This window comes from Accipiter gentilis, chromosome 26 (genome assembly GCF_929443795.1).
Source record: "Accipiter gentilis chromosome 26, bAccGen1.1, whole genome shotgun sequence".
Classification (NCBI taxonomy): Eukaryota; Metazoa; Chordata; class Aves; order Accipitriformes; family Accipitridae; genus Astur; species Astur gentilis.
The window spans coordinates 21469975-21611798 of NC_064905.1; the positions used below are offsets into that span (position 1 = coordinate 21469975).

General features: G+C 41.5%; 7 protein-coding genes and 1 long non-coding RNA gene across 32 annotated transcripts; 5 read left to right on the top strand and 3 right to left on the bottom strand.

Annotated features, from left to right (window-relative positions):
- Positions 1–416: 416 nt before the first annotated feature.
- On the top strand, positions 417–3704 carry GDF9 (growth differentiation factor 9). Its single transcript, XM_049830030.1, has 2 exons — positions 417–846; positions 2752–3704. Exons 1-2 carry the CDS (start codon positions 417–419, stop codon positions 3702–3704), a joined length of 1383 nt encoding a protein of 460 aa, XP_049685987.1.
- Positions 3705–5982: 2278 nt separating this feature from the next.
- LOC126051168 (cytochrome b-c1 complex subunit 8) lies at positions 5983–6619 on the top strand. Its single transcript, XM_049830032.1, has 2 exons — positions 5983–6187; positions 6402–6619. The coding sequence occupies exons 1-2, from the start codon at positions 6034–6036 to the stop codon at positions 6494–6496; spliced, it is 249 nt and encodes an 82-aa protein (XP_049685989.1). The 5' UTR covers positions 5983–6033; the 3' UTR covers positions 6497–6619.
- Positions 6620–13289: 6670 nt separating this feature from the next.
- Positions 13290–69425, bottom strand: AFF4 (ALF transcription elongation factor 4). 10 transcript variants are annotated; one of them, XM_049830021.1, is made up of 23 exons: positions 68965–69424; positions 66368–66529; positions 49087–49213; positions 46280–47071; positions 44870–44914; positions 43810–43896; positions 38478–38514; positions 36094–36142; positions 34719–34739; positions 34106–34160; positions 33083–33120; positions 32554–32716; positions 31066–31983; positions 28692–28780; positions 27286–27523; positions 25013–25110; positions 23178–23241; positions 22892–23028; positions 22419–22490; positions 21613–21706; positions 20409–20452; positions 19322–19545; positions 13290–18727 (listed from the first exon to the last, which is right to left on the bottom strand). In XM_049830021.1, exons 3-23 carry the CDS (start codon positions 49207–49209, stop codon positions 18609–18611), a joined length of 3507 nt encoding a protein of 1168 aa, XP_049685978.1. In that variant the 5' UTR covers positions 49210–49213; positions 66368–66529; positions 68965–69424; the 3' UTR covers positions 13290–18608. The 10 variants fall into 10 exon arrangements, with proteins under 10 accessions (XP_049685978.1, XP_049685977.1, XP_049685981.1 ...); XM_049830020.1 differs by lacking the exon at positions 68965–69424 and adding an exon at positions 68193–68239; XM_049830024.1 differs by lacking the exon at positions 66368–66529 and having other exon boundaries at positions 19322–19542.
- Positions 68657–72709, top strand: LOC126051169 (uncharacterized). The gene is made up of 3 exons (XR_007509731.1): positions 68657–68699; positions 69773–72367; positions 72503–72709. It is a non-coding gene; the product is annotated as an uncharacterized LOC126051169 (long non-coding RNA).
- A 100-nt stretch (positions 72710–72809) lies between these two features.
- On the bottom strand, positions 72810–85543 carry ZCCHC10 (zinc finger CCHC-type containing 10). The gene is made up of 4 exons (XM_049830031.1): positions 85438–85543; positions 81988–82149; positions 78245–78286; positions 72810–74660 (listed from the first exon to the last, which is right to left on the bottom strand). The coding sequence occupies exons 1-4, from the start codon at positions 85476–85478 to the stop codon at positions 74393–74395; spliced, it is 513 nt and encodes a 170-aa protein (XP_049685988.1). The 5' UTR covers positions 85479–85543; the 3' UTR covers positions 72810–74392.
- Positions 85544–99367: 13824 nt separating this feature from the next.
- Positions 99368–117446, top strand: HSPA4 (heat shock protein family A (Hsp70) member 4). Of its 8 annotated transcripts, none has more exons than XM_049829922.1 (20): positions 99620–99647; positions 103869–103926; positions 104631–105271; positions 105600–105740; positions 106450–106572; positions 107026–107125; positions 107540–107673; positions 109578–109822; positions 110231–110307; positions 110609–110760; positions 111756–111862; positions 112205–112338; positions 112801–112982; positions 113394–113483; positions 114005–114157; positions 114669–114794; positions 115807–115914; positions 116219–116338; positions 116750–116911; positions 117189–117446. In XM_049829922.1, the coding sequence occupies exons 3-20, from the start codon at positions 105137–105139 to the stop codon at positions 117390–117392; spliced, it is 2493 nt and encodes an 830-aa protein (XP_049685879.1). In that variant the 5' UTR covers positions 99620–99647; positions 103869–103926; positions 104631–105136; the 3' UTR covers positions 117393–117446. The 8 variants fall into 8 exon arrangements, with proteins under 8 accessions (XP_049685876.1, XP_049685879.1, XP_049685880.1 ...); XM_049829923.1 differs by lacking the exon at positions 99620–99647 and having other exon boundaries at positions 104588–104809; positions 105084–105271; XM_049829919.1 differs by lacking the exon at positions 104631–105271 and having other exon boundaries at positions 99368–99647.
- A 1405-nt stretch (positions 117447–118851) lies between these two features.
- RNF14 (ring finger protein 14) lies at positions 118852–129859 on the top strand. Of its 7 annotated transcripts, none has more exons than XM_049829930.1 (11): positions 118852–119098; positions 119613–119819; positions 120361–120523; positions 121065–121216; positions 122182–122706; positions 123115–123343; positions 124017–124189; positions 124785–124915; positions 126159–126184; positions 128748–128818; positions 129740–129859. In XM_049829930.1, exons 3-10 carry the CDS (start codon positions 120370–120372, stop codon positions 128792–128794), a joined length of 1437 nt encoding a protein of 478 aa, XP_049685887.1. In that variant the 5' UTR covers positions 118852–119098; positions 119613–119819; positions 120361–120369; the 3' UTR covers positions 128795–128818; positions 129740–129859. The 7 variants fall into 7 exon arrangements, with proteins under 7 accessions (XP_049685887.1, XP_049685886.1, XP_049685892.1 ...); XM_049829931.1 differs by having other exon boundaries at positions 118860–118961; XM_049829929.1 differs by having other exon boundaries at positions 118852–119819.
- Positions 129860–130109: 250 nt separating this feature from the next.
- On the bottom strand, positions 130110–135377 carry GNPDA1 (glucosamine-6-phosphate deaminase 1). 3 transcript variants are annotated; one of them, XM_049829938.1, is made up of 7 exons: positions 135265–135377; positions 135037–135179; positions 134847–134948; positions 133615–133797; positions 131756–131940; positions 130898–131072; positions 130110–130620 (listed from the first exon to the last, which is right to left on the bottom strand). In XM_049829938.1, the coding sequence occupies exons 2-7, from the start codon at positions 135158–135160 to the stop codon at positions 130523–130525; spliced, it is 867 nt and encodes a 288-aa protein (XP_049685895.1). In that variant the 5' UTR covers positions 135161–135179; positions 135265–135377; the 3' UTR covers positions 130110–130522. The 3 variants fall into 3 exon arrangements, with proteins under 3 accessions (XP_049685895.1, XP_049685896.1, XP_049685897.1); XM_049829939.1 differs by having other exon boundaries at positions 135037–135204; positions 135274–135357; XM_049829940.1 differs by having other exon boundaries at positions 135274–135345.
- Between the last annotated feature and the right edge of the window lie 6447 nt (positions 135378–141824).

Consider the following 141824-nt stretch of genomic DNA (forward strand, 5'->3'; position numbering starts at 1 on the left):
AATGAAAAAGTTTCTTTTTTATTAGCTATTATTGCTAAGAGCAATAGTATTTAGCTTTATATATATTTCTGCAAATAAATATGGATTTAGACAGGGTAGCCAATACTAAGTTGTCTCCCCAGCTCCCTCTGGAGGCTCGCACTCACTCTTGTTTTGTAATTTACCGTGTGAAAAAGGTTAACTCTCAGAATAAGGGGTTTTTTTTATAATATGCTTTAATGGGCAAAGGCTCTAGCCTAAATGCAAACAAGCATGTGGTTTCAGTAGCCAGCTGCAGATCTTTCTCTTTGGTTTCTGATCAGAAGGAAACCTCCCTCCCATTCCACAGCTGCAACATATATAAGGGATTGGGCTCAGGTACTCTTTTTCCTTGAATATTTTAGAGGAGGCATTTTTTGGCTGCAACCCTAAAAAGCATGGAGAGTACTTGGAGAATTTGTGTTTGTTTCTATTGCTGTCTTCATTGGCTTTCTTCTAGTATCCAGTGCTCCCCTCGCTCCAGGGGTCGTGTAGTCTCTGACAAGACCTCTGGGTTATCGGTAGCCCCTGAGGACAACGCCAGTGAGCTACATCTGTTATCGCAGCTGCCAAAAGGCATGAGACGTGGATATGCCCTCCTGCCTCCCCTTCTCAAGGTGCTGTCTGACCGGGGACACCAGAACTGGGAAAGCGAGGCCCCCAGGCTACAGCCAGGGTCCAGAGCCCTTCGGTACATGAAGAGGCTATATAAGATGTCTGCTACCAAGGAGGGAATCCCAAAGGCTAATAAAAGCCACCTCTATAACACTGTACGACTTTTCACTCCATGTTCTGAATGCAAGCACCACCACAGGGACCTAATGAAAGGTAGGTGTGGGGTGACCTGAGTTGCAAAGGTTAAAGGGGGGCTTTCTGTGTGTTCTGTGACTGCAGCATAATACAAAAATATCTTATTTCTTTAGAGTTGTTGCTATTTTAATCCAGATGGCTCTTTTCTTAAACTGTAGGAGTGTTTCATAACCTACTTCTTGAATGGCTTAGACATAGACTTCTCCACAGTTTGGGAAATGCCACACAAATGGTACTACGACCAAGATGACAGTGATGTTTCAGGCTGACTCATCGTACTATGAGTCACAGAAAACTCTACAATCAGTTCTAAGTGAAGTGACAAAATGGTTAGGCATAATGGGCATCACGTTTCCTTCTGCTGCCCATCTTGGTTTGGCTTTTTTCAAGGCCACAGAAACATAGCACTGTAATAAGACTTGCAACAAACTGCCAGAACCTCATTGCAAGATGACTTTTCTCCTTGCCTTGTGCAGTTGCTAGGGAAGAACCACAACCCAAATGTGTGAATATCCTGAAGGGAAGAGCAGAACTACTTATAAATTGGGCTCAGGACTGAAAAACTAGGATGGCTGGGCACGTTGTAACTTACTGTGGTTTCACAGTTTTCTTAATGGGCTGGTCCCAGCAACAGCAGCTAGAAATCCTTGGCCTTTAGTTCTAATTCTGTGATGGCTGACAAGTGATCCAAGCTCTCCTGACTTGGATTTTTTTACTTAGACAGATAACCTTAAACACAAACATCATACCTGTGCACAGTAACAGCACTTTGAGACTGAGGTTCAGTTAAGAAGCATTCACTATGGAAAAATAAAATAAAAATAAATCAATGTTTATGACTAAAATTTCCTGGCATAGTATAATCTATGGATTCATAAATATACTGACACTTAACAGTTAATCTTGTGATTATATATTCTAAATGTAGTAATAATTAAGTAGCAGACTGAATCTGAACCAACTTCCTACAATTATTGAGGTTATTAAAATTCATTATTTTAGAAAAAAATCATTAATACAGGAAATATATGTCTATCAAAGTCTATAGCGCCCTCATATGATTTCTTATTATTTGGCCTATGTAATTTTGAAGAGATTGCTTAATGCACTTGTGTGGTCGAAAATGAAAAATTTCTAATTACAGAAAAAATACAGTGGCAAGTAGTAAAAAAAGCAATATATTAAACATAGGCTATGTCCACATCTGGAAAACAGGCCAGGAAATGGTTTCATCAATCCCAAAATAAGATGGAAATTGGAGCAAATGCAAAGAATGCCAGAAAATTCTTAACATCGGGGAAAAGAAAAGAGTAGTACAGTAGGGGTGAATGGGACAGGAATGTGTGTTCAGAATAACTTGGAAGCTCTGGTTCTGCTTCATAAAAGAAATGCAAAGTGACTCCCATGAAAGAATGATAATTTTTTTAAAGTAGTGCCAATAAATAAATTTCTGTCTTGTTATTACTCAGACTTGCTGGCAGCTGCTGGTCAAGAGATTTAAACAGGAAAAAATATATGAGTAGGAAGTAACTGGAGTTAATGCTAAAAAGCTCTGAAAGCATTCACTTTAAAACTTTAGCTATTTAATTTCATGGCTTGTATAATTTGGAGCATCTAGTTCGTTTCCCCATATAAACACTGAAAAGACAACTGCTAACTTCCTCCTGTACTATTTTTTTAATGAAATGAATCCTAATACCTCTTAAAATCATGGGTTTTCTTGGTTTTGCTGTCATTTCTTAACTCTTAAATCTTATGTCCCTGACTGAAGTAGAGATTCCATATAATAAAAATAAGGGAGGGCCTCTAAATTGGTTTCTTCTGCTGCTGAATTATTTCTACTTCTCCACTACACGATAGTATTCATGTCTAGGTGGAAAATTAAGATGCACTAACTTGACAAGATTTTGTTTCCCTTCTCAGGAGACGTTCACTTGGTGGATTTACTCTTCAACCTGGATCGTGTTACTGCTCTAGAGCACTTACTCAAGTCTGTCTTGCTCTATTCCTTTGACACATCAGTTCCCATTTCTTCTTCCATTACGTGCATGTGCCATTTATCTGTTAAGGAGCATGATTCTTCTAGCCAAGTGTGTCCCAGCCTCTCGCACTCTATACCTTTTAGCCTGCAATTTGAAGTTAGAAAACGCAAGTGGGTTGAGATTGATGTGACTTCTTTTCTCCAGCCTCTAATTGCTACTAACAGGAGGAATATTCATATGGCTGTGAATGTCACTTGTTTGATGGGTGATCCACAACAGAACACTAAACTGGAAAATGCAATTAATATGGCACTGGTTCCCCCTTCTCTTCTTCTTTATCTGAATGATACCAGTGAGCAAGCTTATCACAGGTGGAACTCACTTAGACACAGAAGGAAAAACCCAGTGTGGCCCAGGCAAAGGAACAGTCCGCTTGTTGATCCTACGGGTGGCAAAGGAAAAGAGAATTCACAAGGTAAAAGGGCCTCTCGACAGCGAAGAGCTGAGAACCTTAAAGAAGCACCAGCAACTCCACCTCATAATTTGAGCAAATATATAAAACAATTTCTGCTCCCTCAAAACGAGTGTGAGCTTCACAACTTCCGTCTAAGTTTTAGCCAACTAAAATGGGACAAATGGATAATAGCACCACACAGGTACAGCCCTCAGTATTGTAAAGGTGACTGTCCAAGGGTTGTCGGGCATCGTTACGGCTCTCCGGTACACACAATGGTACAGAACATAATATACGAGAAACTGGACTCCTCTGTTCCAAAGCCCTCCTGTGTTCCTGCTGAATACAGCCCACTGAGTGTCTTAACCATAGAGCCTGATGGCTCCATAGTCTACAAAGAGTATGAAGATATGATAGCTACCAAGTGCACTTGTCGGTAGTGGGTGAACCCTAATCGATTTTAATCCGGGTTTGGGTATTTCTGCATCCTCAAAGTATCTGTAGCTATAAACAAATGAATAGTATTTGTGTAATTCTAATAGCTCTGTAAAACCGGTTAGGATTTAGCATGGAGTTAGCAGAAGGTGTTTATATCATAGCACTTATTTTTGTAGCCACTCAGCCTTTCTAGAATGTGAAATTAAATGTAAATAATATCTTTTTATTGGAATAATTTTGCATTTAAAATGTGGAAAAGGTTTTGACTACCAGATGTCTATTTTAAGAGGTTTTGTTATAGATTTAAAAAAAGAAATAAACGTCTATCATGCACACCATTTATACCCAGTGCCTGCTGGTCTTCCTCTATATAAAGAGATCTTTTGTGTGACATCTGCAGCAAGTGTCTAGGAAGAAAGTCTTTAATGTTAAAATTACTTTCTCAGTTTTTCATTCTTTTTCCCTACTATGTTTCCAGTTCCCCCAAGCAAGAAGTCAACTCTTCTTCACTGTTCTGTAAAAAGTTACAAGGTTGTTTCTCACTTTTCTTCTGTTGCACTCTTTGGGTTTTCTCAACAACGGGCGGTAAGAATTTAAGGACAGCTGTGTGGTAACTTGTGAAAATTTAAATCACTGAGTTATTTGAGTAAGAACCAGCACCAGCTTACTGGTGAGTTGTTAAAAACAGAAAGGCTTGATCTAGTTCAAGAACAAAGCACAAGCTGTTCATGGGGTGAGGGCACAGCATAGCTACATGTGGAACCACACTGCCACTTGCTTCTGAATTGCAAAGAAATGTGCAATGCTGTCAGTTTAAGGGGGGTGGGGTGGGGCAAGGCTTTTAGAAGCCTATTAAATTAATTGATTTAAATGCTGTTAAATTGGTTTAGTAGTCTGAAAATGTGGGGCTATAGCCTTGTTTCCTCTCACAATAACATTATAGTGTCTTAATTCTATATGCTTTCAAAAAAAGATTTTTAATACAATTGACTTATTTTCTCCTAGACTTTTCTAGTTTTAAGAACTTTGACAAAAATGCTGGTTTTGGGCTGGGGACCCAAGCTAAGAGGTCTTTAGATGGGGCTCATGCACAAAACTCCAGCTTTGGTAGGATTTTAGTTTGGGGGCTTTTTGAATAGAAGTCTGTGGAGCAGCACTGTCTTCTCAAAGCTCATTAAGAATAGCCTTTAAAATGATGACTTGCTAATGCATTGATACATAAGTGCCTTAACTTTCCATAATAAGCCACCTAACCAGACCCTAACCTTAGATCATGACCTGTGCAATTCTACAGGGCTTGGCCTGGGGCTGGGAATTCAGCCAGGCGGGGGAAGGATTGAACTGGAGAGGACTGTGTCTGGTTTTATGTTACTGTGACAATGGTCTACCTCATCCCTGTGAACTAGCTGATGTCAGTGTGATGCTTCTCCACATCTGAAGCACTCCGTGGAGGTGCAATACGATCTGGCTAACAGTCATATAGCTTCTATCAAAATGAAGTTCCTAACTGAAGATTGCATTAGCCTGGAACTGCTGAACTAAAAATAGCACTCACTTTGGCTCTAATTGAAGGTTCGTTTGAAATAAATACCAAAAGCTCAAGGCAGATATCTTGATGTCAAACAAAAAATTCCAGCCCACGGTCAACGCTGCATTTGAGTGGGTTAATTCAAATTCCCTAATACAGGATCGCCCCTGCTAATGCCTTTCAAACAGGGGGAATTCAGCTTCACAGAGCTGCCAAGGAGTAAAATAAAATTAATTCTTTCTGTAACACAAATGGAAAAGCCTAGTTAGACAAAATGCCTAAGTCAAGCTAAAGAAACTGCGTTTTGGGGTCAGCTACACGCAGCTTAGGGAATACGTTACCGGATTAAAGGTTGCGACCGCATTCTCCAGGGCGGGTTTACGCTGCTACACCATTTTTAGTCTGCAGGGATAATTATTCTAATAATAGTAATATTCAAGACCTCTTGCTGTTGAGGTAGGAAACCACAAAAAGGCAGCCTCTTCTCTGACGACCAGCTTCTCTTTGGATTTTGAAGCGCTCCCCTGAGGCGGGTGCCCCCCTTAAACAACTCGCCGTTGAAAATCCCCCACACCCCCCACCGGGCTCAGAGGAAATTTCAGCAGGATTAAATTCTTACGGTTGTGATATATAAACTGTGATTTTATAGGGACAGCGGCCGGCGGCCATAAGCCTCGCTGAGGGGGTGAGGGGAGAGACTGAGGGAACTGCCGCCGCCCGCTCCCCCGGAAGCGGAAGCGGCATCTGCCGCTTCCGCTTCCGGGGGAGCGGGCGGCGGCAGCCAGGGTGAAGAAGGTGACACCATGGGCCTTCACTTCGGGAACCTGGCGCGGGTTCGCCATGTCATCACCTACAGCCTCTCGCCCTTCGAGCAGCGCGCCTTCCCCAACGTCTTCTCCCACGGGCTGCCCAACATCTGGCGGCGTTTCAGATCCCAGGTCTTCAAGGTGGTGCCCCGTGAGTACGGTGGGAGATGGCTCAGGGCGAGGTCTTTAAGGAATCGAGGCCCCTTTTTTTTAATTTTTTTTACCTTCTCAGCATCATTTTGAGGACGGGGGAGGCGTCCGTGTATCGGCGGCTTTGCGTGAGGCTGTGTTTTGTCACGGGAGCGCGGTGGTTCTGTGCTGTGCTTATTGCAGTGCGACTTGCGAGTGTCCCCTTTGCTTTCCAGCCTTTGTGGGAGCCTATCTCCTGTACTCCTGGGGAATGCAAGAGTTTGAGAGACTGAAGAGGAAGAACCCCGCTGACTATGAAAACGACCAGTAATCGAGTTAATAAGGAGACCGTTACCTCGCTGTATTATCAACTCCGTGTTGCTAAGCTTGCTTGCATGACTAGAGGGGTATTGAGAGGGAGATGACTCTAATAAACTTTAACTTTGCCCCATGACTTTGTGTGAAATCTGTGTCTTGAGATGTTTAAGGTGAGTAGCATCACATCTCTGTCTGGTTCACGCTGTAGAGGGAGATGATCAGGCTAAAGTTCTGTGCACTCAAACTCTTCTATATGACAGCATTTCCAGCCTTTTTTGACTCCTGTTTCTGTGAAACATTTCTCAGTATAACTAGTGTAGCAAAGGCTGCCTTCAGCTGGAGATGATCTGAAATAACAGCTCATTGCTCCCTTTATCTTTCCATCACTGGCCACTGCTTTTTCCTTTAACCTTGATATCTGTGAAAAACAAATAGGCCACTGGATTTGATATTGACCAAAACTGCATGAGCTGGCTGACAGCTCGGATCAAACGTGGACTTTGACCCTCTGTGCAGAGGCTCACTCTCCCCCAGTTGCCCAATGTAGAAGACAAGGGGCAATGGGGACAAGCTGCACCGGGAGAGGTTTCATCTCGATGCAAGAAAGGAATTTTTTACTGTCAGAACAATTGATTGCTGGAACAACCTCCCCAGAGACATGGTGGAGCCTCTGTTGCCACAGGTTTTCAGGTGGCGGATAACCTCATCTGGGCTCCCTTCCCACCAATGGCTGGACCAGATGATCTTTTGAGGTCCCTTCCAACCTGGGCTGTTCTATGATTTTGTGATACTAATTACCTAGTTACTGTATTTATTAACGTTAATCAGATGATTAACTGCAATTCTGATATCTGATTAGCGTTAACAGGCTGGATTAGAAGCTGCTTCTTGGAAACCACCTGGAGAAACAAGACTGATACCTGATGATTTAAAATCAAATGGTAGTAGTAAAGTTACTTGAGTATGTGACAAATTCACCCTGTGGCTCTGAGCATATAAAAAAGCTTCACTGTTCAAAGTCGAGAACATCTGGCTGTTCCTTTACTCCTTTTTTTCCTTTCAGTCTGGAGCTGACTGTCTCAAGCCCATGCACCGCACAAAGCAACACGTTTATCTCCCCGTCGTGCTATTCCTGTAGCTGGTGCTGAGAGTTTATCTTATCCGCAGGCCGTGAGCGACATTTCCCTGCTTTAGGGACTTGGTGTGCTCAGGGCTGGGCTGTCTGGAAGATAAAGATGCTCAGTCTCGTGGGGGGCATGCAATTTTTATAGCTGAATGCCTTATTCTTTTGGGGCTCTCAACATAATGTTTAAAAAGCACATAAAACTAAGCTCCATCTTAGGGCTGTTCCTACTGCTCTTGTGTTTAATCCAAGCAGTCCGAGGTTGGCATAAACAGGAGTAATACAAGTCACCCAGTGCTGCAAGTTGTGCCAAAAATACTCTGTGCTTAAATTTAACTCCACATTTCAGTTCATTGGTATTTTCTAGACAGCTTAAGCAAGCAGGGAACAACAAACTGGCTACTATGATTGTGAGAGCTGGCAAAGACGTCTTGAGCAGCCCACAGCAGCTGAAGGGTAGCCTAAATGATAGCATGTGTGAACTTTTATGTTTGTAGCTTCAGCAAATGCTAGTTTTTCAATGCATTTCATCTCACCTACTCTGCTGAAGGTGAGCAGCTCATCTCGGTCTCTCTCACAACGTCCCTGCCCCCATTCAGACAGCTGAACTGCCTCCGAACCAGCTGCTAGACTACTGTAAACAACGCGGCACCTTCACCTCAGCCGGTGACCCGTTACCCACGGCACCGCAGCCCAGGGACTGCTCGGGCAGCGGCTCAGCCCCGCTGCAATGTCAGCGAGTCAGGAGGCAGCCTGGGCCTCCTCACCCTTTGCTCCACCAAGCCCTGCTGAGCCGCCCTCCGGCTCCCATGCCCCTGCGCTCACCCAGACCGCTGGGCAGGGAGCTGGATGCAGAGCCTGTTACCAGCAGGGATACGGCTCCTGCTGGCATTTGGGAGTTCGGCTGGTGGGTATTTCAGAATCTGAACAAGGTGCTTGAAATATTGTCAGTCATTTAGTTCAGTTCTCCCTTTCCTAAATGTTAGAAGTGGCAACAGAGCAACATTTCGTGTCTCTTTTTGTTATGTTGCGTTGTTCTAACCTGCCTCTTTGCTGTGGCTTTTTACTGGCATGCTGGACTTGCGTATGTGGAAACAATCGGTTCAATTTTTTTCTTTCTTCCCCAGTTTCCTGCACAGAGTAAACAGATTGCTGCCTGAAAGGGATATGCTGACGCTGTTAGTAACCCAGAAGGACACACAGCAATTTTGACATATCGTCACAAAGTACTTGTCTTACCTAGCTGAGAAACTGTGACTTACAGAGGGCACTGCTGTCAGAGTTGAAAGAGCTGTCATTTCAAAATCCTGTGCTCCACAGATGAAGTCAAGACTACTGCTGCTGCCTCTTGTTTTCCTTTCTCTGTTCTATACTAGTGCCTAGTGGAAATAGCAGAAATTAGAACTCAGGTGCATGCAAAGAAAGGACTTCATGGGAAAAACAATTGAGAAATTCACAGCCAAATATAAAAGAAACTTTTAAGTTCAGCTATTTGATGTGCCATCATTTACTGTCCCCTTTCCTTCCCTACGTAAGACACAGGAAGATGAAATAACGAAGGGTTTTGATTCCTCCTCCCAGGGAAGCAAGATGAACAGGGCAGAGGAAAGAGTGTATGAAGAACCCTAGGAAAGGAACACATTTTCCAATAGTGGTTGTACACCAATACACTAGGAAGGGTTTTTGTTTAATCCCAGTCAAGTGTGGGCTAAGGGGTAATCATATGTAGACAGGAAACTGACAACATGGCATTATCTTAATCTGAGTAACTTGCCTTCCACGCTGGCACTTCTGCCTCCTTATTAAGCAATCACAGAAAACAGTAAGCTGTTACATCCAAATTTGTGTTTACAATTTAGCTAAAACATATTTCATTGTTTTATACAGCATCTTCCTACTTGAAGTGACTTAAAACATAGTGTGCTCCAAAACCTACACATACTTGACATGAATAAATTAGTATTCTCTTTATTTGACTCTGCAATCATCAAAAATCTTGTACCTGACAGAGATGGTGTACATGGGACAGATGTGGGAGCCAGATGCACAAGATCTCACAGATGAGGAGGAGCAGCGAGTACCAGCAAGGTCCATTTACAGACTGGTAATCTTAGACATACGCTTCTCCCACTTGTCCCAATGTTCGTAAAGAGAGGATTATAGAGAAGATGAGAGGTAATAGCTATTCTTAAACATTCTTTTCTCTAGGCTGTTGCAATCTCATTTCACAATGGAAAAATTAAGATTCGTCTTGATTACAAACTGCCCATCCACCTCACTGGGAGTTGTCTGCACCATTGTGAGTGCACTGTAAGGTACAGAGGCAGACTGTAGCAGAGGTGGCTCATCTAAAGAAACCATAGTCTTGCCACATGGAGCAACTTGGCTCCAGAAAACCCTTGCAGCAGTCTCTTCAACTTTTGGGATTTGCTATCTAGAGATTATTGTCTTTAACTATACATTAGGGTGCCTGGAAAAAGAGGTCTATTATTTATCATGCATAAAATAACTTTTTACATTCCAAAACCCATCTGAACAGTCTTACATCTGCTTTTTGAGTACCGTGTGCATGGAAAGGAAGGTTAAGTAACTTCCTCACGATTCTTTCATGTACCAAGAGTGAGAAGCAGAATCAAAAGCACGATTCTCTGCTCCAAATAAGCTTGGTAAGACAATACTTACCCCCAGCTGACAAACTCAAAGCTGAACACCCTGCGAATGTCACAGAAGTTAAATAAGGTTGTGGCTTTTGATCTTTACCATAAATACTTTGGGCCAGCCACCCTTTTGCTTGCAAATACACCATGGAGTTCTGGTAACACATTAGGTGGTTTTTAAAAAAAGGAAGAGTTGGCACAGCCGGTAAGCTGACCAGACAAAGTACAAGTGGAAGGAGAGTCAATCATTAGCCAGCCAGCCAGGCCTTGAACCAGACCACTTCAGCAGATCCTAACTTAGTAATTCCCTCTTGCTCCGAAATGAACTTTGTTCCTGTGATGACTGACAGCTGATGCAACGATAAGAGAATGAAATCTATAAAAATCTAGCTGAAGCTTGGGAAGTTCTATTTGGGGCTCTTCCTACCTCCTCCGCCCAAGGCTGGTCCTACAGTCAGTGTGACAGCTCGCACTGTGAAGATGCACTGTTGGAAGGTGATGGCAGTCCTTCTGCTCTGCTCACTGCTGCTCAGCCAGGTAAACAGAGAGAACTATTTAAAGTGCTAATTGAAATGGTCAGGTAGTTAATAAAAACGGTTATGATCTATGTGAATAAGAGTAATGGGCAGGAGTTGGAGGTGACAGCAGAGCTCTTTTAGAGGGTTCAACATCATAAAAAAGTAGAGTAACAGCCTAGTGAATACGGGGTTACTCCGAGACATAATTTGGCAAGTAATTCTGCTTCCCCTCCCAAGACGACTGAAAAACAGTTGATTTTTATAGTTCTTACTTCTTTGGGGTTAGGATACAAGCAATTATACTTTAACAGAGCATGCTATGATCTCAAAACAAGAAAGATTTCAAGTTCTTCACTTAATTTTAAGACTATTGACCTCAGCATCAGAATGACCAACCGCTTACAGCTGCTGCATGTTCTGACAGTCGTGCTACAACTCTGTTTCAGGCACACTGCGCTTCCTTGCGCCAACAACAGCCCCGGCTAACAAGACAGAGGCGGATGACACCTTTCTGGAGAGGAGTCTCACTAAGACCCATTGGAGCCTCGTGTAGGGACAACAGTGAATGCATTACAATGCTGTGCAGGTAACTAATCCTGATCAATGTTCAGGCTCAGCAGCTCTTAATATTACATGATGTAAAGGAAGTTCCCACTTATTCTCACCCAAACGAGATATGGAATTAATTCTGTGCATAAAAAAAAGATACCAGGAATACGGATGGGGCAATAGACTTAGACATCTTTTGTAAGCATTGCAAACAGAGCAGAGTCCAAGTGCCCTTGATTACAAGCCTTAGACCTTTCATCGCAACCCCAAATAACCTGTCTTTTCAAAAAAGAACATAGGATACTAGACAGCTTTTAGATAATCACTTAGACACCTTAAAATTAATCCTTCTTAAAGCCAATACTGTTCACTTTAAGGCACATATTATTTAAAAGCAGTATCTTACCCTAAATTAATCAATTTAAAGTGACTACTTAAGCTCACAGTTTAAAAGACAACTAAAATATCAAAAGCCATTTAGTTCTCATGAACACTAGACATAAACAAATTGTCCAACTACATACAATTAAATTGATTAGTTAAAATAACTACTTAGTGACTGAAAGCTGATTTTGTGTGGCACCTACTGTACACATACCAGAAAGCAGAGACAGGGTAGAATATATCCACTGTCTGCTCTACGTAAATATAATAGGACCTGGTAGTCGGGCTGCTATTTTGCATGCATTTGAAATGCATCATTTGGTTCTACTGATTAACACAACTCTAACAGCAGCTACAGGAAGATATAGACAGAAAGGGATTTCAATTGCTTGTAATTTCTACACCGCAGCCAGACCATGTAGCCCTGGCTAAGATGCATTTTGTAGTTATTATGTAAAGCAAAGAACATAAAATGAATCGAGATGAACTGAATAAGAAGGTGAATACAATGTGCATGGCTACACAAGCTGAATACAAGCACTGCTGTACAGCTGGGTAAGAGGAACGCTGCTAAGGATGTATCTGAGGATGTATGTCTGAGCCCTACGCAGCTGGCAGTCCGAGCCGTCAGTGCCTGATGACGTTTTGTTTTCCAGGAAGAACCGCTGTTTCCTCCGAACAGCCTCAGAGTGACCTGTCACGATGAAGAACGCCCATCACTGTTACTGCTAACAATGCTCCTCTCTACTTGTGAAATATTTATTGACTGTTCAAAAGCTAGGACAGTGAATCGAGCACTAAGTATATTTAACATTTCTGTCATATGAACTGATAAAAAAGGACTTCAAACAACTTGAGAGCATTTCCTAACCAAGGCTGTACCTCTGCAGCACACGCTTCAGGATGACTCTCTGGCCAAGCTCAGTAAAAGGACTCTGCATCTCGTGTTCGTTTTGGTTTTTTGTAATGGTTGGTGGTTTTTTTTTTTTAAGGTGTGAATTAAAAATTTATATTCCGCAAACCACCTTGGTTTTTGCTCAATACCTTGGTTTTCCTTGTATCCTGTGAGCAAAGTGTATGATGAGTGCACAGCTGGTGTTTCGGAGTGCTTATTTCAAACTGGACTTTAGACATTTATCCTTCAACCTGGCAAGTGCATAAAGTAGATCACGCTTCCATCTCATTTCAGTCTCAACAGCTGAACTCTTATCAGTACTTCAGATAAAGGCCTGTTAGAAAGAGGGAGCAAACAAACCGATAATACTGACAGCATTTTCAATATCCCAAATATATCCAGTGATAACTGGAAAAGTATTTACTTTTAATTACTTCTAATCAAATTTACTTAAATAAATGTCCTAGACTGACTTCTGCCACTGAAGTATCTACTATTTTAAAATAAATTGATCAAAACCCAATTTTGATCTGTTGTGTGTTAACTCGGAGGGCCAAAAGAAACAAAGCCACTTTTGATTAGACAAATATCAACAAGTCTGGGACACAAATCTGAATGCTATTTTCCTTTTGTTATGCATAGAGCACTAGGATCAAAAAAGAAAACTCTGCTTAAAAATGCAATACCAGGGAGGAGAAAGCCCATGCAACAGATACGAGCACAGTGTTTTTGAAGTTTAATACAGAAAATCTATTTGATATTTATTAAACTTAGTTTCTCCAGTTACAGTTTTGCATTGTACAAAGCATTTTAATGACACAGTAGTTAAAAAGATCTTTACAAATTGAAATGTGATACCCTTTTCTCCAAATATTTTAATTGCCATAAATTTGTTTAAAAATACACATTAAACGCATGTTTCAGACACTAAACTTTCTATAATCTCAATACCACAAAATACATAGAATATACTATACAGATGTGGAAAAAATCTAGTTAGTATATAATACTTTGCTCACCATTAACAGCTTTATTACGTGAAATGCACATACTGACTTAGAAATCCTAATTTTGAGCCCCAAAGTACCCTTTGAAATTTCAAATGTATTGCAACAAATAAAATCACAGTTTGTTTTTTTTTTTTTAGGTTTTGGTTGAAGACAGATGCCTAAATATTTTGATAGAAACAAAATGTAACACATGGACTTGTCATGTACAAAGCATAAAACAGAGACATCCCATTATAGTTACTAACAGTACCTTTCTGTATGATTAATAAGGGCTTCATTTATAAGTGACAGGTTAAAAGTTACCTTCCCCCACCCACGAGCCCTCCCCCAAAAGAAAAACCCTTCTTCACCAAATAATAATTTCAAATAAGATAAAGGATTTTTAATAAATATATAAGCACTTTATCCTCCATATACAAAATTTCTTAAAACAATTTAAAAGGGGGACCAGATACAAATGTCAGGAACTGTGCTTGCAAAAGTCATGCCTGGTCCTTAGAGTTGAGTTTTCAGATGTATAATGCCAATGCAGCCAAAAACAAATGCTGCAGAAGTACTGTGCACCCAACTACATCAACGATTAGGGTTGCATATAAAAACTGAAGACAGGGAACACTGCACTCCAACTTGCTGGTATCAGCTCTGTTAGCACGTGTGGAGAGTTACACCAGGAATGGATACACTTCCATTAAGCTTCCAGATGAAATTAAAACAGGTGAAGCGTTTACATGAAGATAGCCTACATAAACTCTATGCCGTGCCACAGCATGTCAAATTGCTCCGTATAGCGTATTCGACTGAAACTCAGCTGAGTATTGGCAGAGAGCCGAGAGCCAACGCTGTCCGAAAGGCTGACCGCGCACAGACCAGAGCTGCTGCTCTGCCACGCGCGTACCGGGAGAAGAATTTATTGACTGTACAGCTGACCCTTCCCTCCCTGCCTCTCCCCGCCCCAACACTGCTGTTTTCACATGGCATCATGGCAGCAGAGACCAATTCCTCGAAAAGTAATGGAGTTGGACATACATCACGGTTCCCTGATTGTTTGAGTTTACGTAACTTTCCCACTTAGGAAATTTGTCTCCTGGAATAGGTCTGGATTTGTCTGAGTTGGCTAGCAAAAGCTTTGGCTACTCTTTATACTTAAAGATGTCTAGCATTAACTTTGTTGCCTGGAAACTCAGGGTTTTCCGTAACACTGATTCATCAGATGGGAGTAATTTAAACCCTGACCAAAGTATTTCTCAGAAATCTAAGAATTTGGAAGCTGTTTACTCCCCAATGGGTAATTCAAACTTGACTTGCTCAGGCCCTTTTGTATCTGCCTTAATATAAACACTGCAGTGACAGCAAATATCTGCTGGGTAAATGAAATATTAAATACAGCAAAGGTAGTCTCTCTTTCCAGTAGTTTGCCATTTTGGCAAACGACATAATTATCTGCCTACGGCTTTATTTTACTTGCCCCAGGCAAGCGCTACATTATTTCCATAAAGTACTGACTCTCTGTATGTTGGGGCCATTCATAAATACATTTCAGGGCATTTTTTTGTTATCACAGCAATCAAGCCTCAGCAATCTAAAGGAATATACATTGCACTCCTGTATAATATGCAATATTTATCACCAGTAAGATGGTGATTCAGCACTCAATAAATAATATATCAATATAGTCAGTTGCACCATAATCTAAAAACAAGTATAACATATACTTTGGACAGACAGAGTTCATATATATATACATATATATTAAAAGACACATACAATACAAATTGCATACTGCCATCAAAAGCCAAGGAGAGCCATCCATATGCTCTGCTTTATGGCTAATAATTTCAAATCAAAATAAAAGTCTCGGGCTGTTTTACTCTGGTGTCCTGAAGATTTATTTATAATTACAAATGGTTGCACCTTATCACCTAGGAACCTGCAAGTTTGACAGCAAATTCAAATAGTATTGATATCTGAGCAAGCCTAGTCTGATTAAGCCATTTTTAAGATTCACCAACTGGGACCGCGTTCAGTGAGGGAATTAAAATTACAGCATTGATATGTATTTAATATATGATCATCTGGGGAATCATTTAGGAAGCCAGGAGTTAGGGATTCCCTCGTCGTTAGTCACTAGTGTGACGTGCATTAGTACTGAAGTGGCGTGCGTTTCCACTGCTGTTGTGTAGAGGTACGAAAGGACAGGTTTAGACCGTTCGCCTGCATTTTGACAGAGGGATGGAAGCCTATTATGTACTTGCATTTTTTTTTTTTTTTTTTTTTAAGCTATGAAATCTGACAAAGTACATAACTCTCGGAAACAATGGTAAATCTCAAATTAAGATATGCTTTTGGAATTGCGAAGTTTAAATCTATCTGTTTGAAATAGCCACAGATGCATAAGGCATTTCTTGTCAATTAACAAGACCACTGCGTATCTCCCGTACAGACAGAAGACCTGGGACAGCACTCTAGAGGATATTTGACTATGAAGTATACTGTTTAGGTGGGACACTTTCAACCAGTTCAGGTCCACATTTTGACACGATGTAAAAAGTCTTCTGGTCATTTGAAGACAATTTTTTAAGATCCACTGATCTAGTGATAAGCGATACATTTTTAAGAGACCAATTTAGCGTGACACCAAAAGGTATTTGTGGGACTCTAGTTAAGGAAAAAAAAATTCCCAGAGATGAGACCATTCCTGCTATCAGTAATGGTAACTGTGCACAAAGGAGCAAGCCAAAAAACAGCCATGCTGGCTAGTGCAGCACTACACAAAAAATAAACTATGAATGCAACTTCTACGAAGGTATTTTTTATATAGCGTCAAAAGTGTGCTAGGCACTTTAGAGTATTAAAGGAAAAATAGTTGACAGTGTCCCATTAACCAAGATGCGGAGTTTGAGGGTACAGAGTTCTGTCTCGAACAGCAAACACTAACAGAAACGTGACCTTTGCACAGTGATTCAATAAAAAGGATGCTCCAACAGACCTGAAGAGTAAATTCAGCTATCATGGAAAAGTCACAGGTCTGTTAACCATGTATCAATTCGTACGTAGCAAAGCTTTTCTGGAAGTACAAAACACGCTGGAACGCAAAGGAAGCTCTACGAATATGCAGCTACCTTTTAGTAGGTTACTAATTTGCAAAACTTCTAAACTCTTAAAGCCCATAGGACATACTGCAGTACTAAGTAGCGTAGAATTCTATTCCTTCTCTTGAGGTTGCCGTGATTTTGGCACTTAACTACAACTACACAAAAAATTTAGTGCAATAATTTTCCTGAACATGCACGTTCATATCTGGTACAGAATAAAGGGTTAAGTGGGAGAGAAAACAAAGCAGCATTCCACAACCTCACTCCAAAGGATTCAGAGTTTGACTCTTCAAAAGGAGACCACCGCAATGAGAAGTCAGTTTGTGTGACGGACACTAGTACTTTTAAAAAGGAAATGGAATTTTACCAAAGTACTGCAGAAGACCACTGCATACAGTATACCTGGTCCTGCTGTAAAACATCTTGTAAACAGTTCATAAAATCTTCATCTAAAAGTAAGGCATAAGGCACACCAGACATGTTAGGGGCACTAAGCAATACTGAAAGCAGTAGCATTTTAAACCTTTTACTCAGACAAGCACCTTACATGGAAAGGTACTTTGGTTTACACTTTTTGAGAGCAGTCAATTGCAACTCCACGAACCACTTCTGTTGCACCAAGTCGCTCCCTTGCAAGTGAATATTATGCTCCATCAAACATTAATGGGACCTTCATTAACACGGGGTAAATACAAGTTTTAAATCCATTCTGCATCAAAACAGTCAATTTCCCTGTATTAGCAGGTGTGCTCCCACCCCACGATGGCTGTTGCACTGTCATCCTGTAGTGTCCATTACCTATCAGACCCTAAAAGGAAAAAAATGGACCTCGATTTCTACTTAAGATTACTGGTTTCTCAGTCAATGGAAAAGATGCAAATGACGGTTCTGGTAGGAATTTAACTATTGTTGGTTTTTTAACCACAAAGTTCACTGATTTTCTTAAGTATCAAAAAACGACAAGCACAGAAACAAAACGTATTTTAAATGAAGAGATGCAAAAAAGCACAAGATTGTCCTTTTCAGAAACCTTTCCTGTATGCATCGCACCCATCAGACTGAAGTTCATTCCTACACCATTACTTCAATATTACATTAAATGCAAATTACTGTAATGTTTTGTGATTGTTATAGTGTTAATCGATGTTTTGAAACTGCCTTGTAAACAATCCAAGTCAGATCCAGCTAAATACTTTTCCATATAAATTTCTTTATAATTCATTTAAATGAAGTATCTTAATACGTAGAAGAATATCTGGAACTTTTCTATTTAGTACAAATTCTGCAATAATAAATCTGTAGTTGTCATTTATTAGTTGACTCATAGGCATTAGGCATGAAAAGTATGGTGTCCCTACACGTTAGAACCTATCAATCCTAGTTCCTTTTACAGGCTCTACCACCACAAGACATTACAGAGTAACAAAGCTCACAAAGTACTTAAATAAAGTGTCTATGTTTAATTTCTCCTAAGTACTCGAAAGGGTAAATTTAGGGAAGAAATAGCTAAAACTGCCCAAAACTGGGCTTTTCAAAATTAAAATTAAAAAATTAAAATAAATAGGATTTAAACTGACTATTTATGTATTATGACTGGAATTCCAATGATCTATCCAGGACAGATCAGCAAAAACTACACCTTTATATGTAGCAAATTTAAAAATATTTAAATAACTTAAAACGGGAATACTGAAGAAGTCCATTAACCAGATGATTTGGGGTTAAAACACAAAACACAAATGAGGATGGGAGACATGTGAAAGCATTCCTTGCTCTTAGTGTCAACTAAGCAATGTGTTATGGCAGTCTTCCTTATTGACATGACACAGTGTTGTGGAGATAAATCAGAGGCAGCGAGAAAAATGTGTTCGATTTTCCATTCCTTCAGTTCAAAATATCACTTGGCATCCAGGCGCAACCAATGTAATCCCTGACGGGTGTAACGCACTAGGTCTGTCATGATGCTTGAATTAAAAATCAGAGGGCCCATAACTTTATCCAGTTCAGCAAAGAACTCTAGAACAACAGAAACACAAGTTAAACTATGCACGTACTTTTAAATGGGAAATATTACACCCAACCCTCCCATCCTTTCAGCATGGATCTTTTAGATTAACATAGAGACGAGTCATGAGAGATGGCTGAATGACAGAAGAATAAAAATGAAGGAAAAAGGTCCTTTCTAATCAATTTCTTTACTCTTTTGCAGAAGACTGGCTGATAAGAATAATTAGAGTATGGTTAAACTATTGTAAAACTTCCTTGGCCTCTCCCCCTCAACTGTGTATTTCACTTAGGTATTTCAGAAACGGAAATGTACCAAGTTCCTCTTCCTACACCAAACATTTTACAGGAAATGCAACAAATATATATTTTTTTTAAACACATAGCTGGTAGGAAACATTACATCTCCAACACTACCTTGACAACCAAGACAACCAGCTTGGGGTATCACTGTAATCGAAGGTGTAACTTTCCACCTTACTTTTGCAGAGGACCTGGTTAAGCATCCAGCGCACCATTAACTGCAACTCCAAAAGTCAAAGCCCATAGGTGTTTCAGCACACTCTGGTACATCCGATGTTATAATCCACCTGTGCCAGCCCTTACCTTTCTGTTCTTTAGACAGCTGTTCGGCTTGGTCCCAAATTTCAGTGGCATAGAGGAAGTTGGACGTAACTTGGACGTAGCTGGCTGCCATCTGATGGATCCTCTGGGGGATCGTCACTGAAGACCCGCTCCCTGAAGGGTTGGCTGCCCCGGAAGAGTAATTTCCTGAATTCCCTGGAGACAGCTTTGGAGAGACTGGAGACGGCATACCGACAGGCTTGCTGCTTATCCAAAGAAAAATATTAAATTGTAAAATGCATACATATACATATTTCAGGCACATCATGCTGTAAGATGCCCTCTAAGACCTCTCTTCCCACACCTCAGGGTGCGAGGTGCTAAAGCACTCCCACTTTACACATCAAGAAGTCAGGATTTGCCCTTCAACAAATGAAATGCATGAGCTGGTAACAACTGCTGAGCATCCTCCAGTTCTTAACATTTTGGCTTCACGGCCAAAACCTAACCACCAAACCTCATCATCTTTTAACTCAACAAAATCTTAAATTCATTGTTTAAATAAATTGAACCTTAAAGAATAATAATTAAAACATTTCAACTACATGGTAACTATACTGCCGTCATGTTACACTTTCAGATAACACAATGCACATCTGAAATGCCCTCCTAAAACTCACAGAGTAATCTATCAAAGGTCTATTGTTAAGTTTTAAAGAATGGAAGTAAATTGGTATACTATGGAACAGACAATCCTGAAAGTACTTGTAACCTTCTGGGCTTGCAGGACTAATAAAGCTATTGTTTTGAGGGGAAAAGCATTAAATAAAACAACAAAACTCACTGAGATAGGTGGCTTGTGTGTTAGTGACACACTGACTTTTTTTTTTTTTTTTTCCCAACGAGGAGTTGCCTGACAAACTCTCTGCAGAGCACTATCACAAGCAGCAGTCTTCCAAACCTTTTATGAGAATAATTATGCAAATGTCTGAATCAAAATCTACACCCTTAGAACAACCACCCCAACACTTTAAAGAGTGAAAAGCTACTCTTTGAGCACTCCAGGCACAGTTTATGTAGAAAACTAGTTAGAAGTTGAGAAATACAGGTAATAGCTTTTACTACTTACCTTCCCATACCAGGTGATGGTGCTTGAGAATTATTATAGGAATTCTGTTTGAGGAAAAATAAATTTGTCACCTGACTTATGTTCATGCTTTAACTAGTTATACTTTATCTGGTTATTTAATTGGTTATTTTGACCAAATTAATTTTTGTAGTTTTTCTTTTAAGCAATAACCAACATTCTGAATAATATCAAAGTAAATTCAAATTTGGGAAAATATCCTTTTTTACTGATGATTAAGTCACAAATTAAGGGATTATTTTAGTAACACAAAGAAGGCCACTAAATATATATATGATTGGAATAGTCCTCTGTTCTAATCATTATATCCCATTGCCTCTTACGAGACATTTTGGTTTCTTCAGCCCATTAATAGGAAGAAATCTGTTATTACTAGCATTGAACAATTAAAGATGTCTCAAAAAAATGGAGAAGTCAGGCATGTGATGAGCCTGTTTCCTCTTAGTATTGATAGCTGGAAGTTTCAGAGAAACCCAATGACATTAGCTACATACCCCGAAGCGTTCCTTTGAAAATCTCAGTTTGGATTAAGGCCTGACTAACATTACAGAAGTAACATAACTGTTTTTCTCATCTGCAACATCTTGATTCAGATAAATTCATTCAAAGGACATCTCTCAATCTCCTTTCCCTGACAGCACTTTTAAATCAGTTCCACAGGAATTTAGATAAATTCACTGGGAAGGGGGAATTAAAAACAAATATCTAACAGACCACTGGAAACAACAAAAATTCAGAAAGACCAATTTGGTTTTGAATTAGAAGTTGGCTCTGGCACCAGCTTTTGCAAAGGCTGAATAGCTGCAGCCCATGTAATATACCCATAGATCCTGAATTCCTTAAGCTTAAACATGAAAGTGAAGTTTCAGATTGTTTTATCTGCAGCAAGAAAAAACGTTTTTAAATTCTCCTTGAAGCCTACTAAATTTATTAAAGAAGACAAAAGCTCATTCAAATTATTAAAAGAGAGCTTATCATGCTAGGACCAGTAGGGTTATGACAGCCATGCTGTGTCTTCCCAGTTTTAAACTACTGAACTTTAATATACTTTCAAGGTCCAGCTCCGAATAGGGTATATTCCAAGTTCACATGTAGCAGTCTGAGAATCGGATTCAGGAATTTTAAGTGATGTAGAGCTTTAATGTGATTAGGTTTAAATATTTTAATAAAATACATATGCAATTACCTTCAGATGTTCAGTCAGAGTTTTAGAATATTTCAATGCACTTTCCTTTTTCAGTTTGAAAAGCCTTAGGTATAGTAGAGATTGGCACCGAAGACTGACCAAAGACAGAATAACAAAACATTTACAGTTAAAGTCAAGTTTATCACAACTGACTGAAGTTCAAAAAACTACCAGCTGTGTCTTTAAAGCTTTCTCTGCCAACTCTCAGGTTGTAACTCAACTAAAAAAATCCATAAGCACCTTTAAATTCTCAAGGAAATAAAAATAGCTCTGTGTGCCTTAAGCTGAAACTATAATTTTCAGTGATCTGGCTAATATAATCCAGTTCTCAACTTAGAAGACAACACTAAGTTACTTCCTAGACAAGGAGTTCATTTATTTTTTGCTTGTGTCAGGACATACTGAGTGTAATGCATTCTGCCACGGCCTCCCCTTTCTTTTCCACTTGACACCAATTGACTCTGGTCCTCTACACCTCCTGCAGCCATTTCATTAATCTAGGAGGCTAGTGACAATTCTTTACAGCCAGTCCAAATTTTGACTTATCACTGAGTGAGTACATAGGAAAGACTCCCATCCTTTCTGCTGTTACTCCTTAATATTTCAAGGACTTGGCCCTTGTCAACATCCTCTCTGCCCCAATTTCCAGTAATCAGATACACAGCATTAATCTTCATGTACAGCCAAGTGGAAAACTCATATATTTGGTTCAGAAACACCTGAGAACTCAGTGTAGTACAGCATTTCATGTAGATAAAACATTTGAAATTAATCAGTGCATTGTAGTAAGTTCAGAATACACATACCAAAGCACTGCTAGCCTTTTATCTGCAGCCGTAGCATCCGGTGCCAAGTAATTCTTCAGTTTCATAGTGTATCTACAAAGACATCAAGGAATCAACAAAATAAAGACTAAAGTATCATTTATCAATTGCAAAACACTACCTTTCTTATGAATTTCTAGCTTCAACTGTCTTCACCATTTCACGAACCTCTCTCAGACCCTAAACAAAATGCTGGCTAGGTAGTAATTGAAGTAATTTTGCTTCTTATGTGTTACACGTTGTAGAGAGACTCCAAGAACCTTAGCAGAAAGGATCTCAACCTTCACGAAACCACTTTAAGTCTCAGCAACTGGAACTGGTAAGCAATCCAGTTTTATTAGAGAACGATAAAAGTTTTCAAAAGCTGGCAGCAAAACTTTAGTAAATCCAGAAGCTCCGATTTCCAGACCTCTTTCCCACCCACTTGACTTTTGTATATACTTTGCAATGCTTACTTGATTAATTCCACAGTTTCTGAATACATAGGGAACGGGGACTTGGATTCCTGAGCATTTTTCTCCAATGCATTCCCACACTCAATGAACGACACTACAGCATCTAGGTAGTACACAGCCTTCTCAAACCTGTCAGACTAAGGAGATTGGAAAAAACTTTTAAGGACAAAAACCAGAGAGGGAGTACAAGAAAGCTCCAGTACAGAAGGGCAGCAAAATGGCAAAGGCAGTAAACAAACCCCAGTACAATGTGCAAACATTGGATAAGTACTGGAGATTTACTTACCAATGCATCTGCATTATGTTTTAACTTCTTTGCTTCTTGTAAATAATGATCAGCTGAGTAAGTCCTGCAACAGAGGACACAAATTTATGGACTCAGCCCCATCCACATTGCATTTTCTGTTTTGACTGAAGTTCTTAATGTTGCCAAATTTCCTATCTTTTCTGTCTAAATCAAGTTACAGGAGCTACACGCTATGATAGAACTGTTTAAAAAGTTGTTAAAACAGTTAACCAGTATGATTAGTTGCAGTATGATAAAACTGTTAAAAATAGTTTAAATTTAGTTCTCTAGTTTCAGGTAATTCAAAACAGTATTTCAAGCAAATTGGAAGTACACATGATTTGGTTAAATTTATTGCATTTGATAGCCAAGCAAACCAAACACTTGACCGACAACAGGAACAGGAGAAAGAAAAAACCACAAAATTTGAGAACAAATTAATACAGCACCTCCAGGACTGGCATTACTGAGGGTGTGAAATAGTTAAAAACTATGATAATAATACAAAATAAATCAAGAAGCATTCAGGTGTTAATTGCTTTTGCTTAGCCACCCAAGACAATCAATGCTAAATTACTTTCACAACTAGATGAGAAGGTAATCATAAAAGCGTAATTATACATTTCAATATATTAACATATTACCTATAAGTTGATTACAGTTTGAAATAAATTCTCTCATCCATCCTATCTTACTTGTCTAAGAATTAAAGGTATCTGAAATCAACATTTTTAACTGTCCACTTACAGGAAATTGATGTCATTACAAAGCAACAGTTAATATTAAAAAGATTACATACCTACAAAATTAGTTCAATCAGTTCTAGGCCCAAGAAATCCTAAAATGTGTCTATCATAACCATAAGGTTATAACACGTCACCATTCCAAAGAACAATGACTGTTCCTTGGAGGGTGCTCTCATTATGTCTTCCTATACTTCAATACACATTCAGATTTTTTAATTTTTTTTTAATCTTATCTCAATTTCTTGGCCCTGTTTTGTCCTGGAATAATTACAAAATCCCCACAAACTATTTTGTCCTAAATGATTGATAGTGTACTCTAATCATCAAATCCCCTCAGCTTTCTTCTTTTTTTTTTTTTTCTTTACGGAATAACTATCAGGAGAAAAACACTAACCAGCTCACTTGCCCACTTCCGAGTATTTCTTAAGCAGGAAGCTACTTTTACGTTTAGTATAAACATAATTTTATCTGTGAAGTGAATTTAAAGAACAACAAAGAGAAATGCTTTAAGAGCAAGTGTTGTGCTGAGATTTGAATTGGTACAAGTGAAACCTCAAGTCTGCACAAGACGGTAAAATACTGGTTTTATTTTCTTCTCAAGACACTTTCTCTGACCCCACAGGATTAAAGCCCAATCCTGCTCTTGTGGATCCAGAATTTCAAAAAATGATGGCTCCTCTTTATTATCAATGACCACAATCTCCTGACTGTAAAGGACACAGGCTCTGTTAAGAAGAGAACAGGCAGATAGGTAGCAGCAGTGTCCTGCTAAGGTGAAAAGGCCCCATCAGCATTTAAAAACGGAACAACCTGAGCTATTTAAGTCTACTGCGTGGTCTTTTTATGCTCGGCAGGAATGCACAGGGCAGGCTACAGTTCGCCCTGAAGGACTGCGCTGCCTGCCAAGTAAATGGCAGAGGGAGCAGTCAGACAAGCACATCGCTGCAGGAACAAAGTGCGGCTCTCCAGAGTGTGAGCTTGGCTTAACAGCTTCTGTGAAGCGAAACGACAACTCTGCTCCGCAGGGAGCTGGCTACGCTCCGAGATTCACAGCCCCACAAAGGGAAAGGCACCTTTTGCGGTTCTTACCTATCATCAAAAACAAGTTTTGCTCTTCTTGACTTTGAACTTTCCGTAGATTGAGCAGATGCAGGAGGGCAGTTTGATGAATTGTTCAGAATCTTTTCCTGAAAGGAAAATTGTTGCCAAATAATAAATTTAAAGAACAGTTAAATCTTCTCTGGCCTTCAAGAAAAGCATTTGTTGTATAAATTTCCCCCATGACTTCACACTTTATATGTAATAATGTCAGTTTTGCAGCTGCCTTAGCTTCCATTCACCACAGACAGTAACACAGCTTCATGAGGCTTTCCCCTAATGCCAGCACAGAGGTACACGCAGAGGCTGTAATCAAGCTCCTCACTAATACACCAGGAGATCCCCATTAGAGGAAGTAATGGGGCCAAGGCTTTCTAGACACACCCGGGTCCAGGAAATCCCTCCCTGAATCTCCCATGTCACTGTTTCTAAGTCCTGTTTTTCCACTCTAACAAAGAGATGATGAATATTTTTATGATTTCTCATTTCTATCAATAATACACCCTGCTGAAAGTCTTTGCCTTGGTGAAAAAAAAAATAATTTGGAAGGATAAGCATCATCTTCAGGGAGAAATGTTAGCTGTCTTCACAACACAGTCCTTGCTCCTCTGTCCCAGCTCGACGTGACACTTCAGGCTAAAGACTGGACACTAGAAACATTCTGTGAATCCTAAGTGAATCCATTTTTAGCAGCTAAAAAGTTTAAAACAACTCCCCAGCTTCATATGTGTTTTCTGCTCTCTTGATTTATCATGATCAAAGGCCATCTATATAGATATATTTCATAACCTACATTTATCAGATTATTGCTAACCAGAAGGATCCTGGAGCTGCAAGGCACCAGATTTGCACAGCAACGTACTATCTACCATTGTAATGTAGAAACAATAACAAAACATGCAGTGCAATGCAGGAAGAGTATATGCTACTTTAAGAAAGGCATGACTAAGCATATCTGAAGTATAAAATGATAAACATCTCACAAATTAACTGGCTTAGGGACGTTTCTATGCTGATGAATAAAGAAAGGGCAAAGCCTCAGCCTGTAAGGTAAATTCACTATCTACAGTTCCTGGAAGTGTTTTACACAGCCACGAATATACGCAACCCTGCCAGGCTTCTAAAATCTCACGGTATTAGCATCTGAAGTAATACAGCATGTCACCCAGTTCAGTTGTTCGTGAACTCCACCCTGATGACTAAGTTACTTTCTGCCATTGCTAATGTCTATTTGCTGCTTTACTCCTCCCCAAATCAACTCTCTTTCTGGAACATTTTTAGACTTTGCTTCTAAGCTTTTCAGAGACTGCAAATCCAACTACTACTGAGGTTTAGCAGTTCCTCAAACTACTGGAGCTTCCACAGCCTCTCGGAGGCTTTGGGGCTTTGCTGCAGAGAGCACGGAGACAGCCGCACCAGCACCTGCAGCACACATTGGAATCGCAAAGACAAAGGTAAAATCCCCCCCAGTTAAACGTACTACGCTCAACAATTGGCTATACAACAGAAACTGACCATCACAGGTATTCAACAACATACTCTCAGATGTGCTCACAGGCTAATTTCTGTCCAGTAATACACATTTCTATACTGATGAAAAAGCATATTAAAATTTAGCGACCTAAGAGTATAATTTTCCTATAACATTTTTAAATTCCATCACATCTAAGTATCTTCCTAACCTAAATCTCTTAAAAAACATTTTCTGCACCATCTTTATAACCATGTTTTCTCCACTCTAACCACAGACAGTGCTGTACATTCCCGAGCCAGAGTTAAAATAATCTTTCTGCGGTCCTACAATGTCATTAAATGAGAGCTATAGTTCCGCACCCTAGCGCCGAGCGTGGGCCAAGCTCCTGCTCTCCTTAAAAATCAGGACAAGATCTGTATCTGCTCTGACAAGACAACAGTAACCTCATTGTTCCATTTACTGTTGTGGAAACAGCTTTCTAGTGATATTTCTTATGAACAAATTAAACAACAAATAACCATCATCAGTAATCAGAAGATGACTAAACACATTTCACTGATTAACATTAAGAATTTGGGAGGAATAAGCATTAGTATTCCATGATCTCTCCCAAGTTGTTTTCTAATTTATAGACTCTCAAGGTACTTAGGCACCATGACACGAAACAATGCATATCTATAACTAGTTACATTTTAACTTGAACAGCCAATTATTGTTTAGATCACACTGAGCATGTCAAACTGCAAAGCAAAGAAACAGGCTTAAGGCTTTTACAGAATAAGCCCTTTACCTTGGTTTCTTTAGCACTGCTAGAACCCTTCCCCTCCGTCTTCTTTTGTTTAGAAGATGAGCTGCTTTTAGTGCCACCACTACTCTCCTTGCTAAGGTTGCTGCTGGACTTTAAGGATGACGACTGACTGACCGTCCTCTTCCGGGACCCGTGTTCTTGCTTGGAATCTTTCTGCAGGACTGGGGCAGCAGGAGATGGCAGTAAATCCTTTTCTTTAACAGCACTTGGCTTTGAAGACCTGGACAAAATGAACAAATTCAGGTTTTGTGTTTGTTTCCTCAAAAAACAAAACAAAAAAAACCCCCAAAACCCAACACCACAAAACTTAAAAAAAAAATTTAAAATAAAAATAAAAAAACCCCAACTTTTTTAAACAAACAAGATTTTTTATTGTTAGACCTAGCAAGCCAGATATGCAGGAAAAGAAAGAGAATAATCATCCGCTGAATAGGTTTCTACGAAGCCAGATTAAACTCGTTTTCGCCATTTTATTTGTTCTGACCTGAAAACACAGTAGACAAGTTCTAACCATAAAACCACATCCCTACATCAGTTCTTAAAAAAACACCCTAAACACTTACAACACAAGAAACTAATGCCAATGTTAGCGCCAGCCTGTCTGTTGCAGACTAGTCAGCCTAACAGCTCAGAAAAAAGATGGTCCAGATAAATATTCTCTGGAACCCAGGAAACTGGAAAGCCTTCTCAGTGTAGCCTTTCAGTACACTCTTACCTTGGCTGCTGAGGACTACCGTTGGCTATTCCTGGCTTCCCATAATAATTATTGCTACACAGTATTTTTATAAAATCATATAATTTCATTTAAATTAAATGTCCTTCAGACAACTGCACTGATGATCAAGCAAATATCAGAAATAACAGGTAAAAAAGCATAGTCAAGCTAGAAATGCACCCGTTCATTCTATATCTGTTTCCTAAAAAAATAGTAAGACACTGATTAATTCAGAATGGGCAAAAAAGATTTCTAGCATCTGACGTACTGCAGCTTCTCACATATTTGTAATTTGGCAATTACTCACTATATAGCATTCTTTTCCATGACATAATTATACCAGTTCTGGTATAATTTTTTTGAGAAAAACCAGGAAACACATATTCCACAATACACCAACCCTTCACATGAGGGATTACCTTACTTCTGTTAAGTAAAACAATTGTCCTTGGCCAATGTTTTTGGTTATGGAAATAAATTTCCACCAAATACCAGTAGAAACTCTGAAGTAAATCTGTCTGAAGGGTAAGAAACAATGAAATTGTACCCAGTGATTAATAATGAGGAAACACTTTGTTGGGGGTGGGGAGAAGAAGAGGGGGGAAGATGGGCACCCATCGTCTCCTTGATCACATTGAGCCTTCAATGTTGAAAACATAGCCAAGATACTCACTCCCTACTGCTAGAAGTCTTGTGTCCCGATGGAGCTTTTTCTTCCAGTTTTGTTTTCTTGCTTTCACTGGCTCTGTTTTCATCCTCATTCTGAATAAAGCAAACAAGAAATACATCCAGGCAAATATCCACATTTACAGCTTCACTGAGAGTGGCAAATGTTCCACATTAAGAGACTTAATTTAGCAGGCATTTTGCAGTGTTCAGAGTAAGATATATACAGACCACAAAAACATGCCCTACAACATCTAGCCCATATCAGATATTTGACCAGACCTTGATATTGGAACATAATGAAAACCAAAGTCTGGCTTCTAAATTACCAACCTGCATAAAAGAAGTAGCAGCTAAGTTGTTCGTTTTAGCACAAACATATTATCACCATGAAACACTGGAAAAATCTGCTAAAGGCTTCACTAAGAGATCAGGAGACAGATTTTATGTTGTGGAGCCTAACATAGGTTAGGCCACGGTGAATGTCAGAAAAAGGTAAAAGTCTTACAGCCTATTACAGTAAGCTCAGAGATTTGAAGACTAGACTTATATAAATTTAATCCTAAAGTCAAAGGGTCTTGAAGGTAAATTTCTAAGCTGTCTTCAGCAAGCACTGGAAGTATCAATACAGTGAATAAAATGGAAAAGAGGGCCTCACAGAAGAAGTCATCTGGAAACATAACCCAGGTTCAAACCCAAAAGGTTTCATTTTTGTTACACCAATGCTGCAACCCTGAGCCTTATCATCAAGGAAACACATGAGCAAACAAAGTGTAGAAATCAAGTGGTGGCAGCTGCACACCGAGTACTCACAAACCTAAAAACTGGACGGGTGGGGGGAAAGGGTGGGGTTTTCTTTAGTTGCCTCAAACAGGCTTGCATCTTCTCTAGCATGCACCAGTAAGCATCAGAGTAATCTGAGGATTCAAAACCGTTAACAACCAGACTGTTTGCTGAGATAAAGCCTAAATTTAATTGATCTTGCCAAAGCTTCTTGGTTTAGGTCTAAGAGCACAAATCTTTAATGCTGTAACTCCAGATGTGTACTGGTCAAAGGAATAAAAGTCAGTGTATTCAGAGCCATTGCAAGCCTGAGTGCATCCCCAAACATTAGGAATTACACAGTAACACTTGCAAAAAATAATTAATCACTGTACTGGTCAGAGTTATTCCTGTTTTACAAAAAAAGCTCATACTTTCTCACTTCGTTTCCTTACCCAGAGAAAACAGGAATCTTAGGAACAATACAGGAGAAACCTCTGTTGGCAGTTACATGTCAAGTGTCCTAGATGACACTAATTTCAGCAAGTGATCAAGTTTACTTAGGTTGCTCAGTAGGAAAACTGGTTTAACTGAAATTATCTACCTCTGGAAAGTCAAATGACTCTCTGGATGATATCATATAAACCTTTGATTTCCACATGTCAACAAAGTCTTACAACCACTGCCAAATCCCTGTCAAAATGAAATTTTCAGAATGAAGTCCAGAGTAGCATGGCAATTTTTGAATCCCTGGACCAGGGCTTCACAGTCCTAACTTCACAGAAACCAGAAATTTATAAAAACTCACTGGATCACTGAGTTCATCTGACAGCTACAGGGTTGCTCTTTATACAGACTATGTTCTCAGGTTTCTAAAAGCAGTTTAAAATTACACCACCTACTACTTCTTACCATTCCCCTCTCCAAGAGTATTACTTCTATTCAGCTGCCCCACTGATTCCTGTCTATTTTACTGCCCCAAGGCATTTCAACTATAAATAAAAATCATGGAAGATGAAATGCTTTTTTAGGAAAGATTAAATATCCTTATGGAGAGGTCCCTCTGCTCCCAGTAAAGCAGCACCCCGAGATTACGGTTTCTGCTGCTGCCATGCCCCAGGCCCATCCTTTGTCCTGGCAATATGTAATTGCATGATTCACTGGTTCAAGGAGCTGATCCAGCTGAAAACTGCCCCCCACCCACTGTTTTTTTTTTGGCCAGGTGAATTTTCCATTGAATCAGCTGCCTGACCTGGCCTGCAGTGCAATAACGGCTGCTGCCAGATCAAGCGGAGGCATGAGAGGGCAGGATGCACAACTCAGAGGTACAGAAGCTCCACTACCTCCATGAGCTCTAGCTACAGTGCTAACACTCCTGCTGGTGCAACCTTCTCCCTTCCCCTCCTTGCTAAAAAAGAAAATCCCAGTAGTCCCTACTATAACAGCACGGGGATGATCCACATGTTGTGCATAAAACAGCTAGCCAAGGTCATCTCCTAAATTGCTCAGAGTCACTACATTGAGGCATGATCTGGGCTGCTGGGCTACATGCTTGACACCAGTAGCAATCCACTACGGGGCTGAAATACCAGGTAAATCTCTCGCTACAAAATTATCACCTGCTTATGTTTCCTTTTGCCTTTTGTGGAACTTTTGTCAGACGGCTGCTTCTGGGATTCTCTCACGTGCTTCTCTGGCACGTTTTTCTTTTCCACTTTGGGTGCGTCAGCATCCTTGTAAGGCTTCCCTGGTATTCTTGATAAGAGGCTCAGGTCAATCTTCACAATAAGTGGGTACCTTTCATCAGGATCACTGAGTGGTGAAAGAAGCTCTTTCTCTTCCATAGGAGAGAAAATTCTTTGCCGAAAAAAGCCGTCATCCTCCTCCATGGAAGATTTAACAGGAGTCCTATTGCTCTCAGAGTATTTGGGTGTTTGTGATGAAGGAGGCAGGCTCTCATTTTCATCTGAATCAGAGGATGAGGTATCTGTTTCTATGAATTCCCTGGATTTCTGGGCAGATTTGCTTGAAGCCTTGTATTTCTTTTTCTCTGTTGTAGGCCGAGGGGAAGATTTGGGCTCTTTCTTTATATTGGGTTTTCTGGAGCCCTTTGTGGCTGCCTTATGCCTGTTTGAAGGTATATTTGTTGCCATGTCTACTGGGGTTTCACTTTCTATTTTGAGACCTCCTCTAGGCTCTTCAATAGATGTCTTTTCTGCTTTCTTGGGCTGCTTTTTACCTACAGTCCTCCTCTGTGTTGAGCTGTCACTTTGGGCAGGTGATTTCTGCCTGCCGCGACTGCTCTCCGAGCCCTTTTGGGTGGGTTTGGAATCTCGCCCCGGTGTAGAAGAAATCGAATCCTTGGATCCACTTTGATCAGTGTACCCGCTCCCTGTCCCCTGATCCCGTCCCTCTTTTTTGTAGCCTTGGGACGATGGGATATTGCTGTCCACAGAAGAAGCTGGTGACACTTTATGTGAATTAACTTTGTTCAACCAGTTATCCAGTTGCCACTTGTTTGTTGGTGGTGGCTCTGGCTAAAAACAAATAAAAAAACCAGCATTAGAGAAAATATTTCACATTTCTTCGACCTTTTCCATGGGACAGCTGTATTATGCTGCATGCCAAAGCAAGAGGCACACCAAAAAACCTGTGATAAATAACGAATGAAAAATAGGTCAATGAATACAGGTACAAATAACAGCTCTCATTTTTCCTTCACCTGGAGCAGCTGCTATCAACAGGCAATATTTGCTGCCATAGCTTTCCAAGCTAAAAGCCTGCAGTTTTTTAAGGTACTGTTACTACATCTAACTTCTGCTCTCCAACAGGTAAAAGTGGTACAAAGTGGTAAAAACTTACTCCAAAGTGGTAAAAATCACCTCAAATTCAAACATCAAATACATGCTTATATAGAGAATTGTTACCATATCCAATTACAGGTACTTCAGCAAAAGAATAGTTCGTCTTGAAAATGATCCCATGTTTATCAGTCTATTATTTTATTTTTTTTAAAGAGTTTAAGAATTTATTAATCTTTTCTGCTTTTAAAACTCAGGATTAATGCCAAGCTAATGAAGACAGCCCAAATACATGTCAGATCCTACCTCAGGGGATGCACTCTGTGATGGTTCATTAGCTTCACTATCACTGGAACTGCTTTCACTTTCAGAGTCAGATCCTGAACTGCTTTCAGATCCACTATGGCTGCTTGAGTCATCCCTTGAATTATCTGCTCCTTCACTGTTATGCTGTGAAGGTTCAGAATTACTGAAAACAAAAATGAGGAAAAATCAACAAACACTCCCAAGGCACAAACATAGCCTAGAAGTCCTTTCATTAGAAAGAATAAAATGTAATATTTTCATTAACATTTACTAGAAAATTCAACATAATTGAACACAGTTCACCCCAGAACCAAACAACAGCCTTTGTTTCCCCTCCCCTTCCCAAAGTGGTTAGCTTAATTTATGGGATATATGCTATTTAATCACTGATTAAATTCTAATCACCTTTTGCTTTAATACAAGACAAAAGACAAACATGAATTTTAAAAATAAGATCAAGTCAAAAGTGCTGACTGGGCTGCATATCACCACTCTGCTTTCTATGCTGCAATCTACCAGGAATGCCTACCTTCCAGGTGTGCTCCTTGGCACTGTCTTATCGCAGTCCTGCAATTAAGAAAAAAAAAGCATGAAGCTTCTAGAAGTTACTTTAGAATTGTATATACAATTAAGTTGCAAAGCATCAATTTAGAGCCTTTAAATTTTTTAAATAATTTAGCCTGAAGAGCATCTTAATTCAGTACTTGAAGCAGTTTAAATAAGCATTTTCCTTATACAGAAAGAAAAAGTTATTTTCTCCAAGTTTTCACCACAAATCTATTATCTTGAGTCCTACGTATTCTGACTACAGTCTAACAGTTCCTATTTGCAGCACTCACTGATAACATGTTTCCATCTTTTTGAAACAGATGATTCAACATTTTACAATGCTATTCCTGAGATGCCCAGAGTACTAGGAGTTAACCAACTACATGTACTATCTCAAAGTTTTCCACATGAACAAAATCAAGCACTAGAACTGGGAACAGGAAGAAAAGAAACAAGAGAGGAATGTGATTACTGCTGCGTAGCACAGACTCTACAAGTATTTTTAATTTAGCATGCTAAATGCCATTTCTGGCAGAAGCTGCACAAAGTTAATATTGACAAAGAGGAAAAAAGAGACTTTTCAATAAAAATAAAGGTGCTGCTATACTCCCAGTTACAGATATAGTATCCCCTATCATCCCAAACACAGTCCCAAGCTACTAAATGGCAGAACATGAACGGTTCTATCTTTAAATGGTGGGCCTTTACGTATGTTTTAAAGTACACTATTGCTATTTTATGTTCAGAGAAAGCCCATTTGAAATCAGTAAAACAGGATTTTCTAGATAAAAGCATACTGTTTTCACAAAACAGATAATTTTCTCCAAGTTTACATTTAGGAATACCTGAGGTTTGTCTAAAAACATTCCATTTGATTTTTGTTTCTTAATCATAAATCTCCTCTTAAGCTGCTCATTTTGCTGTTGGAATATTGAACACTGCTGCAGTACTGAACCGTGAATGCATTTTTTTTTTTTTTCTGAAACTGATTGAATGAACGTACCTGCTCTCCATCGCTGTCTTCACTACTGCTAAGTTTTAAGTCATCTTTCAACATACTAAGTAAAAGGGAGAAAGTGAGACAAGGTTTTCCATGTACTTTAATTACTTTCAAAGCATTCTTCTATATTTCAACATGCTATTGTTTATACTACGAAGTAGGCTGCGTGGGTGATATCCACAAGATGCCATTTTAACACTTAATGTTTAAGAATCATGAGTTAAGTCATTCTTTAGAGAAGAATAAGGATTCTAGTACTTTGACTACTGAGTTCACTGTTAAATTTAGAAAGGAAATTTGACACAATTTACTTATGCAGGAGGAGCTAACTTGTGTATGTTCAACTTCTTAAACACAATGGCCAAGAATACTGTTTTAAATAGAATCAAGAAAGCTAACACTAGTGGCTGTTTCCTGCCTCGTGGCAACAGTGCAACTGTTCTAAGCCATAGTTATTTTATTATTATACAAAGCCATAATTATTTATGGTAGTCATACATACACACACTATTTCACAATACTGAAAATATGTGAACACACTGAAAACATATAGCAGTGTACAAGGCCTTTGTGCTTATTGAAAAACATCTTTGATTACAGAAATAAAACATCTTACTCTGTCTGGTTCGATTCACATCTGGAGAAAGAAAATGAGAAAGGATTAAAAGTCTAATACTTCTGAGTTTCACGGTATAGCTGTTCTACTGATGATCTGAAAAGAAACACCAGCCTCTAGGATCTAGTTCCTGAAATAGTCTTCATTGCTATCCTTTTACAAAAGATGCATTTATCTCCTTTTTTTAAGTTTTTTTTTACCTGATCAGACTTGTTTTTAAAATGATTTAAAACCATATTGTCACAGTAAACATCATCTCAACTTTCTTCCTATGCATCCCAGTTCAACTCATGTCCAGTGCTACCTCTTCTTCTTAGATGTTCTCACATTCTCCAGCTTTGGAAATAGCACAGTTCCACCTTAGTGGTCTATACTGCTATGACAAAAGCAAAGCCAAATGGTGAACTTCTATTTCTACCACTTGTTGAACTGGCTGCATATGAGCATCTTCTTAAACTACATGTTTTTGGGAAACTGGCTGTAAGTCTACAATAATTCAGGGAGGGTTCTTTTTGTTCTACTCCCTTCCCACAGGTCATGTGCTTTTTAATCTTGCCAATACTGTAACATGTGCACAGACCAGCAGAAGAACTAGACTTCATTTGGTGATTGCATTACAACAAATGTTAACTTAGAATTACAAGTTTTCAGAATCTACAACTACTTTCATTAAACACACAATCAGCTGGTAAACCTTTATTTTCATGGACATATTAGTTGGGATACAGTCTTTTAACTGCACATAGTTGATATTCAGGTATGAGAAAGGGGGACTACAGCCATCTAGAATACTCCAATTGATTTTTATTTTTTCTCTCAGTTGCATGATTGACAAAGTAAAACGTTGGGTTGGTGTGCATAACTAATAGAAATGTTTGCCAGTCAGTTAAGAGGCTGAGTAGAATGAACTTAACTGGATCCCAAACACAGTTTTCTATCTCCTCCAATACAAAACAGTTCCCCATCCTGCCTATTTGTGCAACTGCTACAAGCTGCTTCCAGCTGACAGCTCTGCAATGCACGCATTTGCTAAGTCCCGTTTCATCTCGCCCCTTCTTATCTGCTGATACCTTTCTAGTTCACACGCCAATTCCAAGGTCTAAACTCTTGCAGACCTATCCTGACAACCAACAAGAAAGCAGGGGAATGGAAAGGCAGCACAGTGTATTTGTTATTCACTCCAATGTGCTGTATTTGGTCTGCTGTCCTAGAAAATAGCTGCTTAAAGATGATCCCCTTCTTCTGCCAGTCAAGGAGAAGTATGCTAAAAGAGTCTGTGCAAGAATTGACACATTCTAGTAAAAGAAACAGCTATTTTCCAAATATCTTAAAAATAGACTATTGTTTGAAAAATGTTTTCTCAACAGCTACTTACGATTTGGATTGATGACCATTGGATGTTTTTGATGAAGGATTATATCGTTCTAGAAGAAGAAAAAAGAAATGGACAGTTGAAAACTCAGCCAGCAAAATAAGTCACTCCCAAGTTGCCAGAAGTACACACTCTTGGATAAACCAGCAATGGCTGCGTAGACAGGAAGACCTAACAACTAGCTGACGTGAGGTACAATCTCCCACAGACTGAAGTGAGCAGATGCAGAGACAAAATACTAAATACAGCGAGTAATTTAATGTATCGGGCCTGTGTGGCAAGGTTTTGGTAGCGGGGGGGCTACAGGGGTGGCTTCTGTGAGAAGCTGCCAGAAGCTTCCCCTACGTCCGATAGAGCCAAGGCCAGACGGCTCCGAGAGGGACCCGCCGCTGGCCAAGGCCGAGCCCAGCAGCGACGGCGGTAGCGCCTCTGAGATAACAGATTTAAGAACGGGGGGAAAAAAAGTTGTCGGGGCACAGAATCTGCAGCTGGAGAGAATATGTGAGAGAAAGAACTCTGCAGACCCCAAGGTCAGTGAAGAAGGAGAGGGAGGAGGTGCTCCGGGCGCTGGAGCAGAGATTCCCCTGCAACCCGTGGGGAAGACCCTGGTGAGGCAGGCTGTCCCCCTGCAGCCCAGGGAGGCCCACGATGGAGCAGATCTCCACCTGCAGCCCGGGGAGGACCCCAGGCCGGAGCAGGGGCCGAGCGTGGAGTCGTCCTCCCCTTGAGGAAGGTGTGAGGAACCAACCCCAGTCCCCATTCCCCGTCCCCCTGCGCTGCTTGGCGGGCAGCAGGTGGAGAATTTGGGAGTGAAGCTGTGCCCGGGAAGAAGGAAGGGGTGTGGGGAAGGTGTTTTAAGATTTGGTTTTATTCCTCATTACCCTACTCTGGTTTGATTGGCAATAAACTAAGTTAATTCTCCCCAAGTTGAGTCTGTTTTGCCCATGATGGTAATTGGTGAGTGATCTCTCCCTGTCCTTATCTCGACCCACAAGCCTTTCATTTTATTTTCCCTCCCCTGTCCAGCTGAGGAGTGATAGAGCGGCTTTGGTGGGCACCTGGTGTCCAGCCAGGGTCAACCCACCTCATTTAATTAAAAAAAAAAAATAAATTCTAGAAAATTATTTAAATCATTGCTGTCTAAACAAACACACACTTAATTTGTTATTAATGGTGTGAAAAACTGTTTTGTTCCTATCAAGATTAATCTATTGCCTTCTATATGTAGGATACAGGATATAAATCAGCCTTCAAGCTCTGACTTCTTTCAGCATCCCTACTTAGCTTTTCAGCAGATGAGCAATGTTTAGATCCAGAAATCAAACTCAGAAACCAAATCTTACACTAGGAACACATACTGATATAATCTGCTTTTCAGTCTTGGGGTGAGGGGTTCCTTCCCTTTTCTTTAATTCTGGCAAATTGCATAGTTCAACAGAAACAATAACTGAGGCTGTTAAAAGTTTCCAGAAAATTCAAACAGGAGTTAAAAACTGGTTCTGTGTTTTGACTAACCTTGCCTCTCTATTCACACACCTGAAGATCAGTTGCTCCTATAACGTAAGTCAATGGTTTAGCATTATGGAATTAAGTTTCAATTTGTTTCCTTAATTCCCCACTGCACCAGGTGTTTAGATTAAGCTGCTTGTGAATATCTAAGAATAAACCATTCTTCTTTTACTATTTAATCTGTTTAATCACTTCAAGAGGGAGCAGAAAGAGTTTTGGAATCTAACAGCACAAATCTAATTCAATTTTACCTGGTATGTTACCTATGCTAAATTATTAATTTCAGTAATATTCAAAACAATGTTACAGTTAAAGAGAAATAAAAGCTGCTTTTATCTAAATCCTGAAAATGCATTCTGGGATGAGAAATTAAAGGATATTATTATGAATATTACTATGTGAGTTCTTGACCAGATCTCTAATTTTAAAATGACACAGTGAAAACTAACAGTGAAACTGCAATGTTCTTTTTCTATTGAAATATAAGCATAAGACTGTTTTGGTTTCTAGTATGTCCCCAAGCAGTGAGTTGAATTTTTTAAAGGGTGTTTTGTTTTAGTACTCAGCTATTTTCAATCAGATCAACCATGAAGGCATTTTTTCAAGAATTAGAAACCGTGACAATTTTTTTCCCCCCCTAAAAGATAGTAACAACCTTGACAACTTAGTCTTAACTTTCTAAATCTCAATAAAAAAATGCATAAGAAAATCAAGCAATTGTTTTACAGATTAAAACTTGAGAAAGTACAGAAATCTTAACTTAGACTCCATCCTATGACCAGTCTGGAAAATCTCATTCTCTAAAAAACGTGACATACTAAGAATACCGAATAACAACAAAAAAATTAAACATATTACAGGAAGTTTAATATACTTACTCTGTTCTCCAGTGCCAAAACTGGACTGTTGAGACTCCTAAGGGAATAAAAGATCACAAACGTTTTTTTCACTGAGAATTTTAGCATATCAAAAAACATGCTTTAAGCAAGGTATTCTTTCCACTTAAAGGATGGCACCTGACCTCTAAAAAAGGAAAAAAAAGCCTAACAGCAAAAGAGAAAGAGTGATTCTTTATCTGGGCCCCCGCTCCTCTCACCAGCTATAACGGCACAGCCAGCACTCTCCTCTTCCCTAGCTCAGCATTCCCACTTGCTTGGTTTTAAGGAAGGCCATGTGCAGTTGTACCACGTGATAGCTGGAACTCCAAATTCCCTAAGTAACTTCCATAAATCCTATCTTCATGTACGTTTAGCATGGAGAGGAATCGTTCAGTATGTTTGTCTTTATCTTCCCTATACATGGAAAAGTTGTGCTGCTAGTTTTATGTATTTTCATTCAAATTCTTTTCTCAGCATTTTTCTTTTTCAGATACATACAGCATCATGGTGGACAAGCAATAAGTATAGTAACAACCTATCACCAAAAAAAATAAATAAAAAAAACCCCTCTCAGCTACAGAGGAGCCTAAGAGACAATGAAACTTAAAGTCTGAACAGCTCTGCACACTTTGCCCAAAACCCTGTTCTCGCAGTGGCTCCACGCGAGTCCCTGGGAAATGCAGCCAGGCACAGCTGGCCAACACATGATTCCTTCTCCCCAAAGGCCAGATCTTCATGTAATCAGACAATTCACTTGTACAAAAGCCAATGAACAATGATACATAACTTCCTTTGATACATAATGAATCTGTTACCTATAAATCTAGGCGTGAAAGATGAAGCCTTGCGAATTTTAGCACTTGTATGATCTTCAGTATTCCCATTCCAGAAAACCCAGTTCTGACTCCCAAGACACAGTAGATTATAGTTTTTTTTAAAATCCTAAAATACTGTTTTAACAAACAAATATGCAGAGGCTACTGAGTTACCAAAAACCTACTTCTAGGCTAGGTTGCCATTTTAAAACAGGACCTTCCTGACCTCATTTTAAAATGAGGACAAATGCTGGCTCCATAAATAAAAACTGAAAATATTTTACTCAATTCATAAAGTTATATACACAAATTTTACTTAAGTGCTCTGGCAATGGCAGACCAGAATTACAATTCAACAATGAAGGCTGGGGTTTTTTTGGTATACTCATGGACCAGTGTTCCCAAACAGCCAAGTCAGTAAGGTGCAGCAGTTTTATAAACAATTTATAAAATTTAGTTTTTTAAACACACAAAAGCTTTACAGAGCAAAGTGCACTTGGATATTTGTAATTTCCCTGAACTTTTTATTTCAAAAGTCAAAACAGCTGCAATAATGCACTGAACACATTTTGTTGATTGGAAACTTGATAAGGAACTTTCCTTGTAAGGTGTTTCAAAAGCCTCTAATCTTTATTAATTGAAAGAAAGGAAGGGACAATAAAAATAGCATTAAATTATGTTTAAAGTGCAAAGCAAAGACGAAGTTGGAGAGAAGCCTCGTGACTTCAACAAAAGGCAGCAGCTACACTTCCTTCAGAATAAAAACTGATTTTTATCTTTTACATAGGTACAAGGTGTGCAAGTGTGACTCCCTGACTGCCTTTTTCCACTGTCAGCTCAGACAAGTTGGCTAACTGTAAGTCAAAAGAGAAATAAAGACCACACAGTAATCAAACACCACATCTACAGAGCAACTGCACTGGGGTGAGCACAAGATGAGGAACTGGTACTCGTTCCTACCAATGCCCCTATCAAAAATTCTGCAGAAAGCACCTCCCTAATTGCTCACTTTAATCAACTTCCTATTTCTAAGGATAGTGCAGTCTTCCAGTTAAGTGCAGTTAATGAGGTGTTATGTTTAAGTGTGTAACTTTTTCCAACTCTCTTGCCACCTATTTTGTCTTTAAATACATATATCTTTAAGAAACTCAGAGACTAAAAAAAAAAAAAAAAGCTATACTTTCAACACCAAAGTTATTTACAGCAGTATCTTCTAAAGGTCTACTTCAGAAAGAAGAAATTAAAAACAACTTAAAGGAAGGAAACGCTTTTAACCAAAGTGTAATAGACTGCTGAGGTTAGATAGCAAAGACACTTAAGCAGGAAACAAAATTGCAGCTCGTACTCAAACACAAGAACTATGGAGAGAAAAACACTCTCCAGCTGGATAGAACAGCAGTTGGGTACCAAATTCTCGTTTGTAGGTTACCAGCTTGGCTGTAGTCCCGGTTGTGGTGAATGGGACCCATTTCCATTTAATGTTTGAAATCTCAGGTCAGATCTCATTTATGTTTCTCAGAAGAAAGTTTCTGTATTACAGCGGAAGAAGGGACCCGACTGCTGGCCTTCTCGGTAACTCCAGCACAGGGCAGACACTGAACAAACCTGGAGACAGAATCCACCTCTTCAGAGATGCCCTGAGGTCACTGCACAGGTATGCAGGTACAAAAACTGCCAATGCTCTCACATTGCTTTGAAACGAAAAACTTCCACCCTCTAAGAAACTGCTGGGGTTTTTAATATATTTCACAAACACGCCAGTATTTTTGGAGTTTTTGACTGTGAGCCCATGGCTTAAAAAAAGTTATACAGGATAAAATTATAGTGTTAGGTCATTGGATAACAGTTTTTATCAAGACTTCGGAATCTACTTTTTTTTCATAGCATCCATAAAACCTTCCCTGACCTATTTTCATGAAGTTTTATCATCTGATTCAAAGACTTCCTGGTAATTATTAGATATATTTATAGTAACGCAGAGAGGCCCCAGGGTCAGGAGTTTGTGTCCCTTCAAGCTACTCACTGTCTACACATAGGGAAAGTCATCTTATCCCAACAGTCTCACAAATAAAACCGACACGTCCACCGAAGGAAGCTTAATTTTATGCGTGCAGGCAAAACATACCAAACTTCTGCACACAAGAGGAATGCTGTGAAACATTGCAGCATATTACATATAAATAAATTGAGCGCAGTATTAAAGAGAACAAGCTTTCCTCGAACAGTACTGCTTGATTAAAGTAAACCACTGTTTTGTTTTGCTTTCTGAATTCTGCTCTGGGTCCAGACTGCACAAGCCTGTGGCTCGCTAACTCGCTGGAATTCTGCGAAGAACCTGCTGCCAAGAACGACAGAGGGGCGAAGGCAGAGGAAATTATAGGCTTTGGATGCAGAGAGAGAATTTGACAAAGTTCCATGGCTAAGATGTGCAGCCACAAAATAAAAAAGCTGGCAAAAAGTCAAAAGACTCAGAGCAGCCATAAATGGAATTTTTTGCAAACTGAGTGAAGAAACACAATCCAGGTTGATAGGTTCAAAATACCACAAGCTACCTTTTTTTTCAAACATCAACAAGACTGCGCAATCTTAGGTAGCTTCTCTCTGCGTCACAGAGACACATATATCTCTGCACACTTCCTTTCTTCCCAAATTGAGTCAAACATCAGAGCAACACAGAAACAAGCGGTTCTAGCAATGCCACACTCAAGTGTGCTCAAAAGTGTGTGAAGGGAAAACATCTCCCCAAAGGTTCAGGGATAAATATTCAAAGCAGCGGAGTAAGTACCTTTGTTGATGAGGAAAGGTGTGGAATTTCTTTCTTTACAATAAAAGGTAAGAACTATTTCCAAGTTCACAGTTTTATATAACACAGCAAATAAACCTTGAATAAAAGTAATATATGCAAGATTAATATTGATCTAACGTTCAGAAAATAGACGACAAGATTTATTTCTAGATATGCCTTCAAAAGTAAAGCTGAGAACCATATAGTATATTCTGCATTTTCAGCTCACTGGAGAGAAGCAAGCAAGACTCAGCGAGACAGGAACACACAACGCAGAGGGCGATGACAACAGGACTGCCCATAGCTCTGGGATATTTAGCCAGTACGAGAACCCAAGCCGTTTAACTTCGCACCAGTCTGGGAGTTTTGTGGATGTGCACTTACAACATGGGACCTGGAACCTTTGGCCAAAAGAAGGTGATGTCAAAGCACTCACATAAGACAATCGGTTTAGACAGATTAGGGACCTCAGTGAGAAAATCTCAAAATACTTCACTGAACTGTTTTGTTTTGGGGAGCAATTTGGATCAAACAGGAAATTGATAGCAGCAAGCGGTGCTCTAGAACAGCAGTCTGGTCAGAAAAAGTGTAGTCTTAATTATTATGAAGGTAACTTTTACAAGACTAACAGAATAATTTCTTCACTCTGAAGTTATGCCAGATTAGGGGTGGAGTACCCCAATCTATTTCAGAGATATGTTGAGTCTGGAGAAAAATAATATTGTCAAGTTAAATCTTTTACTGGTAATCAGTAGATACAGGAAACAAAACATGAATTCTTGAATGAGTCAGCTATCGCAAGCTGAACTGTACTTGCTGAAGTTGCTACCCACAGCTATCTATCCTGCCTATCTCCACCCTGCCTACCCATCAGCTTCCAAGATCTTGAGATTGCAGAGCTGTATTTCAAGGCAAACAATCACCAGTGTCAGTTTGCCTAAAACCCTGCAGCTGGGGCTGCCAGATCCAGCCTCAGGGGACAGAGCAAGCAGCTGAGAGCAAGAGAACTCCTTCCTCAGAGGTGTCAGTTCAAGCAGGTCTCCTGGAAATGTGCCCTGGGCTGTCAACAGCAGCAAAGAGTGACTGATTTTTCTTTAGAATTAATAGCTTAAACACTTCAGTAGTTATTAAGTACATGGGAGGTTAGGAAGAGGATCTTTCGGAACAAGTGATCTGAAAATTTCTTTAGCAAAACATCTGACTTTAAAACTGGTTTAATTTTTTTGTATTTGAAAATGTAAGATCTAATAGAACTATTAATGGACTTCACAATTATCAGAAAAATTCAGTTTATGCAGAAAAGTGTATTAAATTTCTTAGCATTTACCAGCCAGCCTCCATGACTTTGCTAGATGGAGGTAAACACAACACTTGCTTGGTTCTACACAAAATAGTGCAAAGCATTTCCCTAATAGGGGAAAAAAGTTCAATGGCATTTTCAAGCTTCAGAAGTATCCTGAAGAAGGTTTGAGTTTATGAAACAAAAATTAAAAAGTAAAAGGAAAGTTATATTATAGACATCTTTGCAGACTGCAGTGTGTGGGTAAACCAGAGGAAAAATGATGATTCTTTGTAAGGCTACTGCTGACAAATGTTTTTGTGAAGCAAGATAGAGAGATACTGAAAACAATCCCAGAACTACACAGAACTGAATTTAAAAGAGTTCCAAAATCCTGATCTTTAATAGGAGTTACTCCTTCAACAGCACTCAATATTTGACTACAGCACTGACCTTTGTTGGAAAAGGAAATTTTGATGGTTCAGTTTTACATGGTGTATGAATAGCAGTCAGTGGAGGAGGCCAAGAATGGGTCATCTCCTACAACCAGAACAAAAAAGGAAAGCTATTAACAAAATTAAAGCAAAGATTTCAAGTTACAATCTTATTCAAATGGTAACCCTGTCTCTCAGTTTTCAGTTCATTGTCCACACCTCGCTAAGCTTTATATTCCAATCTTAATTTCCCAAATGTGTAACAAAGATTTTGCACTGAAACCTAAATCTTAAATTGTTACCCATGAGAACAGATAGTTGAGACATAGTAACAAGCAGAAAGGCATAAATCAATAGAATTGGTTGGCCTGAACATAAACTGAAGTAGAAGTCAGAGTCTGATCATTTCAGCCTGTGAAGAGCACACGTAGGATACAGGGGTAGAAAGAAGAATCCTAGGAAAGGGAAGCCTATGAAGTTCAAGGAAAAAAGGGGAAAATCAAATGCCTGAAGCTGGAAAGAAAGTGCTTTGCATTCTCTCAGAGCATCTCCAAGGATGATGGAGTACTGAAGGTCAGAGCAAATGGTAAGCCATGGAAATGCTCAAGGGGAATCTGAGGATTCTTTTGTTATAGTAGACATATGACCAGGGGATCATATCGGGTAAAAAGACTTGAGAAAATAACCTAAGTAGAAGAGAAGGGAAAGTTCTGCTGTGGGATAGCAAAAAAATTACTATAATCTAAAAAGATATCAGAATGTAAGGAGTGTATTTTGGTGGAAGAAAAGGGTAATTCTGGTTAGGTTAACAGGGAGGGGGCCTAGAACAGGAATGCAGCGAGGATATCCAGGAGATGATGGGCACACCCAGCAACGCCCAGTGCCCAGCTCCCACACAGCTCTGCTTCCAGTTTTCCCTGGTCTACCTGTGCTGGAGGAGTAATTGAAGAGCCCTCCTGTAATAACTTGCAGCCAAGTCAATTTAGAAGGCACTAAACAACTGCAGAGTACTTTCCACCTCCTTAGTAATGTTTGTATTTTCAACAAGTAAGTTATGAACAAAAGCACAGAGAACTTACTTTTAGAATTTCATCCACGCAGCTCACATCACCAGATGCTGATGCCTACAAATCAAAACTCAAGATTAATGACTCCTACAGCAAATTTTCCTTAAAAGATCCCGGGGGCTAGAAACAGTTAAAAATAAACTTCAATCCTTATCATAATTCACATGGACTTGATACAAACAGACCTTGCTAATTCTTTTCATCAACATTAATTTTAATATCAGATAGATCCATATTTTTATGGTATGAGTCACATCTAGTTATGAAAAGCAAATACATGAGATCTATAAAACTGCAACAATAATCTCTTACTTTTCACTTGACAGTTAAAGTGATCATAGGCAGTCAGTGATATTAAAAACTTCTAGAGAGAAAGGAAAGAGAATCATAGCTTTCAATCATTTCCTGGAAGAAGCCACTGGATAATATCTGAATTCAAATGCATAACTGTGAATGCACAGTAATGACAAACTGCATTATGAAGTAAAACATACATTAAGCATGAATCTAGAAACAGCAATAATTATGGAACTATTAATCTTCTCCATTCCTGACCGCTCCAAGCAGAAAGGAAGCAAAGCTACTATACGATTCACTGCATCAGCATGTCAAGTCTTCACAAATGAGAAAATAATTTATTTTCAAATTTCCTTACCTGTGCCCTGGATCTTATTTTGCTATTCATTGAAATCCCAGGAACAAATGCTTTTCTCTAGCTACAACAATTCAAGCAATTAAATAGGAGATGCAATGACATTTGATTATTAAGAAAGGCACTCTCCTTGTAAGGGAGCTGTAGTCGGAGTCTGTGCCTTAACCATCCAAGATTTACCAAACTACTAAAAAAGCTGTTAACCCAATAGTATTTTGTATCCAGCATACCTGATAAAAGTTCTGAACCCTGTTCAATTTGGTGTGCTTTAGGGTTAGCTTATTTTCCCCAGGTGAAGGTATAATAATCACATCCAGTAATTGCTACACACTTCAAAAGAAAGTCTGATATATGGAGATGGTATCACTCGTCTAAGACAACATGGCTCCCAGTAATGACAATGTATGTAAAGCTTGTCAAAATATTTGTGAATATCCTACTATTTCACTAACTTCTGACTACAGAAATACTCTATGAAAATTAGCCTCTCTGGGTTAAGTTAGCCTATCTGAATGTCTCAGCCTTTATTTAAAGAAGATCACAGTATCCATATGGAAGAAGCAGAAGATAAAAAATAACTACTTTTGTACATTCCCCATTTGAAATACAGGTCTTCATTGAGTAAGTTTAAGATGCTTTGTGTAACAAAAAAACACAGTGTTTACTAAAAACTAAATTTCGGTTATGTAGATTGGGATTTTAAACAAGCTGGAAAATCCCAGCCCAAAGGGACTTATATTTAAGGAGCCAGAAAACAGACAGCAACTTACATCTAGTGGTTGAGAAGGTATTTTCAGCTTGGTTAGATGTGCTTTGCTGCTAGGCTTCAGCTCATTCACGCTGCTGCCATGAGTCTGACTACTGTAGTGTTCAGAAGATAACTTTGGTTCCATGGATTCCTGTCCATCCATTGGCCTTACGTACGCAGTGGGTTTCTGTAACATTGAACTGGACTTGGACATTAGTGAAGGTGGAAAAGACTGATTAGAGTGTTGTCCACTTGAAAATGAGGGTACACGGGAGGGAGAGTCCCAGTTGGCATCAGGATCCCGGGGAGATTTTGAACGTTGATGTTCTTTGCTGTGGTGATCATTTCCATGAGATCTCGAATGGCTGGAGCTCAACGAAGAAACAGCAGATGGTTTTCCAGGACTGGAAGAACGGGGTTTGGAGTGTTCGGACCCATGTTGGCTTTTTTTGCGGCTGCTGCTGCTACTGTATGAGTCACGGTCATGCCTCTGGCCGCTACTGCTAGTGTTATTGCCACTGCCACGCTGACTACTATGTCCGCTCTGTAAACCTGAGGACCGTTTCTGAGATTGCGAGGAAGTGCTAGGTGCTGGTCCTACAGGAGTCCATTTGCTGCTCTGATGTGAGCTGGTATTATGTCTCTGATCACCAAAGAAACTTTGGTTTGATTTTTCATCTGGTGTTGATGGTACGGTTGGTTTGGGAATTCCAACAAGCTTTTGTAGCGATCTATCTCCTATAAGATCCTTCATTTCATCATAATTACCAAGCATGCTCTGAATACGACTAGACAATTTGTCTTCTTTGCTGGTCTGTGAAAATAATTTGAAAAATAAGGCTTTAAAAATCACAACTTCACTTTCAGCTAATTGACTTTACAACTACTGCAGTTCTAAATTTCAGGGCTAAGATCGTGGCTAACATCCATGTCTTTTTGCCACTGTTTCCAATTCCCAATTTTAGTTCTTAAAGCAGTAATTTAACCCCCAAAGCACAAGGAAAAGATGTATTTCAGCAGCAGGAACCGCTGAAACAGCACTAATCAGTGCTTCAAATAATGCATTGGTGAGTTGGATGCAAGTTTAAAAATTGTAGATGCCTACTGACACCTTAAAGACTCTCACCTTTAAAGACTATTTCTCTAATACAGAATGTAGTAGTGCTACAAAGTTTTAATTAACAGTAAAATAAAATCAGCTTAACCTTCCCACTGCATGTAATTTTTAATTGGTATTTATACCGGCATAATTCTTTTTGCCAACAAGATTATATATAAGAAAAGGGTTGTTCTTACATAACCAGTTTGTTTTCCAATCAGGTATACTGTACAATTACCCATGCATCCCAAGCAGCTTTAGTTAACTTCATACATGTGAGATTTGGTTATCAAGCACAGTAGAGTGATGGGAGGACAGGAATAAAAAAACCAACCCATCTCTCAACTTTCCTCCTGCAGAAGGACAGTTTTCAGTCACAATGTTTTACTTCTTGCAAACCAGCTGAAATTGTGTTAAGGGAATGGGTTTGCTTTCAAAGAGAGCTTTGAGCTACATAATGAAAATCTTAAAGTGTACTTTCTTAGCTCTCCCAAAATTAGGCTATTTTTTCCAGTTCTGTTCAGCAAATCTACGTGGAAACCTAGCACAGGTTTAAAGCTGTACGAGACTAAAACAAACTAAAAAATCAGATACAAATAATTGGCATACTAGTTAAAACTGATAATTCTATCATACCAAGCATTTCAGCATTTCAAATTAACCTCCTATTTAAACATTCTCTTTCTGAACTTACCCAGGTCTGGATTACACTGATTGAAGGTTAGAAAGTTTAGCAACAGCCTAAAGCACCCAAAAAAAGCAATTTGGCATGTGCCGGCAACTAAGCACCATGCAGCTGCTCGCTCACTCCCCCTGCCCCCGCAGTGGGATAGGGGAGAGCATCAAAAAAAACCCAAAACAAACAAAAAGGTAAAACTCATGGGTTGAGATAAAGACAGTTTAATAGGACAGAAAAGGAAGAAAATAGTAATAATTATAATAATAGTAAAATGACAATACTAATAATAAAAGAACTAGAATATACAAAACAAGTGATGCACAATGCAATTGCTCACCACTCGCTGACCGATGCCCAGTTAGTCCCCAAGCAGCGATCTGCCCCTCCCGGCCAACTCCCCCCAGTTTACACACTGGGCATGATGTTGCATGGTATGGAATACCCCTTTTGGCCAGTTTGGGTCAGCTGTCCTGGATGTATCCCCTCCCAATTTCTTGTGCCCCCTCCCAGTTTCTTGTGCCCCTCCAGCCTTCTTGCTGGCTGGGCATGAGAAGCTGAAGAGTCCTTGACTTAGTATAAGCACTGCTTAGCAACAACTGAAAACATCAGTGTGTTATCAGCATTATTCTCATACTGAATCCAAAACACAACACTATTCCAGCTACTAGGAAGAAAATTAACTCTATCCCAGCCGAAACCAGGACAGCATGACACAATGGACAGTTTAGTTGTTTAAAGTCACTGTAGCAAAAGCAGAAGCAAGCCAAAAAACTTCATGATTTTATTACCCCTTTTCTCACTCCCTGCAAAGCAGCCCCTCCCTTAATATATAAAGGATTATATATCCCCTTATAGTAATAAGCATTATTATAAATCTGCCAGTAGAGCTGGTTAGTAACTGTCCATCCTTATTTTCAAGCCCTGCTTAAATACTTGGTTAGCATAAGACCTGTGGATTTAAAAAGAATGCAGATAAAAAGAAATTTAAAATATGAATTTGCATATGACTTCTGCTATAAAAACTGCATTTGTAAGAACTGCATAAACTCACAACTTTGTACGGTTCAGCAAAGAGAGGAGAGTTAGGTGGAAAGGCTTCTTCACCCTGTTGAATTTCTTGATTTCGCCTTTCCCTTTCTTTCATACGCAGCACATTCCGGTCTTCACGGTTCATGTTGCTATGAACAAAAAAAATAAATTCTGATCACAGAAGGAAATGAGGAGGGATGCAAGTGCACACAGTTAGCTCCTGTACCTGTTTTGCCAAAAGAATGATCTCAGTTACGAAGACCCTGCTGACCACAGCTCCTCAAAACTGAAAAGATGTTTGTCCAATTTAAGACACCTCACACTTTGAAGAGCTGTAACCCACAGTCTACAGCTAGCTTCTGTTTCTAATAGGGAAAGTTTTTGCAGTAATAAAAAAAATGAAAAAATCCACAAAGTCCTCAGGCAAGTAACTATTTCAAACCATTTCACCTGCTTGAATCATTTAGCTATTTCAACCCACACTGTACATCTCCCATTCATTTCCAAAATACTTTTTCTCCTCCACATCCCCCAAATGTTCTGCAATTTTACTCCCTTATCCCCCCACTCATTCAGTGCCTGACTTCTACTGGGTTTGGGTTTATTTTTGCTGCTGACATACCTTTATTGGCACCCATTCTCCCACATATTCTAACTTCAAGCTTTGATGTTGTTTCCAGGTCTCCCTTCCTCCCTGACTCCCAAAAGACATTTCTACTCACAGCAGTAATTTCAGTGAAGTTCTGGCAATATTGTACCTTTTGCTTTATAACATACAGTGTTCTCCTACTGCAAAAACGCAGATTAAAAAACTGCCAATCCCCCATCCTACAAATTTTAATTTGCAGTTTGGTCTTGCTGCTTAGTTAACAGAAATAGGTCAAATTGTTGCAACATGGAAAAAAAAAAGTTGGAAAAGATTCCCTTCAAGCTTGATAAAGCACTGCGACTTAAAGGAGTAAACAAAGTAAGATGATAAATAAGGTGGAACTAACTCTTTTAACATGTGCTACCCTTCATATCAAGAGATTTATAAATGTGCTTTACTGATCTGCAAAAAGTATGGTAGGTGCTTCCAGGAAATAAATAGATATTCTTCCACATAATTTGCAGTCTAAAATGAAAATGTCATCTGCTTAGAAGATCATTATTTCATGTTTTTAAGACAGCTGCCTGATTATTTTAAAAAAATAAATTTGCTACAGTATTACTTTGAAAGCTATGCAAAACCAGCTATTCCATTCTAAACAAGATGACTTCAACCTATCAGTTTTAAAAATGTTAGTCTCTTCACCTTAATAACATTTTAGCCTCATTTGGCTTCATTTTGTCTACTACTCTGAATATAGTGAAATCTAAGAGGATGCCAAAACCAGAATAAACCCACACTGTAAGTTTAAATCTTTGATGCTTTTTAAGGTGACGGGTTTGTTGCATTTCCCTGCATTGTAAACAAGGTAAAAGTATTAGCATAATGCAACTCAATGCTGATATCAAGCCTATGAATACTATAACTTTTAAATTATATGTGAAAAATTATTCTTTTCTCCAGTTATCCTATAATCAGCTGACCTCATGTAACTGCAAGTGAACATCAAGGCTGGCTGCTGAGAGAGGTACCTGTACACTGGAACGTGGCAAGCAAGCTACCTGGATCATTTTGGTATTAATGGCAAACTTTTAAAACAAGTTTGAGGCTTAAAAACCTTATTCTTCAGAATGCAGCCCAGTTTCTTATACACGTAGGATTTAAGCAGAGACAAATATCAGATTTAATTAAAGATACTGATCAGTTAAAGCCAACTGGAACAGTTTGAATCTAAGCCATTTTACTGTTAAAGGCAAAATGTGAGGCAAGGAATAGGAGTACTCTGTCTCTGAGCAGTTCATTCACATCAATACACCAAGACTGTGAATTATATAGAGCTACACATTTAGAAGATTATAATCTTAACTAAGAATTTTACAGCTACATTTAACAAATAGAGAACTAAATATTAACAAAGACCTTTACTAGTTTTTACAGAGACAAGCATCACCTTTCAAAACTGTATTAACATTTACTATAACTCTTGGGACTGAGGAAAAAACCCCAACATTTGTACCAACACTATCACATGAAAGGAACATTATAGCAAAGATCCACTTGAGATCAGAGTTGGAGCAAAACTAGAGCTGATCTGGCTATACCTGCCAGGTCAATGTAAAATTACTCATCAGAAATATACCAGCTAATTACACTTTTTACCACTCCTCCCCAGTCTTGTGTAGTATAGTAAAGGATAAACATCATCATGGATAGTCATTTTGACTGTATGGGGATTTGGTTTAGGGTTTTTTTAATTCTTTTAAACTTTGTATTAAAGTCAATAGTTCAAATGTGATTCAAGTTAGACTTGTTTGTATCTGATCTTCTAAATCTCTACACAGAGATACTTTAAGTGCCTACAATGTGTACTAAGCTATTAAAATCACACTAGCACTAAATGTGTAAATAAACGAAGTTAGTGGGGCTTCCTTAACTCTGTACTTCACACAATTTCCCAGTCAAATTCGTATATTCCACAGCCATGAAACGTACGGAAGATAAATTTGCCTTTGTTCAGGAAACATAAGCAGTAGAGGTCCTTTGAAAAGCAGAAGATTAAGGCTTGCCTACTAAATCAACACTGCTAGCAATTAAATTCAGCATAGAGGAAATTGCAAAACTAAGTTTTCAGACCACTCCTAATTATAACAAATCTTTAAAATCCACTATCTAAAATTTACTACTGTGATTGAAGTTATGTACTATTTGCTGGTCCTCAGGTTTTTTGCCCAAGTCGGAGTGGACACCAGCCCCGTCTCAAGCTGGCACAAGAAGCCCTGCTGTCTCCCAGTTTTGATGCCGACTGGAGGGAAGGAGCTCTGCCGCACCACCACCACTCCCACCACTGCTGCAGACACAGTCAGAGCTGCACGGAGGCAGAACCGCTTCTCCCTCTCCCACATCCACACCTGCATCCCAGATTTAAACCTTTTCCCACAAGATAAAAGAGCCTGGAGCAGCTTGGTGCAGCTGAGCTCCTGCCACCCCTACCCACCCTCTGGGCAAGAGGACAGCATCGCTGCTCCTCCCTCCCTGCACACCAGGCCTGGAAGAGGAAGACGAAGAACTTTTTGACTTGTAGCCGCTGCTGTCAAATGGATCCTGCCATAATTTCCCTTTTCTTCTTCCCGGGAGGCCTGAGCAAAAATGAGAACACCTCTGAGGAACAGAGCCAGGCTAAGAGAGACAAAACTAACGCCCCCACAGCAACGACCAAAGTCACCTTAATTTCCACATCCGGAGAAAGAAAAGTTCAAAAATTAAAAGAAATTTGAAAATGGGCCTAAAGCACAGCATAGTATTTCCATTTTTAGGAAGTCTAATTCTATATGGTTTGAGTCATTATTTGTGCACAGTTAGCCACGCTGTACTCTGCACAGTCTGTATGTGATTTCACTACACAACTGACTCTGTTCAAATCTCACGCCTCTTCTCCAGCTCAATATGAAGAAAGGAGGAAGGAAATTCAGCAGAAAGTTCACAGAAACTTCTGATGCAAAACTAACTTGTGTGTAGTCTTTAACCACTGTTAACCGCTGATCTAGATGTAATGAGTATATGAACTAGTTGAGCGTCATTCAAATCATCCATCCCAGAAACACAATTTTCATTTCTCATTCCAACATCTTACTAAATCCTATCTGGTATTTCTGTGCATCCTTAATCGAAAAAGGGCATGGCTTTGGCTAGGGTTCACTCAAGCAATCATCATCATGGACTTTATAACTCGCGTTATGAAATTGCAGCGTTGCCACTGCCCTGCCCACCGGCTGCAGCCTTCTCCTGCTTCCCACCTCCCGCTCCCTCAGCTCAGGGGCAGGGGGACAGATCCCAGGGACGGGACTCTTGGACCACACTTTCAGTTTACAAAAAAACCCCAAACAACAAACCCCACAATCCAACACACCCACATTGCCAAAGCTTTACTGGCTGTTAAAGAAAAGAGGACCTTGGCCAATCCCTGGGTACAGGCGTAGGACTAACAGCCTACTTCTCACCCCTCATGAACCGCAACAGGCATCCAAGAGCCTGTCCTTGTCCAAGTTCACCAGCACCCTCACCAGCAGCAGCATCGCTCCGTCTTCCCAGGCACCGTAAGGCAAAACCATCAAAGGTGAAGTTCTGCCTGAGGAGCCCTCTACACACAACCCACCAAAAAGTGATCCAAACCCACTGCTTTTCAGGCAGCCATTAGTGGATCTTCAAAGCATGTTTGCAACACCTTGACTTCCTTCAGGACATCCTCATTTAACTCAAGGGCTTTTTTCTATCTCAATTGGTTTCATAAGCAAGAGAAATCAAACAGTTCATTTATCCAGTGCCGGTTAATTGGCTGTGATGAAACACAAATTTTGTTTGACAACATTTGGCCATGAACGATAAACAGTCTTCAGAGAGAACACACAGTATCTAGCACTTCATGCAGGGCACACCCAGCTGCGTGAAGCACAGACAACTCAAATGAATTTTTTTTATTTAAAAAAAAAAAGGGAGGAAAAAAAAGCTGGCAATCCTGCTTGTAATAAGGAATGATATGTTTTCAGAAGGCATTTAAAAATACCAGAAACTGCCTTAACGCTGCATCCAACCCCCTCCCAAAGACACCTGTTACCTATTTCAAGTATTTTTCTTACTTGTACTATGAATAGCAAGAAGTATCTAAGGAGTCAGCATGGCATGCTTCTCCCAACTCGTGCGTCAAGTATGGCATAGCTACTAGTCCTGTCACTAAAATCAAGTACACAATCCTAAACACTACTCTGTCAGCTTTTAATACAAATGCATTGACATAAGAACTGTTAAAAGAGGGAGAAATTAAAAAATAACTGCCCTGCAACAACAAAATTAACACAAACCCACCAACACAGAGAACAGGAACATGCTCTGGTGTCACCAAGAACTATTTAATACTTACTTACTATACTTACTACATAAAAGTGAATGTGTAGTCTTAACTTCTAGCTTTCTATGTTACGGTACAGAAAAAAAAACACATTAAAAAAAGTGTTTTTTAAATATAAAAATAAAACAGTTCCTACTAAAACGATACAGCTTTGCACAACAAAGTACAAAGAGTATTTTAGAGGATAATCACAATGTTGCAAATATGGAAGTAGTACTACAATCAAAATCATCTTCATAGAGTTTTATAACACTGGAATTGGGAACAAAACTGAGAAAATGTTTACGGAGAATTCAAGTAATATTCATATGTGTCAAGAAACAGGAAAAAACAACTTTTCAAAAGGACACATATTCTGTTTTATTTCTCTTCCTCGCACCTTTTGACACAAAGGCTGCAGTCTTCCATTAGTTCTGCTTAATACCGCAGTGGTATTCTGTGCCAAGGGAGGGGTATTTAGCCTGGGGTGGGTCCAGCTGCAAATGGTATCTGCTCCACCAAAGAAAAGGTTGGTTATACCAGCAGTATTCTTAAATTGTAACTCAGTATAAATGAACTCGCTCTTAGGCACACTCACACAGTAAGACTGCATACGTGAGCATAAGAAAGCTTGAGCCATAATCCCATTTAGATGTTTTGATGAGAATGAACTTTCACATAGCTCCGTCTCCAGAAGAGAGCTATCCTTCTCTCCAAGGTTTCATTAGAAAGTCTGAGCTATTGGTAATACAATGCAAGTACAACTGTATTGGTAATACAATACAAACCAGTGATTCCATTAATATAAACACAAATGTCTCCTTTCTATAATATTAACACAAATGTTTCTACCCCACACCCTTCATGTCAGGGATTCCTTCTGCACATTTAACAGGGAGATCATAAAGTACTGAAAGAGCTGGATGTGAACACCTTTGTACGTATTGTGAGGGTGGGAGACCTTTTAAAAAAAAAAAAAAAAAAAGTAAGTTGGACTAGGTCAGGTTAATGTTTCATGAGAACTACCAGGGAGGGCAGAGCTAGCAGTTTGCTGTAGGCACTTCTTGCTCATCTCCAAAACACCGCAGAAATCCCCAAGAAAGCACGATGTGCCTGGACTTGCCGCTGTTTCTCAGACAAATGAGCACAAATCCTTCACCACCGTTAGTCGAGAAAAATTTCACAGTAATTTTTGTAAGAGCATGTTGTTAATTCCAGTGTCTCAGTTAAATGACATTGCAAGTAATTACATCCTGCTCTTTAGTTTTATGTGCCAGATTCCCCCTTCATCCCTCAAAACTGTATCGAGTTACCCAAGTATTAGCCAGCCAGCGTCTTCTACTTGAGAAGCCACCACACTGCAATGACGGATAAAAGAATTGTAGTGATCATTTGTAACTCAACACTAACTACTGGAAAAGGACTTGGGGATCCTTCAGAACTAAAGAGGCTCTGTAAGTATAACGTTTCATTAAAAAAGTTCAGATGAGAAATGGATATATTATATACATGAGATTCAGCACATAGAAGCAAGGACTGCATCTGGACTAAGGTAAAAGTTAACACCCAGCAACTGGATTTTAGGAAATTCCCAACTTTAGCAGTTGCAATACAGCTCATTTAAAAGCCAGGTTTAAGTCCACTTCTAAAATATACTCCTAAAATATCTTAAAATTGTTTACATCCAGGAAGAATTTGCAAGACTGGTTTGATTTAATTTACTCAAGGGATCTTAAAAGATCCAAACCTACCCATTTCTTTAAAAAGTCATATTTTTGTGCAAAAGTATTACACAGTAATGAAAATGTCTGGTTCCTCCCTTCCCCTGATTAACCTTACACAGAAACAAAGTTCCCAGCTCTTTTTCTTCACAGAGAGCAGAGCTGCTCACGGGACATCAACTTCAGTCCCTCCTTTTTGTCCTGTCTCTTCAGAAATAGCAGAGAAATAGGGAAGCCTCAGAAGTGACAGAACAACTCCCTGCTCTCTCCTCCTCTCTCGGGGGACACACACAGCAGAGGAAGGTTCATCGTTCCTCCATCGACTGTCCCTCCACCTGCCACAAAGGAACCGCACAGGCAGATGGCACAGACCCCACAGAGCAACGACCCAACACTGGTGTTACTGACTCTCAAAGAATATCTCTAAGATTGAATGCTGTGATACAGCAAAGCCATCATCTACTGAAATGGTCATTTTCTGCACCTACCACAACGCCAAGTCAGGACTCAGAGTCAGGTAAGACAGAGGAGCCTCGGCGTACTCTTGTTATCAATAACCGAGCCTGAGCCAGAAGTAAAACTCATTTCTGCTGCTAAGCGAAGCAGAATTTCAACTTTGCCTTCTCTGATGGATGCGCTCGACCCCCTTTAACCAAACCAGCAGTATTTTGGTACCAGCTCCACAGGAGGTAAAGGCCTGAGCCGTAGCCAGGCCAAGAACTCCTCTAGCAAACCCACCAAGGAGCAGAGCGGCACAGGGAAGGTGGTGGGTACGAGGAGCCTGGTGCGTACCTCTCCCACTGGATGCAATTTGTCTACGAGCCAACCACGTTATCCCATAAATGTGACGGCCTACGTGAGCCTGCTTAGAGCTCTCCTGGCTAGGCAGTGTGGCTGCATGGTGGCAATCTCCAGCAACGAGATCTTTTACCACCAACAGATGGCTGGATGAGCCCGATTTGAGTTCTCCCTGGATGGCAACTGGACTGCATGCCATGAAACTCTCCCCTTGAGCAGGGATGCCTCTCGACATTAAGAGATATTAGTCGTTTAGCTCAAGTAAGTAAGTTTTAAATGGAACGAATCACTTGAAGTTGTAATATTCTGTGATTTAGGATGCTGTTTGCTTAGCTTTACTGACTCGCTGCGAGTAGCTCGATTTGCCAAAGCCTTAGGCCGCAAGCTGTAAACTTTCACTTAGATTTACTGAACGTGTACCCACTTAGTCAAAACAGAGACCTCCAGCGCCAGCGTAAGTCGGGAGATAAGGAGGCTTCAAGGCCACCATCGTCAACAGCAGCTGCAACTCGACAAGATAACGAACGGCCTGTCTGGAGACGGTGCGGGAGTCCAATAAGGAGTCGGAGGATCCCAGGCCGGGATCACTATTGGACCAAGGGGTGCGTGGAGGGCGCGTGAAGAGCGCGTGAGGGGCGGGTGATTAGTCTGGAGAGGTTTAATTGCCCAGGGATTTCTTTGTTCGGGTTGGTCCCTCCTCGGAGACATCCAGCTAGAGCCGACCCTGCTGCTGCACCACTCTATTAAATTATTTATTTTTATGAGATTCGATGCCTGAAAGTCTGTTTCGGGAAACCCGAGGGCTCGAACTTTGGAGCGAACTAACACCAGACGCCTGGATGGAAGGTAAGTGATCAATTAGCATGCTAAATTTCGTAATCCTAAGCGATATAAAGGATTGATGGCGCCCATATAATTTTTTAGACATAAACCGCTGATCAAATTCTTTAAAACACTCATCTGCGACACCTTCTCAAGTTTTTTGCATTTCTGTTTGCTTCATCTTGCAATACCAAAACTACTTTCAGGGATATGGGCTTTCTTAACCAAGGCAACGACATTCTTTTTAACATCATCTGAAGCTCAAGTCCTGACATCCTACAGTTCAGAAAATAAGAAAACCAAAAGTACTACAGAGCAGACTGAACTCAGCAGAGCTTTGCCATCCACCGGGAATACAATTTTGCTTCTCATGCAAATCTCAACTCGGCAAACTTCAGCCCAATTCAATCTCACACTCAATGACATTCTCCTCATCCTTTCAATTCTCCATCGCTGGTAGATTCTATAATTTGCACAGTGCAAAGATGGAGCATCACGAACACAAAATTTTTTACATGCAATCTTTTCATGTCCACACAGGCTAACCAAAACATATTCTAATACTGTTTCCCAACAATATTCTGCAGTTTAATTGGGCAGAAACTTAATAACCAAATTCCTGTGCCTACATGTTCTTCTGTTTCAACTTTGAAGCCAAGACAATTGGTGTTTAAATTTTATTAAGCAATAGTTATTCAGACATCCAACATTAATCTGGCTATTATAGTTCTGACTTCCTCACATTAATTTACTTTCATAAAAGATATCATTACATTTCAGTGTTATGAACTCTACGGCAGTAGAATTAAGAAAGGATTCACATCACAGAAATTCTCTGATAAATATGCTCTGTATAAGATTTGAAACAGTACACAACGTTTTAATGAGGTGCCATCTAAACTAAAAGAGTGAAAAGGCATAAGGGAAAAATCACATTCATTTCAAGGTTCACATACTTCTCCCATCTTAACAGAACTACAGAAAAAGCAAGGAGAGAAAAAGTTTATCACATACACTACCCAGGTTTAACTGCCATTTCCTCCAGCCTTATTGAAAGATCATCCGCTTGCACTGTCTCAAAAGACATTTATCTTGGACTTCCTATTGTAACCAAGGTTCACACATTCTACTGCATAACATACGAAAATGAACATCAGGGTTTGAGATAATAAATTCTGGCACTGTACAAACCACTTAGATCTTTTGTAACTGCTCACAGTAGTAAGGCCTCTTCCACATGACAGCGCTGTATAAATACTGATAGCATCTCTGACTCTTCCCCTTGCTCTTTCAAGCACAGCTTATTTGCTAAATACACCTTTTATTCGACGCATCTTCACAACACAAGCAGCAGTAATAGAATATTTTGGAGCTATTAATACATCATGCACCCAGCTCTAGTTGGTACTTAAAGCAAAAGGTAATTTTTAAAATTTGAGAGCACAGTACAGGTGTGGTTCCTAGTCCCTGGTCCAGGGCAGACGCCCAAAGCAGTTCCCACCCTGTGCCGTGCTCCTGCCCGCACCACTCTCCTCGTTGTGCTGACACAGCCATTTATTGGAGCTGGTTAAGCTGAATTAGGGAAGTCTGTGCAGGTTCAAAATAGGTATTTTGGGAACAGGGTTATTTTTTAACACAGTTAAGTTCAAACACTCCAAGGTCCCCAAAAGAGTCATATCAGCATTAGAGAGCAGGAATAAGCAACCTGTTTAAAACAAAACAACAACAAAAAAATCTAACAAACACCCCCCCCCCCCCCCCAAATCCACAAAAGTCTCATTAAATTACTGCCTATGTTTTTTGCATCACAGCATCATAGGTGGACTTTGTCTGCAACAGCTGATGAGCAGCATGGTTACGACTGATGAAAGAACACCAAGAGGATGCTGGAGAGCAGGTGAGCAGAGTAGCCGGTGTTAAGGAACTTCATCATTTCATAATTTAACTCTCTTCAGAAACATGGGAAAACTCTCGAGGTATGCTACAGAACGACCGAGTAGCACAACATAGTGAATGTTTCCACACTGTTACCAGAACAACCGAAGGGGGTGGAGGGGAAGCATCAAAAAGCCAACCGAGTTCATGCATGTCAGCATGGAAGTATCTTTTCAAAAGTGACAGCTTGAACTCACATAGCACCAACAGTCCCCATTAGCAGTTACGGTATTTCCAGGATTGCTTTGCATTTTGAGAACTGGAAGGGTTCATAGACTGCTTAAAATCCACAATTTTGCATACCAGAAGAGAGAGAATAAGAACTTTAACTCCAATTCCCAGTTTTCAACCCTAACTTGTATGCAAAACGTACCAAATTCATTAACATTTGCTACCTGTCTAAAAACTGCTATCAATACGTGAATGACACGACAGCTCTGAGACCTGGGATACTTTCTGGTAACTTAAAACCTTCTTTTTCAATTTAAGTACACTAAGATGATGAGAATGCATATTAGTTAAACTTTGGAAAGCCCACTAGAGAAGAGGAGTATTTAAGATTTGCAGACAAAGCAAAAAAAAATTTCAAGTGAGAGGAAGGGACCAGAACTATCTACAGAGGTAAGCTGAAATTCAGCAGGAAAGCCACAGCTTTGATGTGCAGTGCTTCCAAACAAACACTAGTTTAAAAAGTTGGGAAGTTTTAACCTTTCATCCTACCTATTAAATGCCACCTGTATTTTATAATCCTCATAAGCAGACTGAGAAAAACATTAAAATTTCAGCAGCCACTGAGTACCAAGACATTTAGTATAGTATCAATTGCTTCAAGAAACAGTTGATAAACGTTAATTTAGCTATACAAACCCTTTTAATAAAGTGACATTACCCTTTTTCCCCTAATGACGTTAAGTTGGGGGTTTTTTTCCCCTCAAAAGTTCTTACAGCTTTTCTCACTTTTCTGGATGTGGCCTTAAAACAAAAGTCATGCTGTTCACAGGTCTATCAGATTTAAGCAGCAAAAAGAGACACCCCGGAGAGAACTTGCACTGCTCCCTGTTCTCAGGGTCCCTGTGTCCCAGGCAGGACAGCCGGGAATCAAACGGTGCCTTCGCGGTCGTCCCCGCAGAGCACCAGCACCGCTCGCGTGCAACCCGCTCCCATCCGAGGGCCACGCAGTTGCACCAGAGATATGATAATTATGAACAATACTCATTACGAAGTCTCTTCCGCAGAAGATATGTAAACAGTTTTTGGTCAACCCAGACCAAAAACTTAACTTCTGCATTTGATAAACTAGTAAAGGCGTTGTGCAAGCCGGTTTTGAACTGCTGTTCCTAACGTATTTTTAACTGTAAGCTAAAAGACTTGACAGACATGAAAGTGCAAAACATAGAATCATTACATATATAAATTAAAGTCAGCAAGACTCGGTGAACCTTGCCACTAGAGAAGGGAGTTAAGCTTTCTGTCATATGGATTTAAAGAAAAACACAAGCAACCTTGCAAAAGTCTTGTCAAATTTCAGTTAAATTTCAAAACACTTAATGCAATAGACCAGTTCAGTTTATACAGAGACTTCCAGGGCATCAGTCTGTTACAAAGCTTAAATCTGATAATGTCTCTGTTAACAGATAAAACTACTTTCAAGTGCTACAGGAATTAAGTGGCAAGAAATGCTTCTCAATGCTAAAGCTTCCAGGGATGTGGTGGACAAACCAGCTTCAATTAAGCAGTTTTGTTGCCTTTCTTAGGCACCTGGCACGGATGGCAACTCCTTGGTTTTGGTTGAACTAACTGAGTTCTACTAAGGACAAGCTAAGATTAATTTTTTTAAGCTATGATTCACTATTTACTTACACATAATAATTCAAAAAAATATTAAGTTGTATAATGGATTAAAATAAATTGTATAAATACAAAGTACACTCCTGCTAGCAAGAAATCACCCCATTATACCAGCCAATGAGATCCAAATTTTGTATTCCTCTTCAATAGAAACAAAGATTAAACCACACCCATTTTTTACCATCTTTAGTTTTCGAGCCTGTCAGCAAATCATGACTGAACGTACTTTAACGTTCCTCTGACTAAATACATGCTTGTGTGTGCCGTGAGGAGCGAGCGGGAGTGCCACGCCGGTGCTCCCCTCTCCCTGCCCATGCCCCCCCCACGCACACCCCACTGCTCCTCTGCATCGGCAGAGCGAACGGCAATTGGACTTACCCCCAAAAAAAACTCCAAACAAACAAAAAAATCAATGTGAGCTCTTCGGGCCAATTAGGTGCATGAAGAGGACACTGTTAAAACATCTTTAAATGTCAATTCAGCGTGGATCATGCTTCATGTGGCCATAAAAAAAATGTAATTTTTTTCTTAAAAAAGAGAAAACTGGAGAAAAAAAATGAAGGAAAAAAAGTCATTTTTTAGGAGTTTATTAGTGATTAACAAATTTAAGCTGAAGACTACTTGTTAAAACTCTCTCCTAGTAAAACATATTTCTGGTAATTATTGGCTAAGAATGTGTCACAGCACAAACGTATTTTTTCCTCGTTAAATATAATTGGTGCAGGTATTTCAGCAGAAGTAATCATTGCTCCAGGAAAAAACCTTTTCACCCTTTATCTTTTAAAGGCTATCTACACCATAGTTTTCACCATATCATTATCCTATCAGCATCACGAGGACAAAATTAAATATAGCTCCCAAACTTCACCAGTCAATTTAAAACAATGTATCAAGCAGGTACAGTGGCCATACTGCTTTCCGCCTACAGCCAGTATGAATTGCAGTAGCTACATACCTGCACGGGTCACTGACGTACAAACCACACGCAAACTGGAAGGTTTAATGGTAAATCTCAAACAAACAAACAGAAAAGCCTACCACCAGCAGCCCCTTACCCACCCAAATATACAAAAACCTACTCCAAACACACAAAATCATCAGTAAGCTCTTTTCCATGCAGGACCACCCAGCACATCAAAAAAAGACATGATATAGGAGAAATAACAGTCCATTTTACCTCACCTTGGCCCATCTTTATGCTTCACGGCACTTGCAGTTAAAAGAACAAAATAGTATTAAGAAATGATTGAAAAATCAAGCACTTTTCAATCACAGCAATTTCCATTATGTTACCAGTCTTATTTATGCCAAAATACAGTACAACTCGCTAAATTAAATTTACAATGTGTTCCTCCATTAAGTTCTTTAACCCGTTTTTCTATATTCAATTTTTCTGAAATTTTCATCTTAATGGCTCAATTTTTCAGATTTGGACTTTCACCAAGCAATTTTTAAATTATCTTTAAATAAGGAAATGCTTATGCTAATAGTAATGAAACGTTAGAAAATGAAATTGGCAAATCTCTGATTTTTTTTTTTTTTTTCCCGAAATACTGGTTACTCCTCTGCCCACAAAATACATAACATCACACAAAAACTAAATTCCCATTTTGATGTGGCTTTTTTGGTTTGCTTTTACCCTCCCCTATAGGAAAAATACTCTATTAGTTGCTCTGCAGCCAAACTATACAAAGAGAATTGTGGACTCTTATCTCCTCATCCTACTCACTTTAATGATTTGTGCACATCAAAGCCTGATTAAAACCATTTAAGCACTTCCATCACTGAAATCTCTTTAACGTCTTTTGGAAATTAAATTAAATGCAGAAACAACAAAAAAAATACATGCGAATGTACAAAGGTGTACAATTATCAGCAGCTAAATTGAGCTTTTATAGTAACGTTAGCATAGATGGTGACATACACTTTTAGTATTTTGAAGCATAATTTATATAACAATATTGCAGACAACCAATATAAATATTAAATATTCATTTAACAACAGACACTTGCAACAGGACTAAGGAAAGTGCGTTTACGTTTCTGACTGTTCTACACAGCCCTAAAGCGCAAGAGGGGAAAAAGCACTGAATGTAACTGCCTGCTAGGGTAAATAAAGCTATCACAGCTTGTTTCCAGATTTTCTGATGCTGGAGGACCAGTTACACTAACATTGCCTTATATGGCTTCAGGGTGGTTGCACATTTATCTATGAGTGCGTGTCTATCTACGGGTAGATGCCTACTACCTCAGTATCTACGTGCTATACCCAGCTAGAAGAGCAACAAAGCACCTGCTCTGTTCTCCTCATATTTATTTGGTTTCTGTATTTGAAACGCACTTCCATTTCTCCCATCGCTGCCTGATCGCAGATCACCATTCAACGCTTGAAGTAAAGATTCACATATACCTGCTACACTTCAGTGAGAAAGTAGGAAAGAGAGACTGTGCAGTGGTGTGAAATTTCAGCAGGAAGCAAAACTGTTGAGGAAACTATCTAATATGGAGTAATTTACCCTGACGAAATCTTAGGATCTGAGCTAAGGACAAGTTTAAACAATTTTTCCTGTCTGAAGAGTCCTTTTTAACTGGTCACCGGTTAGAAACATTATTTTCCCAATGTTTGGTTCTAAAAATTAAACATACTAATATTTTTTCCTTAAAATTGGAAAATATATGTAAATAAAATGATGTCTGATCCAACTATAGTGAGACACTAAGCACTCAGCCCTGTTTCCAGGAGATTACAAAGTTACAGCATATCAAAACCTAGGTGCCTTCTCCTTTTAAAACTGTATACAGTAAAAGTTACAGAATTTTAAAAGCACTAAGTTTAGGGATCCACTTTGGTTCAACACATTCTCAGACACTTTTCCCAAGCCCAGCAGTCACCCCTGAGAGCTTCAGGAGGGGCACACACATTTCCAGGGTCTGCTTCTCCCCCTCCACAAATAAGCCACTAAACTTAAAAACTAAGGGAAGTTTCGAGTCCAGTCCAAAAGACAAGGATCTTAACACTAATCTTAGAAACTGCAGATAATGGGGGAAGAAACATCAATCCTTTGCAGGAACATAATCACAGTGCTAACACTGAAGAGAACCGCACCATTATTCTGGCCTGTTGTCTACTACATCTAGTCTTCACAGCCCCAATGTAGCAATGGGAATATATAGGAAGAAACTGCCGTGAGACTGCAGAGGAGTACATCTATCCACAGGGAGAGATTTGGAATGATAAAACAGTCTCTCCTGAAAAATGTGATCACTACAGGATTACAGTATTACTAAAAGTACACTCTATATTTGTTTAATTATAAAACATGGAAAGCAACACACTCAAGTAAATTATCAATAAATGTTATGACATGAATAAAAACTAAGATGAACGTAAAAAAAGAGAGATCAATAAAAGGGGGCTATGAGCTGTCCAGTGACGTATTCTTGGGACTGGGTACCATAGCTCAATAAAAAGAAGTGCAGGAAAACTTCTCTTAATGAGCTGTTAACAGAAGAAAATTAGTTCAAGACTTCAGGGAAAGAACATCTCTTATTCAATGTTTGTACAGTACCGAGCACAAGGATTTTTTTTTTTTCTTTTTTTCCTGTTGGTACTTGGTGCTACTGCCAGTTAATAAACCAGGTTTTAATTCATCAGCGAGAATTAACAAATCAAGTAAGAACAAGAGACAGAGACATGACAACTTGAAGAACTACAAGCTAACGCACTTGGGGAGAAAGTAAGTTCACTACGTTAGGGAAAAGACAGATTTGACACACAAAGTTGGAGAAAGAAACTTGGAAGGTAGTAAGAATTACAGAGCCTGGGGAGATGGCAGACACCAAATTAGACACGAGCGCATGAGGCAAACAATATCACAGCTACGGGGAAAATGGAATTTTGGACGGCACGTACGAAGCTGGCACAGAACCAGACAAGGAAGCAAGCCGTGCTACGCTGCAGCTATGTGCTGTGCTAGGCACCTTTACAAAAGTCATAGGCAACATCAGATTTTCATTTCAGAGGGTACCAATACAATTATTTGAAATGGGAAACCTCAACTCAACAGGAATATGTACATCTAGTTCAAGTATCCAAAAGGAGAATAAAACCAGATTCCCACAGGAGAAAAATATACAGCAAGAGAACAGTACTACTTCAAAAATTCAGGCTGACTAAACTTACGAGAAAAGCTTTATGACAGGAAGGAGCACGAGCCTGTGCAGTTTTATTTCCTAAGCAGTGACGGAACCCCTATCATTTCACAAGCTGGAAAGCATCTTGTTAGTGATTAGTAACTGCAGAGAAGGAAAAATCCTGCAAGAGAAAAATAATTGCCAGGCAAGTTTTACAGTTCTATGAACCCGATTTCTTATTTTCTTATTTTAACACAGCTAGCAATATATTTTACATACATCTAACCCTCCTCTATCCAAATGTAATCTGTTAAAGTTTCCTGACTCATTTCCAGACAGTCCCTCTTCCTCCTACGGCCCCTCCATCTCCCCACAATTTGAGGCGTTCTTTTCTCACTGCTTAGTGAAGATGACATCGCCGTCCCTTCTTTCTTGATACAAACTCTAAGACAGACATTAAAATCGAATGACAAGGCAGGCAGGTGAACTCCAGTTAAGTTATTTCTTAGCCTCTGTTGAAGGTAACTGTGAGACTATAGTAATGAGAGAAAGGAAATATGCCTGTAGAACAAACCACATGTGAGTAACAATCTGAAATTATGCGGCTGAGAACAATTACTGCAGCAAAAAAGAAACCTCAGAGTCACTAAAATCTCAAGACTATTCTTACATCCTGTGACAGGTAGACCCCAAATACGACACTGTGCGACTAACTTTCCTCCCAGCTCTATGTACACATTGCTGCTGGTAGAGGCGGCCTCTTGAAGGATGCTCATACTCTTCCCATATGCGCAGCAAAGGCAAAATCTGCCCATAGGACCGGTGCTCATTTCATATCTCAACTCTCAAGATTCAGCCTCAGACACGGCTATCAGTGGTTAATATTTCTACCCTCAACATCGTAGATTTCTGTTGATCTAGAGCAAAGAGTAAGAGTAGTAACAATTAATAAAAACCTCAGAAAACAAGAGGATGGGCAGGAAGGAAAGGAAGAGAGGCATCAGAAGCAGGTATGAGCTGTTTATGGCAACTCTCACAAGCACTGAAAATACAGGTGGGGGGACAGCAGTTTCACCATCACTTGGTCACAGACTCCCCTGTCTGCTTCCAAAGATGCTGTGAACTGCTCTGTCAGTCAGTAACGCACAAGTCCTGTATGTCTTGAGTCACATCTGACATCCAGGAGCAACCACGGTGGAAAAAAGTGCAGCAGAACATCCTTGCCAGCAGCTGTGAGCTAGAAAAGAAAGAAGGAACTAACGTGTATGTGACAACTTATTATCTACTAACTGTAAAGTCAGGGCAGGTTTCTGCTGCAACTATTTACCTACAAAACCTGAACAATGCAAAGTATATGGCATTTGCAGATAAAACAATGTGGCATCTTCTCGTTAAATAGTTGGGTCACAATCACACAAAAGCATTTGTATATTCCAGCTTACTAAAAAGACAACCTAGAAATCCAAGTAATATTTCACTGAAGTTTCATCATGCTTTATCACATTCAGATCATTATAACTGGGAAGAATGCAAAACACACAAATATGAACTACTTTTTTTTTTTTTTTTGGTTGCTGTGTGCCTTCTTGCACAAAACCTAGCCTCTTGCACAGGGGCTCAGTCTCGTTCTCTCAGTGTTTGAGACATAGGAGAAAAGTCATAAAATGAGGAGTGTGGAGATGTTTAAAGAAAATATTAAGGACCAGAAATCGTTTTTGAGACTAGAGTTGAAATTTACTGTTTTCTTTCATGATTGTTAAAACTGTTCAACAGGGGAGAGCTTGCTCTTGCTCAAAGCTGCAAATACATCGTGCAGCAGTTAGGAAGTCATAAAAATCAATATTGATACATTAATAAAGCCAAGATATTAATAACACCAAAGGGTAAAATTTTCTTTCTTGTTATTGACCAACAAGAACTGCATGATTACCATTACAAGCCATGGTCAAACTCCAGTATAACACCTATATACAGTACCTATGTGACTAAGGCTGTCTATGTCACACCTTGCTGAGGCAGACGACACAACAGTAGCACTGTGAGTTTAATAATGTTTCTCTCATTACAGGAGATAACGAAATGACAAATCGAGACTACAACCACTCCTCCAAAGCGCTTGACTAGACCCTATTTCGCAATAATGCCCCTGGGCTGCAAAGCGCTCCATTCCAGTGACTTCAGAGGAGTATTCAGAAGTTTTAAAGAAATGTAAGGAACGAGAAATACACCCATGAGAAGTTCAGTAACTAGAAGGGAGCTGGCAAGAAGGTGACAAATAAAAGCACAGACTTGGGCAGAACAAGTTAATTTCAAACACTACTGATGCTGAGTAAGTGCCTTGTTCAGCTCACACAGAGGCAAGTGGGAGGTCTGGCTGACATCAGTGGAAACATGCGAACGTTTAAAACCGTCAAGAGTCTTGGTAAGTAAATGATCAAACAAGACCGTAATAAGCTGAGGAAACGGGCTTGTGAAATAGAGGGGCCCACACCTGCAAAGCACAGCTCTCTTTTCATTAGAACATCATCTTTTTGGGCTGTATTTGAGATACGGGCATAAGCACTCTCAGTTTTCCCCCCAAAACAAAGTTAACCACTTTCCCATTTCAAGAAGTGAATGAAAGACACAGCAACTAAAAGCACTAATATCTGTATTACAGGTCTCAACGCTTTCTTGCTTCGTTTTGTTCATCTGGGGATAAAAAAAGAAAGAAAAAAAGCAATTCTCAGCCCAAGCTCAAGAAACGTTAAGCGATCGCCCTTCTGATTACGAAGTCCAATGCAACCCTCATCAGGGATGATGCTTTTACGTAACAACCACCTCGCCGCTCACGGGGAGGATGCGACTGCGTGTCAATAACCCCGAGACTCTCCCTTCTCCCGACCTTCGGCAGCACCTACCCGAAGCCATTTCCTACGACCACCGCAGCACCCAGCAGCACCCAGCCCTGCCAGCTCCATCCCCGGAGCAGCTCAGGGCCTCAAACGCAGAGAGCAAAGGGGAAGGAACAAAGCCCTGACGTCAATTACTGGAAAAGGATTAAACCCATCAGCTAAGAGAGGGGAACGCATCGGCCCCATTAGCACCGGGAACCGTCCCGAACGCCTCTTCCCCACGGGGGTCACCCCGGTTTTGCTCTCCGGGGTGAGGGACGCGGCGGGGGTGCGGTGCCCGGCCCAGACACCCACCGCCGCTCCCGCCGGGTGGGTAACTCCTCTCGGTGTGTCACTCGCCCGTGTCCGTGTGCGGGGAAACACGGCGGTCCCGCGGTTTTGAAACGGGGAGAGATGCGCCGTGGAACGGGGCCATCCCAACCGTCCGGGACCGCAGCCCGGTGGCGGGGGGTGGGGGGGAAGGACGGACACACGGACACGCACGGACCCGGGGACGGGACGGGGCCCACGCAGGTAAAGCTGGCGACGAAGAGCCGGGCCGCGGCCGGGGGAGGGACGGCTCCGGGCACGGGAAAGCCCCCCGAGAAGTGAGCCGGGGGGCTGATTGGGGGGGGGGGGGGGGGGGAAGCAGAGCCGGGTCCGACGGCGGCTGCTACCAGGATCCTGCCCCTTCCCCGCCGGTGGGGACCGGGGCGGGGGAACGAGCCGGTCCCGGCGGACACCCCCCCCCGCCCTCGCCCGCCCCGGCGCGCAGTCCCCACCCCCGGCCGCGTCTCACCTCCGTTCGCCGCTCCGCTAGGCCCGGACCATTTCCTGGCTGCCGCCACCGGCCCGCCGGGCGGGGAGGACACGAAGAGGCCCGAGGGAGCGGGGGCGTCGCCGCCGCCGAGCCACCGACCGCCCGGGGAGCGCAGGAGCAAGCCCGGCCCCCGGCGGGGCGGGAGGGTGGGGGGGTGAGGGGGAGAAACGAGGCCCGGGGGAGCTCACGGGCGGGAGGCGACAGCGGCTCCCCAGGGGTCCCGCCGCTCCATCGCGGGACGGGGCCGGGCTGGCGGCGAGGCGAGGTCGGGGAGGGCCGGCGACGTCGGCCTTGGGCTAGACCCTCGGCCCCCTCGCCCGGCTCCGGGCCTCCCTCCCGGCCTCCCTCCCTCCCTCCCTCCGCCCGTCCTGCCGGGCCACGGCTCCTCCCGCAGCCGGGCACTCTCGCTACCCGGCAGCCCCTGCGCCGCCGCAGCCCCGCCGCCGCTCACGTGACCCGCCGACGGGGAGGGAGGGGGGGAACGGGGGACTCCGCGAGCACGTGACCACCCCGCCGAGAGGGAAGGTGGCGACCGCGGGCCCGCCCCCCCCCCCAGTTCATGGCGGGCGTCACGTGGCAAGGCGCGGGGAGGGCTCCCGCGCACTCCGCCCCCTGGCGGCGGTGGGCGGGGTCAGAGGAACTCCCCCCCCCCCCCCCCCTGCGATGTCAGGGGCGGTTAAAGTCCGTTAAAAAGAGCTCTCCTTCGCAAGCGATTGCGTATTTAAATGTAAATATTGCACTCCGGCAAGACAAATCTCCCTTTTTTCTTTTTTTTTTTTTTCGTCAGTCGACATTTCTGCTACATTTCGAGGGCTGACGCGGGACGCGAGGCTGAACTGACGCACGGCAGGGCACGAAGCCGTCAGCGGCCTACAGACGGTTCTGAGCAGGGGCACTCCGGCCTGGGCACTGCCCGCTCGGACCCCCGGCTCCACAATTCAGTTCTTCTGCATAATTGCTTCAGACGTCTTTCCCCCACTCCCCAAAGCACCCCCAGAGCCCTCCCTGGTCCCCCAGGGCCAGCCCTCGCCTCACCTCACGGTTCCCAAAACCGCCTCACCTCACGGTTCCCAAAACCGCCTCACCTCACGGTTCCCAAAACCGCCCTTGCTCTTTTCTGCAACTTAACTGCTTTGGTTTATAATTCAGGTTTTCGTCATGGCGGAGCGTTGTGGTGCTGGTTTTCAACCTAAAACAGCCGAGCGGAGCACAGCGTTCAGAACTCCCGACTGACCTAGGGGAAACGCAAGTCGCCTCACTGGAGATCCCGGGCGGACAGCCCCGTTACAGCGGCAATGCTACCAAAACTTCCAAAATCAGCTTTGAAAATCACTTCCAAAATAGGCTGTTTCTGAAAAACCTACAACTATACTATATAAATATTTTGAAATGAAAACTACTTCTTCCACATACACCGATTTTGAAATGTGCTGGAATATAGTTCTACTTTGGGTTCATATTTCTAAAAGTAATATTTTATTTTTGTTTGAAATCCACAAGTCAAGAGCAGCACAATGGTGCAAAAAAACCCCAACCAACCCAACAAAAAAACCCACCCACAAAACCAACCCCCCCTTTTTTTTTTTGCACAAGTGTAACAAACTCCAGAATCTAAGTCTATAAAAAAAAATAAATCTGCAATACTATGATTGCAGAGACCCTTCATACAAAAATGCCATAAAAAGAGACAATAATAGTTTTAAGTCCAGAGCCAAACAGTTCAGCACTATTTTAACTGGCAGTTAAATCTTCAGATTGTTATGACACTGAAATACAACCAACAACAAAACATGGTCAAATTGGGGTGGAACCCCAAACTACCAGAAAATTAAATGGACCTATAACTTCCCTCCTTTATACAGGCAGGGAAGGCACAGGCAGCTCCTTTGAGAAAGTAACACTGTACTGCAAATAACAGAAAGGAACAGGAAATAATAAAAATACCCAGTTCCTATCAGGTTTCAATGATGTTTCTAAAATTCTGCCAGTGACATTTTTGATATACCAAATCTCAAAAGTCAAACTTAAATTCTAGTATTATGTTTTGTATTATCCCCCCTGCCTTCTCTTACACATCTCAATTAACAAAATTAGGCTGCGAAGATCTGCCTCAGACACCACTGATGTCTCAGTGTCTGGTTAAAAGCAGAGCTTGGATAAACATAACTTCATGAAGCACATTAAACCCATAGGGTTAAGGTACATTGAATCGTTTCTTTATAAATCAAATCCATTTGATAGCAAAAGCCTTATTTATTAAGGACTCCTCCCTAAAAAAAAAATAAAATAAAATAAATAAATCCATCAATCCACAAGAGACTGTATCATGCAGTTTCATTGAGGGCACCCAAAAACTTGTTTCTGACTGACAGATGTTTGATTAATAAAGACCTGGACTAGAAGATCAGGTTGTCTCTCCCTTCTTCTACTCTCCCACCAGTTCGGGTTTTTCCTTGAAATGTGATGCCTTTTCCTGAGGCTATTTTTCTACTAGACTGCATCAATTGCTTCCCTTCAATTAGCAATGGCAGCTTTACTTGTAATTGGAAGGATTAAAACTGAGGCTGTTCAGAGCTACGCAAGTCTCATGTAACTGCTTAGTAAAGATAACAATTTCTACTTAGCAGATTTAAAAAAAAAATCTTTTGTACTTGACCTAGAGCTTTGGCAGGCAGTAATTAAAGAAATACCTTTCCCATTGAAAAAAATTTGAATTGAAGCATCCAGTAAGAAATCAGGATGTGATCTAGTGAAAGATGAACTGGTAAGGCTCTTGATGGGCTGGTGGGTTTTACTCTGTAAAATAAGAATATGTAGAGAGAAATTAAACAGAAAGGGCGATTAAAAAAAAACAACAAAAATATTGTATTTTAAATTAAACATTTTTTTTTTAAATCTGAGTACAGAGGGACTTATGGTTAGTCTCAGACTTAATCAACATTTGGCAACATCAGACATCCAGTGAAAGCAGTAAGCCATCTCTTTGAATCTCCTTTCATGTGTTCTCCACTCATGAGCCAACAGCAGACCAGAAATTAAGTTAAGGTTTCCTTAGTATCATCTAATTATGTTACCTTATCCTAGCGCCTGCTAACAGAACCTAACATAAGCATGCCCTTTTGTCTTTGTGAATGGACCCAATCTGTCTGCCTGTACACACCAAACATAAACAGATATACCAAGAGACCAAGCCCCTGAAGTTGACTAGCTTTTTTAGACAACTTCTAAGAACTAAACTTCTCTTTTCTTGGCAGAGACAACTTAATGGGGAGAAGTAACATGCTTGCGTGAAGCAGTGCACTTCTGACAAAACCATCTACACACAAACGCCAGCGGCATTAAAGAAACAAACGTACAAGATGCTCTCAACAGGATGGCAAAGGTAGGTGAGCCTTGATCCCCATCCCCTCCCTTCTGAACGACCGCCTGTTCCTCATCACAGTCCTCCTGCATATCCACACTGCTGCTGCCACTGAGCTCATTGCCAACCGAACTAAAGCCTATATACTCTTTGTAGCACAGGACCTCCACCCAGATGGGCTCCACACCCCTCCTGCAGCCATCACCCTCCAACGAAGAAGTCACTGACAGCAACCTTACCGCCACGCCTGCTTCAATCATCACTCACGGCTTGCTGGAACTGTTGAGATGGCCTGAAACCCTGCGCTATAGAAAGTCCTATATTCCAAAGGGCTTCCACACACATGCTTAACTACTGTATCACTTACACTTGGATTTGCAGTAAGCATGAACTTAGCAACTACTGTTTAATAATTTGTTAACTTTTCCCATTAAATGGTACATTCACTCAAGACAACTTAAACAATTTTCTGGTAAGTTTATTTACAGTCTGCAGAGTGTTCTGTAAAACACAGTAATGCTTACAGACTAAAACATACAACATACATATTTTCAAACATTTAAATAAGCACAGTTTATTCAAAAGTAATTCTACACACTACTTTTTCCATAAAAATATAAAAAATAGTTTAGTTACTATATTTTACCTAAACCAAGATATTTAAGAATTCTTCCACATGTGCTGCTCCCTCCCCCAAAAAGGGCACTCCAACAATATGAAATTCAGGAGACCGCATCAAAAATTAAAATACTAATGCCAACTGCTTCAATCCACCAAAAGCACAAATAATGTTCAGTTTGCAACCAGCAATATTTGTTCTGCAGTACATTTGGATTTTGCTTTTGTTGTTTTTGGGTTTTTTTTTTTGCACTAACTTGCTGCTTCTCCCATGCCAGATTTTCACAGACACGTACACACTATTACATAAAAATGATGGACTGATTATACTGCAGACTATAATGCCAGTCATCATGTGCCCAACAACATGGATTGATAATCTTGCATTACACAACAATTTTTTGCAAAAATATCAAAAGGTAAACACTCTCCTTTAGGACCTCGATTTAAAGGCAACTCCTTTTCTTACTGAGCATCCAGTGAAAATAGCCTTTTTCCCATGTCCTTGAAAATAGCGCCCATTTTTGTTTGTTACTACTATTTCTCTGGTTTTACTGACCATGTTCTGTATGGAAAGCTGATGGAGTTCTGAAAAACACCCACTCGAGCCCTTCTCTCACTAGGATACATTTAATTTACAAAAAAAGGCACAAAGATGAAACTCCTAAGCAGCATCAGTCATAATTCTTCCCCTGTGCACTGCTCCTCTTTCTTACACAGACACTGCTGCAAGAGACATTTCTGTGTCTCAGAAAATGCTACAAATACATGAGCTAAGGAAACAGGCGAATTGAAAAGACTAAAGCCTCTGTACAGCACAAGTAGTATATTGATCGTTGACAAATGAACACTATTTAAAGTTTTATGTTGCAGTGAAGACTCGACCTGGAAGCATCAGGAAAAGCCATCAGAAAAAAAGCTCAGCAGCATATAATACATTTGTTAACAGTGAGATGGAAGGCCCTCTGTGTGCAACATTGTGCATTCAGTTTCAACAATGACAGTGCTCTACAGCCAGCAGTGTAAAACTTTTGCTTCTAATAGTTTAGAGGATTTTCTAAATGTTAGTGAAGCTGTCATAAACAGAGTAGTAGCATATGATGCACAGCATGATCTGCAATAAAAAGCTTTTGCTTTCCAGCATGTAAACATCCAGGTTACCGGACCTTAGCTCATATAAACAAATCTGATGATAGATTTCTGAACTAAAAAAGTAAGATTTTCCATAAAAGGATAAACCACAAAAATACTCTTTCAGTAAGTCTCACGTGCCATTTAATACCTTTCATGTCTCATGAACAACTATGCAAAACATTTAGAAAGTTTTAGCAGTAGAAATGTTGACCAGTTAAACTGCTTGGCAACCACGGGCTCAAAACATCTCTGAAGAGCGTTATCATTCACTAAACAGTTCTAGACTGTACCACACTATTTCTTCTTCTTTTTCTTTGGCGGCTCATCATCAGAACTACTGTCTGTGCTGCTGCTGCTGCTGCTGGAGGAACTAGAATCCGATTCAAACTCTGAAGAAGAGGAAGTACTACTCGAGGATGGAGAAGATGAGGAACTAGAGGAACTCTCATCACTGTCACTATCATCGTCAGAAGAAGAGGTAGAAGAATCTTCACTGTCAGATGAGGAATCACTAGCCGAACTGGCACTGCTACTGCTGCTGGAACTGGTCACACTTTTAGATCTGGAAGAAAATAAATACACAGATAAGAACAGGCCTGCTACAGACAGCACTCATTACAGTGTTCTTTATACCGTGTTGTAAACCAAAGATCAATTATTTGGTCAGAAAATTTCCAGGCCTGACAGTCTAAGACAAATTCCCATACTCCACCCCTCCACACCCTCCACGTCCCCCCTTTCCAATTCTGAATGAATACATTTTGGCCATTTGAGCAACGGCAGTGTGACACCACGTACATGAAATAAGCCAAAACAGAACTACAGAAAAAGGTGAAGTTTGAAAGCTGGCAAGCGTCTTGTCCATAGTAATGATGAGTGTCTTTACTGACATGGCTAAAAGAACAAGGCTGCAGGAGCATGAATGTCCTGCACTACTAAAGCCTCGGGGAAAAATTAACAAAGATCAGTTCCCTAGCACACCACTGTAATAAGGAGTGAAATTTTGACAATGTAAAAGTCGGTGGAAGTTTCCCCAGTGATTTCACAAATGTCAGAATAGTACTCAACAGAAACTGTTCTTAGATTACTCCTGGCAAAAGAACCCAAATTACCTGCCACTACAGGATGCTTATATTTTCAGGGTAGAGGAGAAGGAGTGGAAATGGTCCAAGACAAAGACAGAATTACAAACACAGCAAAGTGGATTTCAGAATCCTCTGCAATTCTCCCCCTCCCGCCTCCCTTTTTAGCCCTTACTGAGGCTGTCATTCTCAAGATCAAGGTCTCTGATTAAGGCAATATGAATTCCAAGAAAGCACAATTAAATTCTCCCATAGATCTTTCTCCAAACAAAGTGTAAAGGTATTAATTCACCCTGCTTCCCACCAAGTTAACCAAACAGCATGCAAAAATGCTAGATATAATAATGCTGAATTTTCTTTCCATTAGAAAATTAATGTAGTAGTTTCTACAGAGAGTTTGGTTAAATACAACTACTCAGGAAATGCTTATGTTAAGGCTGTTAGAGAAAGAATAACGTTTTTTCATCATATCAGCCATGGTCATGTCAGCTGACAAATCTGGATGCATGCATTAACCTATGAACCACTGAAGTTTTTACAATACATCTGTAATCTGGTATCTCTCTGCATGCAGACACAATGGCTATTTATTAAAGATAAATCGGTAAGGGCTGGTTAAATACAGACTTGCTGTTTGTGAAAAACTAGTCTTAAGATGAGAAAACCAAAAAAACGGGACTAGTAGCTTTAAACAGTTTCATTAGATCTGCAGACCCATTCATATGGACAAGAATCAGTCAGAGGATCGATCCCCTGAATGATACCTTTGAACTTTCTTTTCCTAATCACCTTTCACAGAATCCATAGGAGCAGTCCATGGATCTCCAATATTTAGGTTATAATCTGAAACTCACTCACAGAAACATCAGAATATAACACTTAATACTGCTTCTCCCTAAAGGGAAGCAACAGCTAGATCTATGAGAGAAGAAACAAGCAGATACTTGTTTTCAGGTGATGCAATCTGTGGCCTGTTGGTAGTTACAGAAGGCAGCTGGAGATGGGAGCAAGTAAAATTCACTACTTTACCTTGTCCCAATTAGGTAATGGGACAACCCAGATGCTGTAGATCAAAGATCTTTGGGTCTACTACATCACTGTAAAAGTACAAAATTTCTCCAGGAGACAAGCATTCCTTCTCCTCAAAACAAGTTCACAAATGTTAGTATCTGGTATGATTCCATGCACCAATCATGGAACAACTGCTGCATTTTCTAACACATGCTATCACCCCTCTCTGAGACTTTTTGTCCTTTCTAATTCTACTGCAATCATCTAACCAGCCTAGGTGATTTTAAACTTGCTGCTTAAATCAAATCTACAATTTTGGGCACAATCACAGCTAGGTGCCTGAAGAAACAAGTGAATTAAGACATGATTTTATCCTTCAGACAGGTAGATTTATATGGGATCCAAGCATGAAGCACACTTTCAGTTAATAACCAAAATATGCCATATGGGAACACTGAAGGAAACATTCACCCAGAAGACTGCTGTGTGTCACCTGAGGTCACAAGATTGTACAACAGCTGCTTTGCCCGTTCCTGTTTTTCTGGTTAAGCCTGTAGCTTACTTATTACTGTTTATATCAAAACAAACATACACTATGTAAAAGGTTAGTGCCCACTACTGCCAGAACCCTATCCTCTGCATTTATTTTTTTAATCTGGAACTTATATATCCAATGGTAACACTTTGCTGAATATTCCACGTTTAATTCTTCCTGTATCATAATAAAAATATAAATAGCAAGCTATCTGGAAAGGAATTTATACTCATGGATTTGGTGCTTGCTTAAAAACAGGACAATTCAAACTTAGAAGAGTTTTAAAATTTTAAGGAAAAAGTGACCAAACCACCCCCTCTACCATAAAACCTTTTGCTCTTTTCATTTTTGCATTGATTTAGAGCTCAAATACTGTGAAAATCATTATGCCAAGTAGAAGACTGCCATTTATAACAAAACTGAGGCAGAAAGAGGTCTGAACTACGCTGTTTAAAAATCAGTTAATTTATGATCTCACTAGTCTTAACTCCCAACAATAAATGGACAGTACTGAGAAAGGAGCCTTTGATAAAACATATTCTGATATTAGAACTAAGACATTCACCAAGAAGCATTCCAATAAAGCCACATTCCACATGACAGCCTAAATTAAAGGTGTATTTTAAAAAACTGCTGTGGCTTATTTAATGACTGTTACACAAAGCAAAAGGCCTAGTCTTTAAAAGTCTTCTGAAAACTGTTTTTAGAAGATCAGGTTTAGAGACAGAGAACAGTCAACTAAATGCAAAGAGATAATGAGGCCATTACTGTATAGATATCCCCCATAAGTAAAACTCACAACATCATTAGCAGGAGCATTACAGCCAGGGTTCTAGCTGTTCCCAAAAGGGTTTTGCCAATAAAGACAGAAGCGAATTCCTAAGCAAACATTAATGCAAAGTGAAGCAGAAATAATGTCAAAATAGTTCTTGGCTCAAACTAGTACTTGGGGCAGGGAGGAGGTTTATTTCCTGAATTTGGGTTTGTTCTGGGATAGAAGGGTTTTTTGTTTGGTTTTGGGGTTGGGTGTTTGTTTTTTTTTTTTATATGCTTTATTTCATTCTCTAGACAAAGCTTCAGAGAGAGACAGCTGCTACAAGAAGGAAATGAAAACAACAAAAGGAAGAACAAGATGGGTAGGTAGAGCGATTACAGACTAGAAAACAATATGCCATTCTTGCACAATTGTTTAAAATACACTTGATGAACTTTGAGGCAGAAATCAGAAGATTTTATTATTAAAACAAGATCATGTGGAGATAGAACAATCAGTAGGGAGACAAGCAGAGGACAAAGAATTTAAGAGTTTTTGGACAGGGAGGAGTAGAAATTCTCCAAATGTCTGTCATGCAAATGCCTGTAACAGGCTAAAAGCAGTAAAATCAAAACTGTATTGTTGACACACACACCCCCCCATCCCCCCCCCCCCCCCCCCCCCCGCAGCCTTCCAAATTGCAATACCCAGTGCAAGATCACACACTGGAACAGCTGCACAATTTGTCATCATTCCCCACGTACCTTTTTTTCTTGGTCTTCCTTTCCGCAGTGCTTTCTCCAGCGCTAATTAAGGTGGGGGAAAAACAATGGCTTTGATTAATGCAGTAGGAAAATTAAATAAATAGCAGCACAGTGGAGCTGAGTTTAATATTAGAAAACTGATATCCCACTGGCAGAGCCACACTGCCCAAAGTTCATTTGGCATCTTTTCAGTCACTATTCAAACCAGAAAAACAATATCTACATAGCAGGAAAGAAAAAAAAAAGCAGCAATTCACCTCTAAGTGTCTGTGTTAAGTATGCTTTACTCTTCTTTACTCTTCATATTGTACAGACAACAATATTTTGGGATGGGAAAGGCATAGTAGAAAAGGATACAAAAAAGTTCTGTATAACCATATTTAGCAATAACTGAATTGATTGAAACAAAGGGTAAAATACTGAATTAGTCTGTAGCTTTCACCATGCATCTCCTTCAAGTACAAAAAGACACAGAACAATCTACTTATATTGATGCCTTCCAGCTATCTGTCTTTCAGATTCCCATGTGTTCATATACTCACAGAAAGTTTCAGTGTAAGTGACACAGAAGGAAGTTTCTTTTAACAAAACTGAGGGATTTATTTTTCTTTTTTAAACCAGTCTTCACTTCTGGATTTTTTTTTTTTAAAGAAAATAAAATAAAAATCTTTCAGTCAAATGTACCAGCCACAAGCTCTTCTCAATCCACTGCAAATATATAGCACATAATTCAACCTGGAATGTACATGTGCAATTAAAGTAGTCCCTCATCATATACTTACAACATACTTAAAATGTGCCACTGATACATGAGGAAGTTGTACATTCTTTCATGAACCAGGATTCTTTTTCCTCAACTGAAACCTGTTATTAGAAGCCATCTTAAATACACAAAAATAAAAGTAAAAACTGCAAATATACTTCATTTAGAAATTAGACAGCAGTATGTCTTGCTAAAGACTCCAGAAAAGGGTAGAAAGAAAATGTTAAGTGTAAATGATACTGTATTTCAATAAAAGTACTCAATGCCATTTGTATGCCAGAAAAATAAGATTTTTTTCAATTTATTTTCACACATATGATACAAAAATATTATAATTACATAGAAGAGTTTTCCACACTCCCCACAGTTTCCTGTGGGCAAGGGGAAGATTGACTGATCTTCAAATTTCACACCAAATTATAATCCCTCCTGTATCGCTGAACTTTGTTAATATTTATATTAAGGCCTTATACCCTTACCATAGGTAACCAGGTGTTTCACAGGTAAGAAGTCAGTGGCAGTAAACAGACTTAGATCTCAAAGCACCTTTTAGAAGACGGGACCTAATTCAGCATCGGAGTAACCCAGGCTGCCGTGGCAGAGGTCTATGCCTCCCTCTAGCGTTTACCATATGGGTAAGTATAGGAGTTCACTACTCCACAGAACTACACAGCTTACAGGGGTCAGACCCTTGCAGATCAATCTGCTTCATGACACTTGGTCGTTTGTCCATGTGGCACCACACTGTCTTCAGAACCATAAATAAGACTCGGGCATCCTGGTTTTTGTTCAATACAGCAACATCACTAAGCAATAAAGCATTTCCTCATCTTTCCTCCCCTCCCAACTCCTACTCTAGGATGGGCAAGCAGTGGGCTTTACTGGCACCAGTAAGCAAAACCTCCATAAAGTCCATCTGAACTGTGGGGTCAACACTGGGCAAATAGAAGGATCCTGGAACAACTGCTGAAATGAGTTAATGCTGAAAAATCTTGTATGTGGTTGTCAAAAAGTAAATATCAACCTTATTAGCCTATGTTTGCTTTCTGGTTAATGATTCAGTATTAGGTCTTTAAAGATGATGATACAAATACCCTGAAGCAGACCCGTAGGAGACCCAACTTTTCTGCAAACAAGAAAAAAACCTTCCAAAGCAAGCTATACAAAAAAGTAAAAGTGTGACCTAGGAAGTTGTTCCTTCCATGAAGAACAAGCTTCATCCATGAAAGCGTAACATCAGCATCTAAGGGACTGGATACCTCATGGCACAGTTAAGGAGCTTCAGAGAGCTTATGATTATGTAACTACTATGAATCCAGCCCAATTTAACCAGGATTAAAAACTGTTCCCATCTAAGGATTACTTAGTTCTCCTTTTATGAGATGACTTTTCACACCACATACCCCTTGCACTGTTAGACGTACAGCTCAAAAAACTCCGTTCATGACAGACACTGGACAGTCCTGCAACTCCTGTATAAAATTATCTCATACATAGACTCAAGCACAATGGCCAGGCAACAAGCAATTTCACCCTCAATGCACTATCCTCCAATGTTAACCTGCAGAATTCAACAGAAGTAGGGCAGGAAAGGAACAAGGAAATAATCCAAGTCTTAAACTCAATCTTTGTCTTAGAAGTCTTCAGTCTCTGAAGAACTCTTCTAAACTGTCTCCAAAGGGAGCAAGTTTTAGAGCCTAAGCACTCCTGATTTCTTATCTACAATACTAGGGGATTATAATCCCTTCAGAATTACTCATTGGATCAAAATTAATTTCAAAATCAAACACTTTGTGTCACTCTTAACAGAAGCTAATGGGCTCCCACTTAAGTCAGTATTTCAGCACTGATTCATACTGTTGCCTCAACTGAAACAGCTGATGAAGTCAAATCAGACCTCTCTGCCAGAGGTTACCACCCATTTTCTTTTCCCATTGAGATAACAGAGCAAAAGGTGTGAACACTCTTCCATAACTCACATCCTGGCAGCAGTAATGACCTACAGCCAACATACTGAGCTGCAAGTGGCAGCAACAGAGGGTATGTTTCCAAACGCTCAACAGTTTTAGCTGCAGTGGCTGTAAACGTTACTGTCCCTCAGGGGGGCTGAGGCGACAACTCTCCAGTTACCGTATCTAAATTTGAGTTGCAATAGCAGCACAGAGACCCTCATACATAGGAATTTCATGCAAAACTAATGTGCTACATTATTCTTCTCTGTCATCTGGAGTTGATTGTTAAAACAATTATTAAACCTGAGGGAATCATTAAAATCTACTCACAGAGCAAAGTGGAAAGGAAATCACATTACACATGCAGAATTTTGTTTAGATTTTTCTGTTTAACTGCAGGTACCTTTCACTTTCTCAGATGTCAAAGAGGGAAATAGTTATGCAATTCAGTGAGATGTTTTTACTTTGAGAGTTAAAAACACCTGATAATCAAACTCTCATTCACCTGTTTAACCATTACAGCTCATAATGAGCAATATACAGGAGCTGTGCCGGCACAGATGCACTGTCAGGTCATATGCAGAAGACTAGTTTTTAACTGCACAGTCTAACAGTAAACCTAATTGCTTCTTTGTTATAAATACATTTACAGTCTTCACACCAACCTGCTTGTGCTAGCACATAAACACATGAAATCAAGTAACCAAGGAATTCAGGAAACAGAATTCCATTACAAAAAAGGCTCCAACTATTTTAATTTTGGCTTAGTGCACTTTTTTGTTTCAGACAGGCCAAAAAAGTTTTAAGTGTATTTCAGGCAAGCAGGTGTTAATGAACAACATTTTAATTTTGTGGGACCCGAGTGTACATATTCCACCTAACATACAAAACGGCTCTGATATTAAGCAAGCATCACACAGTTTGGAAGAACAGATGACAGAAAATGGTCTAGGACACCATCTTTCCCACCCACATACAAAATTACCTTTTCATTAATAAACTTGACATTTTCATTCTGCCAATCTTACCTTTGTTGCAGTAATAGTTGCTTTTCTTTTTCTTTAAGAATTTTCGCTAATTGAGCTGTCCTCGAAGGTCTGTGCAGGTATTTTCTCTTCCCTGTACATTCATACGTCCAATGTCCAAACTCTAAACATTTTTGACATCTTACATGCTGCTTGTTTGCCTCCCTACAAAAATGCAGAATTGCTTAAGTGACTGATTCCAAGTCTGTTCTACCTATTGAAAATTTATTATTTTTTTTTTATCATACAGATTCTTAACAGCATATGTAGTTATGATTAAACCAGACATTCATGGCTGCTTTAGTTATTACACATCTTAAATCAGGACAAGAACAGTAACAGAACTTAGGCAAACACATTTCCATTTATTAAAACATTCTCATATCAACTATTTATGAAAGAGAACAAAGAGACACTTTTCCTCTGTTTCAGAGCTTCAGCTTAAGTCTTATTCTGCTAAAGTAGCAAATGCTGAATTACCAACATCAACTGTCAACACAGTCATCAACTGCACCTGAATTTCACTTTTAGTTTTACACTAGCTGCTGGTTAGCCTACCTTGCAGTCTTCTGTCATTCTTAAGATTCCATAGTTTTCCAGTCCCTTCAGATATTGTAAACAACTTAAACATTTTGAAAAATGCCACTAGGACCATTCTCTGCCAGTGAACAAAGATTAATCCTATCACCAAAGTGACATTTTGATCAACCTAACTGGCACAGCTTTTAGCATTATAGGATATAATTGTGCAACAGTTAGTGGGAACTATTACGCTGCATACAATCTGTTACTCTCCAAAAACTGCACATGGTTATAGCTTGCTTCAGATAAATAATTGAAATTACGTTTTAGAACACTGTTAGCAAAAAGCAGGTTTCATTTCTAAATCCTAGAATTTTAACACTCAAGTACCAAACTGGCAAATTTTCACGAAGAGCCTAGGACTCTCAGACAGGGATGCTCCTAGCTGTAGCTTATTTGAATTTACTAAGATTCATTATAGCCTGGCAGAAGGTTTATTGTAAGGACAATCAGATTCCTGCTCACTTTGTGCAATGTAAATCAAGCAAGACTTCACTTACTACTCCGTAGCATCTAAACACCTGAAGTATTTTAGTGAGCATTTTACATCCATATTTCAGGTCTCACACTGTGGTAAAATCCCTTGATCATTTTTAGAAGCCAGTTAAGGGAAAAAAAATTCATGTTTTCATATTCTAGCTCTTACACCACTATTCCAAAGCTTTGCAAAAGCTGTTTTGCTATCTTCTCACAGACACCCTCCTCCTCTACAAATAAGGAAACTCATGCAGTGGTCAAGTGACTCACTCAAGGTCAGAATCACAAATTAGTTTTAGAGCCAGGACTGAAATCAGGACTTTGTAGCTCCCATACAGTTCACTGCAACTGCTGTAACTTATTTCCACCTTCTATCATTTTTTCCAAACACCAAAATACTAATTTTTCAAGGCCAGCCCTTCTAAACTATCTGAAGGTAACAGCCCTGGCTTAACTAGGAGGAGGCTCCTAGACTGTTGATTTAGTACTCAGAAAGCGTAAAGTGACAGACCAGTAGTGAACATTTTGCTCTCAAAAGGAGTGTAGCTTTACAAGGCAAAGTGTGAATTGCTTCTCCTTCAACTCCAGCTATCATCTTTTGTGACAATTCTACTTTATCTTGAAGGGAATTTCGTTTTGAACATCCATCACTTTCTCAATGCAAAGGGTATTTTTTGGCTTCATAGTCTAGCCTTAGAAATACTAATCTAAGTCAGCACTAGAAAACTAATTAAACTTGCAACCTACGCTGCACAATTAACTCAGACTTGAACAGGAAGCAGTACATCTAGTAATGAACAAAACCCCCAACATCTTTGAATGACTTGCTTTATCTTGCCTTGGACTTCTGGCTCTGCCACAAGAGTTACATATAAGCAGAATGAGGATACTCCCTCCTCTTCATCAACATACAAAACCAAAAAAGTGAATGTTTTTCTATCCCAAACTAGCCCAGACCTGTCTCCACGGGAGCAGAATGGAAGTTTAAGGCAACAACAATATAAGTCAGTATTTCCAGGGCTTTGGTACTGCTCACATGACCAGGGCAGACAATTCTATGCAAGCTAAAAAGATAAGGACTACGCCCTAAAAGCAATACAAGTAATTACCAGAAAAAAGATCAGAATACCTCAACAACTACAGATGTATAAATACCACATCAGCACTAACAAGTTTTAACACTAATGAAAAGCATGAGACTGAAGTAAACTTTTAACAGGGATCAATGACCACAACCTAGAAGCAAAGGCTGGCAGGTACACAATTTAGCATATACCCATCAAGCACACAGCAACATAACAAGAAACATAAAAATCATTCCTTGACTCATATAAAAGAGCAACTTAAAAGAACAAGTATTCCATGAGTACTTTGAAATTCCACATTACTTCCTGCTAGAAAATAGGAAAGAGATTACACTAAACAATGAAAAAGGCAAGAGAATGCATAAGCCATCCACACTCTACCCAACTCTTATCATCAGGCAAAAACCCCACACTCACTCCAAAAATTGAAACACAAGAAATATATGCTTCTAAGGAAGAGAAAAAAACCCAACCAAACAACAAAACCCAAACCAACAAACAAACAAAAAAAGCCAACACAAGTAATACATGACAGTGGAACGCAGGCATTTGCTGTACTTAACATAAACAAACAAAAATGTTGGCTTTTCTGCATTTCAGCGTTTTGCAATCAGATCCCTTTGGGATTGACAGAATTGAATGCAATATCCAGATCTGAACAAAGATCACTTTCTTTTTTCCTTGCTTCTTTTACAAGTCTGTAAACGTATCGTAACACAAAGCTAGAACTTATTTTTTTCTTAATCTGACTGTTGAAAGCCTGCGATGAAGATCGGTAAACGCCTGCATCGCAAGATCTTACACACTCCACTGAAAACTACGGCACGCCACCACCTGTAAGGTGGCCTTTCCCCAAAACGCTGCTAACTACTGTTAACGCCAAAAGCCGAAGTTTGAAGACTCCCTCTCCTCTTCCACAATCCTGCTTTCATTCTGGTCATTTCACTGCAACGACGTCACCAACCGCGTCACCCCAGCCGTATTTCCGAGCGGTTTCCTGACAGACGAGCAGCACCCTGCCTCGGATGCCGAGCACCTGCGAGGAGAAGTGGGGGGGGGGGGGGGGGGGGGGAGGCCCTGTGCCCTCAGAAAGCGCTCGGACCCACGACCCCCGCTCGTAGGGGACGCCCCCAGCCCCGCTCCTCCGGGGCCCGCAGCCGCCCCTCCGCAGCCCCCTCCCCGCCAGCGGCTGCCTCAGGGCGCAGCCCGGCGGGCCTCCCCCTCGCTCCGGCTCGCCTGTGGAAAGCCCCCCAATCCACCCCCGGCTCCGCCGCGCTGCCTCTCCGGCCCGCCCGCCCGCCGCACTCACGCCTGTCTCCGAGCGATGAGGCGGTGCATGGGAGTCGCCATCTTAGCGGCCGGGCCGGGAAGTGAGGCGCGGGCCGCGCTGCATGCCGGGCCATGCCGTCCGCCGCCTCCTCCCATTGGGGGAAGGAGCGGTCGCCACAGAGAGTAAATCCTCCCGCGGCCAGAGAGGACGCGTCAGGGAGGACCGCGCTTTCCACTTCGCCCGCCTCGCCTCCTCCCGCGTTGCCATGGCCGCGCTGCGGGGTCTGTCATGGCCCCCGGCCGGGCTGCCCAGGCCGGCCCGCCGGCCCCGGCCCTGCCGCCTCATCCCGGCGCTTTCCACCTCGTCCAGCCGGGTCCCCGCTGTCCCCTCCGTTAGCCCCGTGGCGCGGCGCCTGGTGTTTGCGCAGGGCGCTGGGCCGGCGGCGGCCCGGCCCCTCATAGCCCTCGGCCAGGCCCGGGCCGCCGCCTCAGCCTCTTGGCGGTCAGCCGGGGGCTCCCGCCCTGCCGGTGCCTAACCGCTGCTGCTCTCTCCCGTCGGTCAACGCCTTACAAGAACCTGCCGCACTTAAAAACTTGTAATTCTTCTCAGGAGGGACATGTTTTCAATACCTGAAACCAGCAGCGGAACGGACTGTAGCTGAGACAGCCCATCCCTGGCTGTGTGTGTGGCTGGGGGAAGCCGTCCAAGGCCACCAGCAGAAGGGTAGCGTGCAGGGTTGGTGAGGAAGAGGGGGGTTATTGATCCGGGTCCCCCCTGCCACGGGGCACCACCTCCAAGCTGCTTCAGCCAGCGAGCAGGCCTGACCGCAGGGTGACACTGGCATAGTTTCAGCTCTTCAGTCGTCTGTGTGAATAATTCAACATAGTTGCAGGTAGCCTGCTACAGCTTCTCAAGAGCTTTTAGCTATGCGACCAGTTGGAAAGCGTAATAGCTCTCTGCTCGTAGCATGAGGGTGCCAAAAAAATGCTAGAAAGAACTAGATTTCAGAAAGGAATAATTTAACTCAGTCCTAAAAAGGTGCAAGCATTTAGTAACACATTCATTTTTAGCAGGTCAGATTTTTATATCCCGCACTGACAGAAAAAGAAATCTCTGTATAACTGAGTAGATTAATTCTGCTGCTGCTGGTATGGGTGCATGGCCATGGCTCAATAATCCATTAAACAGTCTCAGGGCCTGAGGGTACTCCTAAGTCATGTTGGTGTTGACCCAATGTGTTCTATACTTGATCGTACGGAAATGCAGTTCTGATATGTCTAGGAATGGTAAGGCAAATTCTTCCACTCCATTCAGCCCAGGAGACTATAGTCTCTCAGCGATGCCAACAGCAGCTAGTATTTTTGGCTCCTACATCATCTCCTTATAGTCTCTGGCATGGGAGGAGAGGTCTAGGCACAGTAAAGAAGAGTAACAGTGGCTGGAGCTTTCTGATGGCACATACCTGGCAGCAGCCCCTTGGGAATTCTTGCCAGCTGGCACAAGTGGAGCAGCCAATATCCTGGATTCAGGGAAGCAAGGAATGTGGCTTCGTATGTTGGCTTTATCAAAACCCATTGTTATCTCATGGGATCAGTTTTAAAATGATATCTTAAATTTCATGAAAAAAATCCTCAAGAAAACATTTTTTAATGCTGAATTGTGATTACTCCTGCTATCAGTATCCTGGAAGTACTTTATATCCAATCATTTTCAGTACTAATTCAGAACTACCCTGTCATAGGGACAACTAGTAGGCAATAAATGGGCATTCCACTAGACATTTGCATTTAGTGAAATAGATGAACTGTTACTGACTTGTAGTAGTTTAGTATCAGCTATGTAGCTCTTTCAAATGCGCTTCTTGTGAGTTGGTGGTATTCATCTATTATACAAAATAAAAATACATATTGTATTTTCTTAAGTTCAGTACATTACTATGTGAGGAACTGTAGAACAAGGGTAAAAGGCAGGCCTTGCTGAGAAAAGCAAGCTTATCTCAAGACAAGATACAAGGTGGGAACACGGTACAACAGAATTTGTGGGGAGAAAACAGAGGAACGTAACAGTAGTGAGAACAGATGGCTGTAGAAGTTTATATTTTCAGCAATTCATAGATGTGTAAAAATAAAGTATATTTATATGATGTCACATAAAATACAGCAATAAAAATATGATGCTTTCAGGCGATGAGTATCCCAGGTCTTGAACTAGCAGGCGTGTGGCATGGAGGTGCTTCACCTCTGATGGTGCACGATCAAGTCACAGCCAGGAGATACCAGAGCCAGCACTTCCTGCTGTGTGTCACGTAATACTTATAATAACAGGGATGGTAACAACATCTGCTGGGTACAATGGCACCAATTAAATATCACACTGGGAAAGTGAGATACTGAGGGATTCTCTTAGACATAAACAACTCCAACTCATCAGTATTAATTACCATGTGACTAATTGTCAAATAGTCTGGCAGTTCCTGTCTCTAGACTCTGTAACTGTAATGTCTAAGGCTAGTGGCTGTTCCTGTATGCATCATGTTTTCTTCTATATTTGGCACTTCTTGCAGTATCTAATCATTGTCCTGTTTTGGATGATGCTCCGCGATAACCTGTGATTAATCGTATCTGGCGCCTTAGCCAAATTCTGATGTGCGATGCCTGGTATGTTATAAACGCAGCAGAGTTTGGCCTCCTCGATATTTGAATTTTGATGTCTGGCATCTCACTTTAATGGAGAAAGTCAGACAGAAAAATTTCCTACCTTAGGATTGACTGAGAAATTTTCTTAAAAAGACAAAATAGCTAAGAACAGCGATTTATAATAATCCGTGCTTTATAATAAATTCCTGCCTGCTGATCCCTTTTTTACCTCAGTATCACTTAAAATCTGGGAGTAAATGACACACTGATAGCCATATCTGCACTCTACTTCAACAACTTCTGGTGCTTCTAGCACTTGTAGAACTCTCCTAATGTTAATGCCACAGAACTACAGTTTCCAAAATTGGCCAGTATAGCAAGATTTCTGATACATGCCAGATTACTCCATGGAGCATATGGGCTTTTCCTTACACAGAGGCTTTAAAGATGTACCTTTTATTAGAACAATCCACTTAAAATCCTTCTACCTGAGGAGTTTGAAAGCATTGTTGTGAGTTCAAAGTCGGCAGGTTCCTACAGCCCGAAATCTCCGTTTCACAGCCATTCTTTCATTCAGAGGTAATTCACCCCAGGGCCCATGAGCACACCGGAGGATGCGACTCCGAGGCTCTACGGACTAAATGTGCAGAGTCATTGCGCGGTGCTGGCTTCGCTGTTGGGGGGGACGATTCCAGGGATCTGCTGCTGCTCAATGAACTGACTGTGCCCATAAATCCTGCCTTTGCACATTAGGTTGCTATTTAAAGTTGCAGTGTCACAAACCTATTTCTAAATATGCTGGGCAGAGAAATTACTTTCCAAAACGTGTCCCTCTCTAGGCAGGAAAGGGAGGAGGTGTGCAGACAACACAGGAGAAGAAAATGGGGAAAGTATCGAAGGTTCAGTGGCATCAACACTGAGCTGCCTTGTGTCAGCTCCCCAGAGACCTTTCTCGCTATGCTCCCACGCCCCAGCACTTTTCTGTGCAAACATGTTGCTTATGAAATGAAGGTCTCGCACTATTTGTTAAGGGTCTGTATGTGAAACTGGAAAAAGGTTGTCAGAGCTTGCTTTGTCCATGAATAAATGGTTAAAACACCATTGCCAAGACTGCTGGCTACTAGTGCCGGTTACTCAAAACTCTGAACAGTCTTCCAAAATGACTAGCAATTAAGTAGCTGACAGTGCTAATGCTGGACAATAATAATGATAAACTGGGAGCATTAGGGACGGTGTCGCTTGGCATTTTTTAAATGTGTGTTTCATTTTTTTCCCCCAGCTCTCTTGCAGAAATACAAAATCAGTCACATCATGTATTTCATACTGAAAAAAATGGCGAATTAAAACACAATTCAAATTGGACATAGAAATAATAATAATGATAATAAAAAAAAACCCCAAACAAACAAAACCAACAAACCACAACCAAAAGCAATGACCCACACTGGCTACCAAATTGCTGTATGTAGACCTGTTACCACTTTCAGCATCAGAGAAAACTGTAACTGAGAGATGGAAACACAGAAGGTCTTTATTCAGGCAAAACTGTAGGCTGGAAAAAAATCTCAGTGATAAGGAATATAGTCAGCAGATTTGAATCTTTCCCTGTCTAGGATTTCCTGCCTCCACCCAGTTGTACCTTCAGTAACTGCAAGTTTACACATTAAAGTAACATTAGAGTTGGCCAGCTTGCTTTGCTTATCTGTAGAGGAAACAAGCTCACATGAAACTGCATGTTACTACTTTTGGGTACACAAATCAGTTCTTTTAAATTTGGCTCAGGTATTTCCAAGTAGCACTACAGTCACAATGTGGACACGACAAGATTCTGGAATGTCTTTTGTTCTGTTCTCTGCATTTCCTAATTCAGAACAAAAGTAAAAACTTTGATGCTGCCTATGAAATAAAATGTCTGAAAGAAATGAAGTGATCTTAGCAAAACATGTTTTATTTCTCTAATTAAAGCTTTTCCTGATGTGATTCTTTTGCCAGGGCATCTGGAGTTTGAATTTCCAGATAACAACCTCATTCTTCCCAAGAAACAATGCCACACCTAACACTACAGCTCCAGACTGAAATCCAGGAGCAGGGCAGGGTATCTGGGGCAGCGGAGCTTTACCTCAGGACCTGATAGAGAGCGGTTTACTGGAAAGTCTGGATCGGTGCTGGGCTGCTGAGCCTTTTGGCTGGGTCTGAATCCACCTGGGGTTACTGAATCATATATTTAAAACATGTAAAGGAGGGTTTTCTCAAAGCTTTTCTACCTTTTCCAAGCACTGGTTGGCCTAATGGAAGATACTGGGTCTACCTACAGAGCTTTCCTTAAAAATCAGCCAACCTAAAATGAAGAAAATCCCACTGCTTCTCTTCATCACAAAAGCAAAACCAGAACAGCCAAGTGAAACAAGCACTGGCTGCAGTGAACCCTGAGCATGAACGGAGTACCCTGCTGGTCCCTTACAAGTGCTCTAAAGAGCAAACCTCCTATTTCCCCCCAGAGCGTTGCCTGCACCCTGCCTTTACATGACGGTTTTCTCGCGTCACACCGTCCGGTGGATTTCAGTGAACCGGCCTCATCACAGCGTGTTTTAGCACATCAGGGTAGGGAACTCCAGGTGAGATCCCATCTGTTGTGATATTTCAGATGACTTGCTTGTGAGAAGCAGAAATATGGGAATCCCTTCCTAGGCATAAAATAAAGCAACACAAGCTCAAAATCTTTCAGTTATGTTTCACTGTCTCATAACTTCCCAAGCAAGATGAGTTCCCTCATTCCCTCTTCTGTACATTTTACTTGCAGTACAAATTGCTGAACATATTATGACATGATACTTGCATGGTGAAAAGGGTCTCCTCTTCTGGCAGAGTCACAAAAAGTACTTGTTTCAACTACTTAACAAGTAATGGAAGATCTGGCAAAAATAGAAGTATTTATAATATATATAAATTTAATACCAGTATGGATGTAGGTCTGTTCTAGTAAAATAGATACAGATACTCAATATTTATATCAGTAACTAAGAGCAGACCCTGGCTCTGTGCATTAGAATTCCAGCCTTGCGTAATATCAGACTCCTTCGGTATCCACCACATAAACAGACAATTAGAGGATAGTACAGAAAGCTGAAAGAAAAAAGGTAGAAATGCCAGTTTGAACTGTTACTTGGCATTCACATGAAGAAAGCTTCTTGAGCCTCAAATCAGATGAGTCTTCATTAGGTCAGCTGTTGTAAAAATACATTGAAAGGGATAATGCACCCCCAAAACCTGTAATCTACACAGATGCTCAACCACAGTTCCCATCGAAATAAAAAGTAAAAAATAGGCTTTATTATTAGAATGCATTTAACCAAACTTAATTTATGATCTGTGAACTTGAGACGAACGCCCCTTTTCTAGAGGGGGTAGCATTGGTGTAGCGTTGCTATGGGACTCCGGTGTTATTCTGACTGTTCTCCACTCCAGCCTAGCAAACTCTGCCCTATTTTTAGATCCTCAGCTCACATTTCAGTGAACGCTAAGTATCTCCGCGTGTCAACAGATCCCGAATGTCTCCCGATGGAGCGTCAAGCACGTCGACGTAGCAGGGACGTCATTTGTGTGTGCGGTTTGTGGAAGCTTACATCATTAAATATGTCACTGGAATGTATTAAATCGATTTAGAACAAATTCAGATGTTTTTCTTTCCTGGGCAGACTGCCAGCGGAGCGGAGCAGACAAAGGAGCCTCAGCGGCAGGCGGAGGGGCTCGGGGCTGACGGCCGGGAGCGGGACGGTGCGGCTGTGATGCCCGGCTGGCAGTCCGAACCTGAACGGGACAAGAGGGGAAGGCTGTCACCTGCACCAAACGTGTGTGCGTGTCACACAAAATCCTGGAACTTTTAGGAGGTTTGTGGATAGTCTGGATGGAGAAAAGAGGAGCTGAGCTCCTGTCCGGTGCCCAGCCACAGCCCTTCGCCTCTCCGAGATGGGCTCCCCATCTGTGAACGTACAGGTGCCATGGCGAAGGGCATGACAAGGAGTGACTGTAGCCTCCATCCTCAGTCCTTTAGGACTTGTATGCTTTGGGATGACAGAGTTCAAAGTTACCCACTGGGTACCGCTGCTGCTTCCAGTTATCGTGGGAACCATTTCACAGGATCCCATCAATACACTTACGCTGATTCATCTTTAAAGCCGTTTTCTTCCTCCCAGCTCTCTTTAGCAGGCTTTCCAAAGCTTGACTGCTCCAATTGCTCCAGGATCCCCCTGATTTCTGAATTAATTTATTGGTGAACAGTTTACCCATTTGCTCATCTCACCTGTTCTGTAGTTGAAGTACTTATTCCCATCCCCACTGTGCTTACAGCAGTGATTGTCTCCCCTCTTGTATTCATTTCACTCGTATGGGGGCAATCTCCACCTGCGGTACTGACTGTCTGCTCCCCTGACCACCCCTGTGTCCCTTCTGGGGGTCACCCCAATGCTTTTGAATGTGTGTGACAAGAATTAAGTGTAGTACTATTCCACATACAAATGGCATTAACACTTTCCTCTCTCAGCTGGAGATACCTCATGCATCTTAAGATATTTTCTTCTTCATGTTTGCACAATGCTTTCCACCCACAGCCATCCTCTGGTCGGCGAGGTTAGATGCAAGTCATTCTTCTCTGCCATTACTTCCTACTGATGTGCTTCCAGTTTCTAAAAGACTTTTTTTGCTCTTAGTTCATGTGTGCATGACCTTAATCTTTGTACCATTGATTTTCATTCCAGTCTTACTACCCCAGTCATTGGGATCATGCAGTTTTTCATTGATAATACCTCCTAATTTTATGTCACATCAAAAAACTTAATCACAATTTTAAAATTTCTCTCCTAAAGCCTTGCATTCTGTGAAGGGATGTACACTTGCATGTAGCATTTATAATTTTTTCCTTTAACATGGCCACTGTTTCATATTTTGAAATCGTATGACACCATCCTTACCTTATCAATATATTAATATGTCTGCTGGACTTGCAGCTCAGTTCAGCGCCTCCAGAATTCAGTGGGGAGGCTGTCACAGCAATTACAACCTGTCCGAATAAAGCCTCTCGCATTTTGCTGCCACTTTTCATGGACCAACACTCTGACAAGAATCTTACGTGTTTAAAATCCGTTCATGCGGGCAGGTTGCCCCGAGGCACTGATTTCCAGTGTGAGGAAGTATATGCAAAACTATGAACTAGCCTTAATTATACAACTATGATGTATATGTAATACACATCATCCAGGAGCAAATAGTTATTTCAGGAAACATTTATGTATTCTTTAGACTTATGTGTTTGTTGCTATAGCGCCCATCACTTTCCAATATTGTTTTTCTTGTATCTGTTTTTCCTCCTTTTTCCTATTTGCTTTTGTTATGTTTCTTTGGGAAATTTTCAGTTGGTTGTTTGGGGTTTTGTTTGGTCAGCAGTTATCCAGCTCTGATACTTTAGTACTTGTGATGGCTTAATTTGTAAACACGTGAAATCTCATTATCTTTCAAGTTTGATGGACAACTATGGAAACCAGAATAAAAGGGAAAATTATCTCTTCAACATTTATTTCACTGCAAATTCTTGAGATAACTGAACCGGTGAAAATGGCTCCCGAGTAACCTTTCGCAGCACAGAGAGGTAAGGTCTTCTGAGAACTGTGTTATATGTGGTATGATTCCTATCAGAGTTTGGGGCAACATGATACTCCAGATACCCTCAGCTGAGGAGATTGCAAAGCCCATTTCTATTTGAATATCCCAGAATAGCACTATGAACCATACATTAGATGACATGCAATGACTATTTACAGCAGCCCAAAGAATAGCCTGTGACAGATACCAGCTAGCACTTATTTTAAGCCCATATTAATTTTCATGTTTGGCCGGCATTAATGAATTGAAGACACGCCACTGTAAACAGAGTCTGAAGATACTGGGCGTACACTGAGATGCCCTGTAGTGGCAGATTTGCAGTATGTAAGCACTTCCACTGAAATCATACATCTATTCTGCATAGAGATAATAGAAAAAGGAGGATGCTTAATCTGCCAGGCAAGGATTTCTCTGTGAAGCTCCCCAGAGGAGTTAGTTTCGGGGAAGTCTGGACTAAGGCACAGATCAAGTAAACCACTGAATGAAAGCACAGCGAGGATACTTGGAGGAACAGACAAAATCACCCATAGCATACAAATTAACATAGATGCATCAGTCTTTTCCCGTTTTTTTTATACCCATGGTTTTTGAGGATTAGATATTTGTAATGCCTGCCACGCTACAGAAGACCTGTTTGCCACTCAGAGCAGTGAAATGGTATCAAGTATATCAACAGCAAATTATTCCTTCTTCAAAAAATAGCCATGAGTTTTAGGCCATGTTATCATTACATTTTGAATACATTCTCTGACTCATATTTTCTTATATATAGCAGTAGTTGATCAAATAGATAACTGAATTCTAAAATTCATAATCTGAGCATATGATGCAATTACCAAACTTCAATGCTTTTGCTGTTTTGTTTACATTATCTTTGAAAGCCTAAGAATTTCTGAGATATTTTGTTCCTGGAATAGTTGCCATCTATTTTAAAAGAGACAAGCTGCATCTTCAATGGCCCTTTTTTGATGATTCTTCTGGGGTTTTCTCCTTAATTTAAAAGAAAATTACTGATTATTGTGATAACAAAAGAGAACAAAAAGTATTCAGCTATTTATCACTTTACTGATAAGGAACCAAGTAGCAACACACACAATACATTCCAAATGACAAACACAGCATGTTCAAATGAGGAATATTCATGTCTGATAGGGTTTCACAGATTATGTATTTAAGTGTGTAAGAAAAAGACAAGTTACTTGCTTGGAAGAAGACAAAGTCTGCCTCGATGTAAGAAATGAAATTACTTCCTTAAATTAATGTGGCAAGGTGCTATGCTACCTCATAGTTGAATTTTGTCTTGACATTTCTTAATGTACCGAGACATTTCTTCTAGTCATACATCTCCAGGGAAAGCAAATGTATCAGTGCTGTAAACCCAATTTGAAAATGTGCTAGAAAGCTTGTGAAAGCAATGATTAACACGCAGATTTCTCCCCGTAATTTCCAGCATGTCAGGTTTATTTGTTCTTGATTTTCATGGTCCAGGTCTTCTGGAATAATTAGATACTGTGACAGAGTTCTAAAAATATAATATAATAAATACTTCTATTAATTTAAAGCTGAAAACCACTGAACTTAAAATTCACGAGTTCTTGGCAATTTCAGACCAGGAGTAACTCAATGTCAAAAGCTAGCGGACAGTTTTAACACAGAAAAGCTTAAACAATATGATGACTTCAGTGCACACCCCAGCAGAGGACACATCTATGGGACACCACAAAACAAACCCCATCTTTGAAGTTAATTGAAACAAATCTGCTTGCTCTAGCCGTGCTTCCTAAGCATCCGCAGAGAATCGCAGCAAAGTTTTCTGCCCTGTATTGGATCTGAGAGTTCATATTCGTTTGCCAGGCGAGGGAACGTGGAGCAGCAGTCAGTAGGGCATCAGACCGGGCTACGGCAGGACAGGCACCCGTGTCCGTGTCCTCCCGTACCTCCGACCCAACACTACTGTGGGTGGAGGGTATCAAACCCATACCACGGAGGATATAAAAGGCAACCAAGCCTGTCTCTATTCTTTCTTTAGTGCCTTACCATTGTACTGGGGAATGGACAGAAATGCAGTTGAAGAATGTGCTTTCAGATCAGGCTGCCCATTATTCCAGACATTTTTTCTTCCTACTCTTTGTTTCTCCTTTTTTCCCCTCCTCCTCCTTCCTTCTCTGTGCATTTTACCCACCACATTGGCATAGGCAGGCTTCATTTCCCAGTTTATTTTCCATGTGAACATAAGCAATAAAGGAATTAAGACTTAACTTTGGAGTATCATTTGTCTTTAGATCGCTCCTCTGAGGGTAACTGTCACTCTCTAATAGCAATTGTTTCAGGCTGTTACAAATTTAGCAGACAACAAACACTGGTTTATTCTGAATTCCCACCTGGAAAGTTCACTGCCACGCTGAAGGCTAGAAATGTTGACCAAGGTCTGATCTCAGTGGGCATATCTATATTGGAAATGGGATTCAGATAAGACAAAGATGCTTCTGTTACTCCAATTCCTTTCCAAATGCAAAGCTTGTCGACTGTGTATAGCTGGTTGAACACACAACCTTGATCCCTCATAGGGAAAGTGAACCATACGGGAGCAGAGGAGTGAACGTTGCCCTCAGTGCTCCCCAGGCTGCAAGGCACGGAGCTGGGAAAGGCACCCGGACCGTTGGTGAGCTGGCTCACAGCACCATTCCCGAAACCATCCCCATCCACGGCTTCTTTCAAGCTCAGGGTAGCAAGCTGCTTTGCCGTACTGACACCCCAAGGAGGGGACACTCACCAAATTAAGTATAAATCCCTTGGTACTGGGTGATGTGCAGTTTTCTGTAGGATTCTTGGTGCCCTCAGCAATGACTATGTTTTTATAACATACTGAAAGTGAAAAATCTGTGGCAAAAGGAACAGCCAGCCTGGATTCAAACAGGATTCATGACAAGTTATACGAGGGGGAAAAAATGCAAAAAAAGCATATATAGAATAAAAAAAGCATATATAGAGTCAGCTACTTATCATGCCTTCAAAAGTCAAGTGCTGTAAAACTCGTAGGTAAAATCCAGTAAGTTGAGTTACCCCAGCTGGAACTTTGCTCTTTCATTTTACAGTCGCTCTCTCTACTGCAAATCAGTCTTCACCAGGGAAGAAAGGATAAAGCCTCATTAAAGAATATATATTACAAGAGTTCAGGATAAGCTATGTCTCCTTCAGCTGTCATCAAATCCTAATTATTTCTTAGAAATATTTGTTACTGTCTTTTCCTGTTTTGTACATTAGAAGTCTCACTTTCTACAAGAAAAAACATTCAGAAACCAGAGGAGAGTGGGGAGAATCATAGAATCTGTCCCACTCCAGGTGACTACATAACGACACCTCAGGTTTTGGGTTGATTCATTTATTTTTCCCCCAGGTGTGGGGCTACATGTGCATATCAGGCCAGTTTGGGCTGGCGGGGCCCCTCTCTCCCACCTCCCTCCCATCCCCAGGGGCAGCATCTCTGGCGAGGTCCCAGGACCGTGTCCTAGCCCAGGGTCAGCAGTCACACCGCCGGCGCTCCAGGCACTCCGACACGGATCCCCTCTGACGCCAGGCTCTCGGCTCCGCTGGCAGGGTCTCCCCTTTTGGAAATGAAACTGGGGGGGGGGGGGGGGGGGAGGAAGAGGTGTGGTGGGTGCCAGGGTCAACCCACCACAGAGAAAACTGGGTGATGTTCTTTCTCGATGTTCATGGTGCCGCGGGTACGTGTTGTACAATCTTCTCCATGCGGAGCAGCGGGCTGGTTTCGTTCCTTGGCACCTCGCTCTACGCTCAAGGACGTCCGAGGTTAAACGCTTCATTATTATTCTGTCGTTAGCACCGTGATGCAATTCCCAGCCCACCGACAGCTGCCAGAGCAGCGTCACTCAGCACGCTGCCAGGAATCGCAAACGCGCGGGGCTGAGGCTACTCGACAGCCTCCGGGACAAGAGTCCTTCCTGCTTTAAATATTGAATTTCTCTGCCATGTGTTTTCTGTATCATTAAAACGAGGAGCAGTGATGTAAATATAGGGCTGGGCATTTGGAAACGTACTGTTTATAACACATTACATTGCCGTGTTTTAGGCACCTTTTATCTCAGAATGAAAAGCGTTCCCAAACATTAAGTTGCACAAAATCCATGAATGTAAGATAAGTATCAGAATCACACTTGTGTTCGGAGGAATCAGCCGATCCCTTGTGCTTTCTTCCCAAAACGCTCCCCTCAGCAGAACTCTCCCGTACCTCCTCACTGCTGGCACTGCTGTTGGGGTCCCCGCAGAGCAGTCGGTCCACCGCCCCGTCCACCCCCAACCCGCTCCCACCAGCACTGGAGCTTTTAGGGATTTTTTTTTAAATTTTAGCTTTTTAGGGATTCCTGGTCCCTAAAAAGGACTTTTCTCCAGCACACTCGCAAAGCACTTGGTGGCTAAACGCTTCCCTGGAAAAACACGATGCAGCTATACAAATACCTATGGCAGCGATAATGGCCCACGCCCTGAAGGTGGATACACTAATATTAAGATTTTATGTGTTGATTAGGGACTGACGGTACTGCAAATCCTACTGGATATAAAGCAATCATATGCTAAATTTTATTGGTCACATAGTTGGAGCCAAACTGCCTTTAATCACATTCTCAAACGATGAAACCATGAACCCAGCCTTGGATTTTCTTCTGTAATTCAGAAACAATCAGAACACGCGTTGGGTTACCTGGCCCAGCCGTGTTTGAACCATGGAGTCTCCCATGGTTTACCTGAGAATTCCCACACGGAGAAAGGCTTAATGAGTATTAAATACTTCTGTGTATGCGTATGGGTGGTTCAGACGTGGTGTTTTTATCCCTGCACCTTCTGCTTGGTGTTGCAGAGGAGGTCTAGGAAAAAACAGCAAATGACAAGTTTACCTCCTTATTCCAGATGTGTAAAAGATGAATGACATACAGATGCCATCAATACACCCTTTAGCTACCTACCAAACATCATCAACAAGGCTTCCACTAATTTTTTTAGTCCGTGAGGTTGTTAAAATAGAAAAAAATGAAAGAGATTTCATTGTAAGTTTGGGACCGTCAAGGTAGAATCACCAGCGTGGTCGTCTTGAATTGACGGGACGCAAAATGACAATATCCTGACAGCAAACAGAACTACTCGGGAGGCGTTTAGGTCCTTTTCTGCAAAACCCGTGTGCGTTTCCAGAAATTGTGATTTTATTTTTGGTTGCTTTTTTTTTTTTTTTTCTTTTAATCTCATGGCATGCCGTTTTCCTTCGAGCCCCATCTGGTCCAATCAGGCGATCACACCGTAGGGGAAAAAAAAAAAAAAAAAAAGAAATCCATAAAACGACTTTTCTATTTGCACCGACGGCCACGAACGCCGCCTTAAAGCCTCGAGGCCAACAGGAAATAACAACGCAAAGCCCTCTGCAGTGCTGCCGAGTTCTGACTTCATCGCATTTTTCTCCAATTCTTACAAGCTTATGCAAGAAAACAAAAACAAAAACAAAAAACCAAACCAAACCAAAAACCCTTTCGCCAAGGAGACGGCGCAGCCTCCCGCCGAGGGGGCGTGGCCACGCCTAGCCCCGGCCCCGCCCCTGCCCTCCCGCGCCTGCGCCGTAGCCCACCCCCGCTCCCCCTCCCCTCCCCGCCCGCGGCGGCAATTCTCGCGAGATCGTGCTCGTCCCGCCCCTTTCCTCTCAGCGCTCCGCTCGGCCGCGGCCCGACGGGATCTTTCGAGAAGTCCCCCCGCCCCGAGGAGGCAGCGCCCGCCGCCGCCGCCGCGCATTTAAACGGGCCGAGCCGCCGCTCCTCAAGGCGCCTCAGTCCCTTCTCCCGCCGTAGCGATGTCGGTGGTGGGCATCGATTTGGGTTTCCAGAGCTGTTACGTGGCCGTGGCCCGCGCCGGCGGCATCGAGACCATCGCTAATGAGTACAGCGACCGCAGCACGCCGTGAGTGCGGGATCGGGGCGGGCCGCGCCGCCTTCCCGCTGCCGCCGCCGGGCTGAGGAGCGGGGCCGAGGCGGCGGATCTCCCGCTGAGGGGAGGGCGCCCGCTGGGCCCGGTCCTGCCCCGGCGTGGCGGGGAGGGAAGGCAGCCGGGGCCGGGGGGGTGGGGGGTGGGGGGGTCGGGTCGGGAGAAGTGGACTTTGTTAGATAAGTGCTTAAAGAAAGGACGGATACCGTGCGGCAGGCATGGAGAGGTGTTCCGGGTGACCCGCTCAGCTCCTTCCCTTCTCGTGTAGTAAGACCAGTTTGTCCTCCCGGAGGCAGGGCTGCGTTGTGAGGATTAAAAGGATGGGGTCCCTGATCATCAGAAAAAGCACCCGTGTCTCTGACGGGGGGAAGTCACGAAGCTTAATTTCCCTGTGAATTTATACGCCGTGCTTTGGCGCACCTGATAGCGTACCTGTTTGTTCTCCTGCAGCTCCAGTCCTGTCTCCCCCAGGGCAGCCGGACCGTGGAGGTGAACGCCGAGCTGGTGCTTCGCTCTGTGCGAGCTCCTTGGCCTGCTGCTGGGTCAAAGCTTAGAAAAGCTTCTTAGCAGCCTTCCCTTCAGCGTGCGTGCTTCTTTGTTCAGCAAGGGTTCTCAAAAAATCTGCGCTTTTTTGAGTATTGGGTCTTTTAAACTCTCACTTGAAACTAGCCACCAGATTGACAAGTTATTGGGATGGGGAACTGGAGTGTGAATAGACAGTACAGTGTCAGACATCTGCTTTCCTGGGAGGGGGATGGGCTGACCAACAGTGCAGTTTGCTGGTGAACTTGGTCTTGAAGCACATTACACGATACGATGCGTATAGAATATTCTAACTCTGGTTATATAAATAGGCCTCCCAACACGTTTCTCCTGAAGAGTGTGCATTACCTATTTTTAATGAGAAACTTGCTAAGAAGGAGAGGGAGAGCTGGGATAAAACTCTTCTGAGAATCAATTGCAAAATAAAGGTGGAAAAGGAACTTCCAGTGCGTCTGACCTGGAGGGGAACTGTTTGGAAAGCTGTCTTAAAAGTGTTTCTACTTCTTACTCTATGTTGTAGCATAGCTAGCTTTATTTTAAGCAGATACTAAAGTAAATACCTGTCTTGGTGAGACAAATGCATCGTCTTAGTTGTTTTGGGTGGTTTTTTTTTTTAGATCTCTCACATCTGTTTAAAAAGACCAGAGGCATAAAATGACCTTGCTTCTCATTAGACAATACCTAGGCTCTGTTCGCCTGTTACTGTCTCTAAGCAGGGAATAAATGGAGAAGGAAATTTTTATTTGGTACATGTGCTAGAGTAAGGACTAGTCTCTTATGTATTCTCAGTAATATGGAAGTTTAAAGGTTAGATGTACTAAGAAAATGTTTAATGTCAAGAATTTCAAAGCAATCTTCTGATAGCTCTAGGTATCTGGCCCTCAGAGAGTTGAAGTTCTGCTTACATATAGTTGAAACATGAACATGAGTCTCCTTCGCTGAAGGAGATGAGCTATATAAAATATCTGACACAATGAATAATTCGGTTATGAAAAGCTGAAGTGAAATGGAAAAAATTAGCATAATGAAAATGATAGTTTTTAACAGGACTTAATCTCCGAGCACTGTTCTGAGGCAATACAGAAAACAATTCTGTAAGCAAACCCATCTATTAAAAGAAATTCTTAATGATTTTTAAGTGTCTGTCTTGGAAACAGCCTGGTTCAAAAAGTCAGTGCTTAGCATTTCTTTACAGTGAGCTCTGGAGGGAGTTGTGCAAGGTGTTGTGACAGGTTTCCTCAGGAATTGGCTTGTGGTCAGGGTTAAACACTTATGTTTTCAAGATGACATCCAAGTTTTGGGAAGGATTAGCAGATGTGTGTTATTGTAATTGTTTGTATTGGTAAAGTAAACCCTACTCAATACATTGTGCTTAGTTCACTGGCACAGATGACATTCTCACTGAATCTGCTTTCAGCTCTGTGCTTGGATTCTTCCAGAATCCTGTAAAATTTGAGTGTGTATATCCAAAAGCAGTGCAAAACATGTTTTGTCTTTGAATATGTTATTCTGAAAATGGAAAAGTAGTAGGGAGAAAGCTAGTAAAAAATGAGGGTAAAAAAAAATGTAAGATTGTTTCCTTATCTCCATAAGGATGAAGGGACTTGAATTAAGTGCAGTAGTTGCAACTGATCTTTGAAAGCTAGCACTGATTTTCAGGGTAGAGGGATGTCTTCCAAAGAAGTGAAAGCAGGTGGGAGGGTAAGGGTGAAGTAGTGCCTGCAGGTGTGTTCAGGAAGTTCAAAGCTTTGCTTAAGTTGCTTCACTAGACCTCTGATGACCTTCACTGTGATTATGTTTCTACTTAAAATTCTATGGTTAGTTATTCAACCTCCAGTAAAATTGTGTAATAGTACAATTTGTATTTAATAAGTTAACCCTGGTTCATATGGTGAACTGATTTGGGGAATGAGACTGGCTGAAAATTCTTCCTTCCCTCCCTCTTCCCACTTGAACTTCCCTCTATGCTGGGTCCCTGTGTGGCTCCCTGAAGTTCCATTGGGAGCCAGGGGTAACTCGGAGAAGGACTGGGGTGGGCAGAAAGCAAAGGAGTGGAGCCAAGTAGAACCATCCCGTCTGCCCAGCTGCAGCTCCTTTTGAGAACCATGCCTGTTTATAAAGCCAAGCAGGGGGCAAGCATGTTTAAGAACAATGTATGCACTTAAGGGTTTATTCCCAGCGCATAATATGGAAGCCCATATTTTTGATTACTGTGCTGTATCCTTCTCTTGAGACAGACTTCTGCCTTGAGGTTTTAGTCTGGTGGGTTTAAATGGTTCTGTAATCTAAATTAGTGGATTTGTGGTAATGGACTGACGGCTTGTGAATCTAGCAGTGAAGTAGCTGGATATTTTGTTTTTGTCTAGGAGAAAAGCAACAATTCATGTTCAGGTCTTAATTCCTTTCTGGAGACCAGAGTAAATTAATAACTAGCTTCCTGCTCGGGGCTCATTAGATTTTTAGCTGTATGCTCTGCAGCTCCTGTTCCCTTAGCATGGGCTTTAGGGTCTGCATAGCGCAGAACTTCCTCGCTTTTAGTTAACTAATCCCTTGAATAATGGTTTCAAATAAGAGATTAATTCAGAAATATGTGGGCCTTGTTTCATTTGTTAAGTTATTAATAAATTGGAAGAAGATAGAAAACCAATGCAATTATATCACTCTAGTCCTCCATTCTGGTTTTGACAGTTTCTGTTTGGAAGGCCAATTCTAAACCTCAGGCTGAGTTGGAATTTGTTTCTTGTGGCAGCCCTATGGCATAACCCTGCTGTAAAGCAGATTCCTGACCTACCACATAGAGAGCGGCTTAATTATGCTGTTAGTATGTTGTGTGAATAGGAAAGATCTGCTTGACTAATGGCAATTTTTTTTTCCCCCTGGTAAGTTTACCTCAATGGTATGAGGAACTTGGATTAGAAGGCTGGATTTAATTTCATTAGGGCTTCTACAGTTTGTTAAATATGTAAATCAAGAGGCTTAATAGGACTAGGAATTTCCCCAAAAAAGGAGGATTTTTTTAATTCCATCTTTTTCAGAAATGCAAGCTGTCACAAAGTAGTTTGGAGTAAAGTATGATTTTTTTCTTTCTGTAATTTACGTTATTTCAGTGAGTACAGATGAAACTCATAAACACCAGTCTTTCTGTGCAGGATTTTTCTTCCAGCTCTTGAAGGTTTGCTTTAAAACTGGAAACCTTAGTTAGCATTTGGTACAGATGTGTAGGAATTATTTTCTTAATATCTGTTTTACCTCATGTATTTCTTCTGAACAGTTTAATGTTTCCTGTATTATTAGCCAACAACTTATCTTTGAGTGTCTTAGATATACAGGTAGTTATTGAGATAAAGGGTATCTACCCAATTATTACTCGGATGTAAAACTTGAAGTAGCATGAATAAGTTTGGTTTTAGTGCTGTCCTTCAGTGAAGAGGATTGCTGTTTTAACTGAACTCGTGCCTGTTTCTTTCCAGAATTCATAGAACATTCCATGCATATATTGCAGTGAGTGACCAACTTTCTCAGTGGACCAAATACTGCTTAAAATATCTCTAGTCTAATTGATATTATCAGCACTTTTATCAACACTTAACAAAAAGATGTGCAGTGCAGTTCTACCAATTGCTTACTGACTGGAAATCTTTCTTCTTATTGTAGATCATGTATAGCCTTTGGACCCAAGAATCGCTCAATTGGTGCTGCAGCTAAAAGCCAGGTGAGCGTATAGTTTGGGTAAAAGCAACTTCAGTAGTCAAGAATCAGATTAGCACAATGTATTTTTTATCATTGTAGGTTACAAATGTCTCTGAGCTGGTGTCCTAGTGTCTCCATAACTGTAATGAACAGCTGAGCTTAATTCAGCTGTTCAGCATGTAATGCTGCTTTGTCATATTGGACAGAATAAAGGTTGATAGTTGTATGTAATGTAAAAAAAAAAAAATAAAAAAAATCTTTGCCCTTCAATTTTGATAAAAACTAGTGTTTTCTTCTAGGATGCAAATGTAAATTCTAAAGCTAGGCAGTAGTGTTTCATCCTACCTTAGCTTTTTCCAGTTAGTGTGCATTATGATAGCTTTTAATTATGCGACTACCTTCTATAGAATTCCATTAAGTGCATAGTTTTGGCAGAAAGGGGACAAGCTTGAGCATAAATATATATATATATAGCTTTCTTGACTCTTTGTGGCTGGATTACAACCTAAATACTTGTCTTGGGCATTCTTGTTCATACTTTGAGTTTCTGTTGGTGTAGGTAGGTAAATATGATTTAAGGACTGAGAAGTTAAGCTGATTTGTCCTGCTTGTGACATTTGGGTCCTGCTGTATTGTATCTTGTATTGCTGTGAAACCCCTATAAAACATGATTTTTTTTGAAGTCCTCTACAGGAAGTGACTATTCAAACACTTGGTTTTTCTTAGCCTAAAATACCTAGAGATGTGTGAAGATTCATTATCTAGAATACAAAAATGACTGGACACAACCATGTTATTCAAGAACAGAAGAACTGTACTAGAACTAAATACAGATGTTTTTTCTGGAATTGAGTGTCTGCTTAGCTTAAAGAAATTCATTGATACAGAGATCCAGTAGAGATGAGGTATGTCCTGCAGAAACTAAACTTACAGAAAACTAAAACCAGGTTACTTAGGAAATAGACACTTGACTGAAACTGAATCGGAGGTAAATGTTATATGGTACAGTGCTTGTCTGCTTTGTCAATTACTGTGGTTTTTTTCCAGTATGTATCTTGCTCTAATGTAAATGAAAGAATTAAACTTTACTTGCGCTACGTGAAAACAAGCTATAATGATTTTTCACTTCTTTATTTGCACTGATCTCTGTTATTAATAAGACAATCTACCTTTTGTCAGTTAAATCAAGTTGACAATATCACGTTGGTGCCCTCCTGACTTTTTAAAGCTTCATGACAAGGTCCTTGAGCTGTTTTGTGAGAATATCTGTGTGTTGGCTGTCACATGCATGTGATGAACCTGAACTGGAGTTTACGTCAATATGCTTTTTATATTTGCAAAATTACTGGCTGCCACGCAATAGAAAGGTAGGGTGATAGGAAACAGGTAAATGGGAAGGACACTTTGCTAACATTTTTAAAGTGTCCTACACATATACTATGAAAATTGAGTGCTGTTTTAATCGATTTTAGAATCTTGGCTCAGTTTTCTAGCATACATTTTATTTTAAATCTCAAATTCCTGTAGGTTACCTGAGCAATCAGAGGGAAGTTGTCTTCTAGCAGCTGCCCTGATACTATTAAGATACAAATCGCAAAAATATTCTGGTGAGGGAAGCATGAGAACAAAACTGTCTTCTGCTTGAAATTCAGATGTTCCCCTGACACGTTGTATTAAAGATTTCTTTTTCTCTAGGTTATTTCAAATGCAAAGAATACAGTACAAAGTTTTAAAAGATTTCATGGTCGTGCATTCTCAGATCCCTTTGTTCAAGCTGAAAAAGCAAGCCTTGCGTATGAACTTGTCCAGCTGCCAACAGGCTCAACTGGCATCAAGGTAAGTCTGGCATATTTGAAAAAGAGCCAGAGGAGGGAACTGATAACGTTTCCTTTTATCTCCTTATTTTGAATCTGCTTGCTGTAGTTTCTGTTCTCTTGTGAATGGAAAGTCTTAAATGGGGAGTAAAAGGCTAATAATATAGATGGTCTTTCCAGGTGTTAGGTGAGACTGATTTTACAGTTGTAGAATTTCTCTGCCTTGCAAAGCCAGTCCCACACAAACTGTTTTAGCAGTTCTTTTTTCCTTCACTCCATGGTGAATTTGGAAGACAAGCTGCCTGGCCAGTGTACTTATTTAGCTGCTCTCCAGATACTGCAAGGGTGTAAGATGCTAGCTTAGTTCTTTGGGTGAAATGATAAAAATTTGTCTTTTTCAACAATGGCTGAACTTCTGATTTGGATTTTAGCAGTAACTAATTAACTTACCCCAAAACAGTAGGGAGAAAGGCATCCTAGGCATTGTCTAGCAATTGGAATTAAAAAATAAATAAATCTGTGTCCAGAGCAGCTTTGTGTATGTGAATTCTTAAATGTGCATTCCAGTGTTTATGTATTATCTTCTTGCAATTGCTGTGCATGAGCTAGGCTGTCAGAGCAGGTTGTCTAGAGCTGCATTACTTTCAGTAAAGACTGTTTCTTGCATGTGTTCCTTATGTTTGTAGTGCGTGGTTTTTACTGTAATGTGTGTACACAATTTTTATTTGAAGGCCATGTACATGGAAGAAGAAAGAAACTTTACTATTGAACAGGTGACAGGAATGCTTCTTACCAAATTAAAAGAGACTGCTGAGAATGCGCTTAAGAAGCCTGTAGTTGACTGTGTTGTTTCTGTAAGTATGTGATAGTACATATTTGGCTGGTATCATAAACTGAAATGATTGCAGCATTAAATTGCCCATTAAACTTGAATATTCAGGTATTTGTCTTTTCAGTTTAAAACTGAATCTTGCTCACATATCTTCTTCAAAACTAGACTTACTTCATTAATGGTAAAATGTCATAAATTGCTGCTAATTAGCAGCATAAATAATAATTGATACCTGTTTCTGTTTCTTTGCTCCTAAAATGAGTGGCTTGTGAGGCAGAATGGAAGAAGATTCACAAAAAGTAACTTTGTCTTCATGTAATGTTTTCTTTGCTTTTTCTCTATTGCAACTGAAATGAACACTAAATTTGAGGGATACCTCAGCTGTGCTCTATACTGACTCTTTAGACATGCTTGTCATTATTTGCTAAAGATGGCTCTTCTAAATGTTAATATTGGATATCTGATCTTCTTGCAGGTTCCTTGTTTCTACACAGATGCAGAAAGGAGATCTGTGATGGATGCTACACAGATTGCTGGTCTCAACTGTCTGAGACTAATAAATGAAACAACTGCAGGTAATACCTTCCTTTCTCTCCCCCTCGCTTAATGTTGTAGCTTTATTAGCTAAAAATGCTTTTAATCTGTTGCTGATCCATGCCCTCTGGAATTGCCACTGGTTTTGCAAACTTAAAATAGATTAGTTGATAAAGTTCCTTAAGTTCTGGTCTGTTTTTTCATGGCTTTACGGAGGCATAAAGGTATTTCTTGAATATCTGTTTTAATGCAGCTACTAGGAGGGGCTAATACTGTTTAATATTATTCCATGTTCCTTTAGCATTGGGAATTTTGTTTAACAAGATACCAATTTTTGTAGGTTGGAAAGTAAGATGAAATGCTAATGCTGTTGTTTACTGATGTACCATTTATTTCTTGAGGAATTACAAAACTGAAAGTCCTAACTATGCTCTTTCACTCTTGTTTCTCTGTAGTTGCCCTTGCATATGGAATCTATAAGCAAGACCTGCCTGCCTTGGAAGAGAAGCCACGGAATGTTGTTTTTGTGGATATGGGGCATTCTGCATATCAAGTTTCTGTTTGTGCATTCAACAAAGGAAAACTGAAAGTAAACAATCTATTACGCATCCATTTTAATTATCAGTAGAAATATTCATCAGTACACACATGGCCTGTGACAGGCAAGCTTGCCTGGCTTTACATAAGCATGTCCAGACAGCTCAATTCATATTCTTAAAATTGCACTTTGTCTGGAGTTAAAAGTAGGGCAGGGAGCTAGAGAGCTTTTGAGTGATACATGGAGGAAGGAAACATACCTTAATCGCCAGACTTTGGCAAAGAATAAAAAACCTGGATTAAATTGTTTGTTTATTCAGAAATTACCATATCTGACTGGGTGCTGCTTTCAAAAAATACTCTAGTTCAGTCATGAGATCTAGCATTAAAACAAGAATTCCTAGAATGGTGTAAGTGACAAACATTTTTTTTTAACACTCACTGTGGTGCTCATGTAAAAGAGTAAAAACATTCTGAATTACTTTAAGCTGCAAATGGAAGCTAAGCAAGTTACAGGGTACTTGTAAGTGTAAGTTGCCAAAGCATTACCATTTTCTAGCAAATACTAACATTTCTAAGTTGGCTTTTTTATGGTTACAGTCTGGACTTTTGCAGTTCCAATAATTTCTCTTAACTAGAAAAACAAACAAATTTTAAAGCATGGGGTAGTGAAACAAAGACAAGAGTTCTGAAAAAATTAGTGTTGTTGCTATGTTTCCTCTAGTGAGGAAACGTAACCTACTTTGTGTTTCTCAGATTTGTCCTTTGAACTTTGAAACCATAGAAATATGGAAGAGATGCTTTTGAGTATAGAATGGAGAACTGGACAGAAAGGCAGTTAAAAACAGCATAGAGACCAAACCTAGTCTGAAGGTGTATTGAGAATAATGTGATACTTTACTGATTTCTATTCGGGGGGCGGGGGGGGAGGGGAATTAAGTTCACAATATGTTTAAAGAGTAGAATCAGCTGAGGTGGATAGGGTACAGATGTTTTTGCAGATAATTCCTTCATTGGAAATGAGCGCCTATTTGCAAGAGTTAATAACACTTATTCTCTTCATGTTTTATTTTTAGCTTGGTGTAAGCATGTTCCACCCTTATGAGGCATCAAATATTAAACTGGGATATGATTCAGACTGACAGTGGCTAAGCAGAATTTGAAAACTCTGATGGTCTGCTTACAGTACAAGTTGCTGAACAGATTGTGTTGCTAAGCCTTACCCTATCTTCCTAAATTTCTTCTAAAAGTTGTCACCTCATTACAGGAAGGCTGGGTGCCCAAGGCTGCTTTTTAGCATTTGAGATAGCAGATGTTTTTTCTCCTGGAGCTTGTAACTGCTGTATGTATACGCTGCAATTCTTATGAGAATTATCATTTACAAAGAGGTCTAGTATTTGTGTAGCTGCCAGAATTTGTCTGTGGTAATGGTGGTTCTTTCTCCAACAGCATTTTGAACATATCTAGTATCAGCTACAAAAGGCATAGGATAATCCTGGTAGGCTTAAAAAAAAATCATATCTTAGCACATGTGCAACTATTACTGCACTTGCAATTCACATAAACTATCAGATGTTAGTAATGCAATTGCTACTTAGATTGGCCTGAAATGCAAGAGAATAGCTTAATTGTTGCCAGCAGTGTCCATGAAATGTGAAAGATGAGTACGGGATGTGGCTTTATTGTTTGGGTTAGGTTAGACTTCTAGATGAGGCTCATCAAAAGAAACTCTTTACTGGTGATGGCAAGGGCAGAATAAAAATGAACTTGTACCAGATCTTTTTCTGTTATGGCTGCACCGGTATAATTCGTCCTCCATAGTAATGTTGTGACACTTGCTTTCATTTAAAGTTGGAGTATATTTGAAACAAAGAAATGCTTTGACATTAACTGCTAATTGGTTTCACTGAGGTAATGACAAATTGTACTATTACTGAAGAGTTCAATTTTTTTAAGGTTCTTGCTACATCATTTGATACAACACTTGGAGGCAGGAAGTTTGATGAGATGTTAGTTGAATACTTTTGTGAAGAATTCGGAAAGAAATATAAACTAGACATAAAGTCAAAGATTCGGGCATTGTTGAGACTATACCAGGAATGTGAAAAACTGAAAAAATTGATGAGCGCTAATGCCTCTGATCTTCCAATGAACATAGAATGCTTCATGAATGACATAGATGTCTCTGGAACAATGAACAGGTAATGTTTATACTTTTACAAAGGTAAGCTTTAGAGTGCTCTTCAGTCCAGTTGGCTTCAGTCAAGGAAGAAACTTTATATAAAATACCAGTTCTTAGGATTGGAGGGAGGTGGGAAATGTGAGAACAACATGGGCAGGGGTGCTGCTCAAAGTGATAATGTTTAGAGACTGGTCAGTGGCCTTGAGTTGGGAGGGAGGGCTGTGAATGTTGCAAGTGTGCCTAGATGGCTAGAACCAAGTTTGTCTGGAAATATACTAAATAAGTTTAAAACTAGGATTGGGGAGGGAGAGAAAACCCTGCAGTACATAGTTAAAATGGCATTCTTTCAGTTTTGGCATCCTGTTATATGTGCAGTATTAACTTGCTTATGGTATGCTATAGCTTTATTTATGGCTTCTTCCAACAGGAGCAAATTTTTAGAGATGTGTGACGGACTCCTTGCAAGAGTAGAACCCCCACTTCGCAGTGTGCTGGAGCAAGCCAGTAAGTGTATATGCATTCTGTATTCTGCATACAGAAGAGACATCCGTAATGCAAGCTTCCTTTGGGTGTTGACAGAACTTGGACAGATGTATTTAGTGCACCTAACAATTTCTTGCTTAGCAGTTACAAGCTTGTTAAAATTTTCACATAAGCTAAGATCTGAAATTCTTATTGCTTAGAAACTTAGAGAAAAAGCTTAAAAGAATGGTTTGTCTAGTAAAACTTCTAGTTTACAATGTCAGTATAATCATGTAAACCAGAAACATTTAATCTATAAAACCAATGTCTGACTCTCTTCTAGAGTTAAAGAAGGAGGATATTTATGCAGTAGAGATAGTTGGTGGTACCACAAGAATCCCTGCTGTAAAAGAGAAGATCAGTAAATTTTTTGGCAAAGAAGTCAGTACAACTTTGAATGCAGATGAGGCTGTTGCACGAGGTTGTGCGCTGCAGGTAAAAAGTGCTATTTGTTTTAGCTGTGAGTATTATTGAAATCCATAAATATTTAAGCCAGAGTCCACAGGTAATGTGGGAGATAATTCATGTGTATCAGAATGGATTCGAATAAGCTTTGAAGGTTGTTGGAAGAATGAGAATAGTAGTTTGTGATTCCTTTGTGCTGTTTGTCTAAGCCAAATCAGTGGATCATTATAGCTTGTTGAAGCAAAACATCTACTCTGCTTCTGCTGTGTCTGGAAGCTGGAAGTCTGATAAAGCTCACATGATGGTGGTTTTTCCTCTAGGCTCCTTTGGGGGCCTAGGTTAAACAGGGGAAAAAATTTTTTTTTTTACAGCATTACTGATAAACTTGTGAGACGGCAGTTGCTTATTAACATGGATGGAAGTGAAAGCTTAGGTTCCTGCTAATGGAATTCTGTGTCCTGAGCTGTAATTAGTCACTACTGAATAGCTTAAGCAGTAGTAAATACTCTATAGTTAATAGTGCTACCATCTCTTGAATGCACCTTAATTTTGCTCTGATCACCTCAATTCTCTTTTCAAATGTGTAATATGTGCTTACAGCTATGTTCCATCGGTGGTACAAACTAGCTATTGTAAACTGCTTAAAAGAGAATTTTGTGTTACGGTATGCAAAAAGCCTGGTACTGTGTCACTCTAAAAAGTAACTTTAATTGAGGTTTTCCTATTTTTTTGTTGGCACTAAAAACAATTCAGTAGCCTAACCACACAAGCTGAACATGATGGCTCTAAATTAAACCTTGCATATTTTCACTTTTCAGAGTGAACAGATTGTGATAGCTTCTTGAAAAGGAAGGGTATATATGAGCTTACGGTGCTTATTATGCAGGTCCCAAGTCCATCAGTATTAGTGTCCCTTAACCTAGAGTAAATCTATATATTAAACAGCATAAATAGCTACTTACTGAATTAAATTACTATTCATCTGAAGTCTGATTGTTTGTAATATGGCTCTTGTGCTCTTTCAGTGTGCTATTTTATCCCCGGCTTTCAAAGTGAGAGAATTTTCTATCACAGATTTGATACCATATCCTATTTCTTTACGATGGAATTCACCAGCAGAGGAAGGGTTAAGGTAAAAAAACCTGATGTTCAATCTTCTTACATGTTTACATACAGCTTAAAACTAATGACAACTAGAGTAAATAATACTTCCAGAACAATGCCCACTTAACAATTCAAGCTTTGATACTTTTTCTGAAGTTAGTGATAATAGAAAACAAAACCAAGAATGGGTGGCAGTTCAGCACTTCCCACATGGCTATCAGTCTTATTTTAACCTAAAAGGTTAGGAGATGCTTTTGTCACTTCTTAAAGAAGCTTTTCCTTAAGATATAAGAGTATCTGGAAAAGTTTTGTTAACTTGTTCAGTATGTGGGATAATGCATCTGATAAAGTGCTCTGTTTTCTCTTACAGTGACTGTGAGGTCTTTCCCAAGAACCATGCTGCTCCATTTTCAAAGGTCCTCACATTCTACAGAAAGGAACCTTTTACTCTTGAGGCATACTACAGTTCTCCCAAGGAATTGCCTTACCCAGATCCTGCTATAGGTTAAGACCATTCTATAGCTTTATATTAAGTCTCGTGCATGTTTCAGGACTTTCTGTCTATTGTATAGTCTGGAAAGTGCAGCCTACTACAAATGCTGTAGGGACAGGTTTCCAAAGTCATGGATCTATAGTGAAATGAGTGGAATAACATGAAGTTCATGGACAAATAGGCTAAATAAAGAGCATCTTAATGTTGGAGCAAACCTGAAAGGGGCATACTGAGAGTTGTGCAGTCTTTTCCTATAGTACAAGTAACACCAGCTTTTACAGCATACACAGCAATTAGAATTCTCTGTGGTATCCTAGCATTGCTGAGTAAAAAACTGAATTGTTTGGATTGAGTAGGATTTGATATCCTCTGAGTGCGTTGCAGTGATCTGTTGTCAGCAACAGTCAGGTTTTACTTTACATTCAATGATTAAGTTAATCAAATGGTATTTTTTTCTCTTTGGGATTATTTAGCTCACTTCTTGGTTCAGAAGGTCACTCCTCAAACAGATGGATCCAGTTCAAAAGTGAAAGTGAAAGTTAGAGTAAATATCCATGGCATCTTCAGTGTTTCAAGTGCATCTTTAGTGGAGGTTCATAAATCTGATGAGAATGAAGAGCCTATGGAAACAGATCAGCATGCAAAAGAGGAAGAGGTAATAGACTTAATTGCTCTTAGCTACTTAGAAAACTGCTTTTATGACGAAGCATAATTGGCCAAGTTCTGGGAAGGTTCTAAGACTTGTGTAAGATTTCAGTAAATGTGTTCAGCAACTAAAATATGAAGATATGATTAAGTACTAACTGAAGTATGTCACACCGGTGACAGATTTCTTGAAACCAGGACTGTGAGGTATAGATTAAATAATTATGCTAGGAGTGAGCTGTTACTTGCCTAAGCAAAGACTAGAAGCTTCTAATTTATGCCTTGAGACTCCACTTCAGTTTTTGTTCTGTTTCTTTTGCCTAAAGAGCATTAGGCGTAATTGATCAGCCTAAGAACTAAAGCAATCATCTGCATGTGCATTGTTTTAATACGTTGAATTGGATCTGTCTATGAATTTCAGAAGATGCAGGTAGACCAGGAAGAGCAACAAAAGCCTGAAGAGCAACAGCAGGCCCAACCTGAAAATAAGGCAGAGTCTGAAGAAATGGAGGTAACATTAACATCTGAGAGACTTCTGTTTTCTTACAGGATACTCTGGAAGATTTATGAGAATATGTAGTGTGTGAGCCTATCTGCTGCCTTTGTCATAGCTCTGGAAGCTAAACTTTTATTTGAATATATTGGTAGTCTGTATTGTGATTGGAGCTTAAGAAGTACATAAATGGCTTGGGTGGTTGCAGATCTGTCAAGTGACCTAGTACTGATAAAATGGGTGAACTCTCCTGTTCATGGAAGACATAATCATTTAGTTTTCAGTAACTTAAATACTAGAAAAGTGTTCTACTATAAGCACCATCACTCCCATGAATGTAGTCAGTGTGCCCAGAAAATGTCAGTAGTTGCATTAATTATCTCTGACTTCTTTAGCAGCTGAAGTGTCAGAATGACAGATAGTATGTAGTTCTAATGTTGAAGTGCTCTAACTCAATAATACTTTTTCTATTACAAGTCTTGAATACTTGAACTGTTGGGTGATGCTGTTTTTACTTTGAGTTTATTTCTTTAATGCAGACTTCTCAGGCTGACTCAAAAGACAAGAAAGTGGATCAACCACCTCAAGCCAAGAAGGCTAAAGTAAAGACTACTACAGTGGACCTTCCCATTGAGAATCAGTTGGTGTGGCAGATAGGGAAAGATATGCTGAACTTATTCATTGAGAATGAGGTAAACTTTTACTTGTCCAAGCTGCAAATTTCACTAGCTGATCTACAGAAATTTTGCTGTTCATTAAACGTGGTTAATGCTTAAGGGTGATCAAGGAAAGATGAGAAGGAAAAAAAAAGTGCTGCTTTTTCTGAGGTGAACAACAGTGCCCCATGAAGCCAAAATACATGCTTCTTAAGTGAATGCTGTAATTCTTACTGAAGAGGTGTTCTGCAGGAGAGCTAGTTCATAGGGTGATTATTTCCAAAATCACCTGCAGTTACAAGGTATTCAATGGCTGCTACCATCAGGGTGAAGGTTCCTGAACTGGAGGAAGATTGTTCTGTACTGTATTGGATATCCCACCAAAACTGAAATTAGTTTTTATTCATGTGTTGTGTTTAGAACAGTTCTGTAAACTACAGCGTTTCAAAATCTTTAGTCAAACTTAAGCCTTTGCTAACAAGGTATCCTGGCAGTAAATGTTAAATAACTAGCTTTTTAGCCAACTAATTTGACAACTTTTTCACAGGGTAAAATGATAATGCAGGATAAGCTAGAGAAAGAGAGGAATGATGCCAAGAATGCAGTGGAAGAATATGTGTATGATATGAGAGACAAACTCTGCGGTATTTACGAGAAATTTGTTAGTGAAGATGTAAGTATTGCTAGCTTGATGGTTTCCTGATATATTTTGTTACAATGGACAGTATTTTAATAACCTTTGACCTGTATCAGATACTATGTTTACTTAGACTATATTTTCAGACTTTAAATCTGGAGAAATAGCTTTTAACCTTTCTGGCTATGAAGATAACCTTCTAAATGCGGCCCAAGTACAAGCAGATGGTACCCAGGATATATTGTGTGCTCTTTTCCAAAACAGTTGCAGCAATTAAGATATTATCAGAGCATGTGTTTTCAGACTGAAACAGAGTAGGAGCACTTGCAGAATAATTTTAAGGCAACCTATTCTATTTTGGCTCTTTGTCAGTATTCAGGAACAGTTTAAGATTAAAAAAAACAATCCAATGACAACCCTACCTAGGAACATAATAGGTGGAATTAGTCTGACTAAATGTGGGCACCTGTACCTGAACAGGCTGCCTAAAAAATCTCTTGGTATTATTAATTATCTTTCCCTGTTGGACTAAAGGAGCTTGGTGCGTAATTAATATGTTAGATGTCTACGTTAGTCAGATGAATCGCCCCAAACTCTTGACTAGATCCCCATTGATTATAATGGGAGCCTTGCCAGCAAGGTGTCTGCAGAGCCTGGGTACCTATGTCAGAGCTAAAACTGGGACAAGTTGAGTGAGATTCATGGCACCTTTGCTGAAGATAAGTTTCACTCTGTTCTCAGACTTGCTCGTATAGTGATGATGAAAATGTGAGGGGGGCGGGAGAAGGAAAAAATAGGCTTTTATGTGACAGTATTGATCTCAATTGTGGGTGCCATAGATGGTTCTTCCTTAGGCCTGGTCTCCACCATGAAGCCATACTGAAAAATATTTTATTTGTTTTTTTTTTACTGAAATAAGATAAAGAGTTCAGGCAGTTCTTTACCTTCCAAAAATGTAATCCTTCCAGAAAGGTTCCAAGTATCATTTAGTACCATCTGCCATCTAACAGAATTATCTCACCTACCTATTTTGTATGGATTGCTTTAGGATCGAAATAGTTTCACGCTGAAGCTGGAAGATACAGAAAATTGGCTTTATGAAGATGGTGAAGACCAACCCAAACAAATTTATATTGATAAATTGACAGAATTGAAGGTAAGTGATTCTTACATTCCCATGGGGATTTACTGAATCTAGAGAACTTTGTTCAAGTGGAGAGCTGTCTTGAGTCTGCTGATTCAGTGGTAACAAACGACTTAGTTTGCTTATTAAGTATATGAGGAGCAGATCTCCTGTAGACCTGTAATAATACAGGCTTGAGGAAGACTCAGTCTTCCCTGTAAGTGGAGGGAAGAGTAAAAGTTCCAAGAGTTCAGAAATGTTGATACATTCTGTCAAATCTTGCAGGATCATATTGTGATGCTGCATGGTTTTTCGTATCTGTTGTACTTTGTTTCAGACTCTGGGTCAACCTATTCAGGCAAGATTTCAAGAATCAGAGGAAAGACCAAAAGCATTCGATGACTTAGGGAAGCAAATTCAACAGTACATGAAAACTGTTCATGCATTCAAAGCAAAGGTATTTCCATACTTAACTTTTGGCAAATGCAAGGAAGTGGTACAAATCTTTTCTGAATTTTAAGTAAGCTCCTTTGAACAAAAAACTTGTGCAACCTCCTGGCTAGCTTCTGAGTTCTTGATATTTAACATATTTTCAGAAGTGGGTGTTGGCTGGAAAACCTGACAGTCTTTTTTTAATCAGGTGTTGATTTCCTTATGGGAGGGAAAATGCCAGCAGCTAGTAGAACTTTAGTTCTCTGGCTATAGAGCTGTAGTTGATCAGCTTGTGGTTGATCTCTGTGAACCAGAACAGCCTTCTGGCTTACTGGTCTTTCTTGTATTTTGAAGCTAAAAGTTTGAAGAAATAAGCATGCAGTTCACATGTTCAAAACAAATATTTGCACAGCTACTACTAATTTGGCTGTTTCAGGATGAACAGTATGACCATCTAGATGAAGCAGATGTAGCAAAAGTGGAGAAGAGTGCAAATGAAGCTATGGAGTGGATGAACAATAAACTTAATCTTCAAAACAAGAGAAGTCTTACTTTGGACCCAGTTATAAAAGCTAAAGACATACAAGCTAAAACTAAAGTAAGTCTGTATATGTAATTCACTGTATTTCCATGAATCTTTCTGTTTCTTGGTCTAGTTGTTTGTGCTCAGAGGAAGACTCTGATGTGAGAAATCTATAATTAGAAGGACAGTGATAGGTTATTAATCTCTTAAACATGCATATTGGGGAGCACCAGCCCCCAACTTGAATAACTTCTTCTGACCATACTCGATGGATAATTGGAGCAACAGTTTAAAGCACAACTGTTGGTATACAGAAACATTTCTAACAGTGTTTTATTTCTATGTTTTCTAGGAATTGACAAGTATTTGTAATCCTATAGTCACAAAACCAAAACCCAAAGTTGAACTCCCCAAGGAGGAGCAGAAACCAACTGAACCCAATGGACCAGTAGAAGGCCAGGGAGAAGCCAACGGTGGGTCCCAGGCTGCCGAACAGAGTGCTGCTGCCGCCCCAACGGCCACGGAAAAGAAGCTTCCCGAAATGGACATTGACTGAATTTCAGCACTTGTTTATATTATTGCAAACTACAATAAAGCTTTAAGTTGTCAACTTTGTATGTTCTGAATACAAATTGAAGCAAGTGAATACCACAGCACTCTTAGGAATTTTTTGAGAGGTTTGGTCAATGCATCAAGTCAGAACGCTTAGGTAGCTAACTACTCAGTTGAATAAGCAGTATTTCTTACCATTATGATTGTATTTAGAAGTTTTGGTATTCTTACTTGACCTCCAGGAACAGCCATAAGCTGGTTCTCCATTTTTAAAGTAGTGAGACAGCACCCTCTGAAGCCAGACTGAGCACACTGTTGTTTGTTCTCTTGTGGACTACAGCAACAGTGTTTATATAAAGTGCCCCTTGACACTCGCACTGCAAGAGGATAATGGGGGAGAGGGAGTGTTCCTGCTAAAGCATAGCCTTTCACTTGCTCACCTTAATCTAGCCCTCGTTTTTTAGTGTTAATGTACCACTCTAGATTTGATTTGCACTTGAACAGTTCATAGTAACACCATGTTTGCAGAGCATCAGCATGTTTATTCCTTGGCTGGTGCCCTTGCCTGACTGGTGACTGGGATTCATTGATCTGATAACATAGAGTAGCAGCCACTGTGCACTCCTGCAGTTCAGACCATGAATGTGCTCTTAGACAGGAGTGTCTGCTCCTGGCCAACTCCCCAGCTGCTTAGAGCCTGTAAACTTTTTTTTTGTCTCTAGTGAAATTAGCTGCTTGTAGAAAGAATGAATACTTGTATTTCAGCTGCCTATGCTGATAGCTGCTTCTGACTTGTTCCTAACTTTTTCTGAAGGGGGTATGCTTGCTTCCACGAGGCCTTCATTTGGAATGCTTGGTTGTTTTGTTTTTTTTTTTTTTTTTTTTTGTTCTGTTTTCTTTCCCAGGAGAAGAAAGACCTGAGCGATTTGGCATTTTTTTCTATGAGCTTTATACAATGATTTGCTTCTAGTACTGATTGTCATTAAACTTGCAAACATTAATTTGTATGTGTTAAAATCCAAAGCTGAAACACCCATTCAGATATTGCAAGAAATAAATGCACTGGATTCTACTGGATCACCTTCTCCAGCTGTTGATTGCCATCGGGAGAGAACTGGGGGGGGTAGAGGTGAGGGGTTGTGTCCCTCCTTGCTGGAGGCGTGCGAAGAGCTCTGGTTTTAATGCCAGCGTGAAGCTGTGCTTTACAGGCGTCGGTGCAAACCCGCTTTAACGAAGTAGAGTTAATAAATACCGGGGTGTCGGGGAAGGGGTCGGGGGCGGCCCCTAGCTCGGCGGCCTTTACCCCGCGCCTGGCTGGCCGGGACAGCTCTTCACACCGCCGCTCCCGGAGCACCCGGCGCCTGCGCCGCCCCGGACCGCGGCCCTCGGCTGGGCGCTGCCGTCCCTCCCGGCCGCCGGGGGCGCTGCGGGGCCGGGAGCGCGGTGAGGGCCGGGCCGGGCCGGCGCCTACCGCCCGGCAGCCGTTCCCCTCCTCTCACGTCTGCTTCAGGCCGCGGCGCCGGCCGGGCCGGGCCGGGCCGGGTCTCGGCGTCCCCGAGCCCCTGTGGCTGAGGTAACCGGTGAGGCGGGAGCCGTGGGCCGCGCCGGGCCGGGCCTCGGTGTCCCCGGGCCCCCGTGGCTGAGGTAACCGGTGAGGCGGGAGCCGTGGGCCGGGCCAGGCCTCGGTGTCCCCGGGCCTCCGTGGCTGAGGTAACCGGTGAGGCGGGAGCCGTGGGCCGGGCCGGGCCGTGCTGTATCGTAGGGCGTGTGGGCTGCGGAGCCTCCGGCGCGACCCGGGCCTCCCTCAGCCCCGCCGGGTGTGTGTGTGTGGGGGTGGGAGCCTGACCTGAAAACGTGGTTTGTTGTTGTAATTCTCGGGTTATGTTTTTAATTCCCCGTGCTGCCCCTTTGGAAAGGCTTCCCCTTTGGTGTTTAGGAGCGAGTGGTTTCCCTGAATGGTGGCGGGGCAGGGGGGGAGCAGCAGGGTGGGATTTCTGCTGACTTCAGTGGGGCCCTTACCAGGCTCCTGAGTTAGCCCAGATAACGGTCGGAATTGCTTATGCACATAGAGGAGCTACTGCTATTAGAGCTGTAAAAAAAAAAAAAAAAGTATTCTGAATTACTGAGCGCACCTGCTCAAATGAAATTGTTTGTTGGCCTTCACAACGAAAACGCTGAGAGGACTTTAATCTCCCTGAGCGGTTATTTGCTTGTTTGGCTGCAGGCAGCTCAGAAGTACCGGTGCCATATAACCGTATGCACTTTGACGACAGAGTTGATGTTTTTTCATGCCTTACGTGAGGAAAAGTTTATGACCTCCAGCTCTGCCAGAGGAATGATCAGGGGCTCTGCTCTGGTCCTACTGACGTGGCTGTCCTTGGTCAGCAACCAGTACCTACGACTTTGCCACTGTGCAGTTGTGAATAGAAAGGTAACCCATTAAATGTAGCTTTATTTCCCCAAATCTAGAGCAGAAATGGTATAGGAGTGCATCTACAAGATGCCTGTGTAGGATTTGAAGCTTCTTATTGATACCTTCGATAACTTTAATCATAAATGGGGCTGTTTGCTTGTTTGTTTTAGGACACTGGATGAGAGATACTGTTACTAATTCCTTTTTCTTGGGTTTCTGGGGGGTCTATTTTCTCTTTCAAACATTAATGAAAAGTCCCTGTGTCACTTTGGCCATCAGTGTATTTCACTATTTTTCCCCCTTACGGCTGTCTTTAGCCACCAACACTTACAGACAGTTTGCTTTTTGACTTTTCAATGTTCTGTTAAGGTGTTTTTTTATTTTATAAAGCTATCGATATTTTTTCAACCTGTAAAAAAGCTTAATTATATTTTACATTATTTTATATCAGTTACTTGGGTTTCTAAATCTTAAAATAGTATAAAATAGATACTCCATCAGTAATTTCAATAGGATGCGTTAACTCAGTTGATCTTGTAGAGTGGTGTTAACTCCACAGAAAATTTAAATGTCTTCAGAAGACAAAGAAGCTCAGGAGGATGAGCTGCTGGCTTTGGCTAGCATTTATGATGAAGATGAGTTTAAGAGAGCTGAGTCTGCCCAAGGAGGAGAAACAAGAATTTGTCTGGAGTTGCCCCAAAACTTCAAAATTTTTGTGAGTGGTGAGTTGAGATGTTTTGTGTTATCCTGAAATTAGCTTTTACCAAGCTAATTTTCTGGTATGTGCTTAGGCGGTTGCTGCTCTAGCGACCTATAGGAACACTGACTAGACAAAGCCATGACAGACTGTGTGCTGGGCTTGTGGTATTGTCGGGGTTTATATCTGAGTAGGTGATTTCATCCTCATACATATAAACTCTCAAGTGAACTTCAAAATTAGAGATGAGTAATAGTATGTCTTTGGAATAATTAAGTTCATTTATTATTTTTTTTTAGCTTGAGGAGATGTCTTTCCAGGTTCTTGGTTTGTGCGGGATCTGATATTTCATGGTACTGGTGTTTACTCATTTAACCATATGAATACAACCCCACAAAACTTTACTGCCCTGAGAAGTTCTGTTATTTAGGGTTGAATAAATAATTTTGAACTCAGAAATTTATCAAATGAAAAGAGATATAGTGCATGCTGTCATAAACAGTTACAGTTTGGTAGTTTTAATTTTCTTGTTATTTCTCAAGCTGTCTCAATTCTCTTTGATTCAGGCAATTCCACAGAGAGCCTCCAGAACAACAGATTTGAATACACAGTTTGCTTTCTGCCTCCCCTTGTGCTGAATTTTGAACTCCCACCAGACTACCCATCAACCTCCCCCCCAGTGTTTACCCTCAGTGGAAAATGGCTCTCCCAAGCTCAGGTCTGCAAAATAGTTTTAACATTTGTTGTGGTTTAACCTTAGCTGGTAACTAAGCACCATGCAGCCACTCACTCGCTCCCCCTCCACCCCGTGGGATGGGGAAGAGAATTGGGAAAAAATTTAAAACTCGTGGGAAGAACAGTTTAATAGAACAGAATAGAACAGAACGGAAGGAATAGAACAGAAAGGAAGAAACTAATGATGATGATAACAACAATAATAAAATTACAATAATAAAAGAACTAGAATGTACAAAACAAGTGATGCACAATGCAGTTGCTCACCACTTGCTGACCGATGCCCAGTTAGATCCCAAGCAGCGATCCCCCTCCCAGACCAGCTCCCCCCAGTTTATATACTGGGCATGACGTCCCATGGTACGGAATACCCCTTTGGCCAGTTTGGGTCAGCTGTCCTGGCTGTGTCCCCTCCCAACTCCTTGTGCCCCTCCAGCCTTCTTGCTGGCTGGGCAGGAGAAGCTGAAAAATCCTTGACTTTAGACTAAACACTACTGAGCAACAACTGAAAACATCAAAGTGTTATCAATGTTCTCCTACTGAATCCCAGACATAACACTATATCAGCTGCTAGGAGGAAAATTAACTCTATCCCAGGTGAAACCAGGACACATTTTAACAGCGCTTTTGTGATCATGAGTAAGTTCATAATTAACGGTGCTCTGGGGGATGTTAATGGAGTAGATGAAAGTAAAATTAAGACATAAACAATTACACTGCTCTTTCAGTTGGCTCTTCTTTTGTTTCCTACTTGTTTTTATTTGGTCACCATTCTGAGGAATGAAAGCTTGCATCTATGAGCATTATTTTTATATGTATTTTATGTATATATTAAGAACTTCAGAATGTGAAATCTAATTATGCACTAAGGAGGACCGTGGGAGGAGAGGAAGACAGTAATGAGTTGTCAGAACTTACTAAAATCCGGCATTGTTTTTTCTTTTCTAGCTCAGTGCTCTTTGCAAACACTTAGACAACGTATGGGAAGAGAACCGAGGCTGTGTGGTCTTATTTGCCTGGATGCAGTTTCTGAAGGAAGAAACGCTGAGTTACCTGAATATTTCTTCCCCGTATGAGCTCAAAATGTGCCATCAAGGGAATGGGCAGAGTAGGACACCTTTGGTCCCTCTCAGTGCTGAGAAGGATTGCGGTGGTGCAGCAGGCTCTGCAGCAGCTGAAGAACTCATCGATGCAAGAGCTGTACAGGATGTGAAATCATTGTCAAGTCTGATTAGGGAAATCTTGGACTTTGATCAGGCTCAGAAGAGGAAGTGCTTTAACAGTAAGATGTACTTGTGCAATATCTGCTTCTGTGAGAAGCTGGGCAGTGAATGTATGTACTTCACCGAGTGCAGCCATGTATACTGCAAAGCATGCCTGAAGGACTACTTTGAAATACAGATCAGGGATGGTCAGGTCCACTGTCTCAACTGTCCAGAACCGAAGTGTTCTTCTGTTGCTACTCCTGGCCAGGTAATAGAAGTGTGGGAGCAGTGATGGTAGAGTTCTGCTAACTTACCAATAATTACAGAAGACAAGGTGTGGCTTTTCATGGTGAGCATTGTGAATATACCCGGGGAAAATTTTTTTTGTGCTCTGAGCCGCACAGAGGCATCGGAGTTAAAACTGGATGACTTGGCACATGTTTTGCGTACTTTATTAGTACTGGCATTGGTTAGAGGCCTGAATTCATGTCCCATTGCATTTGACACTGCATGCTTTTCATTTGATTAATTATTATTAAAATAGCATTTCTAGGAGTATTTTCATGACTTATTGGAGAATATAAAGTGGATTCATCCCAGCTGTAGGTACTTTTTGCTGACTTACTGTTTTTGCTGAAGCTAGCTGGCTCAGAATCTTCCTTTGATCTTTGTTTAGGTGAAAGAGTTGGTTGGAGAGCAGCTATTTGCACGTTATGACCGCCTGCTTCTGCAGTCTAGCTTGGACCTGATGGCAGATGTAGTGTATTGCCCTCGCCCGGGCTGTCAGACACCAGTCATGCAAGAACCAGGATGCACCATGGGCATATGTTCCTGTTGCAACTATGCTTTTTGTACTCTCTGTAAAATGACTTACCATGGGGTCTCTCCATGTAAAGTTACTGCGGGTGAGTCATCGTGTTTCAGAAACAGATCAAGAAGCAATTAAGCATCGTATGAAAGTCAAAAATTAAGCAAGGGAACTCAACACCACATGAGCTTTCTAAAAGATTAGACAGATTCATTTGGAGTAGGTCTGTTGCTGGCAATTAAAAAGTATTGCTTTGATGACACTCCACAGCTCAGGAAGTCCCTAAATTGCTGATTGCCAAATGCTGAGGCCATAGCAGGGGAAGAATAATTTTATATGTGCCTTTTTTCACCCTTTCCTGCAAATCCACTACTTTCTGTTGTCAGAGTTGATACTGGAATCAGGTGGATACTTCTGTATCTGCTTGGCCTCAAAATCATGACACAGGTTCATTAAATGTGTGTTCAGAAACAACATTTCCATTTTTCAGTTTATTTTACATTGTAGATTTGTTCTAGTTCCATTGACTGGTCTTGTTTATAATGAAACAGTGTAAAACTGTTGAATTTTGAGGTAGTGGGGTTTTAATATTCTCATCTTCTTATGTATTCTAATGTTTCACTTGCTTTTTAATTAATGATGTTAGTTTCCTTTGACAATAATTTATGCTGTTATTAGCTGGACTTCTTTAAATAACGTATTACAAAAGCCGTTTTGGTTTTTTGTTTGTGTTTGGTTTTGTTGTTGTTATTTTTTGTTTTATTCCCCAGAGAAATTAATGGATTTGCGAAATGAATATTTAGACGCAGACGAGGCAACTAAAAGATTTTTGGAACAACGCTATGGCAAACGAGTGATTCAGAAAGCCCTCGAGGAGATGGAGAGTAAAGAATGGCTAGAAAAGAACTCGAAATCTTGTCCTTGCTGTGGTACTCATATAGAGGTAAGCATGGAGGGGAAAAGCTGAAGAATCGTAGTAACTCTTAACAGAAACTAACATAAATTGCTAAGTCAGTTCTGTATTTAGGCTGCAACAGAGATTTATTCGTAGCCTCCAAGCTCACCAGGGACGGTAAATTTCTAGGAAATGGTGAGACAACTTTCCATTTCTGTCTGTGTTACATAGAAAAGGAGGTGGTGTTTCTGGAGCTCAAGGACTTGAGTAAATACAGCAATAGGTATTGTTCAGACTCCAGTACTAAAAAGATCCAGGCTGACTACGGATCCGTATGAATCCCTGTGTTTACCATGTGTTTCAGGCTACTGCTGTTTCAGACTACAGGCAGGAAATAAAACTAGCTTCAGAAAAATACTAATTTCCAGTGTTACTAGTACTATAGCCAATTTACAATTCTGTGATTCTAGCTCCTAGGGTTTTTTTGAACAGTGGAAAAAAATACCAGTGTTATGATAGAGTTGGGGTAAAATGTATTCATTAGCTGATGCATTTTTGAGGACTGTTACCATTTAGAGACAGGCCTGAAGACCTATGTGGTAAGATTTTGTTACTGCTATTTCTTGTTTCTTTCCCCTGCCAGAAACTAGATGGTTGTAACAAAATGACGTGTACTGGCTGCATGCAGTATTTCTGCTGGCTTTGTATGAGTTCTCTGTCAAGGGTGAACCCATACAGACACTTCAATGATCCATCTTCCCCATGCTTTAATAGGTATGTACTTACATGTATTTCTTCTAGTGCTGTACCACTTATTTTTGTATTTCTTCTTACAGTCTCTCCCAGATTATTCTTACCTTGAAATTTGTAGCTATACAGTTTAAGACACAATTTCTTCTCTCAAATATTTACACTTACAAGGACCTGACACTTAACAATAAAAAAATTGGGAGTGATTTGGGATATGGTTTTGCTTTTTAAGAACGTCTGTTTTAAAATTCTGGAGAAGTCTTCTGGGCCTATTCCTGATGCTGTACTTCCTGCCTCTGACTGAGAGACAGCCTGTAGTGAAATGTTTCTTTACAGATGCTTAGGTATATGATAGCGCAACACAAGGCTTTGGTTAAGAAAGCTGCTTCTAAAAAGCTGCAAACTTGGCTTACATCATTGCTATTAGGGGTATATCAAGAGACAAAGGATGCCACTGCCATCTGGACAAATGAAAGGGCAGGCAGGTCAGAGAGGTGTAATAGTGGCAGCCTCTAATTTTGTGTGTATTCCATTGGGTTGTGCCCATGGCTGTTATATATAGTGCCTGGATAGAAAAGTCAATATACCAATAGTTTACTCAATCCTCCACCATCTATTCTGCTTTAATAGATGTGGCTGACGGGATTCTCCCCCCCCCCTTGTTCTTGGCCCTTCTTTTTCAGCATTCCCTTTTCTCCCAACAGTATTTTTTTCACTTCCTACCCTGTTCTTGTTTCTATTTTTCTTCTGGTGTCTCCTGCTGTTCTTTTTTCTTTTAGTTTAGCTTAACCTCTACCTATCTTGACTAAGCTCATCTGTTTTATAAAAAACCAATTTTTTATCTTCCCTGTTGCTCCTCCCCTGTTTATATGTTACAGTTGTTTTCCCAGCTCTGTATTGTCTGATTAGATTGTAAGCTGTTTGGAGCAGGCAGGCTTGGCTGCTGATTATATACTGCCTAAGACCAACTAGGAACAGCAGCATTCTAGGTAACTTTTAATACATTTTGGATTATTAATATTTTCAGGAATTTCTTGAGACATCACGTTTGTAAGGTACTGTAAAGCCTTCTGGTGTAACGTGCTGTAGAATTGCAGAGTAGCTTATTTTAATTGACTTTGAGGACTGCAGTGTGAGTGGTTTATGATACTGAAAAAAAATTTGAAACTTGCTGCTTTTGTATCTTTGGTCACATTTAGATTGAATTTTTTTTTTTACATATTTTACTTTTTTTACATACTGATGTAAATCATTGGCTGTCTTGCAGATTGTTTCAAGCCATGCATATTGATGGTGAGTTATGGGAAGTTGAAGATGAAGACTAGTAGCTTTCTCTACAACAAAAGCTGAACAAACCAGAGATAGATGCTTTCCATTTTTGTGTCAAGTTTGTTTGCTTTTCACTTCCATTATGTGATAGAAGAATAACTACCTTGCACTGCAGGATACTCGCACTTCAGAGGCTGTTGCCAAAACCAAAGGAGACCATTTTACTCATCCTGTGTTCAGGAAGGCCCTAATAATCCTATCGATTTTTAAAGACAAATACAACCCATCAGAAGTTGGAAAATTACTGGAAAAATATGTACTAAGAGGTGCCCCTTTTTGAGAAGCAAACAAACAAAACTGAAGCCCCAAATCATAGAAGTATTTGGGGGTTTCCTTTAGTGAGACTGACCTTTCGAGGATCTTGGCTTATATCCATTGTTGGGTTTACGGCAGTTTTATTATAGCTGTAGTGCTCTTTCTGGAGCTGTTTAGTGATGCTGCTTGCACAGGGAACGTTTTCTGATACAATATAGAAAATTTCTTCTGTATTCAGCAGCTGAGCCTGTTGCTTCTATAGTGTTTCCTGACCTGTTTCTCTGAAAAGCGGCTCATTGCTTTGTCACTGATACTTTCTAACGATGGCAAAGTCAATTATTCCTAACCCCCTTCTTACTGGCTGTAATGCCTGGGTCTTTGCATTACTGAATGCTTTGGCAGAAAACTTGAAAAATTTGAATCGGTTTGATGACTCATCTCGGTGTCGCTGTTGTATTTGCTCACGTTGCCTCTCCTTATTTTGACAGTGATGAGTGCTAAGGCAATGAACCGAGTATGTGGCCAGTGAGAGGGTGAAAAGTATCAGTCAGATATTGAAACACATTTCTATGGGTACATAGTTGAGATTAACTTGAATTTTTCAAGATACTGAAAATTACCTTGTCTTCTCAGATGATGAATTTATTTTTTACTAACTCTTCATATAAGAAATCTGATTAGTTGATAGTTTTGCTTCTGGACTACATTCCTTATTTCCACTGTTCTTGCACTTCAAATTATTTCAAAACCCAACTTCTTTCCCCTAAAAGCTCAGTAAGCAGTTTTGTGAGCATGAAAGTAATTACTGGAGGGAACCACTAATTTTTTAGAAGTTTTTCCACTTGCAGAATGGTCTAAAAATTTATTTTGAAATTAAAACTGCATGTGCTGTGTTCAGGGTCCGGATGGATAGCTCAGGAGCTGGAAGACTCTTCAGAAACTCAAGGTGAACACCCCTCACTCACTTTTGCCTGTTAGTAAATAAATTTATACTTGGATATCTGGCCAAAATGAGTGCTGATTTAGTTGCTTTCACAGAGGATGGAAGTCTGTACTATTAGAATTGGCAGTGATTAAAAAGATACGAGATGGCAAGGGCAGATCTTTCGTCTTGGTTTAGGCTATAGGACAGTGTGTAGGGAAGGGTTCCACTGTGTATGATTTAAACTGTATTTACTTCCTGCACCTTTCACATGCACTAAATTCACTTTAAGACAGTAACCATAGTTGTCTCCCTGTTTGTCTTCATTATGGCATGTATATGGCAGCACAGGTCAGTGCGTGGGACAGTTTTGTTCTGTGTCTGGGTGGTGATCGCCTCCAGCGCTTGCGTGCCATGGGGCCAAGGCGCTTGCTCACATGGTCACCTGTAGAATGACATAGAACAGACCAGGGCTCTCGCAAAACTCTAGAGTGCAACTGGCACAGGATGTATTCTGCTGACAGAATTTTGGACGTTTGTGTATGTAAAGTGCCCTCACACCCAAAGAGCCCTGGTTTTCCCTCGGAGACACAAGTCCCTAACTAATAGACAATGGCTATCATGACACTACTCTGAGATCGCTGCATTGGATGTAGCCAGCTTTGAGCTGCAATCCCCACAGGAGTTTCTGCTCTGGCCACAATTTTTAACTCTACAGGCCGAGTCCAAAAGCTGCCTGCTTTCGGAAGGGGCTTTCTTCCCGCTAAGCTGCCTACCTGGGCAGATGGGGAATGTTTGTGACAAGAAGCGTGTGCTTAAAACCTGTTTTTTGTGCCTGGATAGAGGAGGGGGTGTTGGATCTCTTAAACCTACAGGAGGCTGGGCAGGTCCCTTCTGGCAGGACAGAGGTGGGCTGAGGGCAAGGCCTGGACCCCAAAGGGTATGATGGGATGAAAAGCCGTGGCTGGGGATGTCTGCCAGAGCTACCAGAGCACAAGCACTATGGTGAAGTATTTGAAGGTGTTGTGATGAACTACCTCTGCTTTCAAGAACTTTGTGTGGAGAAAGGAGGAACGGTGATGTAGTCACCACTGTGTCTGTGAATTCTGAGCACTTGGGGACCCCTGGGCTGGAGCTCCCATATTCTGCAGTGAGGCAGAGGAGGACAGACTCTCTGAGGAGGGGACAAGGAAGTGACTGCAGTTGTAGGACCATCAGCTGGTGTTGCAGAGGAGGGACAGTTAAAACCAGAATCTGGCTTCACCAACAGAGAGCAAGGCAGGCAACTCTGGTAATGTGGCACAGTGTTTCTTCCTCATTTTTTTATTTTTTATTTTTTCTCTCTTGCAGACTTCCTCACTTGCTCCATTACTGTGCATGCACAGAATGAGCGTTAGATTGCAGACATTTTGTGGTAAAAGGTAAATAACTGTGACCTCCTCAGTTTTCCTTTAAAGATCCCCTCCGTTTTTTTTATGAAATGGCTGCTGCCTGGCAGGACAGAACTGTAGCAGGTGTTTGGTGGAAACCTGCCAGCAATTACAAGATGAGGAAGCTCTTGAACTAGGGAACAGCAGTAGCTATTTCTACCAAACAGCTTTTGATACAGCTTTGGTTCTAGGTGACAGAGAAATCTTGTGCAAAATAACAGGACTTTCTGATGCTTTGACGGTTTTGTTGTTCTGCTCAAAGATGGTATTACGAGTCCCTTTCAGCCTCAAACTGTTCCATTTCACTAGCACAGTGAGGCTGAGCACCAGATACAGTCGGTGTGACCATTTAGAAAAAATTAAGACATTTACTGTAGAAAGTTACATTACAGATCAACAGCTTATAAAATTTCTGCATAAAGAAAATAAATGCTGCCCCGTTTGTCTTGCCCCTCAATTGATAGCATTTGATAGGAAACCCAGGAATCAAGTTTCAGAATTGGTGGGGTCTTGCCAGTACAGGCTGTTGCCCACCTGTGTGGGGCTTCTGTAATTAAACATAGGCTGAGACCAGAGGGAACAGACTGTTTCCTTTGAGGCTTATTTGGCATTTCCTTGTAGCAGTATAAAGCATGGGAAGGAGGGGGAGAGAACTTACTGCTTCAGGCTCTGCTCTGACACAAATAAGAGCACTGAGCAGCAAAGAGAGAAGTCATTTATGCTTAATCTGAACAAATCTACTCTCGTGTAGTACATCATAAAGCACCAGGGCATATAAAATTATACCCTGAAACTGAACATGTAAGGCTTCTTGTGTGACAACAAATAAAAGCATATAGATGTGTAAACTAATCATTAACTGCATTAATGGTACTGCATTATTAATACAGCACTGATGAATGCTCTCTGTAGCCTCCCTTTTGCTGAGATGGTCTCAAGTCCAACATCTGGCTCAAAGTGGGGTTCAGCCAAGGCTTTATCCAGTCAGGTCTTGAAAACCTCTTAAGGACAGAGACTGCACAGCCTCTCTGGGGAACCTGCCCCACTGCTTTACTGTCCTCATAGGTAAGTTTTTTCCTTATATCCAGTCTGAGCATCTTGTCTCAGCTCAAGTGCCATCATCTCATCTTCTGCCCACACACTGCGCAGGAAAGCCTGGCTTCATCTTCCTGATGACCTCCTTGTAGCTGTGAAGCGTGCTGCTATTAGATTATGCTGAAGCTTTCCCGTCTCCAGGCTGAACAAACTCGGTTCCCATTTTGAATGACTATTAAGAGTGTATTGTGGAGGGGAGTAACACGAAGAGGTACTTGTCATAAATGCAAGGCATACATCCCAAAGTGATTACCCATTTAGTTTCTGCAGCGTTGTACTTTCACATATCCTCACATTTAAGTTTCGGGGCCTTCTGTCCCCATCATTACAATTGCTTCATAGATTAAACAACTCTCCATTGACTTTACCTTCAGAGAATAAGCTAGTGGCGGAAGTTTGTGGAACGCAGTATACTGGATCCCATCCTCGTTTGGTTAATTAAGGCAGGTGTTGCATCTGTCTTTTTAATGGAGAGAAGCAAGCACATAATCATTTTGCTAATTTAAGAACAAATATGAGATTAATTTCTGCAGCAATTCCCTCTCTTCACAGATGGTTTTCAACAGAAAAGCTGGTTCAGCATTACTCTGAACAGTGAGATTAATCACTGTATGGCTTCTTAGGCTGGCTTCTTTCTGCTCCCATCTCCTTCATGCTGTATAAGGGTTCCACAAGCCTGTTGTGAACCAGCATTAAACCTAACGTAGAAAGTAAAAAGATGACTTAAGTAGACATAATAAAGCAAAATTCTTATTCATTGGTTGCTAATGAAATTAGACATTACTAGAGTCCTTGTTCCTTTGCTCCCATACCCACACAGTTAAGCCTTTACCTTTGCACTTGTACACTTCAGCTGTTATATTTAAGGAATGTACTCCTTTGGGAGTTGATTAGACAGAAACATCTAATGCAAAGCATGGCTTGTACTATTTAAAAACTAAGTACAACAGCTGCTTGGCCTGGTCAAACACTCACCTTTAAAGTATTTCACTGTCTTAACTTTGAGTTCCAGCGTGGCATCCTCATCACACACAAACACAGTGTTGGGGTGTTGCTGGAAAGCAGATACTGTCCACATGTGGTTGACACCTTCCTCGATGGCTTTGTACAAAGCGAAGGCTTTGTGGGCTCCTGTGATAAGAATCATCACCTAGACTCCAAGACACAGAGGATGGCAGTTAGGGTCTAGAAGACACATTCAGAGAGAGCACACCCACATCCTGCTGAACTAAGAGAGCTGCCCCGGTTCCCAACAGGGGACAATGTCCATCATCCTCCCCAGAGGCATTTCACTGTATTACAATTCTGCTCTGGCTGCATTTTATTTGTCAATTAAATCATAGCCTGGTGGGTCACTGTGATGATTCAGATCCTTTGAGCTCCCCTGTTAGGCACCCGTATGCTGAGACTTAACAAATATAAATCAAGGTATAGACTCAATTAAAAGCTATCCCATAGAGTTTTCATGATCTGGTGTATCATCAAGTCAACTGCTGATTCTTGCAGTTATTTCCCCAGATGAGATTCTTAACTAAAGATATCCTCCCAAACCTTTCTTGCTCCCTGTGGATCACAACCATACTGCAGGGTTACACAAATGTTGAGTGTTGTTAGTAGAGCAAAAATGGAAGACAAAGCAAGAGCCTTTCCACAGTGTTGCATGATGCAAAAGAACAGGAGGATCAGGTAGGTATTCAGCGGTCTGTGGCAGGAAAAGCATAAGCTGACCTAGACCAGCAGGGTGCATTGCTGCTCCAAGACTGGGTAATCTTTAGCTACTCCAGGAAGCCCTGCTCAAGAGCTCCTGTATGAACTCACTGCTTTTCTCCTAACCTCTCTGGCATCCATGACAGTGCCTACTCCGACTGTCAAAGCCATTGTGGGGACTTTGGAGAGGTCGCCATCAAAGAACCTGGCATTAGCCAATGTAGTGTCCAAAGCCAAGGTCTTCACTCGTGTCCTGGATACCAAACTTGATCCAGGCTCGTTGAAAGCAATGTGACCGTCTGGGCCAATACCTGTGACAGAGAGAGTTTCAGAAGAGGGTCAGTGGCTGGAATGGTTATTGTAGGAAGCAGAGCCAACAGCACTCCTATTAGAAGGACATTCAGTGCTTCCAGGAATAGATACAGATCTGACAAAAACACTTGCAATTTTTTCTGCTCAAGCTCAAATTTGCTTCTGGTAGGAGTGGGCCTGCGTGGCAAGGTTTTGGTAGCAGAGGGGCTACAGGGGTGGCTTCTGTGAGAAGCTGCTAGAAGCTTCCCCTATGTCTGACAGAGCCAAGGCCAGCCAGCTCCAAGTCGGACCCACCGCTGGCCAAGGCTAAGCTCATCAGCGATGGTGCTAGCGCCTCTGTGATAACATATTTAAGAAGGGGGAAAAGTTGCTGTGCAACAGAAGCTGCAGCCGGCGAGAGGAGTGAGAACATGCAAGAGAAACAGCCCTGCAGACCCCCAGGTCAGTGCAGAAGGAGGGGGAAGAGGTGCTCCAGGCACCGGAGCAGAGATTCCCCTGCAACCCATGGGGAAGACCACAGTGAGGCAGGCTGTCCCCCTGCAGCCCAGGGAGGCCCACGGTGGAGCAGATATCCACCTGCAGCCCAGGGAGGACCCCACGGCGGAGCAGTTGGATGCCCCCAGAGATGGCCATGGGAAAGCCCACGCTGGAGCAGGCTCCTGGCAGGACCTGTGGCCCCATGGAAGGAGGAGCCCACACTGGAGCAGGTTTGCTGGCAGGACTTGTGATGCCATGGGGGGACTCATGCTGGAGCAGTCTGTGCCTGAAGGACTGCAGCCTGGGGAAGGGACCCATGCTGGAGCAGGGGACAAGTGAGGAGTTCTCCCCCTGAGGAGAAAGGAGCAGCAGAGACAAGGTGTGATGAACTGACCCCAATCCCAGTACCCCTGCGCTGCTTGGCCAGGAGGAGGTGGAGAAAACGGAGTGGAGTTGAACCTGGGAAGAAGGGAGGGGTGGGGGGAAGGTGTTTTAAGATTTGGTTTTATCCTACTCTGATTTGATTGGTAATAAATTAATTTTCCCAAAGTTGAGTCTGTTTTGCCCACGATGGTAATTAGTGAGTGATTTCTCCCTGTCCTTATCTCGACTTAGAAGCCTTTTGTTATATTTTCTCTCCCCTGTCCATCTGAGGAGGGGAGTGATAGAGCAGCTTTGGTGGGCACCTGGTGTCCAGCCAGGGTCAACCCACCACAGAATGATAGCAAAAGCCCCCGCTGAAGCCAATAGAGACTCTTCTTTAACTGTGTCGGGAGAACGATAAAGCAAAGTAGATGGTAGAATCTTAAGGCAAACTGATGGGAAAAGCTTGCGTTGAACTCCTGTTGGCTCAGAGGACTCTGACTACTCCTAGCAGTTTCCTGTTAGCCCTGGCAGTTTTAATACATTTTGTATTTGGTACAATTCTAGCCCTGCCTGTTTCTCCTGCTAATAGCTTCTTGAACAATTCACCAACTGGATTGAAATACTTAAAACTGGGGGAGCAGTACATTGGAAGACAAGGCTGCCAACACATGAGTGCCCAGGGCAATGGAATGTGGGGTGCCTTTCACTGCAAATCCACTGAACTGTATTGAAGATGAACTCTCCTGACAATAAATAAAATAGATAGCTGGTAAAGGAAAGGCAGTGCTTCCTGCCAGTGTTCAGAGACCGCTAGTCCTTCAGGTTTTCACCTCCAACAAAGAGTTCAATTCCTCCAGCTGCTTTGATTTTATCCTCAAATGCGTCACACTCTGCCTGTAGATCAGGTGCGTTTCCATCCAAAATGTGAACGTTTTCTGCCAGGATGTCAATATGCTTAAAGAAGTTATTCCACATGAAGGAATGGTAACTTTCCGGGTGATCCCTTGGGAGACCTGGTAACAGAGCATGCACGGGACTAAGACCACCTGAAAGAATATCACCCATAACATAAACCACCTACACACCCTTGCAGTGGCTTTGGTAACAGAGCACTGCTTTCTCTGTCTGTCATTTGTGACTCCCTAAGTTTCATGAATTGTTTTTATTTCCCTAAATAGCAAAATCAAACACAATAGCTCCCATAAGACGTACTCGTATTAACATGTGATGGATGTGCCAGAAAAGCAGGCATGCACTGTGCCTCATGTTTTACTACCTTTTCAGCCTTCCTGCCAGTTTGTATTCACAAAGACAATTAGCAAACTGTGCAGAAGCCTGGGAAATAACTTATTCCATACATTTTTTCCCCCCTTGAATGCTGTAAACCCACACCAGACTGCCTGTTCCCAAATGCTGCTTCATTAGGATTGTTCACAGAAAAAATTCTTGACCAGTGTAAAATTAGCATTAGCAAATATTTAGCCTGTCTGTTTTCCACCTTTGGAGCTTTAGGCTTGCCCACTAATCTCTCTGTACTCTTTCTTCTGAAGAGGCTATTTCATCACAGCTTCATAAACGAAACGGTCCTCTGCTGTCTTAACAGGAGGGCAGGTCAGTTACGAAGGGCACTGGGGCAGGTAACACATCAGTCCTTGTAAGAGACCTGAAGCTAAAGTGACCGTTTTACTCCCAGAGCACAGGTGGTAGTTCATACTGCACACTACCTCGGCTTGCAGTGGTAAGATGGAGGAGCTGGTCAGTACCCAAGTTCAAGTAAAATACGGCAGCGTCTAGCGTGTAGAATGCCAGGCAACACCTGACACCCTTCAGTACTTCTTGCACAGGTTTTCAAACTGTCCCTGTTATCTCCCTTGGCTAAAGCAAATTTCATCCCTCCTACCCTGAATCCCTGGCAGGTGGGATTTTCTGCGCCCACCACGCACTGACACCGGCCCCTCCGGCGGGCTGGCGGCCCTGCCTCGCTAGCCAGCCACGGAGAGGGAGAGGACATACAGCAAAACAGATCACGAAAGCCAAGTACTTCTTGCCGGCGGGCACTCACCCACGTACTCGTCCATGTTGAAGGTCTTCACGTACTTGAAGGAGAGGTCCCCGTTCCGGCAGTACTCCACCAGTTTCCTGTAGCAGCCCAGCGGCGTGCTGCCTGCGGGGAAGCCGCCGCCTCAGCCCCGGGGAAGGGCCACCCCGGCCCCGGCCCCGGCCCCGGCCCCGCTCCCGGTCCCGGCACCCACCTGTGGGCAACCCCAGCGTGAAGAAGCGCCCGGGTCCGGGTCCGAAATGGACGATGCGGTTGCGGATGTACTTGGCGGCCCACTCGCTGGCCTGCGCGTACGTCTCCAGAATGATGAGCTTCATGGCGGGGGTCGGGCGCTGCCTGGGCAGGGCGGGAGGGAACCGAGCTGACGAGCGCCGCCATCTTACCGCCGCCGCCCCGCTCACCTTCCTTCCTTCCCACCTACCTCACCCACCTGCCGCCGGCTCTCCCGCCGCCGCCGCCGCCGCCGCCCGGGGATCCCCTCAGAGGACGCGGCCGAGGCAGCAGCGGCTCCCGGGCCGCCCTCCGCGCCCGCCCCGCCGGTGGGCGGCGAGCGCCGGGCCCGGCCCCTTCACGGCGGCCGCTGGCTGAGGGAGCCCCGCGGGCGGCCCCGAGCCCCTGCGGCCCCGCGGGGCTGGAGGAGCGGGGCGCGGCTGCGACCGGGGAGGCCGGAGGATGGCAGGCTCAGAACTGAGGGTTAGAATTGAAGGAAGCGGTTAAATACACCCAGGAATGGAGTGCTTGGGCTGCTAGGGGTCGTTCAAATGAATCGAAGTTGCGAACGCCGGAGGCTGTGCTTTGGGCCCGGACAAAGCTTTTGGGGACCAGCGTTTTCCCCAAATGCGTTCAAAAGGCACTTACATGTTCAGGTGTCCTTACTGCTTCAAGCTTCTGCTGGTGTGTTCCCGTCGTGGCCGGGATCCGCCGACTCGGCCCTTCAGCCGCTCTGGGTGTCTCGGAGTGACCCACGATCCCTAAATCGAAGCCACAAGCCCTGTCCCGGGCAGAGGAGCCCCTCTCCAGTGAATGGACCGTGATCTGCCGATGTTTGTGCTGCTCCTGACAGCAGTGGTAGCCCCAAAAGGCCCTTCTGCTCTTGCTCCGGCTGCCTTCAAGCTGTGGTGGAAATGGGCCCGACCTCTCCTCACAGTCTTGGTTCACTGTTGAGACGCAGAGCTCTTACTTCAAAGTCAGACAGCTTTTCACTTTCATTAGAAGAAAGAATACTAGACAAATTGCTTTGCTAGGATCCAGCCCGTGCAGTGCAGTTCCTTCTTATTTTAATGATTTAAATGACCTGGCTAGACTGAATGCTCCGATATTGTCTCATCGTGGATGCTGAGAAGTCCTGGCTTGGTTTGCATTTGGATGGGGAATGATGGGTGTGACGGGCCGTAGCCAGACAGTCGGAAGAGTTTTAGGCCACAGAGACTAAATAAATTGAAAGCCCCATGTGTTTCCATCAGCAGTGGTTAGCCGGCAGGCAGGAAAGTATTTTGGTGGCTGTAGTGCTGGACGAAGAGCTGACAGCAGCAGCATCCTCAACTCTCTTGCAGTGCCAGGCAGGCTGGGCTTTGGCTCTGGGTGAGACAGCTTTTCTGCTATTCCTATCAGGTCATATCAGTGCGACAGACCCATGGGTCCCATGGACACTGGCAGGAATTACAGCGTCAGTGGGTCCATAGGCACAGGACAGAGGCACTGAGCTAAACAGAGGGAATCTGGTGAGCGTGCCTCCTGACCTGCATGCCGACGTTGGAGTTGCGGTGAAGAAAACATCACCGTTACTGCAGCACACCTGCAGCTTCTGCTGTGCAAAGCCGAAACTGCTGCGGGGCTCGGAAGGGAATGTGCATCAGTACCTCGATTCTGCAAATAACCCACATCGGATCGCTCAGCGTTACCACGGAAACGCGGCAAGGGCTCGGAGATTTCTGAAAAGCAAATACTGGAGGCACAGACCGCATAGGAATTGATTGCAAGAGACATCGTGGACTTCCCACAGTGGTGAGCTGCAGGGCAACAACCATGTCCTCTCCTGGGGTGACGTGACTTGTGGGCTGTCGGGTTTGTCTGCCATCAGAGTGGCCTGTCGACAGCCGTCACCCCGTCCCCTGCCACCTGCCTTGCCTTCCTCACTGCACTTTGCCCCCTCAGAGGTATGGAGAGCTGCTGCATTTGAGGATCAGCCTTTCAGCATCCTGCCATGCTGCTCACACAGCCCCAAAGTCAGGATGCATTTGGTTTAAATTCAAATGCTGTGGGTCTCTGTCTATTGCAAATGGTCTGGCTCTCGATTTAATCTCCTGTGCAAGTGGCTTTGGCAGATACGGTGCACAAAGACGTAGGAGGCAGCTGGCAGCTCCCAGTAAAAGCAAAACATGTTTTGATGAGATGAAAAAACTACAATGATGCAAGAGAGCCAGGCACGTGCATCTGCTGCCACAGCTGCCCCGTTCTGCCCACATCCCGTGTATCTGCATACTTTACACAGTCTTACGTTACTTAGGAATTGCTCCAGGCCTGGGTTATATGTGTGACTAGCATGCAGGGTATTTTTAGGTATGATAATTTATGCATGTTATTGTTTCTGCGTTTACAGCTAGCTGTTCAAATGTTGAAGAACTTCCTGGTATCTGAACAGGCTGATTTTCCTTCCTTGCAAAGGCAGCAGATGGAAGGAAACAAACACTTCTCTGCAGAAGTTGAAGTTTAACCAAGGAGTTCTAACAAGCACAGCATTTTCTTTTTCTCTGTGTTGAAGTGATTAGAGTCAACAGCGCTCAGAGACTAGGGCTTTTGCTACTGGGAACTGCTTGGGAGCACTGGGATTTTTTTCCTAAAAAAAGAAACAATTAAAAAATTATCTCCATGAAGGACCCTCTCTCCAAATCCTGTCAGTAAAGTCTTTTTAATATCCACCATCTGTCACCTCTTCCTGCTCCAGCATGTTCCACTTACCTTGTCAACACTATTTATAAGAAAAGGAGAAAGAAGATTCCGTGTTGGATAGAGCTGGAGGGGAGCTGCTCTTTTCTGCAAGCCCTGCTCGCTGCTTAGCTCTCCCAGCAGCACCCAAATCCCAGTTAGGAGTTTGTTGGGGGGTCACAGCAAGTTGACGTGCTAGGGTGGTGCAAGAGCAGGCAGCACCAGAGAACACACATGCCAGTCCCTTCCCATTTTTGCAGACGAGAGACCCATGGGAAAGCTGGCAGAGCTTCACCCCTCACCGGGTTAAAAACTGCTAGTCTATGCAGTAGGGGATTTAATCTGGATAGCAAGATTAAATTAACCATCTAACTGTGATTTCTCCAGTAGGCTGAAGAAATCATGGAGCGACAAAGATCACTGGTGAAATCAGTGAGTTAGGGCTCCAAAAGTCAGGCTCAGAGTTGGCTATGCTAGACGAGGGCAATTCGGCGCTCAGCTGTCTGCCTTGCCCTGCTCACCGACAGCACAAACTCGGCTTCATGCAGTATCTGAACCTCAGTTCTGCTGTTGAATTTCAGAAGTCTTGTTGGGAAAGTCTTCCATCTCACTGCTGCTGCTATCTTCATTCCCCTTTCTTACAATACTCATGGCTTATTGGGGCGTAATTTTCTGCACCACTAAACGAGGCACTGCTTACGAATAGCTCTGCTTGGGCTGTAAGAGCATGTGTGATCTCTGTGTAGGTACTCGTCGTTACAGCAGACCCGACATGACCGAGCAGCTTTTGTTGTTACAACAAACAGTCACGGGAAATTGCAGCTGTGTGCATGTTCAAAGCTGCGTACAGAGATCCACGCCTGCATCGGCTGTGCCGGGCACCCTGCCGCCTGCCGAGGTTGGATGAGGTATGGTGCAACTTGCTTGGCCAGGGGCTGTCATGGGGCTTCAGGCCAGGGGCCCCCAGGTGCTTTTAGAGACCATGTCAGAGCACGTTTGACTGGGCAGCACAAAGGCAGGCACATCCTGGTGTGAAGCTGTGCTGCCTGTGAAACACCCGGGGTGTGCACTTGAATGCTGATTCCGTTTCTCTGAAGAGGCAGCAAAACCAGAAAGACCCAGTCAGGCCCTGACCTACTATAGATACATCAGTAACATAGTTTTAAACTAACTTGGGATGAGAATGCTGTACTCTCTCAGTAAAGCTCTGAACTGGCAAAAAGCTAAAAGAATGTTCAAATACAACATGGTACTGAGTGCAAAATATTATGAAACTGAAGAGCATCAAGGTATATAGTGGTGTCTCAAAGTAAAATTAATTTCATATCAGTAGATTGCTAGAAAAAATTGATAGCTCTATCAAAGTTAATTACATATGAGAGACCCATCTCCTGCTTCTTGTCCTGTCTTTACATTTTCACAGTTGCAGAAGTCTTTCATGATGTTTTGGGGAGGAACATCTGTTAGACAGCATTTATTAATCCTTAACAGATCTCTTCAGCCTAATTATACAGCTATAATTCAAGATGTTATTCCACAGTGTGAGAACAAGACATGACACATATGTATATTCAAACCCTATGATTCTATTTCTTGCATATTAAGTATGTATGCCTCTAGGGGCACAGGAATACTGCTCACTTCTTTATTTATAGTTGATGACAAAAATTTTTTTCAATAAGCATGTAAATGTACTGACAACCAGTGAACACTACACACAGCTACTGGGAACGAAGCGGACAGCAGCAGCTCAGCTCCCAGCCAGGCTGACGGCACTCCCATCGAGGTTTTGTGGGCAGCATGGTGAAGTTTCTGTTGATACCAGCGGTCTTTGGATCAGAGTCATAATAACGTTTCCGTCTTCCTTGAGCCCAGCGTTGAAAATAGGTGGATAATCCATCCTTTTAATGAACAACTCTTCACTGTTACTTTTACTTTTTCTTAACCTGCCAGTTGCAGCCTGCATATGATTAAGCCATTAAACCAGAGAGCTTCAGAGGTACAATTTGACCCACTAGCTCACGTGAACATTTTGTCTTTGCTTTTTTCTTAATTGGGTCATTTACCACTAAGAAAGATCTAGTTTAAATGTCCTGCTTATTTCTTACTAGTCTAGCTTTAAAACACCTTGCCTTTGAGGTTTATTATTTAGCTTTTAGAGCTCAATATTTATTACAAAGTGTAGATTAAAAGTGTTCCCTTTATTGCTCTGCCATACACAATAATTAAAGAAACACTTGTACAGCACTAGGATTTCAGAAGACTCACTGTACTGCAATTCTGTAATACTTCCAGTTACTTTCAAATACTTTCACAGCACATCCCCTGCGGAAGCCACTAAAAGCAATGACTTCAAGCTTCAGAACATCTCTTGGGAGAAAAGACATTTTGCACTGGAGGAAAAGTCAAAAAACACAGAGGCATGAAGTGATTCGCCTAAAACCTCGTGGGAAATGAAAGCAGAACCAGTCATGCGCTGTAACCACAGCATCATCTTTCTACAAAGCTTTCCCACCTAAGAAAGTAAAATAAACACATAGAAAGCAGCTGGAAGATATTGCCATTACCCCTCCTGTATGAGTCTTGCTCGGACTAGGTGGCCTAATTAGGCAGTGATTTGCCTCCAGCTGGCAATCGATACAAACTGTTTCACCATTTCTTCAGGATACATTCCAGCATCTTTTCTGAGGACATGTACAGGTTGCTTCTTATTTTAGTCTCTACGATGTCCAAGTCAATCAGCGTACAGCTAATTACCACTGTGGCAATAGCCTTACTTAGGCTATAATCCCACCTCAATGGCAAGTAAATCTGTGCCTGTCATCAGGACAGCTTCTTACTGGAGAGAGATTCTTAGTGGAAATTGTGCATCTTGGGGAGAGGTGAAACCAGGGAGTCTGTCAGTGCCTGCAGCTCTCATTCCAGCCCCTTCAAAGGTATCTGTCTTGCAAGGAACCTGCATTCTCCTTGTGTCTCCGGCATTTCTCACTCTCTGAGGTTATTCCTGTCTAAAATCCTTTACCACTGCTACCTCTCCTTCAACATGAGAACTGTGATGTTCATTCATCTCGCCAAGACATGGGTGAACTACCTACTACTGCAAAAACAGAACACAGGAAAAAAAAATCCAACCTGATTATGCTACTGAATAATGAGCATTAAGGCATGTATTTATGACTGAGTATGCAGTTCAAAACCATGCCCTCAGGTTTAAACTCTTGCGACTCTCTGGATTTGCAGCTTGGAATCCCAGCAGGGCTGATTCAGCCTTTCTCATCCTAAAGCTGATATACGTAAGTCTCATCAACCTTAGGGATTGATGCGGGTAGTTTTGTACAAGCCCGACTATAGCTGAACTGTGCACGTCTAAAATAAAGGTTACGCAGGCTGGAAAGTCTCTCAACCAATGTAACATTCCACGCAAAAGCTCTCTGAATAAACAAACTTCTATCGCTGCGTAGGTTTCCTACGCGTGCTTCTTTTGGAATGAGATTTCAAATCTGCAATGCCATCTGCTTTATGTGGATATGAAGGATCTGACGGTGTTTTCAGAGGAGTTGGCCAACGTCTCGTGTTTGCTTCAGCTGCGGCACAGCACGTCGCGGCCCTCTTCTCTGCCGGCGGCGCGGGCACGTGCCGGCACGATGATGATGTGGTGGTGGTGGTGACGATAGGTGATGGGTGTATGCGACCAGGACTAGGTTGGCGTGGCTCAGGACGGTGCCCGTTTCTGTGGGTGCTGGCCCCGGCCCGTCCTCGCTGAGGCGGCCTTGTTTTTCGACGCGCGTTTGCGTCAATTTTCTGCCTGCCTGGGTTTCTTTAACACTTTCTATGGAAGCTTTCACTCCGAATAATTAATTACACGCGAAGCTTCGTAACGCAGAGCACCCGTAGCGTGCGCAGCTTGTGGGGTTACTTCTACAGCTCCCACAAAACTGCCGGGGAACCTCCTGCCGGCCCGCAGGCGCCGGCTCTCCTCTCGCCCCGCAGCTGGGCACAGACCGGCCGGCTCCGGCGCTGCGTTCGGTCGCCCTCCGGGCACTCAGCGGAGCCGGC

Coding starts and splice junctions, on each gene's coding strand:
- GNPDA1 (XM_049829938.1), bottom strand. CDS start 135,160: ATGAAGCTCATCATTCTGGAGACGTACGCGCAGGCCAGCGAGTGGGCC. Junction 134,949..135,036: donor CACGCTGGGGTTGCCCACAG/GTGGGTGCCGGG, acceptor GCTTCCCCGCAG/GCAGCACGCCGCTGGGCTGC. Junction 130,621..130,897: donor GACAGTGAAATACTTTAAAG/GTGAGTGTTTGA, acceptor TTTCTACGTTAG/GTTTAATGCTGGTTCACAAC.
- LOC126051168 (XM_049830032.1), top strand. CDS start 6,034: ATGGGCCTTCACTTCGGGAACCTGGCGCGGGTTCGCCATGTCATCACC. Junction 6,188..6,401: donor GGTCTTCAAGGTGGTGCCCC/GTGAGTACGGTG, acceptor TTTGCTTTCCAG/CCTTTGTGGGAGCCTATCTC.
- HSPA4 (XM_049829919.1), top strand. CDS start 99,541: ATGTCGGTGGTGGGCATCGATTTGGGTTTCCAGAGCTGTTACGTGGCC. Junction 106,573..107,025: donor TAGTTGACTGTGTTGTTTCT/GTAAGTATGTGA, acceptor ATCTTCTTGCAG/GTTCCTTGTTTCTACACAGA. Junction 116,339..116,749: donor TTCATGCATTCAAAGCAAAG/GTATTTCCATAC, acceptor TGGCTGTTTCAG/GATGAACAGTATGACCATCT.
- ZCCHC10 (XM_049830031.1), bottom strand. CDS start 85,478: ATGGCGACTCCCATGCACCGCCTCATCGCTCGGAGACAGGC. Junction 82,150..85,437: donor CTCATCGCTCGGAGACAGGC/GTGAGTGCGGCG, acceptor GCATTTTTGTAG/GGAGGCAAACAAGCAGCATG. Junction 74,661..78,244: donor AGGAAGACCAAGAAAAAAAG/GTACGTGGGGAA, acceptor ATTTTCTTCCAG/ATCTAAAAGTGTGACCAGTT.
- RNF14 (XM_049829929.1), top strand. CDS start 120,370: ATGTCTTCAGAAGACAAAGAAGCTCAGGAGGATGAGCTGCTGGCTTTG. Junction 121,217..122,181: donor AATGGCTCTCCCAAGCTCAG/GTCTGCAAAATA, acceptor TTTCTTTTCTAG/CTCAGTGCTCTTTGCAAACA. Junction 122,707..123,114: donor CTGTTGCTACTCCTGGCCAG/GTAATAGAAGTG, acceptor ATCTTTGTTTAG/GTGAAAGAGTTGGTTGGAGA.
- GDF9 (XM_049830030.1), top strand. CDS start 417: ATGGAGAGTACTTGGAGAATTTGTGTTTGTTTCTATTGCTGTCTTCAT. Junction 847..2,751: donor CCACAGGGACCTAATGAAAG/GTAGGTGTGGGG, acceptor TTCCCTTCTCAG/GAGACGTTCACTTGGTGGAT.
- AFF4 (XM_049830019.1), bottom strand. CDS start 49,209: ATGAACCGTGAAGACCGGAATGTGCTGCGTATGAAAGAAAGGGAAAGG. Junction 34,161..34,718: donor TGTGAATCGAACCAGACAGA/GTAAGATGTTTT, acceptor CCTTTTACTTAG/TATGTTGAAAGATGACTTAA. Junction 23,242..25,012: donor AAACTTGTTTTTGATGATAG/GTAAGAACCGCA, acceptor CCTCTGTTGCAG/GACTTACTCAGCTGATCATT.